Consider the following 144179-nt stretch of genomic DNA (forward strand, 5'->3'; position numbering starts at 1 on the left):
CGCCATGCCAGACTGCTCCGCGGTCGAAGCCAAAAGGGAAGAAGAAGTAAAAGAAGCAGAAACAGAGAAAGGAGCCTGCCGATGTCTCGCCTCCTCTCCCGAGGCAACGGACGACTCGCCGCGCTAACCTGCTATCCCGGTCACCCCTAGCATGCCTGCAGCGGCAGTGCAGAGGGGGTCACCACCTGCCTGTGAGCCAACGCCAGACGGCTTCACTCTGGTGCAGTCGAAGGGGGACAGGCGGCGTGCACGGGCCCTGGAGAATGGTGCTCTTCCGTCCCTCGGCATCTGGTGGAGCCTTCGGAGGAACACCGCGGCTCGCACTTGCCTCGGCCCTCTCTTCGCGGCCCGGTGTATCAGCGGTTCGCGTCAACCGCAGGCACAACATCGTGGCCGCCGACACCACCACCCAGGAATGCCTGGAGGGGTTGCTCAAGCTCCCCGAGCTGCACGTGATCCCTGTGGCTGCCCGACTACCGGCCGAGCGCGGCAAGAGCACCGGCTTCCTACACGGTGTGAACGGGTTGCCTGCAGACACGGACCTACTGGGAGCCATCGAGTCCCGCATCCCTGGCAACGATGGACGGGAGCACCGTCACCCTCCGTTTCGCGGCACCGGTCCCTCCGCAGCAGGTACGCCTCTTCAAGCTCGGCTTAAAGGTGAGGCCAGCCAGGCCCCGTCCAGTACAGTGTCGACAGTGCGGCCGCTTCGGGCACGTCCTGGAGTCCTGTCAGTGGCCGACCGACTGCATCTCCTGTGGCAAAAGCCACGCGGCGAACGTCTCTTGCCAGGCCGTGCGCTGCAGCAACTGTGGGGGCTCCCACAGGGCGGACAGCCTTGCTTGCCCCAAATGGCAGAAAGAACGCAAGGTGGCCACAATCATGGCGTCCTCCACCTCGCCATTGTCGAGGCACGCTTTCAGGGCAGCAGTCCGCGAGGAGCAGCGGCCGAAGCAGTTCTCATCTCCGGCGAGGTCCTATGCTAGCGCGCTGAAGGGCCCCAGCCCGGCACCCAGGCCTACAGTACTAGCCTGTCGTGCCTCCCGCCACCAGGAGACACAGGCACTGCCGCGCCTCCTGCCCACACTACCGTGGATCAGCTGGTTGCGAACCTGCTGCAAGCTGACCACACGCTCCGACCCATCTACCTGCAGGCAGTGGCTTGCCATCAGCCAGCCAACCACCATCGCTGATCAGCCAACAGCAAGGACGGGTCGGCTGCGCCTGGGTGTTCTCCAGTGGAACAGTAACTCTGTGCGGTGGCGACATGCAGACCTTTCCCTGCATCTCCTGCAGAGCGACTACGACCTGCTTGCTCTGCAGGAGGTGTATGCGATGGCCCAGGACCTGCAACTCCCGGGATACACCGGTTAGTCAGGCGCCACCACCTGCACGACACGCGGCTGCACGGACGCGCCGTGCCTGGACGACGCCCACCAGCCCGGCAAGCCACGGACAGCCATCTACGTTCGGTGCAACCTGGCGCGCGCTGTGGTTTCAATGGCCGACGTAGTAGGAGGGCCCCTGGACTGTTGTGGTGTAACTGTGTGTCTCGGCAGCCAACACACGATCATGGCGAGCATATAATTACGACCAGAAAAGTCATGGGACTCCTCCATCCTTTACCAGCTGGCTCTACGCCTCGGGAGGCAGGCAGTCCTGTGTGGCGATATCGATGCCCACCAAACAGACTGCGGAAGTCGCCGCTGCTCCAGCCGAGGCCAAAGCCTCCTCGACGCCGTCAGCAGAGCCAGACTGGTGATGTTGAACAGCGGAGGACCCACCTATGTCCGCCGAGGTGTGAACTCAGCCACTGATCTCTCCCTCACTACAGAACAGTGCTGCTACTCCTGGGACACAACTCCGGACACTTGGGGTTCGGACGACTTCCCCATAGTGATCACCTCTGTACACGGACGGAAGCCAAAGACCAGAACTTTCCACGTCATAGGCTGGTCTCTGTTTAGGAAGCACTGAAGTGAGGCGGCCGATCACTGTGACTTTCTAGATGCCATTGCGGAGTGCGCCCAGGCGTCTACCGTTCAGTGCTCTGCGCCACCGGACACCCCTGCCCCGGATCTCCGCCTACTCAATCTCCGTGCCTCCAGGCGCCGCATGGAGCGCAGAACAATTCGGACAGGAAAGGCAGAGCACTGGACTGAATACAGACGAGTGGACGCCCGCTGTAGAAGACAGGCCCGGCGCAGGAGGAACCAGAGCTGGGTGAGCCTGTGCTCCTGCATCAAGGACCATTCAAGGGGCCCTCTAGCCTGGCGACTGTTCAAGTCACTCACCGGCAAGACGACGAGCCGTCCACCCGTCCTCGCTGTGGCCATCTCGCTAGAAATCAGCGAAGAGGCCCTCGCGGAACTTCTGGCGGAGCGGTTTGCTCCTCCAGTGCCACAGAGTGCAGCCATCCTGCCGGTCGGACAACCCCTACCCAGCTGCCCACCTGTCTACACAGCATCCACCCTGCTTGGACGTCCAGCCAGGTGGTTGCCCTCTGCCAAGAGCCACTTGCCCTGCACGAGCTCCAAGCGGCTCTGAGGCGAGGGAAACGCCGCAGCGCACCAAGAGCAGACAGTGTAACGCCACAGATGCTCCGAAACCTGGCAGCCAGCGAGCAACAACGCCTGCTCCAGTGCTTCAATGAGATCTGGCAGTCAGGGCAGCTGCCAGAGGCATGGCGCACAGCCATTGTGGCACCCATCCTCAAGGCCAGAAAACCGGCTAGGGAACTGTCATCCTATCTACCGGTCTCCCTCAACTTTGTTGCCTGCAAGGTGATGGAGGCCATGGCTCCAGCACGACTGGACTGGGTGGCCCGTGCTCGCGACTTCCTGGCAGACCAACAGACAGCTTCCGGCAGCGGCTGTGCACTGTAGACTCAATAGCTGACATGGCGTACACCCTGGAGGACGCCAAGGCCGGCGGGGACGCCTCCTGCATTTGTTGCTCCACCGTGCTTGCGGTCATAAATGGAGTGGGCACGGCGGCAACGCCAGGATCGTGGCCTCAAATCCGTTTCTGTTCGTCGTCCAGGTTTTTGCTTAGCTGTTTCTGATACCAGGACCGACGACGGAGCATGCCACACCGCTGATTCACTTCCCGGCTCCCGACGGTGACTGGGGGCCTCGTCCGACCATTCTGATGCCTATTATCGAGAGACAAACCAGCACTCCCAGCGGCACCAATTTTTCAATTTTGGAACTGCAAGCCCGATTGTCAACGACAGCGACCAGTAGAACAGATGGCTTCCAAGTAGCTTTCTGCAGTGGGCATGGCGGCAACGCCAGGATCATGGCCTCAAATCCGTTCTCTTCTTCGTCCAGGTTTTTACTTGGCTATTGCTGATACCAGGACCGACGACGGAGCATGCCAACCGCTGATTCACTTACCGGCTCCCTACGGCGACTGGGTGACTCGTCCGATCATTGACTCTAAGGACAGTTTACACCCTTTGCAGTGCCCCTTCTGCCACACAACAATAATCGTCATCTGACTTAATGCGTTTACTTTCTTTAACGCTGCGAGCGCGGCACTTTCCACTAACGAACGGCACGCGTGTTATCAGCATGATAGCATTGCCGACAGGAAATGCTATCATGCTGATAACGCGCATGCGTTCGTGACATAAGGGAAGAGCTTTGGAATAAAACTAAAGAAAATCGAGACCGGAAAGAGAAGGTAACGTTAACTTACGATAAAATTTGCATAGCTGGCTGCCTTTTTACATGGGGTACAGATAGCGACGATATGGTTGAGATAAAGCCAAAAAAACGACGCAAAATCTAGCTCAGACCGCAGAACAACTTCATCTTACCGAAAGAAACCAATCTGAACTTAAACGCGCGAAGTCTTGTTAACAAAGTGGAAAGTATGGAAGCTTCATTGACAGCACTGAGTCCGGCTGCGGTCACTATATCCGAAACGTGGCTTCACGCTAACGTCTCAGAGAATGAAGTTGTTCCGCCAGGTTATACTATTCTGCGCAAGAGCATGGAGAGGCGGGGGTGTGGCTGTTATCTTGAGGGATGATTTAGCTTTCATGCCTATGCCTGATGCGCCGAACGTCGAAAGTATTTGCTGCAAACTTAACATAGAAGGATACATCCTGCACGTAGGCGCTGTCTATAGGCCAGCAATTGCTGATCCAGAGTATCTGGATCCCTTACTCGATTACATGCACCGGCACATATCAGGTGACAAAATTGTTTTGTCTGGGGACTTTTTCGGAAGCGGACTGGAGCTCTCGAATCCCGAGATCACTTTATAATAATGTTCTCTCGGACATCATATTTGCATTAAACTTCAATCAACTTGTCCACACACCTATTCGCATTCAAGGGTCGTCCAGCTCGATACTCGATTTGGTTTTCGTTAGTGATTATTTTGCATCAACCGCAATAGACGCTGAAATTCTAGAAGGTTTGTCAGACCATAAGCTTGTGCTGTGCACTCTGCCTCTCCCTGTTCCTATGGCTGTCAAAAAAGGTAGTTTGCCGATATTAGCAGTTTGTAAAGGCAAATGACGCAGCCATTATAACATATCTTGTTCACGAATATGCCAATTTTCTTGAACTGCGCATGGATGATTCGTCAACCGTTGATCAGGTATGGGCATGTTCTTAAGGTTAGTGTCAGGCATTCCATTGACAATTTCATTCCCACTGTAACAAAATCCTCCAAGAAAAAGTATCCATGGATAATACGCCGTGCTATTCACCTCAAGTGTAAAATCAAGACTGAGAAAATCAAACAAAAATATGCCCGGTTCCAAACTACCATAGTAGCCTTCACTCTCTAACTAGCCTATTAAGTAAAATTAGGACTGCTAAACTGACATTGTAATAGCACACGTAATGGTTTCATTAAATCAGCACCCAGCAAATTCTGGAGATACCTAAGTTTCCAACGCACAAAGCAAGACAAAATCCACCGAAGGAATTGACGCTGACACCTTTAACACTCACTTTCAGTCAGTGTTCACGCATGACAAGGACTGCTCTGACCTTGCCCTCGAATTCGAATTTAGGACCACGCTGACAGGTACTCCACTAATATCCGACGCGGGAGTGCTTATGATGTTGTTAAACATGGATGATAAGAAATGTGATGGACCAGATGGAATCCTGAACAAATTGCTCAAGCGGTATGCCGAACCTATAAGTAAATACCTCCGCCGTTTATATCAAAAATCAATCTATGAGTGTAGCCTTCCTGCTGAGTGGAAACTAGCGAAAATAGTTCGCGTGCATAACTCTGGCAATGGTTTATCCGCCGCTAATTATCGACCAATATCACTGACATGTACATGCTGCAAATTACTGGGGCACATCATTTTGAAATTTCTGACCAATTTTGTCGAAGTCAATAACATACTCCACAGAAGCCAACATGGATTTTTAGTGGCTCGTCAAACGATACGCAACTAGTAATAATTATGCATGATTTTGCAGAAAGCCTCGACAATCACTCGCAAATCGATGCCCTTTTTCGGGATCCAGTGAAGGCTTTTGACCAAGTCTCTCATACTGCACTCCAGTTTAAAATTAAAACGATATTTGGCGATGGACCACTGGTACGATGGATTTATAATTACCTCTCTGATCGTTATAAATTTGTGCAATACTACCATCATACCTCCAAGTTAGTAGCTGTTCTTTCAGGAGTGCCTCAAGGTACAGTTTTAGCCCCGCTGTTGTTTCTACTTCTTATGAACGACATATCAAATGAAACTGATGTAAAATGCGACTATTCGCGGATGACTGAGTGCTATACCAAGAAATAAAAGACTCTAATGACCAGGAAAAACTTAACAACGCTCTAGTAAAAACTGCATAGTGGTGTAATAAATGGCAGATGGTAATTAATTTCTAAAGAACGGTCTCTCTGTCCATTACAAGGAAAAAGTGTAAATTAGATTGCGTATACTCTTGCAATAACATGAATATCAGTAGCGTGACTCAATATCGATACTTTGGTGTATTCACCACTTCTGACTTAAACTGGACTACGCATGTTGAAAGCACAGCTAGCGAAGCAATGAACAAATTATTTTTTCTTAAAAGGGCTTTTTGTAATTCTAAATCTGATACAAAACTTCTAGCTTACGTCTCCTTTATCCGGCCGGTCTTAGAATACGCTAATACAGCTTCGTACCCCCACAATAAAAACAACGTTAAAACACTCAAAATGGTTCAAAGGAAAGCCGTGCGCTTTACCTTCAACTGCTATGGGCGCATGCATTCACCCACAGATCTTTTACGCACGGCTGGGCTTCACTCGTTGTCCAGCCGTGATAAGTTACACCGTCTAAAGTTTTCGTATTTACTGCTTAATAATGCATTAAAAATGTCTCCCACAGATTTTGTTCGTATAAACACTACAAGACGTAACACCTCACAAGCATGTACTCACCCTGGAAGAATATTTCTGTCACAGTAATACCTTCCGATATTCCTTTTTTCACAAGTTGTCCGAGATTGGAATCGCTTGCACATCAGTCACGGCCCAGCGTACCATAAAGAAATTTATTACCCTCGCTGAGAGCTCTGTGCTTACATTCCTCTCAGTGTAATTATTGTATTCAAGTGCCATCATCAGTTTTATAAATTATTGTCATGTATATTGCATGTTGTGCCTTATTTTTGACTATATATATATATATATATATATATATATATATATATATATATATATATATATATATATATATATATATATATATATAAGCATATTGAACCTGTTTTTGTATGTTTTGCACTATGCTGTAGAAATACCAAGAAGGGATTGACAGTATTCCGAAATAACTAAATAAATCGTCATTTCTCTGTCGCAATGGGGGCATATGAAAACTCGATAATCGCGAAGTGGTGAGTAAAGCGTTTGAGATTGACGACGAGGTATCAGTATTTCTGGACTTCGGTGCCGAAGCATCGCGTATGACTCTCGCGGGAAATTTGCACCATGTGAATTCATTGTAAATCTATACCACTGCGAATTTCGCATATAAATGCATTAACAGTTCTGCGTTTACGAAGTAACTTGCAGTGCACTTTAATGACCATAGAGCATGTAAAAGCTGCACAGCAACACACAGATTTGGCCTACGTTTCCGCGCGAGACGCAAGATAGAATAAACACACGCGCTGAGGGAAGCAACTGAATTGTAGAAGTTATGAAGCGCTTCTTAATTATTAAATTATGGAGTTTTACGTGCCAAACGAAGCGCTTCTAGTTAATAAGCTGTCGCATTTAATTACGTCGTTAGTAAACAGAGGCAGGCGCGTTAGAAATGACGTATTTCTTCCGAGGTGTGCTTCCAAAATGCCATTTCTTAACTTGTAACATCAAAAGCCACACGCGTAACGTTTTTTTTCTTTTGTCTCCGTGCAGCGCAGGAGCCCTCATCTACATTTCGTGTCGCAAGTTTATGCCTTTTTCTTGTATTTATTCATAGGTTATGCAAACGGTTCGAGCTGGCGTGAACCCTTGCATTCTAGCCCAGGGTTGAACTGGAAATCATATGCTTGTGATTCTGGTTTAACCTCCTAGTGCATGAACATCTTTTTTAAATAAACAAGCTTTTGTTTAGGTCAGATATGCCTAAGGCAACCTCGCAAATTTGCTAAAGAACTGGCTAGTTGCAAGTTTATACGCAGGAATTGTCGCATATAATCATGCCGTTACGGGTATATTTATTGACTGTAAAAATACAATTGATTCATGGCAAATAAGCAACAGCGCATTGAAAACGAAAACGAAGGAAGATGTGGACACAACATAAGTGCTGACTTTCAACAGGAAAATTTATTGAATGAGTGTGTTAACATACACTTAAACTGCGCATGTGCTAGCAAGGCAGTGAGCAATTTATGACAAGCAAATAGGTGACATCAGGTGATACTAAAAAATTATTAACAACTATGTAAAACAGTGTTGATGCTCGGCTATCACCGAATTGTGTTCTGGTGATGCACAATCTGGCTCACAAGACAATCTGGTAATCAGCGTTCAACAGCCCATCAAGAAAAATAAGTTTGCTTTTTTAGATCGCGCAAATCGTTGATAGCCGAGCAGCACACATGTTATAAATTTGCAGAGAGATTGCAAAAAAATATTACTTGACAGTTGCTTTGCTTTAAGAGGTAGGGTGTATTTCTGACAGCTCTAGTCAGTATGTAAGTTTGACTAAAATTTGATGTCATCCTTGATTGGCTAATTCATGCCTTCAATGTGTTTTATCAATTTATACATTTTACGTACCATTATACACCTTGGTTTTATGTTCACATTTACCTTGCATTGTCTCAGTCTGGCGCAAGCCTAAAGAAAACCTTTTTTTTTTCTGCTAGGAGTTTGTTGCTTCTGTTGTTAGCTTTGGAACATGGCAGACCGATAGCTATCATCATTGTTAACGTTGCTGCCATTTTTGTTTCTTATAGAAAGTATAATTGACACCAATGAGTAAATTTTGCCATGCAACTTATTCTTTCATGAGAAAACATCTCTACTGTCATGCACAAAACAGCCTCTAACTGCATGGCAACGGGCAGCACAAACAACGAAGACTAAGAAGGAACAACGAAGAACGAGTGCTGAACTTCGACTAGATTTTATTCACAGAAAACTATTGTTTAAATACAAACAAGGTTATCTAAGCCCAGCTATAATACGACATGACAACAGAAAGAGGAAAAACAAAACAAACCGCAAGGACGACAGCCTTTTAAAGGCATAACAAAACTTATTTGTTGACCCCAGGTACGAATCGTGACACAATAGTGGAACCTTGTTCATACGTTTTTCACCGGACCGGGGTAAAAAATGTAACAGCCGGAAAAACGCAACAGTGAGGAAACTCCGAAAATGAATGAAAAAAAGTACAGCTTCAACTATAGACAGTTTATTTCCAGAGAGTGTGCATTGGACCTAAAAAAGTCCAGAATGTTGGCTTGCCGTTTCTTTCGCTCGATAGAAATCACCACACGTTTCACAATAGCCTGGAGGGCCGCATTGCTGACAGCATCGCTGTGAGGTCGACGTACCTGCGGAGGAGGTCCAGAGCCGCGACGGCTTCTCCAAAGCTAGGATTTGGCAACTCCCCGGCATCATGCGGCTCGTGCATCGCAGTCTGCGGCTTCACTCGCGACCGAGTTCCCAACGATCTCGGCGATGCCCTGACACTCTGAAGTCACGACAACAGCATCCATGGCGACGTAGTCGTCGTATATGACCGCCATTTTGGCTTTTGGCGAGTTTCGGCCAGACTTGGCCGGGCTTGGCTATGGAACTGGCTACACGAAGCCGCACGTTAGTTCGATGGCGGCCTCTCTAAATGACGTGCGGCTTCTTGCAGCCAGTTCCATAGCCAAGCCCGGCCAAAACTCGTCAAAAGCCAAAATGGCGGTTGGAGCGCGTTTCCTACTTTAGCCCAGGCGGGTTCTGGGGGCTAAGTTGCGACGTATCATGCGGGAACGTTTTCCCAGCTACTACGTAACAGCGTGGTTCCTTATACATTGGATCCTATGGAAGCTATGCCGGGACCGGATGAAAACGACGTAGCAGCCGGGAAAACGCAGCAGTGAGGAACGTAACAGCGGGGTTCTACTGTATTTCAAAATCACTTGTAAGAAATTGCACATGTGCCGAGCCCTATACGAACAAGGTTATTTCCCTTCGTAAAAGTGATACCGATGCCTAGCTGGTGCACGCAGTTCCTGCTTTATTTATATGGTATGCCTCAAGCCCTGTGATTTTTGTGCTGGAAAAGCACTTAAGCATCACTATATATCGGGACTCATTTTAGACTCCCAATTAACATTTATTCCCCACTTGAAATATCTCAAAGCGAAATGCATGAAGACAACAATGAATCTACTGAAGCTTTTGTCCCGCAAATCCTGGGGAAGTGAAACAAGGTGCCTCTTGAGCTTGTATGAAAGTCTCATAAGGTCACGTCGTGACTACGGAGCCATAGTCTATAACTCTGCCACGTCAAGTGCTTTGAAGCTCCTAGATTCGATTCACCACTTGGGTATCCGTCTTCTACAGGCGCTTTCAAGAATTGTCCTGTCGAAAGTCTGTACATTGAATCCAACTAATGGTATCTACGTCTACAAAGGACATAATTAACTTTCTCCTACGCCCTGAAAGTTAGCTCATATTAAACATCCTTGTCGTTCTACAATATGCGACTCCTCCACTGCCAGGCTATTTTGTAACCGCCCAGCAGCTAGGCCTCCACTGTCCCTCCGGTTGGAGGCACGGTGAGACAACACAGGCGTCTCTCTTTTAGAGAATGTCCTAATGGCTCAAACTCGGCTTCCACCGCCCTGGGAGAGGCAGACTATCCAGTGTGACAGCTCCTTTTTAGAAATATAAAAACGAACACCTGAAGCACACATACATTCGCGTGTTCTTGAACTTAAAGAGAAGCATTCTTGTGCTGAATTTTACACGGATGCTTCGAAGTCTTCTGTTGGTTTTCTTACGCAGCCCTCGGACCCTCATTTTCAGCATCTGAGGCACGAAATCCACAAACCAGTATCTTTACAGCGGAAGCATACGCTTTACTTACGGCTATTCAGCACATAAGGCTGAGAAATGTCGTTAGGGCTATTGTCGTCAGACTCATTAAGTGTTGTGAGAGCCCTAATTACGTCTACGAAAACACAAGAACACTGTTTTGTATGAACAATACACTTTGTTGTGCCCCGCAAATATGTGCAACCAAGGGATCGTGTCATGCTGGGTACCTGGCCACAGGGGTATAGAAGGCAATGTACCTGATAACGAAATGGCTACGTGAGTGAGTTATAGCGACGCAGATGGAAATATCCCCATCCCTGCCAGAGACCTAAAGCCTTTCTACGCCGTAAACTGAGGAATTATTGGCAAGGAGAACGGGATACACAAGCATCGAATAAGTTACACATGATAAAACCAAAACTAGGGAACTAGATAAATGAGAAAACAGAACGTTACAAGAAAGCACTTTTTCGCCAGTTAAGAATAGGACACACTTAAGGTACTCATTTTTACCTCTTGACAAGGGGCGATCCTCCGACTTGTAAGTGCGGCAATAGTCTGACGGTCTTCCATGTTTTTATTCAGTTTTATGCAATAGAAACAGAGAGGAAAAAGGATTTTCCTTCTGCCTATACCGAAAATATACGTCCTCACCCGGCATTTTTTCTCAGTGGTCAACCGCTTTTTAATCTGCAAATAGCCTGACATTTCCTAGCCGAAACCGACACCTTGAAAATAATTTGGCCAGGTAACTTTAACACGTGATTAACAGCCCTTGTATTCGAGGGCCCTCTTGAAGGTCTAGTGTCTCTGTTTCGTTGTCGTATGTTTTTACCAAAACACAATTGCCATTGCCCACATCCCTAACTAGTCAATGTCATTATTTTCGTACCTATATATTTTACGCCCTTTACAGCGACACTTTTTAGTCCATTTTACAGCTATGTCGCATACAGTGGAACCCCGTTCATACGTTTTTCACCGGACCGGGGAAAAAAAACGTAACAGCCGGGAAAACGCAACAGTGAGGAAAGCTCCGAAAATGAATGAAAAAAAGTGCAGCTTCAACTATAGACAATTTATTTCCTCAGAGTGCGCTTAGGACCTAAAAACAAGTCCAGAATTGTGGCTTGCCGTTTCTTTCGCTCGCTAGAAATCACCACACGTTTCTCAATAGCCTGGAAGGCCGCATTGCTGTCAGCGTCGCTGTGAGGTGCGACGTACCTGCGGAGGAGGTCCAGAGCCGCAACGGCTTTTGTAAGCTACGATTTGGCAACTCCCCGGCATCATGCGGCTCGTGCATCGCAGTCTGCGACTTCACTCGCGACCGAGATCCCAACGATCTCGGCGATGCTCTGACACTCTGACGTCCCGACAACAACATCCACGGCGACGTAGTCGTCGTATGTGACCGCCATTTTGGCTTTTGGCGAGTTTTGGCCGGGCTTGGCTATGGAGCTGGCTGCAAGAAGCCGCACGCCAATTCGATGGCGGCCTCTCGAACTGGCGTGCGGCTTCTTGCAGCCAGTTCCATAGCCAAGCCCGGCCAAAACTCGTCAAAAGCCAAAATGGCGGTTGGAGCGCGTTGCCTACTTTAGCCCAGGCGGGTTCGGGGGGCTAAGTTGCGACGTATCATGCGGGAACGTTTTCACAGCTACGACGTAACAGCGGGGTTCCTTATACATTGGATCCTATGGAAGCTATGCCGGGACCGGATGAAAACGACGTAGCAGCCGGGAAAACGCAGCAGTGAGGAACGTAACAGCGGGGTTCTACTGTATACCATGATGAATTCACTGTCCACGCCATTCGCAATCCACCGTTAAAATTACCATTTGTCATGGCGCTGCCGAAAAGGTAACTGTGGGTGCGGCGCCAGAGCATGGTTCGTCTGAAGTAGCTCAGCTTAGGAAAGAAAATGCCGAGATGCGCAGCATAATCGAGTTAATGCGATTCGAAATGGCAGAGCTCAGCAAGGCTAATCAACCTCGCCATGTTTCAGTCCCTAGTTCAACCCCCTCAGGCACCCCCTCGCCGACCCCCTCTCCCCAACCCCTTCGGGGACATTACGCCCTTCCAGTCCCTAGTTCATCTCCCTTGGGGACCTCCTCTCCCCAAACCGCAGACGTTCCCATGGTCGTGGATGCGAGCCACTCGGGCAACCCAGCCAAAAGAAAGGCCGTTCCCAGCATGCCCGAAAATGTACCGGCTAAAGCCAAGTCCGAAGTCAAAGAAATGTTGAATTCCATCTGCTTCGAGATCAGGAAGATTACCGAACGACTATCTGCAGTGGATCATCGACTCTTGGTCGTGGATCAGAAGTTAGACGCGCAAAATGTCAAAATTCAATGCTTAGAAAACAGCATGCCAGAGATAGAGTCCAAGGTGCAGGAAATGGACATCAGGACGTCGACCCACGTACGCCCCGTTTACTTCCCGGATGGCGCGTCGGTACCTACGCCGCCACCACTGCACATTCCCGGACCGATTAATAGAACCAACTCCCTCGAGACCCTAGTAGCAACGCCGGAAGGCGCTCTATACAGCAAGGATGGAGCCACACACCCAATTTTGAATTTGGCAGTGGAACTGCAGGGGACTCCACCATAAAACATGCACCCTGCAGCTGTTTGTTCGCACTCACAAACAAAAGCCACATGTTATATTATTGCAAGAAACGATGACTAATCAGGTTTCACTCCAGGGATACAAAGTTCTTGGCCTCCGTGGGGACGGCAGAGGAATCTGCACATTAGTCAGCAGCAAGTTCACTTTCGTCGCATAAGATCTAGGGGTCCGGCCTAGCAAGACAGAGACCTCCCTAGTAGAAGTCATCGCAAGTCAATCCAACATCTCCAGTATTTTCATACTTAACGTATATAGCAGCCGGAGCGATCACAGACAACGTTTCAAAACCATAATCATAAGGGCAACGAAACTCGCCGGAAACTCTCCACTGGTTGTGGCCGGCGATTTCAACGCCCCCTTTCACGCGTGGAACTACAGGCACGACACTGTCAAGGGCAGAAGCCTGTGGCAGGAGGCGGGAGATGCGGGACTCTCTCTATTGACGGACCCAGCCTTTACCACCAGACGGGACACGTCCTCGACCAGGGACTCTGTCCCGGATCTCGCCTTTGTTAAAAACGCTGGCTCAGCCATGTGGTCGAATCTGCTCATAGACCTCGGTAGCGATCACTACATCACGGTCACCAGCTTACAAGTGGAGCAGAAAAGAAAGAAGGCCTTCTCGGCCCCTAACTGGGGCAAATTTCGCGAGGTTCGCAAGGCCCGCGCCGCCCGTGAAGAAAAGCCGGAGAGTCTCGTCCAGTGGTGCGCACTGATTCTGCAAGATGTCTGCTCCACCACCAAAACCATTGAGACGGATCTAGAGACAGACAAAATGGATAGCAGGCTAGCACACCTTCTCGAGGATAAGCAATCACTTCTAGAGAGTTGGAAAAGCCAACGCTTGAATCGCAAGCTCAGAAAAAAGATAGCCGAGATCAAGAAGCAGATGGACGAGCAGTGTCAAGCCCTGTCTAGGCAGCAATGGGACGAAATTTGCAATTCAATCCACGGGCAGATGCGCATGGGAGGCAAGTGGAATCTTTTGAAACACTTGCTCGACGACTCTGGCACCAAGTCAAACCAGAGAAGTGTCCTCGCTAAAGGGCTCCACGAAGCCATGAAGTCGTCTTCGGAAAAGGACGTGCTGGAGATGTTGGCTAAGAAGTACCTGCCGCTCAAAACTGTGGCCGATGAGGCGCCATACCCAGTATACAAGGGGAAGCCGAACTCCACGCTGGACGAGCCTTTCAAAACCAATGAAATCCGCCGCGCCCTACACAGCCTCAATGGTAGGTCAGCACCCGGCCCGGATCACATTAATAACACGACGCATCGATTGAGTTTCTCACAGATGAGATAAATCGGATTTGGGAGGAGGGAATTGTACCGGAAGAATGGAAGTTGGTGGAGGTCATACTAATACCAAAGCCCGGTAAACCATCGAGCTTGGACAACCTCCGCCCCATCTCACTGACGTCATGTGCAGGGAAGGTGGCCGAGCACGCCATCCACAACAGAATTGCCGAGTATATCGAGACCAACGACCTGTTCCCTAACAACATGATAGGCTTCAGGCCAGGCCTCTCCACCCAGGACGCCATGAAGCTTATCAAGATCCAAATCCTGGAACACTGCACTCGGGACACGAGAGCCATCCTTGGTTTGGACCTGGAGCAGGCCTTTGATAACATCCGTCACGAGTTCGTTCTCGCCGCCATCCCCAAACTCGACCTGGGGTCGTCCTTTCATGCCTTCGTCAGGTCTTTCTTGAGCAAACGATGCGCCATCCTCAAGGCTGGAGATTTGGAATCGGAGAAAATGGAGCTGAGCAGAAGAGGCACCCCCCAGGGGTCAGTCATCTCACCTCTCCTCTTCAACATCGCAATGGTCGACCTCTCAAGATACCTAGGCAAGGTCCAGGGCATCGGTCACACGATCTACGCGGACGACATCACTCTCTGGTGCGCGGGTGGCAGTGACGGACAAGTCGAAGCCGCTCTCCAGGAGGCTGTCGAGACTACAGAGCGCTTTCTAACCGACACGGGACTCCGGTGCTCCCCAAGGAAATCGGAGCTCCTTCTCCACAGCCCAACTAGAAAGGGCCGCAAGCCACAGAACTGGAAACCCCCTCTGAAATTGACATTAATCTCTAAACCAGGTGCGGAGATCCCATTCCCAAAGTCGCGTCCATTCGAATCTAAGGAATGACACTCGAAGGGGCGGGTACGAATAGCATCACCATTAACAAACTAGCAAAGAAGACGGATAGCGTCATCGGTCTAATCAGGCGGGTAGCTAACAGAAGGAGAGGCCTGAGCGAAAAGAATCTTATAAGGCTAGTCCACGCTTTCTTGTTATGCCATTTTACGTACGTAGCGGCCATGCACGTCAGGAAGAGGTCCGAGCGAGACAAGCTAAATGCCATGATAAGGAGGGGGATCAAGAGCGCGCTCGGACTACCAAACTACGCACGCACCGACCGACTCCTGCAGTTGGGTATTCATAATACCCTGGAAGAAATTGCAGAAGCTCAAGAAAGAGCACAGATTCTCAGGCTCTCCGGCACCAGGGCGGGCAGACGACTCCTAACTGAGATGGACGTCCCCCTGGCCACTGTCGAAGACGCCTGCCAGGGCGTTCCGAAAGAGCAGAAAGATAACATCATGATATCGGCCGCCCACGCAATACGCATCCCCAGCGCAAAATAGAAAGAAGGAAGGCCAGAGCAGTGGCGCTCCTATGCCGCGCAACAGAATTCCCTGGCGCCAGCTGCTTCGTTGACACCGGCCCAGCATGGCTACAGCAACAATTTCACGGTAGTGTCAATCAACCACGGGGTTCGACCGTTAACGCAGCTTCGGTACGAAGCACGTCGTCGCGTGCGGCCGAGCAAGTGGCCATTGCCTTGGCCCTCCTGGATGACAAACATGCCAATATCTTCAGCGACTCTAGGGCAGCCATCCGCGCCTTCAGCGTTGGCGCCATGTGTAAGGAAGCCTGTCGCATTCTCAACGGCAAAAACATCGCCACCCACACTCTCACGTGGTTCCCCGCTCACATGGGATCCATCATGGGAGGCCCCACAAACCTCAACGAGCTGGCCCACCCCAAGGCGCGAGGTCTCTATTTCCGCGACCATCGAGAACTCCAACGCCGCCCCGCAGTGGTGGAGAACAGAGATCAGCCGACCACATACAATGAAATTGCGCAGCACTTTTATCTCGGCAGGAGAGACTTTCCCCTTCCACACAAGAAGTTAAATAGAGCGCAGGCATTGACCCTCAGATTATTGCAAACAGGCTCATATCCCAGCCCGGCTTTATTCCACAAAATTTATCCCGATACCTATGCCACTAGTTCTTGCAGGCACTGCAATGACATCGCTAGCCTAGACCATATGCTCTGGCATTGCCCCTCGTTACGAGGCACAGAACAAATCAATGAGGACCAGTGGCTCTCCGCAGTCAAGAGCCCCGATGCTGGGGCGCAACTATGGGCTGTCCAGAGGGCTCACGATGCGGCGGTCGGGCATGGCCTGACTGTCCCAGCGTGTAAGCGGCCCGCAGCGTGCTGAGTCGCGTAATTATCAAGTAATGAGCGTTGGGGAAAAGCGTTCCCGATGTACCAAGGGTTAACTATCGCCGCAACAGGAACTCTAAAGACATGTTAGTGCACGCAAACGTCAGCGATCATCATTTGCCGGTAATAAAGCATGTTGTAGCCTCAGGTACAAAACCTCCAAGCACCTTCAAAGTGACATTAAAATTAAAAGCACCGCAAGTAGTCATACACACGAAGTCAAATCTAGCTTCACTTGTATAAGTTCGCATGTGATTTATATGCTTGAATGTTCCTTCTGTATGAAACCATATATCGGTGAAACGGGACAATCAATGATCGTCAAATTAAACGGGCATCTCGCGGACACAGCTAAAAAGCTTCTCAAAGCCTTCGCCGAGCATTTCAACCAACCAGGTCATAACATTTATTAACTCAAACTCTACATCGAACAGTCAAATTTCCGTCCTGAACGAAAAAAAAAATGTAGAGAATCAGACCTTATCCATAAGTTCATGAGATTGCAAGCAATAGGCATAAATATTTCAAAGGAAGCTTTAGAATGTATTCGCTATGCTAAATTTCAAGCTATAGGCAACGACACTTAGTTTGGGTTGTTAGCGTTTTTCTTCTCTCCGTCTTTCTTCTTTTAGTTGAAATATTTCATTGCAGTGTTTTGTTTTCTTTTTTTGACGAGCACCAGTTTCTACCGCTCCTTCTATTATATCTTTGGGAGACACGATAGCCCAAGAGCACCAGCGAAACCGTAAGTAGAGGGTTGCTGTGCACGCCGTTGACACGCCGGCTGACACAGGGGCGTTGACACGTGATTGACAGCCGGCCGTGTCTCTGGCCTTGTGCACAGAACTCGTTCATTCTGAATTCGACACCCTCGCCGCTAAGACACCTTCCAAGAACCGCACCTATGTATACTACGGCGGGAAAAGCATATGTCGCCTTGAAGAAGTCAACTTCTCGAAACGTTGGCTCCTGCTTTCACCTTGTTCTTGTTTTCCCCATGGCCTTGAATTTCCATCTCCCGCCTTCGCCGTGTTTTCCCAGGAATACTACGACACAGTCTTATTTTCCAATGCGATGGCAGTGCTTGCCATGGTCGCCGATGAGCACGTGTCCATTACGATGACAGTATGCCTGCGTCGTAGTATGTGGCACATAGCCTAAACAACGAGAGTGTCACAATTACAACTCCGCCTAATAAAGAAGCGTTACTTCAGGCATACGATCTCTCGCTAGGCTGCTCCGGTGGTATTGGCCTTACCATCGACAGTCATCGTGAGATGAGTTCTTCCACGCTATTTTTTTTAATTTCATTAAAGATCAGCGCATACCACTGAAGCTGGTACGAAAGATGTTCATTGAAGAATGGCACACAGCCATCGCATTCGAAGCTCAGCTCGCTACAGCGTACGGTGTTGCCTGGATGCAGCCTTACCGAAAATATCAAAGGCTTCCTTTGTATTCAAGAAGGACTGAGGATAGCAGTTGGAGACACTGATACCGAAAAGTACATTAAGTATCTTAAGAAGGCTTATCGCTTAGAAACAATGTTGCACACATGCTTCGGAGCCACTGCAGTCATTTTATTTCCCTGTTTCCACGCTTAAAGAGATGCCACAGGTATCATTATTTACAGCAAAAATATTTTGGTGGAACACTGTTCGAGATAATAAAAAGAAATGATATTTACTTTCTCTAGAAAAGGCAATAGTAGAACAGACTCTTCTGGACATTTCAAATGGAATGTTTCATAGACCTGCAGAAAAGCCACCTGGTTCCGGCTTGCCAACTATAAAGCATTACATGCCTACATATAGCTCACCTCGACGGACGGGCCACAACAAAAACTGACAGGAAAGGGAAATAAACAATGTGAGAATCCTTACCTCTGTACAAACTGAGAATGCCAGTCAGAAGCCATAAGTGGTGAAAAAACGAAGGACGGATGGAGAGGCAGCCTTCCCCGCACTTGCTCATCCTGACGTCATGAATTCAGATGGACTCTGCTTGGGCCTAGTTTAATCGGTAAAAATGAATAACATCGTATTCTGAGAGGCAAGAAAAAAAACTACGTTCATTAAGCTTAAAGAACTAACTGAATCGTTACGGCCCATATAGGAAAACATACTTTCAGATTTGTGACGTGACGCTGATGTACTTGCGTTTGAATTTCGGCGCGAATATCTTAAAATGAAGCTTTGACTTCCATTTCTCGGTTTAATGATCGGCTTCTCACCACGCGCTTAAGAAAGAAAGAGCTTTGAAGTATTACTATATGAGTCTATGCCGACTCAATGTTTTTTTTTTTTTAATTCCTCAGATTGCCCCGTGCCTTCGGCCCAAACATTGATAGTTATTCATATATTTATTATGTGCTTTCTGGCGTCCAATCTTTTGCTCAAGATCGCACATTTTCCCATATCTCACTGTGCAGAAATGTACCACAAAATATAATTGAGCCGATAGCGCACGCACGTAAAGCTCAAGTCCTAGAACGCCCTCAAGCGATTACGGCAACCGATTTTTGGAAGCTTAGTAGTGATACTTCATTTTATCGTTCCTATGTTTTTAGGAATCTTGTAACGCTAAACTTTTCTGACACAAGAGACATTGCATTGGTCATCCAGACAAATGTAAAGAACTGGAGTTTTAAAAAAGAAAGCAATATTGGAACAAAGCGAGCATATTGCGTTTCGCAAACCATTAGCCAATGCTCATCAGCGACTAGTTTGCCGCGTGCAAGATGGTAATCGGCCAAACCGACGGCAAACTTCAATGGTTGTGGTGGGGTCAATGGCCAAGTCGTGACGGATTCAAGAGAGCGGCCACATTTTCACCGTGTCCCACGTTGAAAGACACGCACGCATGCTCGCCGAAGTGCGACGCGTTCTATTTTTTTATTTTTTTTTCATTCTGTTTATGTTACTTACTTTTGCACAGGCGGCAACTGCAGCGAGCAGGCAACGCAACGCCGGCGTTTCTCGCGCAGCTGTTCATCGGGAACAGCTGCGTGATTAAGCCACTTGCGCGCCGCACTATTTGCGTGCAGCGTCGGCAGAAGTTTGAGTGTGCGCAAGCGGCCACGTCTTCTTGCGCGCAAAAATGAAGTTCCGTGCTCGAAGAGGACTACGCAGTGAACTTTTTTTGTGCACGTATACAGAGGTGCTACATAAGGATGGCAGATCCTTCTCGTAGAGGGAGCCGTGATGTGAAATAGCAGCATAGCTCGAAATAGAGTGATAACTCAGAGTGCGAAGTGACACAGCTCTTAAAACATACCTCGCTCTTGGTGGCCTGTGAAGTGCGGCTGCAGCACGTCGTCTGGTGCACCTAAATTGGAAAGTTCAACTCGATCTCGAGCAGACGACGCTACCTCCTCGCCACCACCCTCGCAGCAGACAAAAGACAGGTGACCCAGCTCCAGGCGAATTTATTGCTCACGAGAAGAGAACGTGGAGATATGATCAAGGCGCAAACATGTCCGTGAGCGACCCGCTGCTGAAGCAGCTCAAAGGTGAGTACACTGTCGAGGAGGCCCTGTTTTGGCTCAGAAACCTGAAGGCTTAGTTGACCAGCTAACGGCATCTGTAAACACTCGCACGAGACGACAGATTGTGGTAAATAAGTAGATCTGTTGTGTGGCTGGGACGAAAAGTTCGCACAACTATGAAGCCACAAAATAAACAAGTAATCTATGCCTATTCATCCACGTTGCGTCACATTTATTGCCTTTTCTAGTAAAACACGAGGTAAGTTAGCGAATCATCTGCGATTAAAAACAGCATCCTTCCATGTGTGAGCGCAGTTCCATTAAATTCACAAGAACATATTGTGGAACCGTTCAAATGGTCATAGAGTGCTGGCGCAGACACGGTTTCCTTTTGTTTCGTTTATATTTTTTTTTCTCTCTTTAATATGCTGAGCATATGGAGCGCTTGAAAATCAGTTTACCCTAGACTGCTATTAAGTGATTCGTTTGTTGTAAAAAAGAAAGAATGCTGAAATAAGATGAGATGAAGTGAGAATGAAACCTTTGTGTGAAATTGCGCCAGGACTGTTAAAAGAAACTACACTTTGACTAATTATCGACGGTGTGGAATATTAATAATTCACATCTCAGCCTACGGAAAGACGCCAGTGTTCGATTGTTTTTTTATATATAAAGAATTAAAAAGTACTTGAAATTTTGTAACACGTCATCATATTGTGATTACCTATAAGTTGCCCGGTGATATGCTATTATATGAAGTATTTTGGTACTTCTATTTCGAAGTAATCATGCGTATTCATGTTGCTGTGCTTTGTGAGTACTTGTAGCGTGGGCAGCCGTCTGGTCAAGCGGACAAATGGCAGTTTTTCTTCCCCACTCCTCTCTCTGTTTGTTTAGACAGACGAAAAGGAAAGGGAATAATTGACGCACGGATAGGATTAAGGCCGCACTTACTGCATGTCGGGCCTGCTTTCACTGCTTGATAAAAGAATTCAAGGGATCAAGCTGTCTAGTGATGAAACCGCGCTGGCTCTTCCTCCTTATGTTAGGTCATGGCATCGATTCTTAGCTTGGAGGCAATTAATACCGTCTTTCGTAGCGTTACTGAATCCAGTTCCGCGCGTCCTCATTCTCTGAAGTGTACCACACGCTGTGAAAGGATGAGCTGTCCTTACTAATCCTCAATGTAATTGAAAAGGCTGCGAGTCAGTAAGTAGGCCGTCCAGTGGTGTTCGAGGGAAGACAAGCTTTCCGCCATGACGGACCCAATCGGACTCGTCAGTAAAGGATGCATTCTAGAAGAAGGTCTTCACCAGGCCATTGGTCATTATTTCATGCTTTAATCGCGGTGGAGCCCTTGACGAGGGGTTTCGCTTTCTTAACCCTTTTGTTTTTAACTATCTGTAAATAAGGACTCTTTGACACCCCTACGTGGCGCCAGCTGCTCCTGTTGTGGGACATGATAGTTGTGTTCATATTAGTCATCCCACCAACATGACTGAAAAAGGAAAGAGAGTAAAGAAACAGTATTCCCAATGTTCATGTGGAAAACAATTTTTAATGTCCCCACTAAATAAATGTTCGCAAAAGATTTACTAGTTTTTGGGCAGTTGCAAAATCAAGAACTCGCATACACACATACACGCACACAGGAGCAACAGCAACACGAAAACATGAACATGTAAACAAGAATGTGTGCTATTCGAATAGGCAAGCACAAAAACACGGAGAAGAAGACGAGCAATTATAGAAGGGTGAGATGGGCTGTAAACAAATTTATTAATATTTTTCATCTTTCTGATTGCTGCATGGACAAATTCTACAAACGCAAGTGCATTAATTGCTGCAATTCTTCTGGTGACCATGTAACGACACTTTTACACTACTGATAGTTGTCTTCTATCGAAATCACCTAGCTTTGCCGAAATAGTCTTATGGGAAGCGCTACATCTCTTTTTCCCATGTAAAGGAAAATGCTCAACACCTTAGTTCGCCTTATGCCATCCTAATTGGCATTTACATGAAAGCCGAATAGACAGTAAGATTATGTGCGTAGAAAGCTTCGGCCCTATCAGTATGTTCGACGTGTTCATATTCATATAGCGTTTTCTCTTTCGGTTAAGTTCATATAGGCTACAAAAAGGGTTAGTACAGATAGCACATGGTGTCTTCAGTTCTCCAGCTAAATCAGCCGGCACGTATTTCTTTCTTAGCTTAGTAGATGCTGGTGTTGCAGTGTAAATATATAATATGAAGAGACGAAAAATGAGACCGGAATTAAGAGCGCTTACGTATGAGCCTCTCACGAGCAAAACATCAGATACTGAGTGGCATGGGTTTCTAGTTAGTCTTGACGTCGAGGTCTGTTGTAACTCAGTGGCAGCACAACTGATTGTCATGCATCTACTGCTATCCTTTGTGCACAAACGCCGATAATATAGTGGTCTTGTTGCCAACATTTTCATAAAGAAATGCACAATTTAAGCTATATTTCCACCATATTTACCACGGCTGCTTACAGACATTACAGCCACTTGCTGTTCGGTGACTGCCACCTTTCGACATTTTTCTGGTTTGATTTGGCCACTAAGATGTCCGAAAATTACATCCCAAGCGGATTCTTTACCATGTGTGTCATTTTCAAATTAGCACAATTGATCATGGAAGCAACACGCCTTACTGGTCATATTTTAAATTTTTTTTACTAAACACAACCGCAGCTACATTTTATGCCACATCTTTAAGCTGCCACTTGCTAGCGGATACGTTTCAGATAATTAGCTGATTGCGAAATTATTCTTGCAATTTTAAAAGGCAATTATTCACCTACAATCACTTACATGGCCACATGCACCACTAGAAATAGTTGTAGATTTATGGAACATCTTATATACTGAAATGTGGCCACCTTTCTAAGACTTGTAAACCAGGATCGCGTAAACTCTACTCGAATTTGTTATTCTTTATTTGAATTTTTCTCTGTCTTGATAAAATTTCTGTGTTTGGTTACTGCATAAGTTTGCACACCGAAATCTGTACACCCTTCGATTCTAAAATGAATTTGATGATTTATTAAAGATAAACAACAGTCCTTGTGCGCTAATTGGCACACGTATCTGGTGCAACCCATGGCACAGTCCTTTGGCCCAACCTACTGCTCACCTGCAATTATGACTCGTAAAAATACATCTCTTGCTAACAATTTTGTTCCTGAGCGTCGCATTACTAACCTTACATTAGTGAGGTCCTTCCACTGCCTTCCTAGCAGTGTAGTATCAACCTATTATCTTTATAGACAAGTCCTAACTCTCACTAACACCTGAAATACTTATGTGTTCATATCCGCCATGACTTGTCAAGTTCGATCTAATTACTAAATTACAAAATCAGTAAACCATGTTATCGGCTACTTGCGCTGTAATCTTGCTCACACTAGTCTTAATCACTGTAATGCTTATACGACGAGAAAGCAGTCTAATATCCTCTGTCATGCGGTTCTAGGCGTCAAGTTTGGCCAGATAATGACACTGGCTGTGCAGGGATGGAAAACAACCACGAAACCGAAGGGTTTACATCGTGCTATGACACACTTATGAAGGCCGAGAAGCAGTGAAAGCAGAATGTACTAAAATCGAACTTTTTGTTTATTTATCCGTTTGCGTATTTACTTATTTATTTATTTACTTATTTAGTTAGTTGTTTATGTGTGTATTTATTTAGGTACCCTAAGGATCATTATGGCATTACGGAGGGGAGTGGTTACAAGCAAAACGGGTAAATTTAACCGAACTGGAGGTAATGAAGCAGAATAATGTATATGCAAAATTAAATAACAAATGGCACCTAGATATACAAAATTAGCTATGGCGTTCATGAGTACAGGTTGACCAATGTGAAGAGGGTTCATGGTTATACAGTGTTGGCTATGACGCTCTTGAATAATTGGTGATCTGCGATGATAATCGTCGAGCTGGGAAGGTGACTCTACTCAACGGAAGTGCGCGGTACAAATGACTGCAGGAAAGCGCAGGATATGTATCTTGCAATGTCGACCTTATGAATATGATCTAGCCTGGGCAATACATACGGAGGCAGGAAAGTAAGTCTGTTGTGTAACAGCGGGTGATGAAATATCATATAGTGAAGACCTAACGTATAGGAAAGAAGTAAATAATTTATTGTGGAGAAGCGATAAAGTGTCGCCTGAATAAAGAGGGTTTGTAAACAAATTCGGCATGCACACCAAAGACATCCTACGTGTAGGATCGCGAGAGCAGTATAGTTCATTTGGTGAAATGTTTTTTTTTCTGCGCTTTCGTTGCCCGTGCAAGCTCGCCCCTGGGTTTTAACTGCACTTTTTGAAGGCCACATGAAAACGAGTCAAGCGTCTTAACGCGCTTGCTTGCTCGCAAGGAGTTCATAACTCCAAGGCCCGCTCAGCGGCGTTCAATAGGACATTAAAGTTTATTGAATACGCTCATTTTATACAATTATGCCATGGCACCACCTCCTACTCCTTGGCTGCGCCGTCACGTGCCCAACGACGTACGCACTAGGCCACACGTCTAGTGCGCCAGATGGCTGCGACGTGACGTGTGCAACGACGCATGCACTAGGCACAGATTTAGCCAATCGGAACCGGGGAGCCGCCGCGGCATTAGGGAAGCGTGCTCGTATTGTGCCCCGGAGGCCCTGGTTCGACTGCCATTTAGACAGAAATTTACCCAATTTCCTTTCCGAAGGCATTAATTTACTTTGTTTACAGGAACCTCCCTAGGAAATTGGTCGTCAATCCGAGTAGTTTTTTATGCGTTTGTGCTCTTTACCGTCGGTCGTTTTTCGGTACCATCATTTTATTTGGTCATGCCGCCGAATTCAATGTCGCACTTTCGCATAACTGGGCGTATGAAGCTTTCGCATTAAAACAAGAGAACAACAACCACAACAACTTCTAGGACATCTTGCGGAATTGGCTATCAAGAGCAGCAAGTTTTTCTCCATCTCCTTTTTTTTCTTATAGGAGATATAAAGTTTATCGTAAAATCAATTATCATTATTTATCCAGAGCTGACCTCAATAACAAAGAAGTATGTCTTACTTGGCATCATTGCATATTAGCTTCACGTCTTGTATCACCGGCGAAGTCAAGAATCGTTTTGGAAATGAGAAAGAGGGGGGTGTTTTTGTGCTAAGTATTCGGATCGAGAGCATACGGAGTCGCCATCTGTTGGAAGCACCTCGCTTGCGTAGTATGAGGGATAACGCGGCGCGCTCCTCATAGGTTTGGCTGGCGGCGCTCAATAAAAACACCATGCGGGAGCCCTCCTGGACATTTCTGTAAATACTCTCGAAACGACGGAAGTTTTTTTTTGCTGTTAAAATAATAGGTTTGGGCAAACAGAAAGCGCAGAATGGTTTGCAGACACTATCTCTTTACCGAATAGGTAGAGTGAACGCCCACTGCTGGTGGTCTCCGCGATGCAGTCACCCTAACTGGCTTCTTGCGTGAAAGGTCGGCAATTTCTTGGAGCGAACTATGTGAAATGTGTTCTTGTACAAAGCTGGCTCTACAATCAAATGGCGCATAATAGAATGAAGCTTCGATGCAGTGATCGCACGGGTTCGTGGTGATCGACTGCGGGTCTGCATGCATGTGTCGCTGTGGGCGCGTTTTCGCACCGTGCCGTGAGCTTTAGGCCGAAGCATGTGAGTAATTGACAGTACCCATGCAACCATTGTTGCGCAGGCACTGTCAGAGCAGTTTGAAAATAATGTCGTATAACTACGAACTTCCACGCTTACGACGGTGAGTTGTGATGTACAATGGAGACGATTCAATCTTTTCTTTCTTCAATAGACTTGGACGTTTTAATATAATTATTCGTCAAGTTGCGTGCACTGTATGTTTATCGGTCTTGTCAACGAGCAATTACCGGCTGCTTTTTTTTTTCTTAATCCAGTACATTTCATTGTTTCGTGCTACACAATCATGAGCATATGCCATGCTGTCGCCCTTCCATTCCAGTGAACTTGCCAGTATTTAGCATCAACAATTTCACAGACAAAAGCTTCATGACGTTAGGCGGGCAGCGCGCGCCGGCGAGCGCGTGAGTGCGCGCTTTCTGCATGCTACGCACCCAATATCGCAACCCCGACGGCGTTTCAGAAATCTTCCTCGCTGAAGTGTTTGCTGCACGCCTGTGTTGTAGCCGGTGGCTGCTTGCCGGTACCAAGTTTCGCGATCTAAGCTTCTCGCAGCTTCTTGTCCTGCGGGCACGTGTGAACGCTGGCACCGGTGTCCCTTGCGTTCGGCCGGTGCTGCTGCACCGAGCACTAGGCCACCATGCTGGACGCCTTCAAAGGCAGCCATTGCCTATTATAGCGCTTTCAAGTGTTGTCAAGAACACACCCGAAGCGGCAAAACCTACCCACTAAACCAGAACCGCTGCGTAGGTGAGACTTTAAACTTTCGCTTTCAGCTCGCTTCGACGCTTCCGAAGCAACCGACGCGGCCGCTGTGTCCACGCGATCCCTCCTAGCGCGTCACGCTGACGGGGGCGCCACCTTTTACAGTGGTGGAGCTCGCCCCCAATACCGGCGCCCATAAAGGTTTGGGGTGGAGGGAATGCACATGGTGCGCGATGTGTCCCTCGCTCCTCTCCCCTCAATACGCGTAAAACTTGCGGTCAAATAGCGGTGGAAGGAAGACTGATAGGCTTAACGTTAAGAAACAGGAAGAGAGCGTTGTGGATCTGAGTGCAAACGGGCATACCCGATATTCTAATTGACATTAAGAGAAAGAAATGGAGTTTGGTAGGGCACGTAATGCGTGGGTTAGATAACCGGTGGAGTATTAGGGTTACAGAATGGGTGCCAAGAGAAGGAAAACCCTGTCAAGGACGGCAAAAGACCAGGTGGGGTGATCAAATTAAGATATTTGGAGGCGCAAGTTGGAATTGGTTAGCGCAGCGCAACGGTAATTGGAGATCGGAGAGGCATTCGTCCTGCAGTGTACTTAAGATAGGTTGATGATGATGATTATTATTCTAATGATGATGAGTGTCCCCTTTTCCCGCATGCGTCAGGTAACTGCGCAGTGAGCGTATCGCATGTACCATCATTTAAGCCTTGGAAGCACACGTGCGGTTATTAACCACTTGTTCCGAAGGCTAGGTACAAAATTTTTCAGCCGATTCTCATATTTCATTCCGGGATGGGAGACTGCTAGTAACGTAAGATGGCGAGAGGCCACTAGGTGATAACTGTTATTGTTATCTTTTCGTTTTTTTTTTGCAGAATTTGATACGTATGCGTGCAAGTAACGAACCGAGCATCTTGTAACTTTTTATATGTTCGTTTTCTACTCTTTACGTCAATTCGCACACGTGCACCAGTTTACAGTGATCGCACTGTAGAGGAACAATTTTTAGCATTGTACTCAACCAAGATTTTAACGCAAGAGTGCGAATTCTTTAGAGAATGTAGCTTAAAATATATGCACAAGACGCGTTTGTAAGTGCAAACGTCATCAAAGGTAACTTTTGTAATTAAATTATCTTATGGTAAATTCAAATTATTCCGCGCTTTCGTTGAAATCTTTATGTTATGATAATTTTATCAACAGCACGCAGTAACTATTATTGCGCTTGCATTTATTGAAACAATTTGTCGTGGCTTCATCCTCATTCAGCGAGTTGCTTGACGCCGCCGTAACAAATGAGCCATAGGTGAAGCCGCAGAGTAGCACTCGGTATTTCGCGGTGTTGCAACGAAGTATATGAGGCATTATGCGAGTATCTCTTCTCAAAAAAGGACATTGTCTTTCGTTAGCTCGTCCAGCATCTGGGACGAACGTTCCATCATTCAGGCCAGCTGCAGTTGGCAAGGATACCGAGGCAAGTGCGCAGGTGCTTTAGGAGATGTTTGTATCACTACGACTAAAGCATCATGGGTGGACTAGCAACTTTTGTTCCACAAAAATTGAGAATACACGCAATATACCTGCTTTAGGCGGCATTGATAGGGCGGCAAAGTTATATGTTACGACGAATAGGGTTACAAAATGTGCGTAGCGTACTAAATGGTACGTAACATGTAATACAGCCGGTCCGTGTTGCATGCTCGCACTACAGCGCCTACTTCACTAACGCGTACTACGGGCTTGTCAGAGCCAGTGCGCTGTGGCGCGGTGCTCATCGATGCAGCCGCGCACTGGTTGCCCGCTGCCGGGTGACGTAAACCGAACGTCGCCTTGAGGGGCGCGTCGCCTGTGAATAACCTAATAGTTTCGGTTTCGTACGCTCCGGTAGTCGAAAAACATCATGCCACAATTTAGCGGGCAATCACATTTTTCGAGATCGAAATATTAATATCGCTTGTACGTACAGCCCCCTTACAAATTTGGCATTTAAGACGAACCCATTGTAAAGAAAAGCGGAAAACTGATTTATTTATATGTATTTAATTAGTGACCAATTACCGCATATCACCCGTCCAACCGTGGCCACCACCACTGACGCCGAGTATCGGAAGGAACCATCCTTCTACTTCAAAACTGCTATTTTTAACTACTACCTGATGTTTTCGTAGAAACACCAGCTATATTCAGGCATGTTCCACGCGCCAGTTCATGACAGCACCGCTAGAGAGAGCAGTGAGTCTAGAGGAATGAGCCAGATAGGAGCGCAGGTTCATACACGCCTTATAAATGACGTGCTTTGGCGGTAGGAATAAGGTGTGTCGACACTTTGTTTAAATGGGAATAGCAATAACGGCGATATTAAGCATGATATTGGTTCTGCCGGAAATTTTATTCATTTGCCACTCGCGGCACCAGTTGTGCACGCTAACTATCAGTCTGGAGAAAGGCGACATCGTTATGGTCGGCTATCTATCTATATGTAGCAAAGTCGTCAGGAAAGACACGAATTATAGATATGTCGAATTGGATTTAGCACTGCCTCAGCACGTAACACAGACGGTTGCGCAAGTTCCACTGAATAGCCACGTCAATAACTTTATGAACTATCCGCCCGTCTGTCCGGCAAAGAGAAACTGGAGCTACTTTGTTTAGAGCAAGAAACACATTCCATTTGCGGAACGTGTTGTGTATATACATAATTGAAATGAAGAAAACCACAAGATATTACAAGTTACTTTTTTCTCTAAAGTAGGTGTCACCAAGTGCCGGCGTCCCAATAGAGCCCGTTCCCCTTGCGCTCGTGACTGACACACGGGAAGCAGTAGCGCTAACACTTATGTAGCACTACATCAACGCCTGTTGTCTCGTCACTCAATGCGCAGCGATGTGCTCTCTGTACTCAGCCGCTTACGTCTATTTTCATTCATTGCAGCCTTAAGGACTCGAATGCATTACAAAAAGCGTGGTCTGCACCAAAGTAGTTCGACATATACGAAAGAAAACAACTAAAATGCAATAATGTGCATTAGGGCACATCTACAGCATTTATTTATGTAAGTACTGGAGCAAACAGTCAGTTAAATATTAATGAAAAAAAAACAATACTAAGTATCATCAGTATTAACGTTCGTTTCAATTTGAAAAACCATAATCTATCTTGACGATGAACTGATGAGATACAGCAAATATTCTGTTTTATTTTTACAGCGAAGGTGTTTAGGGCTATTGTTCCGTACATTTTTGTTCCGCGTGCGCAGAAAGCGTGCACCAATCCCGGAGATAGCGTAATGCCAGGCCGAACCGCGGTGGAGGTGAAGCAGGCTTCAAGCATGCTCCACCAACTTGCAAAAATAAGTTTAATATCTTGCGTGCAAATAGAACTGGTATCAGATATTAAGCTGATAAGAACAGATGCTACACTTTCAATCGCGTTGGCCGTGTCTACGTTCGCACCGCCCTTTCTTTGTTGGCATTCCTAGCTCTTGTGTATGTACTTTCCTCTCCTTCCGCTTTCCTGCGGGAGCGTTGCCGTCGCAAGGTCACGTGGGTCTAGTTTCCTCCGGCTCCTCGGGGCGGCGGTCCCTTCCTCTGCGCGAATGTATACATAGAAAGCCTGTTTGCCCTGTGTTACGCAGCTTCGCTCCTCATCCAACACAATGTGGAACGACTCATAAATTTTATTTGATGTTGAGGTATGCTCTTTAGCACCACAATTAGACGAAAAATAAAGCTAGAAACAAGACAAAAGATCAAACTCTTCTCTGAGTAGCTTTTGTTTTACTTGTGACACTAAAAACCATGCCACCACGTCATTTATTTATGCAGTTAACTCACAGGGAATTAGCAGAAGGATAGGAATACAAAGAAACTATGCATTGTTAGCGAGTAAAGATGAAAGAACAAACATCGAACAATACAAATAACGCGATAAATTAAACAAAACGACTGTCTGAAGTATCAAAAAAGGAGTACCTAGGAATTTTAGAAATGTTAACTGCTTAAGATGAATCAACAAGTCTCTAACAATGTTAACGCAATACAAAACAAACAAAAGAAACTATACAACTTCACTAAAATTATTTATTTAAGTGCGCAGTATGATTTATTTTTGATGAATATGGAAATAATATGCATAAGCGTGCATTGAAGGATAGAAGGTCAAGAATGTCAACTATGTCATTTGGTAGGTCATTTCAATGCTGAATGGCACGTGGTATCGCGGAAGAATTTAAAGCATTGGTTCGGCCAAAGATACGCTGGAAACTGAGATGATTATGCAGTCGCCCAGATGCACGAGATGGACGAGTGAGCGGCAGGGTGGACGGGCGCGTGAGATGGAATATCTTGTGAAATATACAAAACAATGCTATGATTCTTCGTCATTCAAAACATGAGAGGGATAAAGACCACCTAATGCTAGTCACGCTAGAGTCGCGGTGATAATCTCTGACAGTGAAGCGGGCGGTGCCGTTTCGGACTGACTCGAGAGTCGCGATTAGGTAAGCTTGATGCAGTGACCACATGGGGGCTGTGAATTCCAGTTGTGGCTTCACGAATGTCTGACAGGCGATTTGTATGGTGAGAGCAGGAGCATCACGCCTGTTACGTTTAGGATAACCAAGCATACGTGAGGCTTTAGCAGTTACTTTTTCGATGTGCGCAGACCATGACAGATTATGTGTAAGGAGAATGCCGAGGTACTTGTATGAGTTGGTGCGTGTGACGGGGTTCTTATCCAGTGAGTAATTGAAAGCGGGAAGTGCCTTTTTGCGGGTGAATGTGATTAGTTTTCATTTAGCAGTATTTAGCGTCATTTGCCAAGAAGAGCACCAGTTAGTAATACGGTCAAAATTTCGTTAGAGAGCGACGTGATAGGAAGGTGAGTAGACTTGACGATAGATCACACAATCGTCTGCGAACAAGTGAATGCATAACGTTATTTCGGATGGCAGGTCGTTAACATAGTCAGAAAAAGTAACGGTCCGAGCACGCTTGCTTGTGGACAGCAGATATTACATCGCTGATACTGGAAATAAAGTTATCGACGACGGTGAATTGCTTATGGAATGACAAGAAATTCCTTATCCAAGATGCTGTTGGCGAATCAATATTTAAGCATGAACGTTTAGCCACAAGACGGCAATGACTAACGCGATCGAAAGCCTTAGCGAAGCCTCTGAAAATGGAATCTGTCTGTGGGCCCGTACCCTGTTTAGGAAAATATCCGTAGTCAATCCGAAAAGTTGGGTTTCACATGATAGTCCCTTTCTAGAACGATGCTGATGTTTAAAGAAGAACTTGTTAGTTTCCAAGTGATTTGCTATGTTTGAACAGATTACCTGTTCTAGTAACTTACAGGGAACGCTCGTTAGTGATATTGGACGGTAATTCTTAACAGCGCTTTTATTGCCAGACTTCAAAAAAAGGTATAACTGCACCGACATTACAGTCATATGGAACGTCCCCTGTTGAGAGGGACTGTTGAAACAAGCAAGAAAGAACTGTGCTAGAGGGTACTACTGTATATTTTAAGATTTTTGAGTTTATACCTTCCATGCCGGAAGAAGATGACATCTTAGAAATCTACTATAGGGAGAGGACTTCGTCCTGCAGCTGATATAAATAGGCTGATGAGGATGATAGAAATCTTTATTTTGCACTTTCGTTTGTTTATTTCTTCTTGGCAGAGTTCTTCCTGCGCTTCTTTACTGCGCGAGTCCATTCGATGTGGTTCCTTGTTTGCCAAGTAAAGAAGGAGTGTTTCTCACAGGCGTACTACCTGTGAGATACACCTTATTTCATTTCTGTTTTGCGGTTTTACCCGGCTTCATGACGGATGTCCGGCGTTATTCACATTTGTATTAGTAAAGGTAACCCCCTTATTTGCATAGAAAAGTTACCTTGGGTGCCCCTCGCCCTCCCCCGAAAAAAATTCCTGGGTACGTGCCTGCCTCAAAGTGTCCAAAACAAGAGCTTAGTGAAACGCTGGCTGCGCTCCGCGTAGACTTCTGCTAAACATTCAGATAGTCATGTATGTATGGGATCACATTTGTGTTCGTCCGAACCGCTGTAATTCCTTACCATCATAGCTTCACAGAGTTATGCACAGAGTAATATCTTTATAGAGATCACATTGTATACACCGAACGGATGTACAGCTTATTACGCAGCTTAACAGTCAGTGACCTCAAATATTTAGTACCTGCAGTCTTGCTTTAGCCGCAATGCACTTCTCTTACAGACCATATATTCGAGCTTCGTCGCCATTGCCTTGTGGTGGCCATCGATGACTCCAATGGCCTCCTGCTCCCTTTCTGCACAACACTGGAACTCATCTTCCGGAAGGGACTCCAAGGTATTTATTAATAACCTGGCTTGGTCTTATGACTCTTATCGACGCGAAATTTTCTTCTGTGGCCTGTCTGGGAAAACCTACTGCGCTGCGTGGAAATTTCGAAGTTCACGAAGAGCGTAGCCTTGCGGAGCTCATTGACACAATCCTAGGGTTTGTGTGCGTGCGTGTGTGTGTGTGTGTGTGTGTGTGTGTGTGTGTGTGTGTGTGTGTGTGTGTGTGTGTGTATGTATGTATGTATGTATGTATGTATGTATGTATGTATGTATGTATGTATGTATGTATGTATGTATGTATGTATGTATGTGTTTTAATTGATTTCTGGGGGTTTCGCGTGCCAAACTACGATTTATAATGAGGAATTCGGTAGCGCAAGATTCCGGGATAATTTTCACCACTACGGAATCTTTACCGTGCTGTCAATTTGTATTATTATCATTTCATTTATTTATTTACGATGCCTCAATTATCCCTCATGGAGGGGTTTTACATGAAGGGCGGATGAGCGCACAAATTAGTAGGAATTTAATACCACTGTAGTTAGCACTGAAACGAGTTAAAAGAGAAACAGCAACGCAGAAAACATAAAGGCTAAAAACTTTTGCACATTCACAGTTAAGTAAACTGGAAACCGCATAAACTAAAAACGCCAAGACTTACAAAATATGACAGACTACAAGTATTGAACGTAGTGTGCACAAAAAGTGGCAGTAACATTTTCTAGTTATGAAACACGGCAAGCAAAAACAGGAAGACACCTCGATAAAAATATTAAGGCGCTGGCAGAAATATGTTAAAGAAAATGTTACAGATAATGCAAGAGGATGACGCAACATGCAAGTGGTTCAATGGCTGACTTAAAACGTGCAGGGTAATCATGAACAATGAGGTTGACCGGAAGATTGTTCCAATCGACGGTTGTTTGAGAAAAGAAGGGATCGATATAGTAATAGATATACTAATATAGTAATAGCGGCCTTGGGATACGGAGAAGACACCTTAATACATCTTGAAACAATGATGTAAATGAGCAGTCACTGTCTGGCGAACGGTAGCAAGCTTTAAATATTGTTACGTGTAGCTGACGTACGAGTCTACAATATATTTACACGTAGACAAGCGGTGGCAATGATGGCGACGCTATATCAAGCGGTGGCCACGTCGTCTTCCTTCTCCTCAGTGCAGCCACACTGTGGCGGCTGTTCCGTAGCATCACCCCCGGCAGTAGAAGCGCCGTCCCGGTGCTTAATCTACACATCCGCGGCGGAAGGTGTGTGATATGGCTTTAGTCTCGCCACGTGAACGATGTCACTTGCAGCCGACGATGACGCTGAGAGGCTGGCGGGGATGACTTCATACGTGACATCGGTCACTTGTCGCACCACACGGTATGGGCCAGTGTAGCGGGACAGCAGCTTTTCGGAAAGGCCCACACGTCGAATGGGGGACCAGAGGAGCACCAGAGAACCCGGAGTAAATTGTACGTCGCGATGGTGGCAATCATAGAGGCGTCTCTGATGCTCCTGCGAGGCCTCGAGACGGGTGCGGGCGAGCTGGCGCGCGTGGTCGGCGTGTGCGATCGCGTCGCGGGCGTATTCAGTGGATGAACGTGTGGCCGAGGGCAACAATGTGTCCAAGGGCAACGCGGGTTCTCGGCCATATAGGAGATAGAATGGTGAATAGCCGGCGGTGTCGTGACGCGATGAATTATACGCGAACGTCACATATGGTAAGTGAAGATCCCAGTCGTGGTGGTCGGTCGCGACGGACTTGGATAGCATGTCGGTGATGGTCCGGTTGAGGCGCTCCGTGAGGCCGTTGGTCTGTGGGTGGTAGGACGTGCTGAACTTGTGCTTAGTCGAGCAGGAGCGGAGGATGTCCTCGACGACTGCCGACAGAAAGCTGCGGCCACGGTCAGTGAGTAATTGGCGCGGGGCACCGTGCACTAAAATGATGTCATTGAGCAGAAAGTCAGCAACGTCAGTAGCACAACTTGTCGGGAGGGCTCTGGTGATTGCGTACCGCGTAGCATAATCAGTAGCGACGGCGACCCATTTATTTCCGGAGCCCGAGAGAGGGAACGGTCCAAGAAGGTCGAGACCAACACGGAAAAAGGGTTCCGGTGGGATGTCGATCGGCTGAAGACATCCAGCTGGAGGTGTGGAGGGCTTCTTCCGGCGCTGACAGGGCTCACAAGCGGCAACGTAGCGCCGCACGGAGCGAGCGAGACCCGGCCAAAAGAAGCGACGGCGTACACGGTCGTATGTGCGCGAGACGCCCAAGTGTCCAGCCACGGGAGCGTCGTGAAGTTGTTGGTGGACAGTCGACCGCAAGTGGGATGGAATTACGAGCAGAAGGTCACGGCCGTGTGGATCGAGATTGCGGCGGTATAGTGTCCCTTCCTTAAGGAGAAACATCCGGAGAGAGGCGTCGCCAGGCGTTGACTCTAGATGGTCGATGAGGGCTCGTAAGGAAGGATCGCGGCGTTGCTCATTGCCGATTTCGAGCAACTTGGACAGAGAGAAAACGCAAGTGATGGTGTCCGCATCAGCCGGGTCGTCGACCGGGTAGCGGGACAAATAATCGGCATCCTGGTGCAAGCGTCCCGTCTTGTATACCACGGAGAAGGTATATTCTTGCAGGCGTAACGCCCAGCGAGCGAGTCGTCCCGTGGGGTCCTTGAGCGAGGATAGCCAGCAGAGCGCGTGGTGATCAGTGATGACACAGAAGGGGCGTCCGTACAAGTATGGGCGAAACTTGGCAACAGCCCACACAAGAGCGAGGCACTCGCGCTCTGTGATTGAATAATTACGCTCGGCGGGTGATAGAAGTCGGCTGGCATAGGCGATAACGCGATCATGTCCACGCTGGTGTTGTGCTAATACTGCTCCTATGCCGTGACCACTGGCATCAGTTCGAACTTCCGTTGAAGCAGACGGGTCAAAATGGGCCAGAATTGGAGGCGTGGTAAGGAGAGTAATGAGCTGCGAAAAAGATGCGGCAGGGTCAGGTCCCCAAGAAAATAGGGCGTCTTTCTTCAAGAGGACGGCAAGGGGACGGGCGATGGTCGCAAAATCCTTCACAAAGCGTCGGAAATATGAGCACAGCCCTACGAAACTACGAACGTCCTTGGTAGACTTCGGAACAGGAAAGTTCCGGCTCACGGCCTTGCTACTGACGAAAAGGATTTCTAAATGGAAAGGAATAGTTACACGGGCGCACTGCAGGGGGTGGTGAGCGCCTATAAGAACATCACCACTTGGTTTTCTCTCGCGGTCATGTAGAAATAAATCAAACTCAGCGAAAATAGAATGAAGCTCTTGGTCACCAGTAGATCAGTTTAGCCAGGTTTCAGTATCTGTTACTAGGTTTGGATGTGGATGAGTCGGTGGGACTGCCTAGAACGTCACCTTTATGTAAAACATTTCATATGTTACTAAAAAAAACGACAAATCAGTTCGCTTGTTATGTTCGCAAGCAGAGCGCACTTGCTACGATTCGACTTTGAGAGCCTTTTGACTGGTACGTTCGAATGTGTACGTATCGTCCCCAATGATTAGTTTGTTATAGCGTAGTTTGAACGAAAGATTTCGGCTTTTTCCGAAGTCGACTAAGTGCTGACAAGCAAAGCGATTGCTTAGCGAGTAGTCCTCTGTAGTGCTTATACGGGAACTTTAATTCTACATCCTGCCACTAAGACACGCTCTCTTTCGGATAAGTGCGCGAACTTAACTGCCACAGGACGCTTTTTTTCAGAACGGAAAGTGCCAAGACGGTGTGAGCGTTCAATACCTCGCGTCTCGACGGTAAACTGGACATGAGAAGCGCAGTAATCTACTAGTTTATTTTTTTTTCTGACTGTACCCAAGTTTCTCCGTCTGTATCGACAAGCCCGTAAAATGATAAATTTTGCCGGCGTGCTCTGTCCTCTGCCTCGTCTACACAGAAGGTTAACGCAGCAATTTGGTTAGCGTAGTTCTCAGCAAGTGTATCAAGGCTCTTGACCTGAGTTTTTACAGCGGCAAAATAACCACAATGCTTTTCTATTTTACAAAGTCGTTGTTTGATGGTGTCAAGTATTTGGTCGTTAATGCTTTGTTTAGCTTTTGGGGAGCTCATTTGATTTAATCAAATGAGCTCATGAAAGCTAACAACATTGAGCTACTTGAATCGAGAAGAAAAAAATGCCGTTTGAATTTTTTTAACTTACTTCGTAACGGTAAAATGCCTATTGATCAGACACAGTTTCTTTCCCCTTCCCCTTTGGCCACAAGACGTACCGAAATTAGCAAACACACTTTCTAACCACTTACTTTGCAAGAACAGACATTCATAAGTTTTCCTTTTTTCCGCGTTCTGTGTCCCACTCGAATAGCCTAACAGAACCTTATGGCGCACTATATGACGAAATGATTATGTCTTTTTGTGTTCTTTCCTCTGGTACTATCATGTGTCTTTTCTTGTTGTTGTTCCCCTTTTGTGTAAAACAGATATTCTGTAAATTGTATTGCCCGTCCTGCTTTGACCAGATTTCTCTGCCGTATGTAACATATAAATAAATAATAAATAAATAGCTTTGACTGTCCTCACTTGAGTTCGCCGAGAGCCTTTACCAGATCCAGTGCTCGTGAGATGCGGAGAAAGTACCGGTAGGACGGGGATTTACCTCAACGTCTCCTGCCAAAAGCAGCAACAAAGAAAGAACAGAACCGCAATCTATAATTATCGCGTAACCTTGTTGTGGGCACGGCTGCAGTACAAGACCAGCATAACGCGTACGTCGCGAGAATAAAGTGAAGTGATTTTTACTTGCAAGAAAAGAACAGGAGTCCAATGAGCATAACCCATTGCTGACATGCCACCGAGCCCACTGAAGGGAGTGTTGATTCCGAGATTTATTTGATCATTTGATTAGGGCGCTGCCAGTAGCGCGAACAATGACCCTTGTTGAAGCAAGCATGCAGTTGGGGTTGCGATGATGGCGCTGGTGCCACGGGGCACGGACGCTGTTTGAAGTACTGGTCGTTGACGTCACGCAGCCACATTTCTGTTGATTGTCGAGCTGTTGCCAAGCAAGGCTGCACCTGGAACTGAGAAGTGTGTGCTGTTACGATGGAACGCGCTTCACATTGCAGCGGCACGGAAGATGCCAGAACGGTAAGCTGTAAGGAAAGAGCGGGATACCAATGAGCACAACCTATTTATGGCGTACCATTGAGCCCAGCGCGGGACACTGCGTTTCTGCATTTCACGCTCAGCGAAACGCGACCACCGAGTCCGGGATTTCATCTTGCGAATTCATGCTTAGCTGCATAACACCGTAGCCGTTAAGCCACATGTATGTATGTATGTATGTATGTATGTATGTATGTATGTATGTATGTATGTATGTATGTATGTATGTATGTATGTATGTATGTATGTATGTATGTATGTATGTATGTATGTATGTATGTATGTATGTATGTATGTATGTATGTATGTATGTATGTATGTATGTATGTATGTATGTATGATGAAGAAGCCAAAGGTAACAAACATAAAATATAAGTAGTACTGACGCATGTCTTTAAGCACGCGTACTGCACTATCATCCCCATTACTTCACGCAGCAGCGCCCTTGTGTAAAGTTTCGACTGCTCATTGCATTACTTTCCTTGTAGCGTCTCTCACAGCCTGCGTCGGTTTTGCGATGGAAGTCGTCAAAGAACAAGGTGTATGCGTAACATTTAGGGCTCTTTTGTTTTCCTTTTTCTTTCTTTAATGTTGAGGATCGTTTTACTTCTATTTTCTACCGCAAACTAATATTGTCAGCCAGATGATTTACGTTGAAGCGCCTAGGCTATTTATTGCATGATATGGTTCGCCAAAAACGGCCACAATCTGTCGAACTCAACAGAGCGGCTTCTTATTAAAACTCTATCGCCCACACAGAATTGAACATGCACCATTTCTCGAGAAATGCGACAACTACACAACTACACGTAACCCTCCGGACTCCCCATATCGTGCCCGTCGCAACTTCTTATCTCTAAACCTTATACGAAAGCTCAAAAGAAAGCGTGTTCAAGAGGCCTAGGAGATAAAAACAAAAACTACGTAAACTTTTAAGATCTTGAGTGTGCAAGAATTCCAGAACAGTGTTGAACTGCGTATAAAGCGCAGGGACAACTGAATTGCATCTCTTAGTACATTGAAGGTGCTTAAATGTTTAGTGTGTTCGAAGAAATATTGGAAATAAAGAAACAGTTTACTGTTCTTTTAATTGAAATGTAGAAACAATAAGAAAAAAACTGCAAGTTGTTGTAAACACATTGCGGAATACGTGTATTAAACTTCCACAGGCGGTAACGTGGTATTTCGTAGGACCTTTTTATTTCCACACTGACCTTTTGCCTTTGTTGCGCTATTGTCAATTATACCCTTCACAAGACATATTAGCATATCATTAGCCATAGTGCTGAACACTGCTGCAGTCGGCTGTTGACAACACCTAAATACTGGTACTCCTGAACATCGATTATAGCCCTTTGAGGGGACTTTGAGTGAATTGAGAGAAGTGTAAAATAGTATTCCGCTGCAATTCAGTAAGAGTGATTGGTGCGACTTGCGAGGTGTTCGTCGAATCGAAGAACAAATAGTGTGTAGTGTGTTTTGAAAGCCATCTGTGCAAAGCGCATTTGCCAGTGTGTCTCACAATCATAAATCATGTCGCAGAAGCATAGCTGAACTGTCAAGGAACAGGATACATTTTTTTTTCACTCCTGAGTAGCATGATATAGCGGATTAAAGCATGACGCACTTTGGAAACCGCCATGAAGTCAGTGTTTGAACTTGCAACATAAACTCCGATTGGCATAATGCAGAAATAGTTGTTCTACTTTTGATGAAGTTAACTTAACCAACCAATAGGTGATATTTATTTAAGCTGCCGTTTCCCGACCACGTTGCCTTTTTCATCAAGGGATCGGAAGACGGATGGCGGCTTGGTGAAGCTTTTTACAACTTTTTGATAAGAAGGGAGAGGAAGGAATTTCACTTGGGATAGCAAAGCTGGTTTTACTACCCTTCCCCGTCGATGAAACCGCGAAAGAACAGGAAATTGACCGGCGGACAAAGGTTCACGGTACCGGCGCTGAATATATAAGGCTAGTTTCGCTGTGCCGCTTCAGAATTCATTGGTTAAAATGTGTACAGAGCTGCTTATCGTACACGCGTCAATTCCTCTCATGACATGTCCGAGCTGGTAACCTGCACATAGATTCGGGCGGAGCAGGTGCCGCAGCGCATTTTGACGTCGACGAGTACCAGCGTGACAGAGGATTCGCTATTCTAGCGAAAGAGGCGTTGGGAAGCGGTGCACTAGGCATTAAATGCGTTTAAGGACAAGTGGTTAGCCTACAATGTACGTAAGGCGCAGAAGAATCGGCCTTTGAGACATAGAAATCAGTAAAAATAATGCGGCAAGGACCCAAACAGTTTTTAGGAAGTTGTTATGCGACAACCGGAAAAGCGAATTGGCCAGCTTCAGTGGCGGGGCTGAAGAAATTTGTCGGCCAATGAAGCTGTGGTCCAGTGTTTGACTCCCTGTGGTAACATACTTCTTTCCCTGGTAGTTTTGTATATTTAGTTAGTTATTTATTTATTTGTGATTCCCTCAATGTACATAATTGTACATTGCAGAGGGGAGGGGCGAGAATACATTTCAAGAGTAAAAAATACAGGATTAGTTCAAGAAATTTCCAAGGAACAAAAGCAATACGAAAAACTAGTAATCCATTCATAGCAAATAACAGAGACTTACATAACATGAAAATACAGGAAGTGTACACTTTAGCAAGCAGACAATGTTCACGAATAAGTACATAAGTATGTCATTTGCCACCATACATTATTTTATGTTGATTAGTGCATTCTTAAAACGAGTGGGGTCACTGATGCTTACGAATGATGTAGGCAGATTATTACAGTCCAGTGAAGTCCTAGGAAGGAATGATTGTGAGCACGCGACGGTGTAATGGCGAGGTACGTTAACTTTATGTGAGTGGCCACGACGAGCCGAATAATAAGGCGCAGGTTGGATCCAAAGAGGGCGAAGATCTGCATTGTGGTAGTAGATTTTACGAAAAAAGGGAAATGCGTGATTCTTTTCTGCGAAGAGATAATAATGGGATTTGAAGGGTACTGTTCATTAATGTAACATTAGCAGTGCGATGGTTGTTAGCTAAGGTGAAACGAACAGAGCGATTTTCCACTGATTCAGTTTCGTTAATTAATGTGATCTGATGAGGATCCCAAACGGATGAGGCATATTCTAATTGGGGGCGGACGTATGTCGTGTACAACAGCCGTTTTAATACAACTGGCGCAAGTGAAAAATTTCTCTTGAAATATCCTAAGGAGCGGTCAGCGTTAGATAATATATATGGTACATGCTACTTCCAAGAAAAATCACTAGTTATATGAATGCGAAGATAACGATAGCATGTAACGGATTGAAGGGGGCAGTCATTAAGGGCTTAGGCAGGGCGAGTTGTGTTAGAACGAGAAATCCGCATAGATTTGCATTTATTAATGTTGAGTTCCATGCACCAAGTGAGGCACCAATTAGATATGCTGTTTAAATCGGATTGAAGGGTAGCTATATCAGATGCATTAGTTATTTTTCGATATATAAAACAGTCGTCACCGAATAAACAAATTTGTGAGGAAATGATATCTGGTAAATCGTTAATACATATTAAAAATAAAAGAGGACCAAGAACAGATCCTTGTGGAACACCGGATTCAAATGGAGCCGCGTTAGATGTGGAGTCATTAGTTACAACAAATTGGGAACGAGACGAAAGGAACGATTGGATCCAGCTGAGTAGTCCCGGGTCAATGTTGAGTGCGCTTAGTTTGTGTATTAGCAGTACAAGTTTGACCTTGTCAAAAGCTTCAGAAAAATCCAAAAATATGCAATCAGTCAAAAAACCGCTATCAAGATATACATGTAAGTCATTAGTGAAAGTTACGAGCTGAGTCTCACGAGAAAAGAATTTGCGAAAGCCATGTTGACTGTTAGAGAAAGAATAATTTTCTTCAAGAAAGTTGACAAGGTAATAAAACATGATGTGCTCCATAATTTTTGACGGTACTGAGGTAATCGATATGGGCCTGTAGTTAAAAGGATCTGGAGTTTTGCCAACTTTGTGGATAGGAATAATCTTTGCTGATTTCCAGTCATGAGGCAACGGTGAAGACAGGTACGATTGTGAAAAAATGCTCTCTAAGTGTGAATGCACCAGCTCGTAAATGTGATATATACCTGTCTGGCATGAATACTCGTCGCAACGACGCAACACCCGCTGTAGTTGCTTAATGGCTATAGTGTTGGGCTGCTAAGCACGATATCGCGGGATCAAATCCCGGCCACTGCGGCCGCATTTCGATGGGGTCGAAAGGCGAAAACGCCCGTGTGCTTAGATTTAGGTGCACGCTGAAGAACCCCAAGTGGTCCGGAGTCGCCAACTACGGCATGTCCCATAATTACATCGCAGTTTTGCCCCTTAAAATCACATAATTTATAACGACGCATTCGAGCGGCAGTACATTCAAACTATGCGGCAATTGTGCTTCTTGGCATTACTTTACTGAAACTAGAGCACAAAAGTTCCCCTTGCTTAACGTTGTGGGTGTGCTGAAGGCATGTACCTGGAGTAATTTCCAGTGTTGATGGCAATGCGGTGCTCTAAAGTTCGGGCAATCGTAAGAGCGCCAACTGTTGCCTGCTATTTTACCGTGTTGCTTGCCCTCTGCGGATATATTATGTAACGTCGATTCGAAGATTCACTGTCCTCTAGTTATGCTGCGAGCCATCGCAGTACTATAGACAGGCCGTTCATCTACGGCATGTCTCAGAGGCTAAAGCTCCAATGCAGGCCCTTTTCGGGCGAAGTTGAAACAAGCTTTAGCTCAGTTGTAGTGTCTTGGTGCGACTCTTCGAAAAGTGTGTGTCGCAGTTTGAGGTACCATAACGATAAAATATTGCAAACAGCTTAGACAGTAAGTGGCTTCGCTAAATTCCCCTGTCTGATCTTGTTTCTTTTCAGTGCAAAAGAATACTCCGCTTGGCAGCTTGCGCCGAGACTACTGGAATGCATTTTTCTCCATGCTCCACTTGAAGAAAGAGGACAAGTGAGTAATATTATTTGATTCCCAATAGCTATGCTATCTGTCGTTACGGCAACTACTCGGAAACGTTCGGTGACCTGCAATTCTTCAGTCCTGTTCTGGTGCTCTGACATCGTTAAACTTTTAGTGAGGAAAGGGGATGAAACACATTACAGTTACACGGCTACGTTTTTGTTGCACGGGTGCCATTGTCGTTAGTCCCGGCCGTTTGTTTCAGCCGGCTTTTCAGAGCCAATAATGGTAACATGCGCGCAATGAGTTGCATTTCTCGAGCCCCATTATCGAAAGAGATTACTATGGCTGATGTCGCACACACACACGCCTGCATACGTGCGCAAACACACGCACACGTGGAGTGCACGGACCATGCACTTCCGCGCACTTCCTTTGCGCATTGACATCATTGTGTGTCTTAAGACGAAAAAGCTTTAAACCGTCTAGCCAACGCTCCTACTCATCATTTCCTGTAATGAACAGTGGTTCTCCCATTTTCGTTTACGGCTAGAGATATCTGCGTAACCGGCAATCCGTAGTCACTGTAGAGAGGGTAGCAATATCTATAGCGACTGCCGAGAATGAACAGTAGATTTTTGTTGATCGTTTTTATGGCTTGAAGCTTTATAGCAGTTTTGTGTGGAAGATAATTGAACTGCTATGAACAGTGAAATGTCGGTAACACACATAAAATGATAGGCGCTGATTGACGGCATGCTGATTATTAGGGAGCCAGAATATTTTACTTAGTCAACCCTTTCATGGTGGCACATACAAACACCAGAAGGAAAAGAAAATGTTATCTTAATGTGCAAAACACCTCATTGATAAGCGTAATCAACTAAAAGAGAAAGAAATATTTTGCGGAAGCTTTTTCAGGGACAGGGGAAAACACCAGGCAGAAAACTGGAACTGGTCTTCACCCCAACCCAGCTATGGCCTCGCTTGGAATTTTTACAGACAGCTCTCGTGATGTGAGGTTCATAGGTGGACATTTCATTCGCTTTACGTTACGCGTGTCACGCCACTGCAGTCGGAGACCGCTCATCCCTCTGTCTCTCCTCCGAGCATCATGAATTGCGTGCAAATCTCCTCCTTCCTCATCCTGTGTTCCAGTTCTAACCCAACAAATGACGCTTGCTGCCTTTCACTGAGTGTTAGCCGAAGACAGTTTTAAGAATGTTCGTGCGCAATAACGAAACTAAGCAAGAGAGAGAAATTTTTCTGGTATATTGCCTGCAGGCAACGCTCGTCAGAAAAGGATTATAGAAGCACACATACGGATAGTATTGGCCGTGGGACTCTACGCATGCATAATTTCGCTTTTTTGGTTCAGATAACTCTGCTCAATTGTGGAACAATTCTGCTGGTTAGAAATGCTCTGATCATACGCGATCAGGAGTTGTCGAAGAAAGCGATGTCGCTGCCGGCACAGTTCCGGCAGGGCGTCTTGTCTGAGTCGGTTCTTCGTCTCTCTGACAAATGCAATTCTCCTTGTCAAAACGTTAGCTGTAAAGATATTTCTTGCTGTTCTCGTTGTTGTAGTTGACTCAACATATGGCACGTATCCACGAGAAAGGATTGGACGAGGTTCACCATAAGAACTCTTATAGAACGCCTTCCTTCAATATAGCCAAGTTGTCTGTATTTTCTATGTGATTATTGATATGCGAGTTTGCGATGACGACGCCGGAGTATAAAAAATACAAAATGTTTGGAAACCGTCAAATACTTCGTCTCCACCTTCCTATTGACCTATTTCCTGCTCTTGCTTGATAAGCAGTCTTGCTTATTTCCATATTTGTCCAGGTTACCGTTGCGGCTGGCTACGTCCATTCAGACTGTGAAAGACTTCAAGAAAGTGAGCGTGCATATCTTGATGTTTTTGCGCCTAGGTTCGAGGAATTATTTCGAAGGTGAAAAATTCAACGCAATACCCAAGACAATCCACAAAGAGACGAGACGAGCACTGGTCCGGAGTTGTTAGAGAGAGACCATACTTGTTTCGTGTATTCTTTGTGGGTTGTCCTGGGTTTTGCGCTGAATTGTTCACCTTCAAAATAGCACGTACCAACCAGCCCTAACCGAAGTTCTATCGCGGAATAATTTTCCAGCTAACTACGATAGCTGCACCTTTAAGTATTTGAATTGGCTAATCAATTTATTCTCTTACGAATACCTATAGGCGACAGTGTCATATGTTTTTTTTTATCTGAAGCATGGGTATTCAGGTCGGAATTGCTGATTGTTAAGAGGTACCAAAACTTTGAATTAAGAGGACAAATTTGCTTCGGGAAAGGAGACAAGCACGCAATTGCTATATTTGGAAATCTGCAAAAGTTGTGTTTCCCAGTGTCATTTTAATGATCGCATTTCTAATAATAGGTTCGTAAAAATCAAGCTAGCCAAGGGCCACTAGAGTGGGATAATCTAATCTTTTTTTTGCCAGATTGCACAAATTAGACAATTATGCTTCAATTATTGCGAACTATGCTTGATAAATATATAGCCAACTACGTGCTGCACTTCTTTCGGTCCTGCTTTTGAAACTGCACTAGCAAATTAATTGTTTATTAGGAAGCATTTATTACAAGAGTCTTCACTACGGAGACATATCTTCAAACACCTGAAGTTAGTTTGAGGTCCTCATATGTTCGCAGGTGCAAACAGCGCAAGGAAAAGGTCGACTGCTACTGCGAGTCTTGCTCAAGCGACGTCTGCTCAAGACAGCTGTCACATGTCTGCTGCAATCGTCAAGCCTCGTCGCCGTATGTTCCATACTTAAGCTCTGTCATTCCCCTCCGGGCGTCTGTCACAGACACGCGTCTAACTATGGAACATCACTCCAATAGATTGACAGCTCGTCGAAGCAGAGCTCCGTGTAATACTACTTGTTCATTCACGTAGTATCCTAATCTGTTGAATACAATTGATGCTATGAATTTTCCTGAAAAGATTTCACGTCAAATAGGCGATCCATATACTCCGTCATTATGTTTTTTTTAAGACCTCATTCAAAAGCCGTTAAACGTTCCGCGCCGTCACCGTGACGTCAATACAATGTACAGCAGGCGCAACGGAGCAGTGCGCGAATTGGCGATGGCGGTGGTGACGTCGACAGCAGCACGATTTCGTGCAGTGTTTACTGACCGCTGCCACGTTCGCCTAAATCTAGAGAAATACGACATTCATTATGCACTGAATCAGTTAAATAATGTTGTGCTGGTGCAATGCTTGCATAAACTAAGAACAAGTTGTTTTATATTACATTGCCAACACTCCAACACCAACCAAAAGCGGTGACGGTGATATTTGTGCAGCCTATCGCCTAGCCGCTGCAGCTGCCAGCTTCAGCTTTGAAAAATTGATTTATTTAGCGACATCTTAATTTCTGATTGGTCCATTTTGTTGGGGCCGCGCTCCATCACCGTGCTGGCGACAGAAACGTAGAGCACCGCTCTACGTCACCAGCGACCTGTTGTTGAACATAAGGTGACAGAAACCTTCTCCCCAGATGGAATCCGGTGTCCTTATAGTGACATTATCGAACGTTTGACGGCTGTGTGAATGAGGCCTCTAGCTTCTATTGTTGGGGACATTTTACACGACAAAAGAGCACGCTGCAGCCGTGTTGGTTTGGCGTCCTTGCTGCTGGGCTGGTATCTCGCTCTACACACACACACACACACACACACACACACACACACACACACACACACACACACACACACACACACACACACACATATATATATATATATATATATTACAGAAGCACTGAGCATTGCAACTGCTTTAGGTTGCGCAACGCGACCGTACGAAATAAAAAGTACTATTTGCATGTCACTACAGAGCTGCAGTTACTGCTTCTTTTCATGATACGGATGGGCAAAAAAGGTGGCAACATTTTACCGTGGATAAGGTGTAGGCGCAGAGTATACTAAATCAATCGTGACTTGCTTCCATGGCATTGTAGAAGATTAGTTGGTGTTTAAATGGCATTGTAGGCTGAATTATATGAGTGAAAGTGATGTAAACAATAATTTGCATGGGAACAAATGTGAGCTTCGTTCAGTCATAGGGTTTCTTATTTAAGCAGCACGCGAAGCTAACTTCTCGACATACAGTCTCATATTACACTAGCACGTCATCCCCATCCAAGTGCTATTAGTAATCTGACTAAAAGTGAAAGCATTCATGGTAGGCTATCGCCCGCAAACTCGACATGGTAAAATGACAGCTCACAGAGGAGTTGGTCCTGTTTGACAAAGCATATTAAGTGCAATGAAGCTTATTTGTCTGGGATAACTTAACCAAAGATATGTATACTTATATTCCGTTGGTATAGGAGATCCACAGGTTAAAAGTGCCTCTAGGGCAACGTCCTAATCTAAACATTCCATAATGACACACAATACTGCATAGAGTAGGCAACGGAGAGCTCCTCATAACTAATATAAATGCTATGAGCGTCCCCTTTTCCCTTTCCCCAGTGTAGGGTAGCCAACCGGGCTCAGTCCTAGTTAACCTCCCTACCTTTCCTTCCCATTTGCTCTCTCTCTCTCTATGAGCGCAAGGGTCGAATAAAAATTCAGCGTGTTATACACAGACTAAAGCGTATAAAAGCACAATACAGTTATGCTACCGACAGCGTGGTTACAACGCGCGAAAGAAACTAAACAAAATACAACTCCTGAAAGCGATCTATATACTGCATATAGCTCGAAGCGCGAACTACTTATGTTGGTAATTATTGTTCAAATAAAGTCTGGGTTTTCGCATTTCATAAACGCGATCTGATTATGAGGCACGCCGTTGTGGGGGACTCCTGGTTAAAATTGAGCACCTCGGGTTCTGTAATGTGATAATAAGTATAAGTACGCAGACATCATTGCGTTTTGCCTCATTGAATAGTGGCTGTTATGGCCTGGATCGAACCCGCGACGTGGAGCTCAGTGGTGCAACGCGGTAGGCATTGCGATGCTGGGGCGGGCAAGTAGTTCGAGGCGTACATTGCTGATACTTTGATCACATTGTTGTTTTACCTAGATTCTGTTTACGTGCTGTGGGAGCGCTGGTTTAAATCTAACGGTTCCTTTTCGCGACGTGTTGTCGAATGCCTACTGCACGCAACAAAAATTTACATTGCCTGATGTAAAAATCTCAGAGAGCATGACACGAGGACAGGCGCAGACTTGTAGATAACGTTTATTCCACAAAGACCAAATATAAGTATATTCCAGAAATACAGCACTGCGCGTGCGCGGCGAAACAGCATATAACTTTCTTTTCAGACAACACGGCCCCTAGCTACGCTCTTGAATAAACCTCATCTCACTGGTGTGCAGCTAAAATGAGCTCTCGCTGACACAATCATTTTTGTTTCTCTTATAGTACGCCTGGTGCATCTCCCTCGCTCGGCTATAGCGGCGCCAGTGGCGAAGCCAGAAATTTCGTTTGGGGGGGGGGGGGGGCGAGGCTCACGCAGCGGCTTGGCCTCCTTTTTATAAAATTGGTCGAGGGGATCGAATACATTAATAATAACTGCATTTCCGTTGCAAAAGATGCTACAAACGAATTCTTGAACGGTAGGCATCGTAAAGAGAAGTAAAATATGTATTCTTCATAAAAGAATATGCTCGTATGTGTCAAAAATGGTCCTCGAACTTACTTATATCAGTGCTTCCATGTTTTCTGACTAGTTATTACGTAAAGAAAATACCACGCGAACTTCAGAATTGTATCAGTTTAAAACCAGCAAAGCAGTGCATGCCACTGATATGAAAAATGTAAAGGCCATGAAATGAACAAGTTTAGGACAAATATCTTAATGAAACTTTCTTAACCTGCCTGCCTTTCCCTCATTCGCATGTCTCTGTCTGTGTCATTCAAGAACTCCGTTTACATTTTTGTACATATGCAGCGACAAGGGGAAAATCTCAATTACGCGGTCCTTTGTTAGATTGTATTTCGCAGGAACTGCTGTCATCGGTCGTGTATTGTAATTGCACAGAAAGTCGCAACAGAGAGCACATATAAAAAGCAGTTCTGCAAAATATGTGAGGGCGAGTAAAATGAAAGTGAGCCAATGCGAATATATGACTAACGGCGTACTTTACTTAAAAGTAGTATCCATGAGTATTTAGACATTTCCCCCCTGACTAACGAGCCGCGTGATTGCCGTCTCACAAAACTCCTTGGGCTGCTGCTTCAAAAAGTATGTAACTGACTCTTTCACGTCATCGTCTGACACGAATCTGGTTCATTCTAGCTTTTTTTTTTCAAATGCTCCAATGTGAAAGTCATAAGGTGACAGGTCTGGGCTCTATCGGCGATGTTGCATCGTTTCCCACTTGAACTTTACCAGTTTTGTGTTGATCACATCAGCGACGTGGCGATGGGTGTTGTCGTGGAGCCAGATGACGGCATTCCTCAATTTTCCACATCGTTTGTTCTTGCTTTGGACACGCAGTCGATCCGGCGTTTACAATATCGGAAACGATTGATAGTCTCTCCAGGTTTAGCAAATTCGACCAATAATGGCCGCTGACAACCGAAAAATAAAAGTCAACAACACCTTTCCGGCAGAAATGAGGGCATTTGCTTTCCTTCGAAGTGGTGAATTCAGATGTTACCACTGTAAGCTTTGCCGTCGTGTTGCAGGCTCGTAGTAATGGCACAATTATTCGTCCGCGGTCACAATTGCAGAGAAAAAGTCGTCATGCTTATCGTGATACCGGATTAGATGAGTCAAGGAAGCGCCGAACCTGTCCGTCTTCTGGTGGTGGTTCAAAATCTTGGGCATCTATTGCTCACACAAGATCGAATAACCAGGTATTCGTGAATTATGGTGTGACCCGAATCGTGACTGATGTTCACACGCCCTGCCAAATCATCGATGCTTATGCTGCGTTCTTGTCTAAGCAGCTTGTGCAATTGTGTTGGGTTGACTGCACGGTGGCTTTGGCACGGTCATGGATTGTCTTTGCAACGTTTACGTCCGTTGAACTGTTTTCTACAACGCTTCAGAGTGGCAATGAAATGCAATGTCCAGCGTAGACGGCAGCCATACGGCGACGCATTTCTTTTTGTGAAACATCTCCAGCTGTCACAAACCTCACGATACTACCTTGTTAAACTTTTGGAGGGTCCATAATGCCACGAAACCAAGTTCAACGCAGTGTATGAGAGCATTAACGAGCTCCTCACCAGGCCCATAGCAAACTTTTTTTATACGCTGGAAGTTGTTGCGTGTCCTCTAAGGAGCGCTCTGCCGCAAAAAAAGTTTCAAATCGACTCATTGTTAGCCGAGATAGAAATATTTCACTGCCGCGAACGCATGATTTCAGAAGGCGAGCTCCACTGAATAGTCAGGCTCTCTCTCCAGTCGCCCCGTCTAGCCTCCGCAAACGAAATTCCTTCCTAGCGTTCCCCTATGCTGGACATCGAAGATCACGTGACACATACGTCATGGGCCCCGCCTTGACCTCTTTCTTCGCCTCGGTTTTTTTTTTCGGCGCCGCGCACTTTCGCAGGCAGTGTTGCGCACGAACTGTTATCGTTTCGGGCAGCGCACAATTTTGCTCGATGTGCACAAGGACGCATGACTAGCTGCACAATACTGAGGCAGAACAAGGGGATCGCATAACATGATCACGTGCTGGAATACGGTAGAAAATGCCAATGTTTCGATACCTGTGCACGTGACCGCACCTCCGTGGAAACAAGCAGACGAAGCGGAAGTACATCTCTCTCGCTTCGGTGCGAAGTAAAACAAAGAAACGCGCAGACATTCCGTTTGTAAGTTTTATTATTTCTCTAAACTTCAATTCGTCATTTCTAGCAACAGATCACACAGATAACAGATGTTGTTTTGAATAATTATCGAAGTCACGTGTCACCACAAGTGACGTCACACTGAAGACACCAGTACGTAGGCGCAGGTACACGAGTACGTCATCCTCCGGTTCAGGGCGCGGCGGCCGGGAGGAGAAGGGAAAACGGCGGTTGGTTTCAAATTTCAGACCTTTCCGCGACGTTTAGTGATGTAATACTTTGCAGACACGATCGTTATCACGCAATCGATGTTCTGGGCTTGTCAGCTCCAAATGGCAAGACTTTTAAAGAACCTTTATCCTCACACCTGCTTGTCACTTCTGTAAATGAGAGATGACTCTGTGCCACGCGCCTGCCTCGCACATAATGAGCCGAACATTATTGCGTGGGGTGGTTTGGCTCACTTTCTTTTGACTTGCTCTCGTACATTATAAGTGCGAATATACAATGGAATATACAAATGCGATGATACAGCTTGATAAAGGGCACAAAAAGTGTCTCTGGAAACAAAATTACCTGCACGGATACACAAAAACTCGCAGCAAGATATTTAAATATACCTATAAGTCTCCAACAAATCTCCGTATCTAAGAAAAGGTCACTGCATATAATGAGTCAAACAAGGTAGATAAACATCTTGCGCAACAACAGATTCACACATCGCAGCCGCCCTCGCTCCTCTCCCCAGGATGTATCGTCACGACAGGAGGCGGCCATCGTCAGCTCACCCATGTCACCGCCTCCCGCCTACGCTTTGACTCGCACATGCTGCAGGCGGTGGGTGGTCACGATGTTATCTCCCTTGGACTTTATACGGAGCATGAGGATGACGCAGACGGCAGGAATTCGCCTAGAGTGTACATATAATTGCTATCGCAATAATATAAGAGTACCGGCAACTTAAGCATCGTGGCCCGTTACTTTCCGCAAAAGAAGGAAAAAAATGAACTTTCATGATGCGACAATTCGCTGCGCCAGAACAATATCTTTTTTTCACTTGTGGGGCGGGTGCACGGAAATAAAAAAAGAAATGTGCGTGGGAAGCTGTTTGCCATAATCGAATGCCTACTGTGGGCACCGAATATGGCTACCGAAGGAATATCGAAGAAAACGTGAGACACTTGGTCCACAGGGAACCATGGGCTTTGTATTCTACACCGGCGAGATAAAATTTTGCTGAGAGGTTGCGCTCAAGCGAACGCGTTGCAATCCGTCGAGTCCCCGCAGTGATGGCGGTGAGCGGCCATGCATTGTTTCTTTTTCTCGTCTGCTAGCCAGAAAGCGTCCAGAACTCTGCCAAGCGAAAATACAATCGGTCAGAGAAAAACGATAGGGCATCGAAGTGCGCCGCGCGGTGGTCGGGGCAGCACGAAAAAAACTCATGCGCTCTGGCTGGTTCCGGCAGCCCGCGGGTAGCGAGAACAACAACAAAAAAAATTGAAGAGGCTCAATGTGTCCTCGTGAATAAAAGTCAAATAAGAAAAATAAATAAGATCATAGTCACCTTTGCTGGCTTTAGTGTCTTGACATGGATACTTTGGCTCAGGTGAAAAAAAAATGTTGATATCCTTTTCCGTGACATAACGGTACAAATGAACCACCACAACGCTTCGCCTCATTGGACCTCGCTGCGTGCTTTGTCAATTTGCCTGATGTTGTGTTGATTTGGCTTGTTTCGTTGTATAATCCGATGTACCACTATAGTTATACCACCCCTGCCTCAGTCTCTTGTTGATATCAACTTTCTCATCGCTCCTGACCCTTTCCCATTCAACGCAAACGGTATTTTCTAGGCAAATCTCTTTCAAAAGCTGTAGACAATCGTGGCATAAATCTTCCCCTTCCAGAATATCCCACAAAATGTTGCGGTCTACGTGGTCATACGCTCCTGTAATGTCTAAAAAGGCCAAATATAACGGCCTGCTTTCCACTCTTGATATTTCTAAACACTGAGTAAGAACAAATAAGTGATCACCCAAACACCTACCTATTATGAAGCCATTCTGAAGTTCTCCCAAAATACCATTATTCTTTGCCCATGCTTGCTGCTTAAATTTGATTGCCTGCATTGCTGATCTGTATTATACCGATGTAATTGTCAACGGTCTATACGAGCGAATTCTTTCGCCCCCTTACCGTTATAAATTGAATTTATTCTATTTTGTCGCTAACTGTCTGCTATTCCTCTATCTTTAAAAGTTTCTTCCACTGCTTTCACCAGAGCTTCCTTACTTTTTAAAATCTACTAGTTCATCAATAAGCCTAACGAGAACCTAGTCTAGCTCTGTGGCTGTGCGCTTAGGAATTTTCTGTTCGGCTTTCTACCAGTTGAAGTTTGTCAGCCCCAGCTCTTTTTTCATCTGGTTCTCTTTCACGGTCTTTTTTTTTCTGAAATACAACCTCGTCATTGCCTTGGATAGATTCGGCTGTTGATTTTCGAATGTAATTGAATGCCGCTTCCCCTTCCAGTTTGTTTCCATCTTCATCTAGGATGTGTTGTTGTATTGTTGTTGACTTCCTGCCTAATAAATTTATGTGGTTCCAATATATTCTAGGTGCAGCCTTCTCTTCTCACGTGTTTCTGACAACCAACGTACACTTTCACCTTTTATCTTTGCTTCCACCAATATTTGAAACGTAGACTTTTTCTCCCGGTATATTTTCCGGCAGAGACCGATCAGAGCGACCTCTGCCGTGGCGTACGGGCGGTGAACAGTTTCCATGCGGACCCACCCGACCGCTCGATGCGCACTCGTATCTGGTCTCAGCCGGACCACACGTTTCCTACTATTGTCTCCGCACGTCAGCTCTGGCTCACGTTCGTTTGGTTTGGTCTCGTTCGCGCTTTTTTCGATTGTAATGGTTTGTGATTGTTTTGTAATCTGATCGTATGCACGGCGTGAATTGTGTAGGACTTTCGGGAAGCCAAAAGGGCACAAGCGATTACACCAGAACCATGGATAAGTCATATGTAAAAGGCGGCGCGCGCTTGACCCGCCGATAAGGTTTACGATGATTCCCGGATCTGCTACGTCTTTCTCTCGAATTCTTTGCCTAAATAAACTGCGAAATGGAAACACTTATGGACCTGCGCTCATCTTTCGCATTAGGGAGGATCCTACTCGTGGCTTAGTTTTTTTCCGAACCCTTGCAACCTATTCCTACTTCTTCATTTGCGCGAACATCATCTAGAAAACTTGCCGGGAGCCGAGAACGCTACCTCAACTCCATATAGTTTCATGATCTTTTTTATGTTATTTGACGTTTGTCAGCATAAGGCACAGTTTCACGTTTCTTTTTTTTTTCATCTTTGCATTGCCTTGCAGTTTCGCTAATACTGTTTTCGCTTTTATCTTCTTTCGCACTTCCTCCACTACTGATGAAAAGACTATTTGCGGGAAACGAGCTTCTTGTAGCCTTGCAATCTACAGAAAAAATATATGTGCCTCTTGCTCTCTGTGGTCGTTAGTTTGCGCAGTTTAAATATTTGTTAAGATGCGCCAACTCGCCCAAAAACAAGCGCTTCTATATTGCGCATAATTTTGTGCAGATTAGGATGTGCTCGCCGTATGGACCGCAACTCGTGCGTTAGGACAGTATATGCGGTGCATAGATCTGAGAGGCCGCGTATAGATGTGTGTATCGTCCCATATGGATGCAGACTACTCATTGCCCCTCATTTCCTTTCTCTATTCTTTGTTATAATTTTCTTCAGCATAGGGTAGCAAACCGGACGCTTCTTATGCTGTCCTACCTTGTCTCTCCTTGGTTTCTTTCTCACTCATTTCTCCCGTGTGGATTTCTCGAGCAGAGCCATGAGTAGCTTTCATTCTCTCGTTCTATTGCAAGCGTATGAAGCCATTAGATAATGAAGCGAAGGAAACCACAGAAGGAATATTGTGCCGTTTCATTGAAATGTACGAATGCTATAATGTGTCGATGACTTCGCGTGTTAAACAAAGCATTAATTGAAATGGTATTTCGGCTACCACCAACGGTAAGCTGTTTTCTCGTCAGTGTTCCTTTTCCTTTACCTTATCACTCAAATAAATTATTGAAATTTGGGGTTTCACGCCGGAACCACGACTTAATGAGACAGGAAGTGTCGGGGACTGCTGTTTAATTTGCACGGCCTGGCGCTCTTTAAGGTGCACCTAAATCCAATTACGCAGATATCGTTACATTTTAACCGCATGAAAAGGCGACGTTTGAGCCCTGGAGTCGAACCCACGACCTCGTGCTTAGCAGTGCAGCGTCACTACGCCACCGTGGTGTCTTTAGCTGGATTTCATAGGTATAGCCTAATTCCTAAGAGCCACGCCATTGAGCTCTTTGTTGAGTTTTTTTTCCATCACATACTAATATTATTGAAAAACGCCAGTGGCTGAATTCGCAAAGCCTATTATTCGTAAGCCTACATCGCCGTTTGCCTGCAGCCTTGGTTATTAATACCGCGCGATCGTTTCTAAGTTCTATGGAATTTTTAGATGTCGCCTGTGGCACGCAGCATAATTATTGTTCTTCAGTTGGATTATTCGAAGACGCGGACATTACCAGCACACGAAATTGAAAGCCATATTCAACCAATTAGAAAGAATGTACTAATTACCTGTGCTTGCAGGAGATATCCACTTGAAATGAATTTCTACTAAGTAACCAGTTTAGAGATATCATTTCCGAAATTATGGAACTAAATATATCGGCGCTCCAGCTACTTTTGTGCTTCAATGCATGAACGAGCGTTTTGTTTAAAACTAAGAGGAACAACAGCGAATTCTTACGGCAAGTTTAATAGCGCATATCTTCAAACAGGCGTAATTCTAAAAATCCATTCCAAGTGGATAGGGCTTGCAAACTCACCGGCTACATTTCGTAAATTGCAGTAAGTGCCGTATAGTAATAAATTCAAAAGGTAATTACAGGATGTTTCTTAATGAGTTGAATATGCGTTGTGATTTCTCGTGCATGTCCCCCTCTCTGAATAATCCAGCTCAAGAAATGCAAGTATGTTATCTGCAACAGGCTATCTTTAAAACGTTCATAAAACTTAAAAAATTCTCACCCTGTACATCCAGAATCAGATATAATTTAGATTTTTTCTCACAAAGAATACTAGTGTAAGAGGTTTTGGGAATTCAGGGCCAGAAACAAAATGTGCAATGTTGCTACTACTTTCACAACGCACGTGCATTGAAGTCCTACAACAAATGAGAGATGAGCAGGATAGAAGGCGATGGTATTACCGAGCTTGCTGTTTGGATCATTACGGGTGGTATCAGCTTGCGGTGACTTTCTCTGAATGAACTAATATTCCCTCTGAACAATTATTTCTAACATTATTTGAATGCTGCTCTACGTAATTATTTCTACGAGATGTAAGTGGAGGTTAGATTAAACAATCAAGACTGTGAGGGAGTAAATATTTGAAATGTTGTTTTGTGGTTGTTGTTCCGCAGGCCATGTACAACCCATCTGACTCAATACTCGGAAATGAGATACTCGCAGGTAAGCTTCGTTATTTTTCTCATATAACGTCACTTCCACAGTGAAAGGACACCCCTCCTCCGTCAAGAAGTCACGACGCCTAAGCGTATGATGTCCGTCATTTCGCCATTATCACCATAGGATGTTAGGATCGCTCCTAGGACTTCTTTATAGTTTCGATGGCTGTGTTTACCAAGGTGCATTCTGCGGGAAAAAGCACTTTATATTCAGGCTGCACCGGAACCTATAACACATACTAAGCTGGCAATAGTGTCGTTAATTAGCTGTCGTGTGGACAAAGTACTGTACTGTTTAACACTTTTTAAAAGGGGAGCTAATGCGCAATTATGAACTAAGAAACACACTTAGCGTCAGAAGAAATTTGCTGAGTCCGGTTCTCTAAACAACACTGGATCCCGTGGATCCTGGATCTGACTTCTTTCGGATGCAAGGCTATTGCCGATAGGCTTGCATTGAAGGGAGCGGCAGTTCTGCGCTTGAGTGCCCTTACATCACTTCATATATTTTTCGGGCTCCTAAAAGGTTCGGAAAATAAGAAGATCGCGGCAATTTTAGTTTGATGTACAAAATTTCTCACGTTTTACCGTGACAGGCGGCAGAACCTGCCAGAAATGGCATAAACCACACGTGTGGGCGTCTTTGCCTCCACGGCAGGCAAGTAATTCACTGTCAGCTAGATTCACTGTGCTGTGATTAGCGATGCTTAGAGAGGAGGGGTTTCTTTCCTGGGATGATTTACTCCTTCGAAAGAATCTGCCGCTCTCCATTATTCTTTCGGATGGGGAGTGAGCGGCCTGCCGTGAGAAACAGCTTTAAGGATCTAGTCGCTCCGCGGCAGGACAAAGTTGCCGCTCGCCTGTTTTCGCGGCACACTTTCTACCCACCTGCGGCATTCAGCACGTGTCTTGCCGCCGCTTGTGTGGGCGTACCTCAACGCGAGTTTAACTCCGTTCAATGCCGAAGAAAGTCTGGTCTTTGTTTTTTTGTTGATCATAGAAGAGTGGCGTAAAGAGGCTAGATAGAACCATAGCGACTTAAGCGGGCTAGGAATACCATTCGCAATAAAAAAGTTCTGCTCCCTTTTACGAAGAAAGTTGAATCCCCTTATCGAGACATGGTGCTAAGGCTTCTTTCTTCGACCTTTGTTAATCAGTCAGAATAAAAAAAAAACTTTTGGTACCTATTTAACATTGTTCTCATTTGTCAGATGTTCATTCACTGTAAATTAGGTTCTTATTAAAAACTATCAATGTTAGAAAGAAAAAAATAACCTAATTGAAGCCCAGAAGAAAAAGACCAGAATTTCAGGAAATTTTTGTGGGCTTGTGTGTGAGCGGAAGTCGTAATTTCAATAGCCAACGAACTGCATTTGTTAATAATTTTAGATTTCTTTACTGCTTAGAATGTATTTTAATAATCTAGTTTACTTGCTATGCATGTTATCCAAGACACCACAGTGAACACAGCTGTTTTTATACGCCAATCTTGAGTTTCCCAGTTCTAGAATTTCTCGCGGTAGTTAATATGCTTACGCAAACATTGAAATAACTTTGCTGGAGCATGCGCACAAGTGGTCTATTCCAAAGCTAACAGTTTATGGTGTCAGAATTTCTTGTGTAGTGTATTCAAATAATGTGGACGGAATTACTGATTACTTTTCTGCAGAAGACTGCGGCACCTATTTCAACCGCTAAGGACCTAACGTCTTGGGTTACCTTTCTTTGCAGAAATCCTCCTGTCTCTTTTGCACGAGGTCGACAAAATACCCTTCAGCATAACTCTACGGGTAAGTTAATGTGAAAAATAGTGCTATCTTTCTTGCCGTTTTGTTTCGTCGCAAAAGTAAAATCTTTCGTAGATATATGCCGGTTTCACAACTGATACATCAGACGTAGTGAATCAGTATAAGTCAGCGCTTACGCCTTTGGGAAGGACTAGGGGCTGTTTGCCGATTGCGTAAATGCAAGCGATATTGGCTGCTGCGTTCAAGCGCAAAAACTGCTGGCGCTTCGTCATGACATCTCGGACGTGGGCGGCATTGTGAAAGCTGACGGCGTCGAAACCGTCACAACAAACAGCGCCAGCCAGAACGTCATCCGAGCGTAGCAGCAACTAGGCAGCCTACACACAAGCGCTTGCAGTAAACAGCCGCGCCAGTAAAATTATATCACCGATGTTGCTTGGTATTTTTAATATTTATTACCATGCGAGGATTTAAAATAAAGACGTGTGCTGTTCCCTATGTTTATTGACATTTGTTTGCGCGCTGCTAATCACATAAACCTGAGGAATAACTTAGTCATGAAGGTAAGGCCTGATGTGACCAGCTTTGGTGGTTGAACAGTGAAGCATTATAACCCGTATATACAGCACGGATAGTCACATAGCATACCGCCACGTGTTAGTGACGGTGAATAAAGCAGTCAAACTGCGAATGGTGAAACCAGTGTTTATTGGGCGAACCTGTGTCCTCACAAACAGGCTACACTCAAAGCACAACGATAGCGGCGAAGACAGTCGGCGATGGTCGAAAATCTGATCAGCGGGTCAAGCGCGTTGGCTTTTATACGTCAGTCATCGAAGGTGCAAGAGTAATCACTGGTGCCCTCGTGCCTTCCAGAAAGTTATACGAGTACATTATTCGCGTCGTGCATAGATGAAATCAGATTACACAAGGTTCGGTGACAACAGACAGTGCATCGAACCATCGATAACATTCAAGAAACTTCAGATACATGGAGGCGCGTCCTGCTCTGTGCGATAACATTTGTTAGGCGGTGAAACGTGGTCACCCGATAAAGATAAACAAGTACACGTGTCAATACCCCCCTCTTAAAAAGCATTCACCCGATGCTGCAAATAAACGAAAGCAATAAACAAAAACACCCGTAGCAAAGAAACAAAAAAGTAAGGTCGCCCGCATGCGTAAAAGGGCTTTAGACGCACCACATGGACAACTTCAAATCGTGCGCGGCACCGTTGTGAATGCGAAGTGCCGCCTGACACGCCCTCATAGTCCAGTGCGTCAATACGAAAGATGATCTTGTTGGGTCCGGAATAGTCGCGTAATATTTTCTCATTGAATCCACGGCGGCGTATCGGGGTACAAGCCAAAACACGGTCGCCAGGCTGGTACTCGACGTAGCATCGTTGGAGGTTGTAGTGTCGGCTGTCGGTACGCTGCTGGTTCTTGATCCGTAGGCGGGCGAGCTGTCGGGCTTCTTCGATGTGCTGGAGATAGGTAGCGACGTCAAAATTCTCTTCGTCAGTGACGTGCGGCAGCATGGAGTCGAGAGTCGTCGTTGGGTTCCTGCCATAAACCAGCTTGAATGGTGTCATCTGCGTTGTTTCTTGCACCGCCGTGTTGTAAGCGAAGGTTACGTACGGTAGGACTGCGTCCCACGTCTTGTGCTCGACGTCGACGTATATTCCTAGCACGTCGGCGAGGGTCTTATTCAGGCGCTCCGTAAGACAATTCGTGTATGGGTGGTAGGCAGTTGTCCTCGTGTGGCTTGTCCGACTGTACTGCAGAATGGCTTGACTGAGCTCCGCTGTAAAGGCCATTCCTCTGTCGGTGATGAGGACTTCTGGGACACCAGCAGGATCTGTCAGCAGGGTGTTCTCAACGATTAATTCGCCACTTCGGCTGCACTACCTTTCGACAGAGCTTCAGTTTTAGCGAAGCGGTTGAGGTAGTCCGTCGCCACGACGATCTTCTTATTTCCCAATGTTGATGTGGCAAAGCATCCCAGCAAGTCCATCTCGATCTGCTGAAAAGGTCGGCAAAGAGGCTCGATTGGCTCTAGTAATCCCGCGGTCCTTGTCATTGGTGTCTTGCGTTGCTCACAGTCTCGGCATGTCTTGACGTAACCGGCGACGTCGGCGGTCAGGCGCGGCCAGTAATACTTTTCCTATATGCTCCATAGTGTCTGGGATAATCCGAGGTGCCCAGTATTCGCATCGTAATGTAGGGCGTGCAGTGCTTCTGGACGCAGCGCTAAGGGAGCAAGAAGACAGTTGGCGTGGACTGGCGAGAAGTTCTTTACAAGTAGGTTGTTTTGACGCTAGTACGAAGACAATCCTCGCCTAAATCACCTAGCGACTACGTCGGTGTGCCCTTCCAAATATTTGAAGAGAGTTTTCAGCTCCGGGTCTGGTCGTTGCTGTTCAGCGAAGAATTCCGCACTTATTATTCCAAGGAAGGCGTCATCTTCGTCATCTTGCAGAGGCGGGTTAACGGGCTCGCGTGATAGGCAATCGGCATCAGAGTGTTTTCGTCCGGACTTGTAGGTTACAGTGATATCATTTTCTTGCAATCTTAGGCTCCACTACGCCGGCTGTCCTGAAGGGTCCTTTAAATTCGCTAGCCAACACAACGCGTGATCGTCGCTGACGGCTTTGAATGGCGTACTATATAGGTAAGGGCGAAATTTTGCTGTATCCAAAACGATGGCGAGGTATTCCTTTTCGGTTGTAAAATAATTGGCTTCCACTTTCGACAGCGACCTACTAGCGTAAGCTATCACCAGTTCAAGTCCGTCTTTCCTCTGGACTAGGACGCCACAGATGCCTAGGCTACTGCCGTCAGTGTGGATTTCGGTATCGGCGTCTTTGTCGGAGTTCGCATGTACCGGCGGCGAGTGCACGCATCGTTTGAGTTGTTGAAATGCGTCTGCCTGCGGCTTTTTCCATTTGAAATCGACTTCAAATTTTGTTAGATGTGGCAGCGGGTCAGCGAGGCGTCAAAAGTCCTTGACAAAGCGCCTGTTGTAGGCGCACATGCAACGAATCTACGCGTTGCCTTCTTGTGGATGGGCTGCGGGAACTTTGCGATGGCAGCTGTCTTCTGCGGGTCGAGGCGGACTCCAGATTTGCTGAAGACGGGGTCCAGGATCAGAAGCTCATCGTAAGCGAAGGGGCACCTTTCCGGCTTCAGAGTGAGCCCTGATGACTTGATGGCCTCTAGTGCTGTTACAAGCCGGTGATCGTCGAAACTTCCGGCGAAGCCGACGACGTCATACAAAAAACAAGACAGGTCTGCCACTTCAATCCTGCTAAATCTGTGACCATGACGCACTGGAACGTTGCAGGTACCGAGCACAGTCCTCGAATGGCATGAGCTTGAACTCGTAGAGGTCGTCGCGCGTGATGAAGGCGGTCTTTTCGCGATCTCTCTCGTCAACTTCTATTAGCCAATAGCTGGACTTGAGATCCACCGACGACAAGTATTTAGCATTGTAGAGCTGATCCAATGCGTCGTCTTTCCGTGGTAGCGGGTATCCGTCCTTTTTAGCGATCTTGTTCAGTCGACAATAGTCGACGCAGAAACGTAGGGTTACGTCCTTTTCTTTCACCAAGACTACAGGAGATGCCCACGGGCTTTTCGACACCTGGATGATGTCGTCATGCAGCATTTCGTCGATTTGTAGCTGAATCGCTTCGCGTTCTCGCGTTGAAACTCTATAAGGGCTCCGGCGGAGTGGTCAAGCGCACTCTTCGGTTATTATGCGATGCTTTGCATCTGCAGTCTACACTGTTAGACAAATGTGCACCCTTTAGAGGTGTATATCTGCCACACAACAATATTCGTGGTCTGCCTTGCTTGCGTTTCCTTTCTTGCAAACGCCGCGCCCGCTACTTTCCGGTCCGGAATGCTATGTCATGCTGTCAACGCGCATGCCTTTCGTTACGGGGAAGTACCGGGCTCGCAGTGTTAAAGAAGGAAAATGCGGGCAAGACAGATCACGTTTATTGCTGTGTGGCAAGATAGGTCCCAAAGAGTGTAATTTTGTTTACAGTGTAAGAAAAGTTTACACCCAAACAGATAAGCAGTCAACAGGTGAGAATGATAAGGAGTGATCCGGTGTCATATCGGTTTCCTCACGGTTTATAATGGTTCGACACAGATCATCATCATAATAATCATCATCATCAGCCTGGTTACGCCCACTGCAGGGCAAAGGCCTCTCCCATACTTCTCGAACTACCCCGGTCATGTACTAATTTTGGCCATGTTGTCCCTGCAAACTTCTTAATCTCATCCACCCACCTAACTTTCTGCCGCCCTCTGGTACGCTTCCCTTCCCTTGGAATTCATTCTGTAACTCTTAATGACCATCGGTTATCTTCCCTCCTCATTACGTGTCCTGCCCATGTCCCCATTTCTTTTTCTTAATTTCAACTAAGATATCATTAATTCGCGTTTCTTCCCCCACCCAATCTGCTCTTTCCTTATCCCTTGACGTTACACCTATCATTCTTCTTTCCATAGCTCGTTGCGTCGTCCTCAATTTAAGTAGAGCCCTTTCGTAAGCCTCCAGGTTTCTGCCCCGTACGTGAGTACTGGTAAGACACAGCTGTTATAAACTTTTCTCTTGAGGGATAATGGCAACCTGCTGTCCATGATCTGAGAATGCCTGCCAAACGCACCCCAGCCCATTCTTATTCTTCTGATTATTTCAGTCTCATGATCCGGATTCGCAGCCACTACCTGTCCTAAGTAGATGTGTTCCCTTACCACTTCCAGTGCCTCACTACCTATCGTAAACTGCTGTTCTCTTCCGAGACTGTTAAACATTACTTTAGTTTTCTGCAGATTAATTTTTAGACCCACCCTTCTGGTTTGCCTCCCCAGGTCCTTGAGCATGCATTGCAATTGGTCCCCTGAGTTACTAAGCAAGGCAATATCAACAGCTAATCGCAAGTTACTAGGTATTCTCCATTAACTCTTATCCCCAATTCTTTTCACTCCAGCTCTCTGAATTCAGGGACCTGGATTCAGGAGACCTAATTCAGGTTCGACACAGATGAGGTGGTAAAGAGTGATAATGGCTTGTAATGGCTGTAGCAATCCTTATAAGGCTAATAAGCGCCAGTAAGGGAGGAGAAAGGTCGGATAAAGTCCGGTAAGATTGATAAGGACAAATAAGAGTTGATCAGGGTTGTGTAATGTCCGACAACGTTCATAACGATGGATGCGGTTTGATAAGGGTTTACACTGGTCGGATAAAGTTTTATAACATTGATAATTACACCGGGCTGCGCGTAGATGAGCAAGTGCGAAGACGCTTACGTATACTTGGACAACTCCCGAGGATTTCTTGCGTGATTTTTTTTACGTGACGTGTTGATGAGATTAAGATGTTTGCTTTTTTCGCACAGATGCTTTCGGCTGATTTTGCCATAATGTGTTAAGGGTCTTGCCACTGCTGTTACAAGGCTGGTGTCTGAATTCGAATGTTGCCCTAATTTTTCAAGCGTGCCGATAAAATGGTACACGAAACCCGCCAAATTTCCGCAAACGTTTGTCGCCATGTTTTTAAAGTAACCGCTGCAACTTTCCAGCAAATTTTTGTAGCGCGAGCATTTCTGAAAAATAAAGTATACAATAACTTGGCAGAAATCATTTGCCGAAACGTTTCACGTTTGTCTGTATGATTAATGTCGGTGAGAAATAAACAATGAATTTGCCAGCAGTTTGAAGTGGTTTACTTCACTATCATGCTTAACGAAAAGCAGACGTTGACAGCTGAAATTCGCCCTTTAACTTAAGGGTGCGAGGTTCAAGACGCGGAATAATTAAAAGGAAGACGAGTAATCTCAACTTCCTAAAGCACGCAAACGCACACCGTCACAGGTTATCCCTGCAAACTTTCTAGTGCTCGGTGCTCCTGCAAACAAAAGTAATTTCTGCGCGCGCGCGTGGATGACAAATACGTGATTTCACACAGCTTAAATAATACGATTTCTCCTGTTGATCTATGTGAAAGTTCGTCGCAGTACTGATTTGTCCAAAAGCCCTTAAAACATGAAGTAATTTGTGCAGACTTGCGTGAAAACGCCTTTCCGCTCCAATTTATAAGTCTTTCGGCAGTCCATCTGTCTTATTATTCAGTTTCTGCCTTCTAAATTTCATAAGAAACTTGAATGCCACAAGGTGAGAGAAATTTATTTAAGGCAACTTTTGCAAATTCAGTGTATTGGAACATATTTAATGACAGTGCAGGCCTGTTCAAATCGGCTCCGTGAACAAGTAGGAAAAAAAAAAGGCATGCACTTTTTCAGCGTACTGTGGATCCTGTTTGAGCCACCATGCTGTGAAGCCCAGTGTGAGCACTACCGATGTGAAGGCAACCATTGATTTATAGTAGTGAGATATTCCGCACATCGCACAGCCAAATGCGGCCGTTGAATTGTAGCTTTTGACCAATAAATTACGATTTAGAAGGTTATATTTGAAGCAACATTCCTAACTTTAAGGTCACTAAAATGTTGCCAGTTTTTCTGTCATGTCGTTGTGGTGACTAAATAGTAATTTTTGTTTTGCAAAACAGACAAGCAAGTCGCTAAATCTAGTGACAAAATCATCAAAATGGTAATACAAATTAATGCGCTGTTGTGTTTTACAGAATGCAACCTTCCTGGACGAGACTTGGCATTTAGGGGTAAGTATTTGTGGAGAAATTCGGTAAGTTTCGAGAAGTCGCGCACTTCATTCCGTCTGATGGTAATACCGCGAGCATTATTGAGGAAATATTGAGGACGTTTGCTAACAACATACCCAAAGGAAAGTAAATACCAAATCTGCGCACGCTTCCTCTTCCTTCAAACAATTTTCCTTCAACAGGACACTTAAGGCGAAGATAAATTCAAGCTAAAGTAATACACTAGAGCTGGAAAATTTCTAAGATGTCGATATTATCGCGCACAGAGCCTTAGTAATCGAGAAATGGAGGCAAGTGCTGGACCCGATTAGACCCGGGACGTCGAAATACTTGCCCGATGATGAAGGCGCTCCTCATTTGAATTCTGTCACTCGTACTCAACCACTGCTTGTGCAGGATGTCCAAGCTCTATTTAGCGAGAAATTAAAGATATACAAATGCCACGCAGCTGGAAAGAACAAAGGTAAACTTTGTTTTTGCAAAAAAGGTACAAATTTTGTTTGCCGTTGCTTGGAGATATTCAAAAATTTTTTTTTCATTTATCCTGATTAGATCATTAGTCTTACTTAATAATAAACTTCCCAAATGTTACAATTAGGTGAAAAGTGTAATTGAAGAAATTGTAGAGCGACATGAAAAACTTCTGACGCAGATTTCTGTTCCTCAATACGTGCTACATAAGAGTGTTTTGTTGAGCGCGAAAGAAGCCCGCAATATATGCGAAATTGCCGTGCGAGTGGCCACTCCAGGCACTTTGCGGGCATTCGAGGGCTTCCTGCACTGAAACGCCCAGTACTAACGCTGGTGCGCTGAAACTATGGCGGGCGCAGACCGCTCATGCCAGCAGGGGGAAAGGCAGAACGCTCTCCTGGCTCCGGCAACTAGCCGCTTGAGCAGAGCGCTGACGGTGCGTCCACAAGCGCTTCCTTGGTTTTGCAGCCCAACACAACCACGTCTTTGCCGACCATCTGAACGTCCCTCGGCACGCGAGCGTCGCTAGCGCCTTTGATGGCAGGACAGCCCGAGAACGACAACGGTGCCCGGACAGCCAAATCGCCTATGGGGTTGATATCGAAATAAGAGCGATGCACGTATGCGGGACTACTATGCAGAGATCATTAAGAATGGTATAGATGCATTCCAAGCAACGACAAGTTATATTTAGTTTACGGGACCTAATATACGAGGATAATGATAACGCTGGGCTAAATTTATTTCAAATTACAGCTGTACCAGAGCTTCGAGTTCGTCCCTTGCGATACCCTCGGCATTAGCATCGGGTAAGTCAATTACGCTCGTATCGTGTACTTCCGCTTGTCTTTCGTCCGGGTTGCACTGCCCACCCATAGGAACATGTTTAATCACTAACTCGCCCAGCTTGCCGTGTTAATTAAGCAAATTATCTCGTACTCAGTGGCTTGTACAAAGAAAAAATATGCGGCAGAAGTAATCTAACGATGGTTGTCGACGATAATGCGTTAGCATTGAATCAATATAGCGACACAACGTATTGCCACCGTAGAAACGAGTTATGTAGGAGGCGTGTACTGCAGCGGGGCTGGTCATTCGCGCTTCCCTAAGAACACTCGACGCCATCTAGTGGCACCGACGCGAAGCCTGCGCATGACATCCGAAGTGCATGGCGCGCGAGTGCGTTCAAATGCCGTGAAACGCGTCATGAGGCAACCTGGCTCCTCACTTTCGCTTTTTTTGTGCACACGCTGCGTCACCTAGTGGTGCTGCCGAGACGTGCGCACGTGACCTCCGAGACGAAAAGCGTGGCACACCGGTGCGTGCGAACGCTAAGAATAGTTCTCTCGCTTGCCGCACACTCAGTGGTACATACTCAGTAACCTAAGTTTGCGAGTTGTTTATTGAAGAGTGACACATATTCAATGTATATGTGGCCCAGCTCGCCAAAGTGTGGGCGTGAAAGGCGTTCATTGAAAGTGGTGTACACCCGATGCATTTATGACGCAACCTGGTAATCCTTGGGGCTGCTGTCCTTGAAGAGCCCCTCTGACATAGATTCGATTCCGCTTAGCATGGCAGAAACGTAAGACTCAGGTAGGCTGGAAAATGGTTACATACATACATGCATGCATGCATACATACATACATACATACATACATACATACATACATACATACATACATACATACATACATACATACATACATACATACATACATACATACATACATACATACACACACACACACGCATTGGTCCTGGTAAGCGCGTGAATTACCCAGAGAATATTTTGCCATTAAATAAACAATATGCTACCGCATTTTAGAGGGCAGCTCTTAGGTGCCAGTTCCTACGGCGACTGCCAGCGTCGACGCCACAGAGAGAATGAGCACAGCGAAATATAAAAGTGAATGTCGAGCGCAGCGGGGGATGAAAGACGCGAGGAGGAAAGCGGCGGAGGCGGGTATGGCGAAAGGTGAGAAGAAAAGCGTAGTGCGGCGGCAACGAACACGGGATGGCGCCGGAGTAGCGCCCGTCGTCTGGGAAGTCTTTCGGCGGCGGCTTCTGTGAATCGCGCCTTCGCGTCCCCCACGCGCTGGCTCTCGTGATGTCCGGATCAGCGAGGCAGAAGCGCCACACTTCGCTCTCTTTGCAACGTGCCGCAAGAGACAGACTGTCCACGTCAGCCAATATATCTCGACATGAGAACATGTTTAGATCTGCGCTGAAATTTCGCAATAGGCACTATTGTAATCGTCGGTTAATTTTTTCCTACAAATAAAAGCGGAAGGACGCCAAATTATATTTTTTTAGAAACAAGCAGGAAGCTCTTCAAAGCCGAACTACCTTACTTTCTTTTATTCGTTCAACAAATTTGCGCAACCCATCTCATGATGTCTCTCGTCGGTAGCGTGTTTAGCATTGAATACATATAGCTACACAACGTATTGTCAACCTCGAAGATGTGCGCTGTAACAGTGCTCTTATTTCGCATTTCCCTAAGAAAACTTGCCGTCATCTGGCACCGACGCGGGCAAGCCTGCGCGTGACCTCCGAAATCCATGGCGCGCTGGTGCGTGCGAACGCTGAGAAAGGCGTTTTCATGGCTTCTTCTCGCGCTCCTTTGTGGACTCGTTGCGATATTGAATTTATTTAGGCCTGCACATGGCATGCGATACAGGAAATCTGGCAGGCCGGCGCCTGCTAACGCTGAAAATTGTTCCCTCGCTTGCCGCACACCCAGTGGCACCTACACAATGACCAAAATTTGTCCAGTGAAGAGCGGAACATACGCATTGCACATGGCGCAGCTCAGTAGGGCATCGGCGTGAAATACTTCAAATGAAATACCGCCCATACCCAGTGCATTTATGGCGCAGTCTACTAAATCGTCGTGTCACGATGTGCTTGGGGAAGAGTTGTGACGTGGGTTCGTTTCCACGCATCATCGTATAAATTTAAAGCATTTTCTTGCGATTGTTCAGCGGCACATACCTAATTACCCAAGCTGGTATCAAAGACGTTCACTGAAGAGCGGAACAACCCTGCCGGTACATGCCCACTGAACGGAGTTTACTTTAAACAGATTAATTGGAGAGCAGCGCAGACAGAGTGGCACATGCAAAAGCTCCAAAACGTCGTCAAAGCGTTTCTTCAAAAATTGGGTAGCTACTGAGTCCCGCATATGCAGTGATCCGTGTCGGCGTGAAAGGGGTTTGTTTTAGAGCAACAAATATGTGCACACTGTCACATACTGAGTGACACAAGTCGGTCCGGCGGCTGGTTTTGAAGCCTGTTCCCTTACCACAGCAGCCTGGTGAGCTACCCATTCGATGGTGGACTAACCCGTGACCGAGGTCGGGGAGAAAGCGGTTAGATAGAAAACAGATAGATAGATAGATAGATAGATAGATAGATAGATAGATAGATAGATAGATAGATAGATAGATAGATAGATAGATAGATAGATAGATAGATAGATAGATAGATACAAAGCTACCTATAAACATTGATAGCTCGCCAGAAAAGTGCATGAAGTACCCCAAGACTGTCAACACATTAACTTTAAATGCAATTTACACATCAGATTTATAGTTTACTACATTGATGGAGCTATAGAGCTACACTTTTCATTTTTCAACATACACCCCTGCACGGTGATAAATTTTCAGTAACCTGCAAGCAGATTTTATTCATCGACCGGGGAGGTGTTTAGGTTGCCCAAGAAACCAGGTGCGCACCACTTGCTGGACCTCGGCATCTGACGTGAACCGATGACCACGCGAAGCCTTCAACAAACTTCCCAAACTGAGCTAATCTGACAGCGTCACATCGGGGCCGTACGAAGAATGCGTAAGTGGAAACAGCTGCCGGTGGATGTCCGCCGGCTTGAGCACCGCGGACCGGAATAAGAGTGATACATCTCGGATGCCGTGAAACCACATGCTTACAATAGTTACTGATTTAGCAGTGCTATTGAGGGTAATTTAGTCTACCAAATAATATTTTTTATTTTCTTACGGTGCCGCTTATGTAACTCGTTTGATAAATTGCTCAACAAGGGCAGTAATGTATAGTTCTGATATATAACGTTGTATTTCAATTGTCGTATTGCTCGTGGTTTTTTTTTGTTTGTGTGTTTGTAAGAGGGCAACACAATACTGCTTGGAAGTAATGGCATATCACTCATATCATAGCATCGGCTTCTAGCATCGAACCAAACTGGTGACTAAAAATTTCGTTATTTTTTATTCATATGTGGCTGCACAGTTCGTGTGATGCCGCAATGTTAGCTGCTTTCACCACTTAAGAAATACGGGTGATTCTTGTGGTTTCTGCGTCAACAGGCATCTAACGCAACTAGTCGACGACTGCTGTATATTTACTGATGAATAAATTTTGCATGTTTGTAAAGATGTCATTATTAACGCGATAGTGTTACGGGCCCCATGTCGCAGAAAATCTGCCGTCGGCGTCCCACGTCCCATGTAGCGCAAGGAAGTACTCAAATAATTGAATTTATCCAGGTAAATTGCATCAGGAAAATCGTAAAATACGACCTACAACCAACAGATCTGATAGCGTCGGACTGTAATTTCCATACACCAGAAAACATTCTTACGCCGTAACTAAAAACAAAAGCCCCTTTTTCAGCGTTGTTGCCGTTTTTATGGCAGTCATGGCGTCCGAGATTTCCGCGCGCTGGCGTGCGTAAATCTCAGAGGCCATAAAGCGGCGCACCCGGTTCATTGCAACACCTCCAGGTGGCGGTCACCTAGGCGGCATCGTGGCCCACGCAAACGGCCGTGTTTCTACCAGAAAGGTCGCCTTCTTAAATAGCGTTCGCCGACAGCGTTTGCCGGTAAGCATTACGGTTACATGAGCTGCAGTTGACGGGAAACGCGAGAAGCAGTCAGGGATCTTGGAATGTTGTCGCCGTCCACTCTTAAAGGCTATGCTTAAGCACCCTCGGAATTTAGTAGTATTATTATTATTATTATTATTATTATTATTATTATTATTATTATTACAATAGCCATTATACAGACACTACAGGCGTATTTTTCCGTCAGCGTCGCCGTGAGGTTCCGTATAAAGTTGAAGGGCGACAAAATTCTCGCCACGCGCCGTATGCCGTAAGTGCGAGCGAAATCGTGCGAGGGTGAGCCGGCGATCGCGTCTCAATCTCCCGCACGCGACGGACGAAAGCACGGAGGGAAGGGGGGGAGGGGGACCCCGCCGCCTTCTGTCGCGCGCAAAACTTCGTGGCGAGGGTAGGGAAGGGGGGGGGGGTGCATACCGCTTCCGAGTGGCCGTGCGTGCCCGGCCGGCCGCTGTATCTTGAACGCCATCTTCTACAGGTACAGATTCTGGACTGCGCTGTGTTTTCGCGACTTACTTCGCTTTGATGTGAGCGGCGGCAGAAAGGCCATTTCACTCACTGCTGCTGCCGCTTTTCTTCACTTCAGTCTTTTGACAGCCAGTTTCTGTAGTCGACGAGTGGGATATGTTCGTGTTTGCGTCTGCGCGTGACACCACGCTTGTTAATTTAGTTAGTATGCTTATGTTTACAAGCTTATGCGGTCGATAAAACTATTATCCTTAGTTCTTATCTTATCCTTAGTTCTTATCGATGCTTCGCCTTTCCGGCGAAACTGAAACTTTTTACTATTGTTATTATTAACATGATATGACAACATGTTATGCCTTTTCTCACGTGTGCTAGTATCAAGATCACCAGGTTGTCCTAGGCCTCGTTAATAAAACTGATTCTTTCTTTGAATGATTGTCAGCAGTGGTTGTATTTCACTTATTGCTCATGGGGGAATTTCTCTTCAGTTGTGTGATAAAGCTTGAAGTAATGTGGGCGTATTGCTGGAACCGCTCACAAATTATTGTCGGGATGATGGTTCGAACTATATGGCCCCGTGCTGTGGCTCTACAGAATATCTCGTGCGCAGGCCATTGTGGGGAAGCTGCTACATGCCAAAAAATGGTAAGAAGTAGAAAGTGGTATATGTGAAGGGAGGAACGTGTGGAAACAACACGTGACATGTGTTAACAGACGCGACGCGAGGCTGACAGAGGAGACGAGATGATTAACGGGGGCAAAGTAAAGCGCAAGCTGGCAGTTTGCGAAGAAGCAACGCTCGTCCTGTGGTCTTCTATCTACGTGTTTTTCTAGCGCTTTTTCACCATGAATGTACCGTATCGACTAGCTCTATTGGTATCTATTAGGTTAGCTTAGCTAATCTAACGGGCCGGTGCAAGCGTATTTTTTCTTTTCTTTTTGCCTACAGCGTGAACAGAACAGATAACACTCATGCTGGATCATGTCGTCCTTAAAAGGCGATCTGTTTTGTTCCAGCTTAAGGGTAAACATGAAGCAATGCGAACGAGTCAGCGCCCTAATCTGCGTGGGCGCGCTTGTTCACCACACAAACCGTCACCAGAAAAAGTCGCTGAGCCTGTAAGCCGCTAAAAATGTAACACCACAGAGTCAGCAGGAGCCGGTGAACATTCTAAATGGCGATTGCCCTCGATGAAATACTGTACAAGTTAAGAAAAAAACCTAGCCACAGAAAGCCCCTCGTCAACTTGGGTCACAGAATATGTGCTACTGGTGCGCGGATTGTGAGGTAACAATTCTCAGCGTTCGCAGGCACCGGCGCGCCAAGCTTTTCGTCTCGGACGTCATGCGCGGATTTCTCAGCAGTGCCACTAGATGGGGCAGCATGTCTAGAAAGCAGCGCGAGGGAGGAGTCCCGTCTCCTCATGACGCGTTTTAAGCGCTCTCATGCCCCGGCGCCCCATATATTTCGGAGACCACACGCAGGCTTCTTGGCAGCTGTGTTAAATGGCGCCGAGTGTTCCCAGGGAAGCGCGAAAGTGGAGTTCCACTGCAGTACATGCCTCATCCTGTAATGATGTGTAGCATAGATCCGAACTGTATCTATGTTTCCGAACAGTCATTCTTGGGAATGATATCAACTTTAAAGATGTATTGTCAAGAGCAAATGCTTCCAAAGACATCTGTTCTGAAGCGCTCCTAAGAAGTCACTTATTATTCTTAAACGAAACTAGCTCCAACAATCATGTCTGCAAAATTATTGCCCTTTAGGAAGAGCTTCAGGGAAGGTTTGGTACCACGCTGACAACACTTTCTTTACTACTCCAGGTTTGCCGCTGGAGTTCCCGTGGTCACACAAGTGGATGAAGGAAGCGTTGCAGGCGAAGACGTACGTATCCGGTTGATCGCGTAATGAAGCGCCGTTACAACTCTTAGGTTCCGCGGAATGTTATCGACCCAAGCCGCAGAACCGCTGAAATATTCGGCTTTAACTTAGGTGGGATGAAGCTTTGTATGAAAATTTCCCCCGACTTTGCTCACCGCAACTGTTGCGGGTGCTGTCTTACCTACTAGCTGACATACAAGAGAGCATTTGTGTAATCAGACTGCCTGTATGAAACACCATCTGGTTGCAACGCGAGAGAGGTGCCAGTATTATGCAGTGTTTTCTATTAACTCACTCCACCAAACAAGCGTTATCTAAATATACTTACTGGCTTCAAGCACATAAGTTCTTTACTAAGGAGGAGCTTGCTATACCTTCTTTCCCGTGGTTTGTCTGATCGGCATGGTTTCATTACTCGGGGTATGGTATGGATGAGTGCATCCCGAAAGTAGAAGCGAAAAGAATAGGTTTATTTACACATTGAAACAAGTAGTCAGATTCTAGTCAGAGCTCTCCAGACACACTCAATATGTCTTTTTTGAATAATGTTTCCCCTAGTTTTCTAGAAAAGGAATTACGGCTACTTTCTTCCGGCCAATGTCATGAGTCGCGCTGTTCACAGCGCTCCCCCCCCCCCCCATGGCCGTACCACCTTGTTGAACTTCACCTCTGATGCTGAACATTCCAACAAGCCTACGACACAATGACGAAGCGTTCGGGAAACTAAGGTCTATGATTTTCCCACGGAGGTCGTCGACGTTGGCTAATGGCCGCAATCAGTTGGCTCTCCTGGACGGTCCGCCTGTAGCAATTTGACGAGCCCCGCTTTGACGGTCGATACCGCCTCCACAGGATGCAGCAGTTGTAACCTCGAAGGGAGCCTCTTTCTTTGGCCTACAACAGTGAGCTTCGGGCAAATAGACGTGTAGCTGGGTGATGGGGAAATGTTCCCCACGTGGGAAGCGGTCAAATAATGCCGATGGCGTGTTGAGATGCAACAACGGTCGATTTTTTTTCGCCGAGCAATGTTGCCTGATGCTAGAGACTGTGTCCGCAGTTTAGGACAGTGTAATCAGCCCTCGCGAAGATGGCGGGATAGAAGTTTTTCAGGTGCGCAAAGCATTATCCTGCAAAAGTTTGTGCAGAAGTTGAACAGTTCGGCGTTTAATTAACCGCTCCACGAAAGCTTAGCTTCACATAGATTTCAACATGCGCATTGAATCTGCATAATAATTTCTCACAAATTGCGGTACTGAAAATCATAAATATTGCTTATGCCACATAGACACTGCAACAGATAACGTGAGAAAACAGGCTGCAAAGCTACGCCTCTGTAAGGTTCAGGCGCCACCCTCTACAGGGTCTTAGTGGCCACGGCGTTTAGCTCTGTCATCGCTTTGAATCACGGCCGCGGCAGCCCCAATACAACTCGGGCGCTGCTAATAAGTGGTAGCGACGCAAGGTTAAGAAGCGGTCACATAGGTAATCAGTATAGAGTTCCTAACAAATTTGTCACAACTAAAAACGATGAAGCCGTGTCCGTCCACCAAATATCTTCAAGTAAAAAAAGAGCGACTTCAAAAAATATAATCCCGTTGCGAACGTTTTCTTGCAACAATTCTTGGTTTGCTCTGCTGTGTTACCGGTTTATAAATTCTAAGATAACGTGACGTTTAGATCTACTTGTCGTTCCTTTCTTTATATCTTATTTCTCGTGTGTCGCACAAAACGTTGGTTAGGTGACCGCGTTTTTTTTTCTCTCTTGTGTGTTGTCCCACTTTAAATATTTAAATACTACAACGGCTCACTTCAAATTCCGGGATGTATTTTGCTTCTGATTCTTCCCTCATTAGTCCAACTCGTCTTGATTGCCGCAGCCACTCTTTCGTCTTACTATACTAAGAGATCCTTGGCATAATTTTGTTCTTGTCTGTGGTAAATAACACTTAGTCGAGAGAAGCTGATAAGCTGCACTTTCTTTACGTGTCACAGTGAACAAGAACAACTACACAGTCCAATGCTCGACGGAAAAAAGTCTGGTTATGAAGGAGCGTGCCTTAATTTAAATGTAGCCTTTGCGATACCAAAATAAGGAAGTTCTAGGAGAACACATCAACGGCAAATATACAAGCATGCGAATAGCGGAACTGCCTCATTTATAAGGCGTGTATGCAGATGGACAGTGTCTTCTGCCTCTGCGAGGCTACGGCGGCCGCATTTCGATGGGTACGAAATGCAGAAATGAGGCTTACCGTGCTTTGGGTATACGTTAAAGGAACCCAGGTGGTCGAAATTAATCCTGAGTGCCACACAACGGTGTGCCTTATAATCAGACGCACGTAACGACGCACGCTCTCGCACTTAAAACCTCTGAGTTGTTTTTTCCGTACAAGTTTAAGTTGGTGCTCGTAGTAGCACACGGCTGAGCACAATCTTGCAAATTACTTCCGGGACACAGCAGATGAATGTGATAATGTGTACGACACCGTTAGCGACTCAGTAATACGATCTACCAGAGAGCTACATACAATTCCAAAATGGCAAAATCAGCTGCATTTCTTGCCGCAAGCCGCTCTCTGGCTTTCAGTGATCTACACTAACGTCCGAAGTTTGCTTCCTAAACGCTATACACTTTGTGCTTTTCTATGTGATAGTGATTCAGACAGATAGTGCCAGGAAATAATCTTTCAAAAACTTATAAAAACAACCACATCGATAAGCGCGGTGGGTGTGTAGTTATCGCTATTAAAAAAAAAACCTTCATTCATATTTTATCGATTCCGGGTCACCTCTCGGGATTCTGTGGGCTGCTTTTCAAGTATCCTCCAGTGCAGTACTCATTGGCGCCTGTTGCCGGAGACCGGACTGTGACCATTCCTTTTTGAAGGACTTGCGGGATAGTATTACTAAAGTGCTCCAGCTGTGTCCATCCAACCAGTTTTATCTTCTTGGTGATTTCAATTTTTCGCTTATCGACTGGGAACATATGTCATCTCAATACCATGCGTCTCTGCAACAAATAAATCTACAGTTACATTTTAACCTCTTCCAAATAGTGAAGGCGCCTACACGCGCTTCCAATATCTTGGACTTGGTTTTCACCAACGCTCCTGACACATTAATTTCCATTTCAAATAGGAGCGGCTTTAGTGATCATAACCTCGTTCAAATAGATGTTAGCATCACGAAGCCTGTGTCTGGCACAACAACAAAAGAGATTCGCGATTATAACAGAGCAAATTACGACTCCCTACTAGAAGAACTTTTTTGACAAGTGCTACTGCATTCATTTAATTGTTGACCCGCAAACGACAATTCGGTCCTCTACTGGAAAAAATTAACTGCGTTAGTAGACCGGCACGTCCCAATAGTCTCCATAACTAACGACAAATCTAGCCCTTGGTTTAACAAGTCTCTTCGTAAACTAAGGAATAGAAAGAAGCGTTCTTATAACAGGGCTAAACGCGTGCGCACTGCTGAGGCTTGGCAGATATACAAAGACAGTTAAAACAATTACTGCTCAGCGATATCTTCCACAAAAGAAAATTGCTACTCGCAAGACCTACCATCGCTGCTAACTTCCAATCCCCAAAAAATTTGGCAAGCCATATGTCCGACAACAGATACTGACACATAACATTACACGGAACAGATAACATACCTATTTCTGCCGCCGATTGCCCCACCATATTCAGCATGTTTTCTTTTTTCATCTGTTTTCGCCCAGGAGGACTTTTCCACTGTTCCAACTTTTCCAGAACATGACGCCGCATACATGAAACGAATCGTTATCACTGTTGAAGGCGCTAAATTACTCATTAGTAACCTCAAAATATGCACTTCAGCGGATATTGACAACAGTAATTCGAAGGATACTGTTGAAAAATGAAATGAAAAATGAAAAATGTAGCTCTATAGCTCCATCAATGTTGTAAACTATAAATCTGATGTGTAAATTGCATTTAAAGTTAATGTGTTGACATCCTTGGGGTACTTCCTGCACTTTTCTGGCGAACTATCAATGTTTATAGGTTATCTATCTATCTATCTATCTATCTATCTATCTATCTATCTATCTATCTATCTATCTATCTATCTATCTATCTATCTATCTATCTATCTATCTATCTATCTATCTATCTATCTATCTATCTATCTATCTATCTATCTATCTATCTATCTATCTATCTATCTATCTATCTATCTATCTATCTATCTATCTATCTATCTATCTATCTATCTATCTATCTATCTATCTATCTATCTATCTATCTATCTATCTATCTATCTATCTATGCATTTGTCGATCTATCCCACGCCACACTCGCGGTGGTGCTGCTTGTGGGAGCAAGCAGCAGTGACTCGTGTGAGCCTTCGAAATATCAATTTCATTGCCGCATATACCCAGTGGCACATAGCCAGTGGCTCTCGGTAGTCAATGGTCTAACGGGTAGAGCACAGGGCTGCCAGGGAAACGGGTCCAACGTAACGTCGGGACCAACTTGGGGCACTGGACTTGGGACACTGGGCAGGTGTCGCTTTTCGGTGAAATTGTGTTCGCCCCAACTTGGGTCACTGGGCATGTGCCACCGTGTACGTGCCGCCGCTCTTAAATGAATCTGTTTGACGCCAAACGAGTCAGTACGGATACGCTACTCTTCGATGAACCTCCTTGACGCCAAATTAGGACACACGCCGCGCGCTGGCTTCGCGGAGGCGCCTCTAAATGGCGCACCGTGGGAAGTGTGAAGCGTGACAGAAGAGGCCGGCTCGAGCCCACGACTCATACATGACACGCATAGGGGACGGGATGAAGGTGCGTCGCTACATCGCGTCAGTGTTGATGGCCATAACGTCCGCAGCCGTTCGGAGATGGTTCCTGCCGGCATTATTATTTAGCGAGTGTATATTTCGTTTCAGTTAAGTTAGAAATAGATAAATAAATAGAAGGGCTGCAACAGGCACATTTCAGGTGCAGTGGAGATGCTTACCACTACAAGCTATAGACTACTATTGACAGAGTCCAGCAGTAGTAAGTACGTCGCCACAGCATGGATAAAATGGATCACATAGCGTTTCATAGAATTGGTATCAAAATGCCATGAAGAATTCTTTTCGCCACATTCATAGGATTGCAAGGCTAGAGAAATTTCTTCCCTGCCTTTTACAAGAGTAATCAACATGCACTGGGTTCAAACTGACTGCAGAGGGAAATCCTATAGCAAGCTGATCTGGTGAGACCGAGAGCGCTCTGAAGCGGGTGCGACCTGCACGCAATCCCAATGGTAATGGCTTACAACTGCATTCATGACTCACCAATAAAAAGACAAAGAAGCGTACATTAACAAGCATCCAAATGCAGCGCTTTGTGTGTGTGGTCTCGAAAACGAACTTTTATACATCATACTTGTTTCGCAAAATTCACTAAAATATTTTGCTATATCTTCTCGAATTTTCGCTTGTGCATCGTGCTGGTGTCGCTATTGGCGGCGAGGAGTTACGGAGTCGCCATCTGTCGGAAGCGCCTCGCTTGCGTGGTATGAGGGATCACGCTGCGCGCTCCTCATTGGTTTTGCTTACGGCGCTCCATAAAAACACCACGCGGCAGCCCTCCTGGACATTTATGAAGGTACTCTCAAGACGAGGGAAGCTTTTGACTGTCGATATAATAATCTTGGGCAAACTGAAAGCACAGAATCGTTTACAGACGCTATCTCTTTACCGAATACGTATAGTGAATGCCACTGCGCGCGGTGGCCACGATGGAGTCTCCCGAGCCGGCTTCTTGCGTGAAAGGTAGGCAAACGCTGAGAGTAAACTATGTAAAATATTTTCTTACAGTGGGCTGTATCTATAACCAAATGGGGCCTAACAGAATGAAGCCTCAATGCAGCGATCGCACGGGTTCGCAGCGACCGACTGTGCGTCTGCATGCATACATGTCCGCGCACAATGTTTTAATTTCGCTGTGAGCGCGTTTTCGCACTGTGCCGTAAGCTTTGGGCCGCAGCATAGGAGCATTTGACTGTACACTAGCAACCATTGTTGCATGGACGCTATCAGAACTGTTCAAAAATAATTTCGTTCTAGAGACTTCGACGCCTGCGGCGACTGTGATGTGCCATCGCGACGATTCAATCTTTTTTTGTTGTCTAGCTTCTTGGACATTTGAATATTATTTCTCAAGTTGCGTCGCAATGTATGCTTATAGGTCTTCTCAGCGTGCGATTTCCCTCTGCTTCTTTTTCGTATTCCAGTGCATTAATTCATAACACAAACATGACCATATGCCATGCCTTTTTTAAATGTGCGTCATACCGCTCCCTTCCCGCTCTAGTGAACTTGCCAGTATCTAGCATCAACAAGTTCATAGACCAAACCTTCATAACAGTAGCCAGGCAGTGGGCGCGGCCGAGCGTCTCAGTGCGCGTTTTCTGCTACTCACCGAATATCGCGTAGTCCCAACGTCGTAGCAGAAATCTTCCTCGCGTCTGTGCTTGCTGTACACCCGAGCTGTAGCCATTGGCTGTCTGCCGGTTCTAAGTTTCGCCAGCCAAGCTTCACGTAGCTCCTTGCCCTGCGGCTCCGTGTGAATAAGACTGGCACTGGGCTACGCTGAGTACGTCCGGCACTGCGGCACTGAGCAGTAGCCTACTATGCTGCACGCCTCCAAAGGCAGCCACTACCTATTATAGTACTTTCAAACGTTGTGAAGCAGAGCCCAAGGCGGTAAAGCTTCACCACTTAATCAGAACCGCGGCGCAGGTGGCTCTTTAAACTTTCGTTTTAAGCTCGCTTCGGCGCTCCCGAAGCAGCCAACGCGGCCGTTGCGTCCACGTGATCCCTCATATCACGTCACGCCGAGGGTGGCGCCAGCTTTTCCAGTGGTGGAGCTCGCCGCCGATACTGATGCTACGCCTAATGAATTGCTTGATTTCGAGTAGTGCTGCTGTTGTCATCTTCTTGCCGTCACTAAGGGCTCAGCACAAAAGTTGATTCTCTCTTTCTTTTGTATTTTTCTTGGTGTGTCAGACACTATGATGAATTCTGATGCGGTGCTAGAATTTGTGCGCAAGAACAATGAAACCAGCCCACAGTGCTGGCTTAGCGGCTATAGTGTTGCGCTACTAAGCACGAGGTCGCGGAGTCAAATCTCAACCGCGGCGGCCGCATATGATTGAGGGCGAGTCGCAAAGAAAAAAAGAATAGAACGCCCGTATCCCTCGCATAGGGGGCACGTTAAGGACCCCCTGATGGTAAAAGTTATCCGGAGTCCACCACTATGCCGAACCTCCAAATCAAATTGTGCTTTCGGCACGTAAAACTACAGAATTCATTCAACAACGAAAACACCGGACAGAAGCAAGGCGCTCTTCGTGTCCTGTGTTTGTTTACCTGCTGCTGTCTTGTATTTACGTTGTTCTTGAGCAAAACTTTCAGTATGTTCAAACAACTAGCCGAGTGCAATTTCTTTTCCTTAATGCTGATATCATTATCTGCATGCCTTGCGCTGCATACATGAACCACTAACCCTATAATACAAAAAAGAATAACAATCGCGCACAGGACAAAATGCAAGTAGGAGACGTGCTGGACGACTTGTACGGCGAGGCACTGAAAGGGCGAAAGCGGGGCACAATCTCGACGCTTCTGGACCACTTCAAGGGCATGCCAGTGTACCTCTCCGTCATCAAGGTGAGAAAGAACAGCGTTAGGCTATGGTATTGACACTCCTCAGTCATTACGTTTTCTCGCTCGCCCAAAAGCGTCATATCCTCACCTCATACTTGGTTGAGAAATACGTTTCTCCCTTTAATAGCACACTATGTGGCCTTCAATCACGTGCCGCCATATGGAGCGCTCATTCGCTCTTCTGTATACGCAGGGCTGTATGTAATGGTCTCAAAGCGTTTATGGCAGAGCTTTAGGCGAAGTCATGGCAACAATTCTTTCATTATTGCAACGTTGACGCAGGGGCGGGCGAAAAAACGTCTGTCTGCTGGACGAGGTTACCTGCCCCTGTATACTAGGGCGTGACAGGGGACAACGCAACGAAAACAATGTTACCGAGTACTTTATATTGCGCAAAACCAAAATACCACGCGAGAGCGAACACCGCAAGGAAGCCATTAAAAAGCGGCACGGTCCGCGCGCTTTGCGAGCGCGCCCCTAACATCGCTTGTGGCCTAAGTTCTCTACCTCGTAAGGCGCTTGCGTACATCGAAGTCAGCGCACGCGCGGGCTAACTAAAGATTCGGCCGACTGCAGACAGACCTTAGAGCAGCGCTGCTATAGTTCACGCAACCAAGGCGGTTTTCGGCCTTTCTCAGAAATATTAGCCCCAACCCGACACGTTATTGTTACTGTGCGAGCTTATATGTATGTTGTGTGCCTGTGTACCATGAATGAATGCGTCGCTTCAGATGTGACCTTCGCCACCTGTAGCAAGCCTGCTACGCGTATGGCGAGAGAAACACCCCCTGTGTACATTAAAGGTTTTCCTTCTCTCTCCCTCTCTGTCTCTCTCTGATTTCCACAGAGCTACCAATCAGACGGTACCCCGTATCCTCCCGTAGCACATCTTCTCAAGAGGCTCCGCATATCGCCACCCCAAGAGAAGAAGCCAGTCGGCGCAATTTCAGACAGAAACTCGCCGGACTTGTTCCCCGAGTCACCAGGAGCCTCTGGTTTGCCAGTGAATACACCACATGAGAGGTAACAGACGGTGATTATAGCGACACGTATTCACCACGAATCAGTCTATCACGGAGTTGGATAAAGAAAAACATTTCGCATTGCATCAAAACTGTATGCGATTTCTCGATTGCTTATATTTTTATGATAGCAGCTGTATTCCGAACATCTATAATTTTCACATTTTGACACTATCTCAGTACTTATGGTTACGCTGTCATTGATCAAGCCATATCTGTTGAGTAAATAGATGCAAGAGTAGCATTAGGAAATACTTGAAATAAATTTTGCATCCATAATATTTAGGTAACGAGTACAAGTAATAGTAACTGTTCAGCAGGGTATTACACAAGGTAAAAACGATTCGCTAAGGGACCGAATGAATAATTGCGGCAGATGACTCAGCAAAAGCAAGATTCAACTGCGAACAATGGAATTTATGGCACACTGTAATTGTTTTTATGAATTTTGTCATTACCCTACAAACACAAATGCCAATCTACGTTCTCATGCAAACTATAGCGAGGGTAAACCAGCAATGCAAAGAACCGAGTAAAGCAATTGCCATATCAAAGGACAGTGAACCCGGCAGTAAAAAGCACATAGTGATAGTGAAGCAAGGAAAGCCTCTGCTCTTTTGGAAATAGAATGAACTAGAAAGGCTGTGCCGCTGTCATTGAGGAGTACAATCCATTAATCTCTCTATATGACACTCATAGATTATGAAAAGGTATTTGATTCCGTAAAGACGCCAGTAGTTATGAATGCACTGCGTAATTAGGAGTACAGGAGACATACGTGAATATCTTCGGAAATACCTAGAAAGAATACACAGCTACCATGCTTCTCCACGAGAAAAGATGGAAATTGCCTATAGAAAGGCTTCGGTCAAGGAAACATGATCTCTACGATGCTATTCACTACATGCTTAGAAGTAGTAGTCCAGGTCTTAGACTGGGAAGGCTGAGGAGTGAAGACCAATGGCGAATATCTCAACAACCTTCGGTTTGCAGATGCCTTGCCCTGCCCAGCAACACTGGTGGTGAATCGTATGAAATTATTGAGGACCTTAACTGGGAAAGTGCAAGAGTAGTGTTGAAGGTTATCATGCAGAAGACAAAGGCAAGGTCCAATAGCCTGACAACGGAACAAGAATTCATGATAGCCAGTCAAATTCTGTAATCTGCGCATGAGTACATTTATCCAGGTGAATTACTGACAGGCGACCATAATCACGAGAAGTAAATGTAGCAAATAATAGGAATGAGTGGGAGGTCATACGTCAGGTAGTATAAAATTTTGACGGGGACCTTACCACTTTTGATGAATAGGAAATCGTAGAATCATTACATTCTATCGGTAGTAATATATGAGGCGGAAACTTAAAGGTTAAGAAAAACGTCCAAGAACAAGTCAAGGACCGCCAAGGAGGCATGGAACAACAAAATCTTAGTCGTAACGGTAAGAGACAGGAAGAGCAACGGTGGGAATCAGAGAGCAAATGGGGATATCCGATGTTCTAGTTGACATTAAGAGAATAAATATGGTGCTGGGCAGGCAACGCAGTGTGACAGGCAGATAGCCGGTGTGCCATTAGGGAAGCGAAGCGTAGTCGAAGACGGCTGAAAATTAGCTAGAATGACGAAATCGGAATACTTGAAGGCGCAACTTGAAATAAGCAAGCGCAGCACAGGGGTAATTCAAGATCGCTGTGAGAAGCTTTTGTCCTGCGGTGGAGATTAAAGTAGGCGGATAGTGATGTCGCTGCCGCACGCACCTAAAGAACTACAATCGTATTGGAATTGTTCGTTTCATTTCGAGGCTGAAGAAGGGACTGTCGCTGCAGTTAAAATCTCACGCTAAATGTGCAGAATCTATGTCGTGAAACACTATTGTTCCGCGATATCACACAAAAAAAGTTCCGCGTTGCAGACATTGTTTTTTCCTGCACCATGACTGAAGTTATAGTGACTGTGCGAGAAATCATATCAATGTCCGTACCTTCATTTCGCTTTTCAGTGCAGCCTATGCAGCCGTGTACATCGGGAAAACATACGTCGGAAGTGTAAGCATCCTGATTTCATCGTTTCACTTCCTTCAGAGATAAATTCTGAGGAACTCTTCAGTTTCATTTTGCCCTCCCCCCTCCATCGCCTATTTCTAGAAGCTGGTTGGTGTAAAATTGAGTACAAAAATGTCAAAATATTTATGACGTTTGGAAGACAGCACAGGCCCCAAATTGTACAGAGAAAGTGAGTCTTGAGTTCTTAAACCGCGCAGCATTTCTCGCACCTCTCAAATATATTTTGAGTAAAACCATACAGAAAATCACAGAAGCAATGCTGAGTCTTCCAGGTAGCGCGGAAGAGCGGCGCTACCGCAAGTTAGCTTTAGGGTCATGGTTTAGCGTTCATCTCTGGTTTTCTTCACTTCTTCACCGGCCAGAAGAGATTCAGCAACAGTTGTCTGCAGTTTATGAACCAGATGTCATAAATCACCAGATTCATATTCGATCTATGACATTCACAATTAACGAAATGCTGACTCAGCCTGCAATACAGTGCTTGAAGTGGAAAAACAAGTAAATCAAAAGCATCGGACCACTTCTAGGCAGCAGCTCTCGTGAACTTTCGCATCTCGGTGGTGTCGATGATCAAAGACGGAACGTATTCTAGGCATTGTTGTCGCCGCGACATGAAAGAAGCGGGTGCCGTTTTAGGCAGAGGTGGTTGCTTCAGTATTCAAGACAGACGTAAAACAATTTTGCTTTTCACGCATTTCAGTAAGTCTAAGCTAAGGGTGCAGACCATGTCTTTTCAATATGTGCTGAAGCCTACTTATTTCATCTGCCGCTTACACCTTGACTGCTTGCTTCCCTGGCCCAGGCTGGCCACGTCTTGGAGATCGAAAGGGCCATCCGAGATGTTGCCTTCAAGGACACGGACACACATGTGGTGAAGCTGCTTTGTATCTATACAACTAGGATATCAGTTAAAATGTCATTATATCTATAAATGTCAATCATGCCAGATAAAAAGACTGATAATTTGAGTTCTATTTATTTTTAAAAATTAAACGTTCACCTCAAACCCTGAATCACTGGTTCTCGCAGGCGGGCAGTAAATATCTGAAGCTGGCACTTAGCTTCTTGCACTCTCCATTCCCCCCACCCATGCTAGCGTAAAATACTCGTTAAAGTTTTAACTGCCACTCTACAAGTACTTAAGAAAATTTTTCCCGTATTCAGCAAACTATTTTTACTAAAAAAAATCACCCGAGTTTACAATACTCCCTAACGCGAAATTTGAGCGCAGCTCTATACGTGTTTTCATTTGGCGATATATTGGCTGGGGCGTTGTAAACGGAGCGTAGTTTGGCACGACTGCCTCGGTTATCGAGATATCACAAGAGACAGCGTGTGGGTGTCGCTTGGGCGCGGTTCACAGCAGCCACCGCAGACAGACGTCCGCTCATGCAGGGCTTTGTTTCCATACAGACGGTGCGCGCTACTTTCGCGCCATCACTCACCTACTGTCGCCGCGAAGCCCATCTTAATTAATTAATGGAGGATAAGACATTCACCCAGTCCCATACGGGTTCCCCGAAAGGAAAGCCTCGCAGTTCAAGAAAAGTTCGTCCTGGTCCGGTAGTCGGACCCGGGACCGCCGACTTTCCGGGGCCGCCGCTCTACCATCTGAGCTCACCAGGCAGCTAGCAGATATCAGGGCGAAGTCTAATTTGTCAACTATTCCAAGCAAAGGAAAACGTTCGCCATAATATTTCTGCGCAAACCCGCAAGGTGGAGAGAATTAGTTAATTAAGAGAAAATGAGACATCCACCCAATCGTAGCAGGTGCTACAAAGGGCACCCATACGAGTTTCTCGAAACAAAAGCCTCTCAGATTACGGCGAGGCTTTTCCTTTGTAGCAATGGCTACGATTGGGTGTTTATCTCATTTTCCCTGAAAAAGATACTAAAGACAAATATTACGTCAAGCTAAATTGATATATTAGTGCTTCAGAATCTCTAAGGCGTCAATATTATCGCGAACAGGGCGTTATCAATAAAAAAACAAAGGAAAATTCAGCACTTGATTAGAGTGAGTGAGTGAGTGAGTGAGTGAGTGAGTGAGTGAGTGAGTGAGTGAGTGAGTGAGTGAGTGAGTGAGTGAGTGAGTGAGTGAGTGAGTGAGTGAGTGAGTGAGTGAATAAACTTTAGTGCAGGTCCGACGAGGACGCGAACTCGTAGCGCACTCGGCTAGTCCCACGTCGGGACCGTTGTGAGTCTCTAATTATGTGCTCTCCAAAGAGAGTTTGCGCATTTGGCAAGGCAACTGCAGAGCACATGATTAGAGATTCATCCCGGGACATTCAAGCACTTACCCGATGACGCAGGCAGTGCTGAATTAAATTCTGTCACCAGCACTGAACCACTCCTTGCAAAAGAAAACAAAAACATCCTTGTATTGTATTATAAGACGAAGTGCTACTTATCCAGTTCTATTTCATTTTTAGAAAGAACTCATTGAAATTACCCTTGACAACGACGCGGGTGGTCAAAAGGTTTCGTTTTGCTCGACTAAGCGCCGCCCACGCTTTCGCGTTTCAGTATCGTTATCACGTAGTACTGCGCTTGCTTTGCTGGCTCGCGAAACTCGCACAAACTGCAAGTAGCAGAGAATTCAACTTCCATGTGGTGTCGCGGGCTGATCGAACGGCCTACGCCGCTTGACCAAAAAGCAGCTCCAGAAGGGGTCAGGGGTTGGGTTCATGTCATGGAGCTCTTTTTGGCGACAATGTTGAGCAGGCGTCAAAGAACGGGCCAGTTGTCTGTATTTCTCGGCTTGCTGAGCGACTGCAGCAAGAGGCGTGCATTCAGCAGGGTCTGGACGGTACGGGAGAATCGTATCAATAGTGCTCGAGGGATGGCGGCCGTAAAATAGAAAGAATGGTGAGGATACGGTAGTGGCTTGAGAGGCAGTGTTATATGCGTACGGGACGAATGGAAGTACGATATACCAATTAGAGTGCTCAGACGCAACATACATGGATAGCATGTCACCAAGAGTTCTCTTGAATTGTCCTGTTAAGCCATTGGTCTGTGGATGATAAGTAGTAGTGGTGCGGTGAATAATTTGGCATTAATACAGGAGTCATTGCAGGACGTCCGAGAGGAACACGCGACCGCGATCGCTCAGCAGTTCACGAGGTGCGGCGTGGCGAAGATCAAAGTTGTTTAGAATGAACGAGGCGACGTCTTTTGCTGTTGCGGCAGGTACGGTGGCGGTTTCAGCATATCGCGTCAAATGATCCACGGCGACGACAATGCATCGTTTGCCAGCGCCAGTAGATGGAAGAAGCCCGTATAAATAAAGTCCTACACTGTCAAATGGGTGAGCTGGGCAAGGAAGCGGCTGGAGAGGTACGGTGGAAAGATGCGGAAGACATTTGCATCGTTGCCACGCAGTGCAGGAGCGAAAGTTGTACCTCCCACGCCAATTATATCGTAGGTGAAGCCGTGTGTAGGTCGTTGACACTGCGACGTGACCACACTATGGGTCAAAGTGAAATGCGGAGCATAAACCTTTTCGAATATGGCGGGACACTACTAAGAGCCATGTGCGGCCGTCATTGTGGTAGTTGCGGCAGTATAAAAGTCCATTGCGGATAGTGAAATGCAGCACCTGTTGGAGCAACGCTCGAGGTGCCGAAGCTGGCGGAGGATTTGACAGAACATCGAATATTATGACGATGCATGGGTCTTTTCTCTGCTTCGAGGCCATGTCCAGCATGTCAAGTGGTGAGATATCATGACTGTAGGTAGAAGTACTGGCGTCCGAAGTAACTGGGAAGCGCGAAAGGGCATCGGCGTCAGAGTGTCTGCGTCCGTAGCGATAGACGACACGGATATCATATTCGTGTATTCGGAAGGCCCACCCAGTGAGACCGCCTGACGCGTCTCTGAGTTTAGACAAGCAGCAAAGAGCGTGATGATCCGTCACCACGTCAAAGTGTCGACCATAGAGATATGGACGAAATTTCTAAAGGGCCCATACGATGGCCAGGCACTCTTGTCCTGTTACTGAGTAACTGGCCTCAGGTTTTGGTGAGGGCACGACTGGCATAAGTGACTACGTCTTCGGCACTTGTCCTAAGTTGTGCGAGCACGGTACCTAGGCCGACACCGCTGGCGTCAGTCTGAAGCTCTGTACGTGCGCTTGGATCAAAATGGCGCAAGATTGACGGAGACGTAAGTAGGCGAAGAGTCGTAAAGGCGTTTTCAGAAGCATCCGACCAAGTAGAAAGTTCATTGTAACCTTGGAGAAGCTGGTTTAGGGGTACCATCACAGTAGCCAAATTGGGAACGAATCGTCGAAAATAGCGGCATAGGCCAATGAAGCTGTGTAGCGCTTTCAAGTTAGTGGGCTTCGGGAATTCGGCTCGGGAGCGCAGTTTAACAGGACCTGGAAGAAAGCCTTCTTTCGAGACAACGTGGCCTAATATTGGGGGCAAGGAGTTACGGAGTCGCCATCTTTCGGAAGCGCCTCCCCTGCATAGCATGAAGGATCATGTGGCGCGCTCCTCATAAGTTTCGCTTACGGCGCTCAGTAAAATTACCACGTGGCAGGCCTCCTGGACATTTATGCAGGTGCTCTTAAAATGAGGGAAGTTTTTCACGGTCGATTTAATAATCTTGGGCAAACTGAAAGCACAGAATCATTTGCAGACTCTATCACTTTACCGAATAGGTACAGTGAACGCCCACTGCTGGCGGTCTCCTCTATGGAGTCTCCCGAATAGGCTTCTGTGTGAAGGGTAGGCGAGAACCCTCAGAGTGAACTATGTGAAATATGTTCTTATAGTGGGCTGTCTGTATAGCCAAATGGGGCATAACAGAATGAAGCCTCAATGCAGCGATCGCACGGGTTCGCGGCGACCGAGTGGTTACTCGTGCCTGGTCGGCTAAATTGGGGAGCGGCTGCGCCGCAAAGGCGATGGTCCCGGGTTCGAGCCCCGGACCAGGACGAATTTTCTACAACTGCGACGCTTTTCTTTTGAGGAGCCCGTATGTGTTGCCTTTGTAGCAATTGCTACGATCGGATGCATGTCTCCAATTTCTCTTACTTCATTACTTCTCTCCACCTTGCGTGTGTCCGCAAACATGTTGCGCCAAAGTCCAGTTCTGGATATGATACGTAAAACCCCATGCTCTGACATAACCTTGGAAAGAAAGGTGGCAGAAAGGAAACGGTAAATTTGTTACAGTAGTGTCTCTCACAATTTCACTAGGACTGCTCTACCCATTGAAGTTTACCGTCGACTCAAGCAGGCATGAAACCTGACAGTATGGGTGTTATAGGCAGCTCCGCACCTGGCCGAGGGGATGGATGGCTATGGTACCATTTTACTCAGAAATGCAGACGTTTACTTCAATGCGCCTACTCCGCAACTTTCGACAGGATGTGGCGTTGCGACGCGTGTTATTCTACACTAACTGCACCAGGCTTAGCGATAAGCACACTGATTCGTGTACAGAAATAGCTAAATTTCTATTCTTAAAAAAAAAGATAAGCGGTTCTCGCCCTCAATTTGGACCCGTCGCATTGGCTTAGTGGCTATGGTGTTGCGCTGCTAAGCACGAGGTCGCGGGATCGAATTCCGGCCACGCCAACCGCTTATGAATGAGGGCGAAATGCAAGAATGCCAGCTTCCTGTGCATTGGGGATCGTTAAAGATTCCGTGGTGGCAAAATGAATCTTAAGTACACCACTACACCGTGCCTCATAATAAAATTGGTGTTTTCGAACGCAGAACCACAGAATTCAATTCGGCCACAGCAGCAATATATTCCTAGTGTAAATGACACGTCCATCTCTCAAGCAGCGAAAGTTCCTGCTTAAATGAACGTCGAGCAGAGCTGCAACCTTTGCGGCACTCTACTGCTGTCCTTGCACAATGATTGTTCGCCTTCATTAAAATAGCCTAATTCTACATTGTTCTCTTTCTATGTCCCTGTTCAGAAATACAGAACGCCAGTGTGGGTCGACGTTAGTGACTGCTACTTCAAAGTCTTCAGTCGAATGACCAAAGAGGTAAGAGTACGACCACACTGTGATATACTTCTGCGAAGAAACGGCAAGCAACATGATGCCCAGTACTGTCTTCGATCACATTTGTTGTTAGACGTTGTGATGCCCGTGAATGTGAAAGCTGGCTTAATACCACTCGCAGATGCTCGCCGCTCGTCGAATGAAGACGCTTGTCCGTGTCTGCTCCCATAATTACTTCTTTGTTATCGCTAATCCCATTTCAACCAGAATTACGAAGACATTTCAAAACATATAGCGGGTACCTGGGGGCACATTTTTCGAGCAGTACTCAGTGGATACCACGGGCATAGTTTGTCCTTTTGCGTTTCATGTGCGCATTGCAGATGTGCACAGGGTGAACGCAGATCCCTCACGATGTCCTGTTGAACTTGCTTTGCGATGCTGCATTAAGGGGACAAATGTATTTATTTGTTTATTCGTTCATTCATTCATTCGATAGTGCAGGCACAAACTCCGAAGCGGAAGAAATAAAACAATGTACTGAACAGAGAAAGAAAACTGCCAAATATGTAATGAGCTATATACCCGCAGTAGAGCATGCCATTCCAAAGGGTAAAAAAAAACTTGAAGCCATACAAACTTACAAAAGGGAGCGAAAACACACACTTTGAGATTTGCAACTTTTTTTTACTCTATAGAATCGAGGTAATATTTAGTTAAATGGTTCGGGTCGAAAACAGTTATGGAGATGTGTGAATATGAACAGGTTAGTCGTGGCATAATATGGCGCAACAAAGCCCGAACGATTATGAAGTGTTTGACCAATATTCATGTCAAGATTCTAATGTAATAATTCGCATAAAACTCGAAGTTGTAGAGATTTCCTCTATCTTGCTGTTTACTGATTGAATCGGCCTCGATTTTACGAATCATTTGCGAAATCCTTGCAGTTGTAATTGGAAAATGTAAATTTGTCAGTCTTCCTCTGTATATACCTGTTGTTTTACATACGAGGCTGCAGCCTTAAGCCAGTGCCGAATTCAACAATACTTCCTAAATGCGGAAGCTGAATCGTTTGAAAACACAATGTGCTTTTTCGCAGAACGTGGCATCTTCTGTATTTATGATATCTCAGTTTGCGTAAATCATCAACAGAATAATAAAATATTCGTGTACTCTTCCTCTTTGTTATTGGAAAGATGACGAACATACTATAATTGAGGATCATACCACATTCTTCGCTTAAAGAGAGACTTCTAATGGCAGCATTAAAAGTACACTAAAGGAAAATATTAGGTAAAGCTGAACTGCTAGATTAGTGCTCGCGAATCTCTAAGGCTACAATATTATGGCGAACAGAGCCTTAATACTCGACAAATTGAGGTAAAGGCAGGACATGGTTAGAGACCCCCCGGGACATTCAAGCACTTTCCCGGTGACCAAAGCACTCCTCAGCTAAATTCTTTCACTAGTACTCTACCATTCCCTTCATAAAAAACATCGTTGTGTTGTATTATAGGACGAAATAAAATGCTATTTGTCCAGTTTTATTTCATTTCCAGAAAAAAGAACTCAGTTAAATTACCCTTGACAACAACACAGGCGGTCGAAAGGTTTCATTTTGGGTGGAGTTCGCGCCGCCCACGATTCCGCGTTTCATGAGTTTCGTTATCACGTAGTGCTGCGCTGGTTTTGCTGGCTACTGCCAGTAGCAGAGAATTCAACTTCCACATTATGTCACGGGATGCCCGAACGGTCTACGCCACTTGACCAAAAAGCACCTACAGCGGTGAATCCACCACTCCGTCTTCGCTCGGTAGCGCCTTCTATGGGGCGGGCTTTTACTCACCGACGGCAGAAAAGGGTGGTGATGACGCATGCAACGTCACTATTCCCTCCAATCAGGTGGTGGGAGATTTGAATTTCGAAAAATGCATTCGGACCCTTCAGATGCAAATTTCTCGTAAACTAGGTCTTTTCTTGGCGCAAAACAACTGCTTCGATGTTTTGTAATCGTAGTTAAACAGTCCACGTCAACGGAATAATTGCATTTAGTGTCCCTTAAAGTGCTGTCCGGCCGTCACCGGTTTTCACCTCGGCAAAACGCCAACAACCAATCACGGAAATACGGATTTGACCTGGCTATACAATTACGTTTACAATTTCAATACCTATAATTAAGTAAAGGAGCGGCCATGGACGCTGCCCTGGTCAACACCACATAGAACTGAAAGAACGTGACATGCCCTTTCATGAACGGCAACATGCTGGCTCTGACAACACATGTAAGCGTATATACAAGATACATGATTGCTTGGCAGCCTAAATAGTTCAAGTATATGTGTCAGTTTTACATAAAAAACCAAGTCGAAATGCTTCAGGAAAATTTATAACATTTGTTTGACGTGCCTCATCAAGAAGGGATACGAAAGAATATATTAAGATTTACAACTGTGTGACCGTCAAGGATTATTTTCTGAAACCATGCTGTACAGGTTGTAAGATGTTATTATCATCTAAAAACTAATTTATAAACGACCGGACAATAATGTCAAGCATCATACATGAAGAACACAGGAACAAAATTGGGCGATAATTTTTTTGCAAACAGTGCATCGCCCTCTTAAAGACAGGCACTACACGTGCGATATTACACTCCTGTGGAACAGTGGCAGCAGTAAGGGATGTTTGAAAACTTACAACGTACCTTGCTAGTTGCTCAGCATAACAGCGGAAGAAAGCTTTGGTTTGCCATTCGGTCCAGGAGACAATTTAACCTTCAGTGTTTGCAGCATATTCATGAAGGTATGATAGCATGTCTTCAACATGAAAGAAACAGGGTGAGCATTTGGCTAACGTAGAACATGGACTAGAAAAGACACTACGGAAATAGTAATTTCCCTGGCTTAAGCTACCAACCTATTTTCATGCCGAATATTTCTTATCGGTTTCTATTTTGTATTGATTATGGTGTTGCTGAACGGTTGGGGCACCCCCAATAAATCTCGTTAAAGTAGTACCAATGTAAACTTTCCTTGACTGGCATTTTAGTGAATGTTGCAGGCATGCAAGCCCAAGCAAGTGATATAGTGAAGTAATACTCCTGGCAATAGCAATCAAACGTGCGGAAAAAGCAGATGATGACTTTCTCAAAACCTAATATATGAAATTCAAGAAGTATTGATAAGTGAGAGAAATATATAATGACGCTTGAAAGATAAATAATAACTGTTCTTTCAAGACAGTTCGATTTTGTGCTAGATGGTATACATCCATTTAAAGCAAGAACAAAATCGTAAAATCGTCGAGTTCTTTTTTTTTTTGTTCTGGCGGTGGGGTTACTTATAATAGTGAGCTACAAGAGTCGCGCGATGTTCAAATTGGAAGACAACTTGGCACCAAGCTTCAAAGTATGTCTTCGTTTCTTGTCCCTTTAGTGGGCGCTATTTCTGTTTAAATGGCTGTTTGCGTAGCAGAAAAACTACTTCATGGGCGAGTAAAAAAATGCATAGTGCCATTGAAGTTATGAAGAGCTAAAACACGAATTTAAAAGTATTTTTTTCTATTTATATTTCATGGTGAAATAAAGAAACTTGAATAAGTTTGAACCACGAATGTATATAGTTAAGGCCAAAGAAAGGATATGACTGGTTGATCATGTTTGTGAAAGCGTTGTGCGCGGTTGGGTATCGAGAGCAATTCTGTAGTTGAACAATATGAATACCAACGTCAGGTCTAGAAATTTTTGTCTGCAATGTGTATTTATTTCGCTGGATTGCATCGATCTTGGGACAATCATTGCGACCGTACTTAGAATACAAATTTCGAACAACCCTTCTTGTACACCTTTCCCACACATCATGTTTAGTCAAGGCGCACAAGTACCCAATAGCTGCATGTTGTAGTATCGGACTTGTGAATTATCTTTAGGCTGACTGTTTTAGGTACTTGTTCTTCAGTTGGCAGAGACTTAGACATTGACACCAATTATGTCAAAAGAATGTGTGTACAAAGAGGCAATTAAGCATTTGACATAGCATATCCAGGTAGAAAGTAAGCATGCTAAGTAGTTGGCAGTCAGCCACCGAGCAGAAAAATTAAGATTAAGATACGTTTAGAATTCCGGACGGGAGCATTATTTACACTATTGAACCTAAATTATTTAGCTTTTAACAAGGCTCTCGTGAGGGAGCCCAAACGTACTTATTTAACCATTTTTCGGTGGTCCTTCAATTTTCAACTAGTTACCTTAATGTGTCTAAGCAGGTAGTGCCACTTTCTATACTCGGTTCCACATTTCGCAAGCACCGTTGTGCAAATGTCACGAGAAGTTCTGTCACGAAAGAGTACCACTCCGTATGCTTTGTGGTATGGTGGTTATAAACAACCAGCTGTGAACCAAAAGAGCGCAAAATTCACACTTTGGCCTACGGTTATTTTATGTATCCAACTGCAGATTTATCTTATGTTTACATTTCGCGGCTAATTTTCCGCATCAGGCCAGCTTTTTGGCAGTGCACGCTAGACCGCAAACCAGGCTCAGTTTTTGGCTACTCATTGCTTTGTTGCACTTAACCGTCCAGCTGTCCAAACGTACGAGCATGCACGTGACGAAGCCGTGAAGGGCTGAAAATGAAGAACCTGGAAGGGAAGCCACGAGAAACAAGATGTTCTAAAATAACCCATAAGCGTCTCTATTAAACACTGTTTATTTTTGACGAATAAAATGTTTTCCCTTTACCCTTCCATTCTTTTTAACTATTGCTCAGCCTCAATGTAAAAAAAAGTTTCACATAAGGGCTCGCAGAAAGCACCGAATGAAGTTTTGATGCGAACCCAGGGCGTGGGGATATTTTGTAAGTGCCCTCCTTGTGAACCTTTCCATTCGGTCTGCTGCTGAAGTTCTAATTGGCCCGACTGGGATACGCACCACATGAAGACAGGTGCCCCTAGCCAAACAACGCTTCAGCAGCAGGCGAAATAAACATGTCCACTAGGCGGACACATATGGAATACACCCCCCCTCCCTACACCTGCACCCAGTCCTGCGAACGAACTTGTTAGCCTTTACAAGGGTTACACGAGACCTATGATATGGACAATATATCGCTATCGACAATATATTTGATGGGCGAAGAAGATTGCTTCCACTTAACAGTGCTGTTACGCCAGTACTGCAAGGCTAATGAGGAGATCGTCCGGATAATGATAATCGTTTGCCAACGCACGCGAGCGTCCAGCCGTCAGCCTGGGAACTTGGTATTTCTTCTAAGTAACATATAAATTGACTGTGGTATCACCTCTGTTTCCCTACTACCTTTGGCATATGTTGTGACCTCGGCGGTTCAGAACGAACGAAGCCATAAAATTTATGCGTAATAATGCTGATCTCATTAGTCTGCTCTAGGCTCTCTTCCACATTTACTGCCTACGTGAAGGTTGCTAATGACTTTGTGAAAACCGAGATTCTCATACTTTTGTTGCAGCCCGAATAAAGCGGAAATATGTGAAAACTGGTGAAGCTTAGAAGGAAAACTGATAACGTCTGGTACAAACGGAAAAAAGACCTTAAAATAAGAGCGCCGGATATCTCTTGCGTAACCGTATGCATAACTAGAAGAGTGTCAAACCCTTGGCCATGAAAAACCAAGCTGAAATAAAACGTCAGCGTCATATCTTTTATGACTTATAAGTAACTAACACCTTGTGACACGGCGCAACGACTAGGGCTCTCATGAAGTCTGGAAACGCTCCACTTACATGAGCAATGTTACCTTGGAAAGCTGTGCTCAAGTGAATGAAGGACAATTGATATTTGATACTAAAGAGGTGTGGTCATACTGTTGAAAGCATGCGAACGTACAGGCTATCATGATTCGGTCAAATAATTTGCGAAACGAAGGCGTAATTTTACTGCACAATATTTCAAAACGGATAAAATGGATCGCTCTCGTTTTGCGGCATTATAAAGAAATCCTGCTAAACCTCATGCTGTAGTTGGAATTAACGCTTGAATATTGTAGCAGGAAGAAAGCAGGACCACGAGTGTAGAATAATCCATGTTTACAAGGGATATACATGGCGCTCAGGCAACGGAAAGGATCTTCGTCTTCCTGTAATTTGTGTCAGCTCCTTTGTTCTCTTTACAGTAACAGCGCCCTCCGTCCCAGTGCAGGTTATAGAGCCGCACCTAATGTGGGGATATAGGGCTTGAGTCTGGCGACGTGAACAACATCGCTGGTGACGCTAGGAGGCACTGAAGACTGGCCTACTGGTGCGAACTCGTATGTCATGTCAGACAGCTGACGTAAGGTCTTGTACGCACGAGAATAACGGGAAGGTAGTTATTCCGACAGCCGACGCTACGTGAATACGTACAGAAAAAGACAAGCGAACCAGATGAAAAATTATGTTCTTGGTGCCGAAGGTCATAGCGTATCGTTCGAAAATCTTGCGAGACTGAGGCAATGACGGTCGGCACCTCGGGCTTGGGCAGTCGATGCAATAGTACTGCGGGCGTAATCAGTGCCTCGTGATTGTAGTTCGTAAGGGCGCAAGGTGTCGGCGTGCAAGGTAGAGTCGCGGCCATACAAAAGGCAAACTAGTGAGAATTCGGCAGTGTCGCGACGGTACGAGTTATACGCACAAGTGGTGTACGATAAAGCGACGTCCCAGACGTGGTGATCTTCGGAAACATACATGGACAACATTTCTGTTAGTGCGCGGTTGGGCCATTCGGTGAGGCCGTTCGTTTAAGGCTGGTGCTCGGTAGCAACCTTGTCTTTCATAGAACAGGAGCGGAGGAGAACATCGACGACGTTGCATAGAAAGTAGCGTCCCCGATCTGCAAGTAAATGGCGATGAGCACCGTGGTGCAGGATGACGTAGTATGGTGTAAGTCGGCGACATCTGAAGCGAAGCTGCATGCCGTCGGTCGCGTGATGGCATATGTCGTGGCATAATCTGTTGCTGCAGCAATCAACTTCTTTCCTTTGACGGAAATTGGAAAAGTGTCAAGGAGGTCGAGGCCCAAACGGAAGAAAAGCTCCGTAGGGACATGAATGGGTGGAAGAAAACCAACAGGAGGCCTAGCAGGAGTCCTCTTTAGTATTTCAGCCTTTTTTAGTATCTTGTTGAGGTGACGGTAGTCAACGCATAAGCGCCAAGAGTTGCCTTCTTTCTTTACTGAGACAACTGGAGATGCCCGCGGACCACTCGAATGTTCCGTGATGTGTTTGTCAATTATCTTGTCGATCGCTTTCTGTATGACGTCCATTTCTGTTGCGGAGACACGACATGGCCGCCTATGAATGCGTTGTCGATGTTGATGCGATGCGTGATCACAGATGCCTGGCCAAGAGGATGTTCGTCCAAATCAAAGATATTCCAATAAGACGACAGAAGGTTACGAAGAGCTGTTTGCTCGGAAAGAAGATCAGTGGGAATCACCTTACGAACGTTGTCCGCAGGCGTCGAGGGCAAAGGTCCGTTGGTGCTGAGGAAGCATTCAGAGACCTAAGAAGAAATGTCGGATTCTCCCAAAGGGGCGATATGCGCTATGGCAAGCACACGCGTCGAAAATCGAAAATGCATATTGGGCACGTAAGCGCTGTTTCGAAGATTTAAGATTATGAAGCTCGGTAGGGCAATATTGCACGAGAAAACCAAGTCAGTAATCGGCGACACGACGTACTCGCCATCGGGAACGGTTGGACAGGGTGTTAGGAGGATATTTGTCGCAGCTTATGGAGACAGCCTGGCGAAATCAGCAGAACATAAGCGGCTTGAAGCACAAGTTGTGGCGTCGGTACGAAACGGGTGATCCCACTGCACAATACCTGCGGAGCAGTCAGTTTAGCCAGAGTTATTTGAAAGTAAATCGAGGCCGAGAACGAGGTCACGTAGAGAGTGCTCAAGGACGATAAATAAAACAACGGTGTAATGGCTTCCAATGGTCACACATGCTATGCACATACAACAGGTGAAGTACTACCGTCGGAGACTAACACAGTGCACGGCACGGCGGAAGACGGGACTTGTAACTGGAAGCTACGCTCTTCTGTCAACAGAGATGTAACAGGAACACCATGAACTTCAAAGTCCAGTAGGTTTTCACGTGTAGGCAGGTGAATAGAGTATTCATGGGCCGTGTCGGAGTTGCAGATTCACCTCCGGGAGCTGTGCCGCTTTGTTTCCCGTAGTGAAGCGACGGGTGGCAGATGGCGGCGAAGAGCAGTGAACCAGAGGCGAATGGGACCGGCGACCTTGCGGAGAAAGGGAGCGGCTGGACCTTGGTGGAGCACTGTCGACGTTGATGTTCCCAGCCGGCGTGTAGGGAGGGAAAGTGCGACTGTTTAGCACTTCGCGGTTGAGACTCAGAGACGGTCCCCCGAGGAGGCGACAATGAGCGGCAACTACAATGGCGGGCGATGTGTCCAATGCCGGAACAATTAATACATGTGGGTTTATCATCCGCCGTGCGCCTTTCCGCGGCGTAGCGACGGAGTGGAGGAAAGCTTTGCGTCTGGGAGCGAGCGGTCGGAGAAATCTGCTAGGCGTTCCTATGGCGGGCCGAGCAGAGAGATGGAATGCTCAAACTCGCTATTTCCTCCCGAGCGACATCTTGTGTAACCGACATAGAGGGCACGCTGTCCCGACAGTCGGAGAGAACTGGAGCCGAAGCTGTGGCCTGAAGCTCGGGGCGAACGATGTGCGTTATATCAGTCCCGTCGACTGAACGAACCGCGGCGGGTATCTTCGCACGAGGATGTCCCGTCGGTATTTGGCGATCTATCTAAAGTTTGCGCGACGTGGCGACCCTTCGCCTGTTGAAAGCGCCGACACTCCTTTATAATTGCATCCGCCGTGGCACGATCCTTACACTTTAGGAGATTGAAATCGTCTGCAATACTTTTTTGTACGTGACCAATCTTCTCTGCCTTGGTCATATTTTTATCATACCTGTGACAGAGGGCCAGAAAATTCTTTATGTACACGACATAGGAGTCTGTTGACGTGCGAGTGCGGCAGGCAAGTTCTTCCTTCAGCTGCCAAGTGATGACGGACAGGTCTGGCGAAAAGGTCTCGCATTTTTCTATGCATACATCCCAGTTCAGTAGGTCAGCTTCATGTGTGTCATGCCATTGCTTGGCAATTCCTCTCAGATACAATATCAGGTTTGCTAACAGCAAGCTTGGATCCCACCTGTTCTTGTCGCAACCTCGCTCGTGCATTGCAAGCCAGTCCTCCTCATCGACATTGTCCGTGCCACAAACGTATCTCGCGGACGAGTGGTGGATGACCGTTGGCATGGACTGCTGAGGCGTTGTCGGTTGTGTTGGTTGATCTGCCTTTGTGGTGGCAGGTAGATGACGTCTGCTGCGAAGTTCCGTGATTGCACTGCGCACCTCCACCAAAATGTTGCAGGAAGATAGCCGAAGGCGAGTATAGAATAATGTGTATTTACAAGCGATATATATGGCGCTCAGGCAACGGCCAGAGTCTTCGTCCTCATCTGGTTTGTTTCACATTCTGCACTCTATTCACCGTAACAATATTAACCGCAAGAGATTTGGGGAATTGTTCAGCGTGTCTCAGAAAGTCGACATTAGTATGCCGTAAGGTTTGGGTAAATATTTCTCTTTTCTTCCCCTGTGAATATTACTTGCGGCTTGTTAAAATGAAATGTTGGCATCTGAATCAGATGATGTGAGCCTATTTACGGAAGAGCTAGACGGACGAGAAAGAGAAAAAGAAAATGCCGTCAACATAAAAATCAAGAAGATACACAGTACTGTAGAAAAAAATTAACACCGCATAAGTATTCGTTATCCGGATCCCCTGGTCCACCATCTGGTAGATCGGTTGATTGCAGCCCCTAAAGAAATACGCCAGAGATATCTGACCGGAGCGAGCCTTTATTAACAATAATCAATGCATAATTGGTGGCAGAGTAATTGTTTCAAGCTGATGGATCTTAGGGGTGCGGTTAGTACTTATAATTTGTACTTTAATACAAATCTCTGGAAATTGTTGAATATATGCTAGTCTATTTCTAATATTGATCAATCCGGGCGTGCTAGTTGGTTTTCTCTAACTAATCACAATGAATGTGAAGAGATATCGGTGAAATTCCATGTAAAGACTATTTTTCGCTAAGGCTTTAAGAGCATGCGAATTTCTTAAAGGCATGATCCTGCTTTCATTCCGTTTTCTGTAGATCAATGTGCGAAACAAATATTAAGAATTTGCATTCCTCTCTCACCATTCTGAGCATATTCTCATAAACGGCAAGTACAGAACTGTTATTACTCTGTGGGTCATATTTAGACAATAGATATTGCTAATAGACAATAGATAGTATATTGATTTAAATATCATTACACCTCAATAGAAGGCAAAAGTGTTATTTCAGAAGTAGCGTGATTGGCAAATAAAGATTATATTAGCGCCACTGCAAAGAACATTTGTTTACTTCGTGTGTTACACATACTAAAAAGCATTCTTCAGAGTTCATCACCGCACTGCGCCGATTGGTGTTAATTTGCTGTCACATTGTTCATAAACTTGTTAGAAACAAGAAAAAAATATCACAAAGATTGCTGTATTGTTTTATAAACAATAGCCAAGAAATAACGTCCTGCTCACTGCTTTTGTTTGGTTGTTAGTTCTGTTTTAGAGACGGTGAAATGGCATAAATCCAGTGATAATGTCCCAAAGAAAGCAGTGAAAAGCCTCCATTAAGTTAAGTTACTGACGGTGTGCAGTAATGTGCAGTAGTTTTTTTGTACACTCGCGAAAGGAACGTCGCCAAGTTACAGGAAATGCTTACATTCCTCGTCTTCCAGATACTCTTGGAGAAACATTTTACCGAGATCGCTTCATGCGGTAAATCAAGCAGCTTTCCGTCCATATTTGCAGTTGTCGCTGGGTAAGTCGGCAGTAGAGTGAGGCTATTCTCTCTGTGTCTTTCTCAGTGTTGCACGCTCAAGAGAGCGCTAAATTCTGTGAACTTTTAAATAGAACTATTGTGTACTAGTGTGTGCTTTTCGCAGTGGAGTAAGAATGATATGAAATGTATCACATGTGAAATATGTCCGCGTTATTGAAGAAACATGTGCAACTTGTGCAGCAAATATGGAAGTACTACCACTTTTTTTATACAGACTATATGGCATAATTTTAAGGCGTAACCATTTCCATTGCCGTGTATCACTAATGGGAGTAGCGTAGTCCTGTGCCGGAGTTTCATGACGTTTTCCACAAACAAGACACTAAAGCATAAGCTTTTCTAATAATTCTGATAATGAATTTGTGTTTTTTCTGTTCTGTAGATATACATCGCAATAGCAATATTGCATAGGCGTTTTTGTTCGATTACGTTTTGCACTTAATCTGCATTTTCTGTGTGTTCACATGACCTGCATTGACCAGCCCTCTTGCGTGTAACCTGTATTGTGTGCGCGTGTCCCGCTTCTTTGTTCGAGATTTGTAATCTTGCTCTATTTTCCCCTTTCCTCTCATTCTTCTTATCTTCAGTTCATATGTTTCTACCTTCGCCTTTCTGAAATGTAGGCAGGCGTTGAGCCCCTTTCGGATGAGCCTGCTCCTCACTTTTCCTTACCTCTCAAGTCTATATACAGGCTCTTCCGTCTATCATGAATCGCTTTTTTTGAAAGACGGGTCATTCAGCGGTATGATATACAATTCCATGTCGTTCACAGCCGAGTAGAGCAGCCGCCAGCGATATATCGTTGATGCCATTCAATTGAATAAATATTTGTAATTAGCAATTTTTATTTACTGCTCTGAATGGCTTATTGTCAATGAAGAATTTGTAGAAAATTGAAAGAAACTTATAGCATTACAAGTGGCATGTATTCAGCCACTAAGTCTACGAGAAATGAAAATGATCACGTGACTAATCATCCGCCCCCATCGAAAAGCAGCGCGCTCAGACGAGCTCCACAGAAGTTAGTGGGTGATCTGTAGCTTCCTGTGCACGAAGGTGTGACACTTTGATGTTGCTATGGGACGAGCGCCGGTACTTCTGCTTACAGCAATGGAGCGTGTTTGAGGGCGCTGCTGTTACGCGCGAGCCTACATACCCCGTTCGTGAAATGGGCGAGATTATGTGCGTCGCTGCAAGGGAAGGGAGCGCCAGAGGAGGAAGGCGCCTGACAGTGGAGAAGAGAATCGCGCTCCGGGGCAAATACGGAGAAGCGCGCAGAGTGGGCGGCAAAGCAGTGCCGCCTAGACGAAAGTGTAGGTGGCGTCGAGTGAAGCAGGGAAGGAGAAATCATGCCAAGTGTCGCAGAGGAAGAGGGTAGGCGGAGGAGCGTTGGGTTACACTGCTCTGCCATTTGCTACGGCTTCTGTCTAGGCTTGAGTGTGCCAGGCTCGTGTCGTGATTCAGAGGCCGGGGGCCTAGCTAGAAGGACGAAGCAGCGGCGGCACGTCGAGAGCAAGTTTAGCGACCCCGAAGTCATCGCCATGCGCCGTGCACCAGCTGAACAAGACTGGCGAAAGTCGCGGGCTTATCATGCCAAGGAGTCTCCACAAGAGGAAGAAGGAGAAGCGGACAATCAATATTGTGGATAGTAGGTTACTAAATTGCTTGAAATAGTCAAGACTTTCTTTCGTTGCAGTGCCTTACCATCTTTCGTAATGATAATTTACACTTAATAAAAATAGAAAAACGGTATAGAACATACAAAATAAAAATAAAGCTTGGAAGAACTGCCACACTTACACACAACCAAAGGATATTTAAATATTCTAGACGCAATGCAGAAAAAGGTAATAGCACCAAGACGCTTTTGCGTAATCCGCCTTCACGAAGTGAAACGTCAGTGTAATTTTTTGATGCGGACGGACGGTTAGCGACGTGATATTTTCCGTTACAATGCTCTTTATCACCTGGAAAAAAAGCGGCAGAAATACCTGGCTGAAAGCATACCATTTCAATTTTCTGCAAATCTGTTTGACAGCACGGCATTCAGAGCTGTAATACTTAGGTGATTGCAATTAATTAATTAATTCAATGCGGTCATTAACTAAACTATGTGCTGCTACTCTGCTCTACATTGATATATGCACTTGCTTATCACAGCGTATATTGGCCCGTCTCTTAAAAACGCGATGCATGATAGCTGAGACAACCGGTACGTTTACAAAACAAGCAATACTATGCTATTATATATCATTACACGGCATTGAAAGAAGTGCAAACTGTTAGAAGTATCCAACCACCGCATTTACTTTTCACTCTATTCGTTCTCAACTTTTACGTTCCGTGAAGACAGTACTGCATCGGAAATGGTTACTGTGGAGACGATCCTGATTTCATTGTCGCAAGTGCAAAGCACTGTATACTCGGAATTAAAATTTCCGTGTTGAGAACCTGGTAGCCGCATCAGTAGCTGAAAAATAATTTGACCGTAATAATCGTAAACAATGGTTCTCGAAAGATAAGCAAGGATCCAAAATTCCGCATAATAACAACGTTTTGAGTGGGTGACTTCAATTATAAATATTGCATTTCTGACGCAAGATTACCACTTTAACCCTTTTGTTTCCAGGGAGACTACATGCACGGTTTCCAAACACTTCTACAGTTACGTGTTTCAAGTGAAACAGCCGAACATTGTGAGTCAGGCCTCTGAAGGCATTTTAGTCTTCGCTTCAGCTTGCTTGCACTACTGGCAATGACAACCTGTTCGCTTTCTTGCTCCCTTACAGTGCCAAACGATCCTATGCATAATAGGTGAGATATCTTTCACTAAACTTTCAAGTTTTCTTGTTTTGCGGTATAATATCATTATTGCATGCGACCTGTAGAAATCAGGGAAGCCGCTGAGGTAGAAGTCACACTAGGAAGCCGAAGTTGCAATTCACATGAGCGAAAATTAAGACGACAATGTCACATTTATGTATGACCATCGATCGAATATTAGTTCCAAAAAAACTTGGTTGTTGTTTGAAATATGAATTTAATTGTATAAAATTAAATTCATAATTGTCTTGCTGAGGTATCCGGGGCTGAGAAATTTCGCTCCTGCTTGTCAGAAACGCTACTGCAGCTTTGACGTAAAGCTTCTAGCCCTTTCTGAAGTAGGTAACAATGTAAGCATATGAAATATGGTACCTTGTTCCTGGTGGGATTAAAGAAAATATTCCGAAAGCAGAAAATTCAACTCTCTTAAGCACCACTATCAACTCTGGCTTTCCTGTTTGCTAGAAAACGAAACGACGAGTAGCTTTTGAATTTAGACCGCAAAACAACGACGTAATCGTCAAGCTACACTAATTCCGCTACATTTTGTAAGGTGTAGGCAGGTTCCCTGACAAAAACACACAAAAGGGCAAAGGTTGCAACATTCCGCTTTGTTAATTTCCTATGCGACGTCACAACTTTCACATCTAAAATACTTTATTATTTTATCTATCCGCTGTCTTTTAAAGTTTCTTGCGGATGTTACATCGGCTTTGACACAGAAATCACGAAATGGGCAAGGTTTAAAGCTAACTCGGTCAATGGCTGTTTCCCAGCAGTGCATAAATTATGGTGTCGTTCTTGTAGTTCAGCTGTAGTACAGTTTCTTTTTCTACGTTCAAAGTAAAAAGAAAACGTGCTCTGAAGAGCTTTGTAGGTGCTAACATTTTTTTCGTTTGTAAAAAATAAAGTAAGTAAAAGATTAGACATAACATGGACAAATAACTTTTTGGTGGAACCGACCGGCCCGTTTCTAAGGGGACGTGCTTAGCATCCATCCATCCATCCATCCATCCATCCATCCATCCATCTAATAGACATAGCCTATGGAAGGTTTCTGGGTAAGTTCATTGTTTGGCAGAGTTGTGCAACCAAGTTGTCTGTATTGCTGGCGCATTTAGTGAGACGGTACGTTCTAGAGAAGTGATGGACAGAAATAACGAGATGCGTTCGCAATTAAACGCAGCTTTACCAGAAGACCTCCTTTCTCAATTCCTGGGACTAGGAAGTTGTTTTCTCAGTATTCCGGCATCAATTTAAGCAGGGTAGTTGCACTCGAAAGAAAATGTCAGTTTACCGAAGAATTTTTTTAAAAATTTTGGCCATGAACATTTTTTAGAAAACATTTGATAGTGTGAAAAAATTAACGTGACATAAAATATAAAGTTTATGACTCTGTTACTGAACAAGAAAATTGATATCACAATGCTATATATATACACTATAGTAAACTTATAGGGAATTAACAGGGAAAAAATTATGTCTGTTACACCAGTGTGTGTGATATTATTGCAAAACATTCCTATGTGCGACTATTTCTAGTAATCTCTAAATTTATACATAATGTTTGGTCTTATTAGGTGCTCCTACATTATAAAGGCAGCTTACACCATTTGGGGCGTTTTTTGTGCCACAGCAGTATTCGCTATCAGACTTGCTTGCTTTTCCTGACTTGAAAACGCTGCACTCGCTGCTTTCCTTTCATGAATATATATATATATATATATATATATATATATATATATATATATATATATATATATATATATATATATATATATATATATATATATATATATATATATATATATGTTATTTTCTGGGGCTGTATAAGTGTATGAATCGCTGCTCTCTTTGCGTGATCTTCCGGCGAAACGTGTGGGTAGTGGTGACAGCTGGGGCCACGCTTTGCTTACGGGTTTATGAGATCCTTTCAGGACTTGCTTTGTTTTATTTTCCCTTTCAGCTGTTTTCGTGCCGTATATCAGTACTTCGGAGGCGCAATCATAGTCACATGACCTATATGGACGCGCCGCTCCATCCTGTTGGCCATTTCTATGCGCGGTCACGGGATAGTTATTAGACGTAGAGAGCGTGAGGCGGGGATATGCTTTGCAAATGATGGTTGTCATCAGGATCATATGATTTTGCAGGTTTTTAAGGTTTGACGTAATAATTCTGCAGGAACGCGCGAGGTGGAGAGAAGTAATTACTTAAGGGAAAAACAGACATCCGTCCATTCGTAGCAATTGCTGCAAAGGAAACCCTTCTTGTGGAAGTTACACCGGCTTTGACATAGAAATCACGAAATGTGCATTCACTTTCCTAACAATTGCTACGAATGGGTGGATGTTTGATTTTCCCTTAAGTAGCTTTCAAGGTTGTTTGTATATGGCTTTCTCTGGCAGCTGATCGGCGAGTACAAACATATAGTGAGAAGTTTGAAGCTTCATGGATGCTGTTTTAACGACACTGGAAAGCAGTTAAAGGGAAGCGGGAAAAGGGAAAGTGCTGTTTTTCATTTATTTTGCTTGCTGATGTCAATGCTCTCCCGCCACCGTGGAACAGTTTCCACAAAGTTCTGCTGTGACAACGAGGACTTGGATTCAACTCGCTGCTGCAGCTAGATATGTACTTCGCAGAAGACTGAAAAAAAAAAGAATCGTATTACAAGCTTTAGACGTTCATTGAATCCCACGAGCTTAAATTTAACAAGAAGGTTCTCCCATAAATCATATGCTGCGCTTGTATATATTTCCAACGTGTTTGGCAAGGTACTGTGCCTCATTTTTGTTAGCCCTCGTTATTTCTTAAATTCTAGTTCAAGGGCTTAAACACCTCCAACTTATGAAGCCATAGCAAGTTCAAATCAACACTCGCCGCCGCAGTACATGATTTCAAGAGCAACGGGAATAAGTTCAAAAATTAAAAAGAAATACCTGTTGCACTACAATAACGCTGGCCGTACAACGGTCAAACATGGCAAACCAAGAGTGCGAAATTTAGAGATATCCCACAAGCGAATGTTTCCGGCTATCCTCGTCTTGAATATTTGCATTTTTCTATTCGAAACTCGTTCGTCGCGCAGCTTTCGCCTGTTTCTCGTCGTCTTTGCACGGAGGGCTGGAATGACACGAAATGTAAAATCAATTCAAATCAATCTATGTTGCGAGAAAACTATGTACATAGTAGCCGAGAAGGCACCGGTGAGAGCTATCTTTCGGTAGTTTGTCAAAGCAGTGGCCGCCTATATATCTTTGGCAGTTCCGCAGCCGAATGAGTCACTCCCATCACGAACACTTCCGTAGAGCTTAACAATACAATGTTCAACGCAACATAAACAGATTATATTACTTAAAAAAGTAATTAAAGATGTAAGTCCTTGAAGTGTTTCGCGGACGAAAAAACTATTCAAGGCGAGATCAAAATGCATATGAGCAACAACAGAATATCATGCAGACAGAGTACCAACGTATGTCGGTGTAACACTTGCGTAAGAGCGCAATCCTAGACATGTAGGTAATATTTCTAAACATATTCGGAAATAAAATATTGATACTAATTTATAGGTAGTAGTTTCAAGAACGGTGTTATCGACACACCCATTGTTGAAAAGATGTCACATTATTTTCAAGCAACTGTCAACAACATTGTCCTCTACATGTTTGCATAGATTGGAAAGTTGTCTAGGAAATTATATGTTTTGGCTTGTTGCGTGTTTGAAGGCAATAGATAAACGGTAGTCATACATTTTTACTACGGGAAACACTTTGTTGGAAACAGCTTTTTAGGTTGGTGGGAGGCTATGGACTTTTGTAGCAATCATATTTTTTTTCGCTGACCTGTCCGGCTACCGCCCCCTATATGGCAATAGTTAAGGCGTGAAAGGAAGACCGCTTTATACAGTAACACCAGTGTGCTGAAGGGAAGGAGGTGTTGATCGCAGAAAAGGATGCAGAAAATTCTAGTTTCATGATTACGTGCCGCCATGAGGTACCAGGATAGCTTTGTTAAAATGCCACGTAAGCTATTATTTGTAGGAAGAATCTTAAACGCAAAGTAATAGAAGTATATCTCATTCATTAGTTCAGTTACTTTATTTTTGCCCTAAACATACTTGTTTATGATTTTACAACATTAATATTTACAGGAAAACATTCTTTTTTACTTTGCATACTTTTTGAAAGGCGTGATTTGCAGTGCCTGCAATGACATGTAAATTATTAGCGGAGAATAACATGGTCATGTCGCCTGCGTAGACTATGAATTTCGCAGGTGAACTGTGTGCTATATCATAATCATAAGTGTTACGAAAAAGGACCTAGCACGCCTGCCTGAGCACAGTGGCCGCATTTAACTCTATATTCTATAGGACACCGTAATGTTTCCTGCATGCCTCCGATAGCTGAAATTTGATTTCAATATACTGCTGCGTGACCTAAAACCACAGCAGACAAGTTAACTAAAGCCTCATGATCAAGCAGATCTAAAGCTTGGTGAAATCCACGAGTATACCTATTATTATTTGGTTCGTTCATCTCATGAAAATTTATTCTATCATTCTAAAAGTGCAGATATTGTCGAAAGGCGTTGCAGTCAGATTTCAAGAGCATTTGTCCCCAAACTATGATGCCTTTTCTCAAATGACTCAAGCGATGATATAGTTTTCATCTAACATGTCCAGAAAATTAGTAGTACATTTATGGGCTGTACTGCCCTGAATCATTCATCACCTTTAAGAAAATTACAGAAATACTAGAACTTTAAACTTTGGTGCCAAAGGACTGGTTTAGCACTGCATATTATACATGCGTTGAGCATGAAAGAATTATGTGAAACCTGTTTTGGACGTGAATATCTCGTGAACTAGCACTATTTAGTGCTTTAAATGCACTCATCACTTCGTTTTAGAAATAGGTCAAATCTGGTCTCATTGATTCAGATGACATCATCAAGGTCGTTATACAAGATTATAACACTGTAAAAGCTACCAAACTCTGGGTAAGGTTATTGAATAACGCCTTGACCTGGTTACTGCGCCGTATTCACGTCTATGAAGTAAAGTTCGGCGGAGAGATCCTTATGAGTGAGCAGATTGATTAATATATTGCATGTAATGTCCGCGCGTTTTTTCGGTAAAGCCAACTGATTATTATACTAATAAGTTCTTTCTTTGTTACATCGTTTGGCTCGTCACCGAAAGTTCTTCCTTAAAAAATTGGCTCTGTGACTGATAGCTTCGCATTGGTGTCGTTCTCTACGCAAAACTCGCATTGAATCGTTCTGCACCGGTGCATAATATCACAAGTGTGTCTGTAATCCTAGTAAGCCGCATTGTCACGCTAATCGGCCGAGCCAAAGAAGGAGAACTATGTAAAGGATCACATTATTGAAAAAAAGATTTAGCTGGGTTCTTCTGAATACGCCTACAACTTTTAAAATATGATATGCCGTAGAATGGTAGTTGAGAATTCGCATTACTTAACAAAAGTAGTTGGATAACCAGCTTCAAATATTATTCTCACTAACTCAAGACGACAGCAAACAGAAAGCAAAGACTTACCGACAAATAACCAAGCACTCTTAATGCATATTTATTAATTTATTTAAACACATTCAATGTCATTGTGGCGTTACAGAGAGCAGTGGTGTCACATGTTCAAAATGGCAGTCTTGAATGATGCATGCTCAGGGTTGCTGGCGATGGAGGCAGGGAGGTGATTCCACTCGTATGATGTCTTCAGCACGTAGGAATGGAAGTACATGTTGGTCTGGCAGAACGGTACTTGAACTTTGAAGTTATGGTCAACGCGGGATGAAAGGTAACAAAGTGGCGAGAACAATGGGCATTTCACTGCAGGATTCGTAAAGAAGACTTTATGAAAGAGACTTAGGAAGGCCTGCGTCCCTGTGATAGAAACGTTAGGGAGGTCTAGCGAAACATTCAAGATGTGGTCAACGCGGGATGAAAGGTAACATGGTGGCGAGACCAATGGGCGTTTCAGTGCAGGATTTGTAAAGAAGATTTTATGAAACAGACATAGGCAGGCCTGCGTCCCTGTGATAGAAAGGTTAGGAAGGTCTAGCGAAATTTTTATTCAAGTAATACTGGGCGTGCGAGAATAATTAGCAGCAATGAACCGAGCGGAATGATTTTGGATGGCTTCTATTGCGTTTACAGGTATAGAGAAGTGAAGATCCCTAATTGAAGAAGCGTACTTGAGTTCCGACCTGACTAAAATTTTATAAAGGACTTTTAATAAAACAGGAGCCAAATCAAAGTTACTTCGCAAAAAAACCAAGAGTTCATTTCTAATTGGTAATGACGCAGGTAATATGAGTATTCCATGATAAATTGTTATCTATGTGGACACCTAGGTAATTATAAGTACTGACAGACAGCAACTGAAAAATAGTAATGGAATAAAAGGGGATAGTACAGTCAGCATTTCTTCGGGAAATCCTAATTTTTCTGCATTTATTCACATTCAATTTCATGGACCAGAGTCAACACCAAGAAGTAATGCTGTTAAGGTCACATTGAAGTTGAGAAAAATCATAAGGGTTAGATATTAGGCGGTAGATAACACAACCATCGCCAAATAGCCCGAATGTTGATTTAATTCAGGTGGGAATGTCGTTAATGTAAGCTGGAAACAATAGGGGTCCGAGGACGGACCCTTGTGGTACACCGTATGTGACAGAGCAATTGCGCGAGTTATGGCCGTTAGCAGTTACAGGCTGTTAGCACTACAGGCTTCTGTTAGATAAGAAGAAGTTAATCAAGTGCAATAAAGTCGATTCAATATGTAGCATACTTAGTTTTCGCAAAAGGAAACGGTGACAAACGGTGAGAAACGGTGTCGAGAAGGCTTTTCCGAAATCAAAACAAGTACAGTCGATAATAGAACCATTGTCAGATGCCGAAAATAGATCGTTAGTATAGAGAAGTAGTTGAGTTTCGTATGCGTAGTTTCCTAAAACCATGGTGACTGTTGTGAGAGAAGTTATATTGTTCGAGAAAAGCGATTAGATTATAATACATAACGTGTTCGAGAAGGTTACACGGGATACTAGTCGCGGTGACGTGACTGTAATTAGAAGGACTAGATGAGTCACGTGGTTTATGCACAGGAATAACCTTCCCCGCCTTCCAATCGCTGGGCATTGGAGGATGTTGCAATGGCTGTGAAAAAGCTGCGAAAAGATGACCGAGCAATAAATGGCAGTCGTATTCAGGAATTGAGGAGCGATTCCACCCATACCAGGTGCTGATGTTTTCATTTTAAGTATGAGATTGAAAAGCCCTCATTGATCAATAATGACAGGTTCCATGCAAGAAAGTCTAGGATCAGCTAGAATTCATAAGTAATTAGACTTGGCAGTAGAAAATTCGTTTATAATTTCTGAACCAGGTTTATTACAAAGTTCAATGTTTTTTTTTCGGACCATTAACGATGCTCTAGAACTTACAAAGGTCATACTCTAAAAGAGGAGGAGGTGTATCGCCAAAAGAAAGCATGTTTAGCAAGTCCATAAGCTTGTTTGTACTCTAACGTTGCGCTGTGATTAGCCGTCCATCGCTTCGTGGCATCGGATAATAAAGCGCTGAGGTACAATCTCTTATTTTTATTACCTAAGCGAAGAAGTGATGATGTAAACCATGGAGAGTGGAACGCCGCTCGAACAGTTCGCGTGGGAACGTCGCAATGTATTAGGGAGTTTATCTTATTTTTGAACGATACACAGTTTTCTTCTACAGAGCGATCTGAACCGCATTCCATGTATTGTTCAGTAAAAACTTCTAATTCCCATTATATATGTACAAAATCAGCTCTGACTTAATCTTTCATAACTTTAGTTGCACGCGGACGTCTCTGCGGCTGAAATGCACAAGTGTGCAATGCGATGGTGAATGAGCAGCAAGACATTGAAATCGACACACTAAACACCACCAGTGTGTAGTTAGATCGTTTCTGTAACTGCGCATTCTTTAAATTGTACAGCTTTGTATCATTGGGTTCCACTAGATATAGAACTGCGATGCCATTTGTCTTTCTCTTGCTTTGTTGTCTACGAATACGAGGCTATAGGTATTGATATTATTTTTCACACAAGTGTATATTAATTATGCTCTCGCTTGTGTCTTTACCCTGTCACCTTAATTATTCGCTTTTTCTTTCTATAATTATTCGCTTTTGCTTCTATATTTACCCTGCCATTACTCCTACAGGGTGGACGGTGCTTAGTCAAGATGCAGTTTCTGCAGCTTTATTGCTTTCTCCCCCTTTTTCGCGGGCGTTTTTGTTTAGTGAAAAATTAACGCACTGACATTGACACACCGTTGGTTTTACTCGTCTAAGGAGTGCAACTCTGCTTTCGTGCTTTGCTTCTACCTGCGAGAAACACCACTTATGAACCTTAAAGAACATGTCTCCCAGTAAAGAGCAGGACAACTTCTACTGCATGTATATAATTTGTTATTAATCCTCTCGGGCAGGCACGTCATATTGCTTATTTGTTTTTCAAGTGTCCCATCTGTGTGATTTATTAGAACATGTTTCTTCTTTGCGCAATCTCATATATATAACTGCTACTGTTATGCTATCAATGCCGGCGGCATCTATCGACGCGTATTAATGCCGCACGACACGTAAACATATCGGGAAACTTGACAAGATATAATGCTCGAGGCGGTTTTCGAAATACGACAAAGATGAACTCGTGGATTTCTATGGCGTGAGAGTGGGAACTTCAAGAAATATAACATCCTTTGTGTTTCATATTACGCTAACAAATGCTGTTTGTGTGTTTTGATTTTCTTTTCAGCTCAAGGATTTACGAGAACAAGCTGGTCTGTCTGAGCTGCGAAACTGCCGTTTTACCTGAATTATGGTGGGGACGCAGCGTGAGGGCGGCGGAGCCAGTTTGTAAGGGCTTTGTGCCCGTCATTGACGCATTCTTCGGGTTCTTCTGGTATCTCTCCCTTCATTCCCCCGGGTACAATATATTGGCCACTGATTCGTATGCTGTTCCGTTTGGGCGCATCCCCGCAAATTGAAGATATAGGCGCATAAAATACGCCGCTCGTGCCGCCTGTAGTGGAGCCGCTTTTAGCCTCCCATAGTTGCGGATTTTGGAATCAGGGACGGGAGAAGAGGGCTGCCTGTCCAGCCATTGTGCCGAGCCTAAACGACGTAAGGAGCTGTCTTTTGCGTCGATTCGAATGAGAAAACATTCAATGCTACAGTCAAGGTGTCCTAAAAAGGTAAATACTGCTTGAACGACAGTATGTATCCGATGTGACTGCGCTTAGGAATCACTGAGCACACAAACGGCGCAAACTGCTTACTCAAGCCACTAACATCAACAAACGCCTTCTATGATCCCTATCATAAATCTGAAAGCAATGAAGCATCTATCTTGGTTTTCGTCACCCAGCATTTCCTGACTTCCATACTTTAGTTGCCTAAATTATTGTTCTGTAACCGTATGACCAAGAATAGTGATGGAAGCAGCGTACTACGGAGGTACGGTGTTCTTGATACCGACACGCAAGTGTATGAAATTGACATGCCACCCGAACACCGACACTTTCCAAGCAGACCATAGCGCTAACTTGTTTTTTAACAACAGATTGTAGCATAGTGGATGTGTTTTGTTACAACATATATTATTGCGATAGCAATTATATGGACACTCCAGCCACATTTCTGGCGGCGCCGGGATGTTCCGTATAAAGTCCAAGGGCGTTAAAATCTGCGCCGAGCGCCGAGTGCTGTGTTTGCGAGTGAAAGTGTGCGAGTAGGAGTTGGTGATCGTCGCTCAGTCTCGCGCACCCAAGCGAGGAAAGCGGAAAGGAAGCGCACTGTCCTCTTCGCGCGCAAGGAGAGAGAGAGCAAGGACAGGAAAGGCAGGGAGGTCAACCAGAGGAGCACCCAGTTTGCTACCCTACACTGGAAATGAGGGAAAGGGCAATAGAAACAGGAAACAAGGGTGCGAGTAAGCACTGAGTGCGTGTGGGAGGATGCACAGGGACACTCTAGATGGCCCGTTGAGCCGGTGCACTTTAAGTATTGCACTAGTGCACGAATCGCTTTTCGTGCCAGTGAATGGTATGGCCGCGGTCCGAGTATCTTTGACTCGCAGAATGGTCATTAGTCTAGGCAATTTAATGTTGTACACAGAGAGAGAGGCATTGTACATGGTAGCAAGAGCAGGTACACAATAGCTGATAGATGGTTTCCTAGCACCCACAGGAGTCGCAAACCGGGCCCTCGGTGATTCCCATACAATAGCAGTAGGCGTTCGTGAACGCCACTCCCAGCCAAAGGCGGCACAGCAAGGTTGTTTCGCCGCGTGGAAGGCTAGATGGCAGTTGTAGCCGTAGCCTGGGGTGCAGTTTATGTAATCGGCAACTGATGGCACTGGAACTCCAGAGATTTTGTTACTTTTTGCGTGCAAGTAGGCAAAGTTCCCTGGCAGCGTCCTATTTCGCCACAGGTGTTGGACGCGTCTGGGTGTCTTCTTGGACAGACCGGGCAGCCTTGTCAGCCAGGTTGTGGCCGATGATGGCACATTGAGCAGGAATCCAGTGAACGATAATGTTATGCCCTCTTTCCAGTGCATGGTGGTGCGCTACTTTGATGTCTGATATCATCTTCTCGTAAGGTCTGTGATTTAATGCAGACTCGATTCTGTGAAGAGCTGCCTTAGAGTCACAAAATATACAACCCATTTCTCTGTTGGCTCTTCGGTGACGTACGTCATAGCTGCACGGAGAGCTGCGAGTTCTGCCGACGTAGATATAGTCGTGTGTGACAATTTTAATCCAACTGTAACCTGCTTAGCTGGAACAACGAATGCGGCAGTTGAGCTAGTAGGTGAGGTCAAAGCATCGGTATATATATGTATGTGGTCAAGATACGTCTGGTGCAGTAAGGACCGTAAGTTGCTTCAGAGCCGGCGATAGAAGATTGGCGTTCTTTGTAATCGCAGGAATAGCAAATTCACTTGAGGCTGTCGCAGGCGCCACAGGGGACATGAACGCCTCGCAGCCATCAAATGATGTATCAAATGATGGTATGCACTCTTGATGGCGCTAAATCACGCTTGAAAAGGCCGTGGGAGCTCCCTCGGCTGGTAGGGAAGCTAAATGATGGTCAGTGATCCCTGACAGATGGTGAATGTGCGCTCTGAGTGTCGACCGCTACGTGTGTCTGGATGACATGGCCTCGCGTGACGGCAACGGTTGCTGCTGTTCAGGTGTACCCAGGCAGCCCTAAACACGTGCTTGGGGCCTTGACCTTGTATGTTCTCCAAAGCACAAATGTTCGTCTTGCAATTATTTGACAACACTGACAAACTGTAACGTAGGAGTCCGAGAAACACTACCCTGTACAGTTGCATCATAGAATGGACGGGTGTAGCTCAGTTTCTCCCGTAGGAAAATTTGAACACCTGAGCAATGGCAACTAACTCCTTCTTCAGATAGACGCAGTGAGGGCTCCGCGAGAGGTTGCGGTAAATTATGACATCGAGAAAGCGATACGTCTTAACATAGGACATAGCTTGACCACTGACTGAAACACGATACGGTGACATGGTTCTAGCGGAAAGGTAGGGCGGTGGGCGCGCGTTCTACTCTTGTCGGGCCGGGCGGCCGCACCTCCCACCCGGGCCGCTTAATCTTGAAAGCAGCCTTACGATGAGGACAGAGTCCACCGTGTTTTATTGACTTAGTTCGCATTGGATGCGAGACCCGGTCCGAAATTCAATTCACTCGCTGTTGCTGCCGCGCTTATTTGAGCGTTTCGAGAGCGAGTTCCCACGGTCATCGAGTCAGATGTGTTCATCTTTGCTTGTGCGCGCGTCACACCATGCTTGTTAATTTAGTTATTATGTCTATGTATAAATGCTTATACTTCCGATAGAGCAAGTATCCTTACTTCGCATGCTAAATATCCGCTAATTTGGTATCGCTGTCGATGCTTCGCCTTTCGAGCGAAACCGAAACATTTCTTATTTTAATGTGAAAGCACTATGTGGCCCATAGCACGAAAATCTGTCGGCGTAGTCGGCCGGTCTGAAAGATGGTACATAAAATGGCCGATGGCGACAAGGGTAAAGAGAAAGCACACATCACAAAATGCTCGTATTCACGAAAATTTTCCCGGGTATTTTCCTGTAAAGAGAGGAAAAAACGGCTTTGAAAAGAATATTTGGTAAATTTTGGTCTGGGTCGGAATCGGACCGGGGCCTCCGGGATGCGAGATGAGCACGCTTCACCGACTCATAGCTGCTCCACGGTTCTCGGTGACTAAAAGGTACGCCTAGTGCGCACATCATTTCATGCATGGAGAAGCGGTGGCTCCACGTAGTGAGCGAAGCCACTGAGCAAACCAATGGGCATTAATGTCCGATTGAACGTCACTGAGTGGTCCTTCAAATTATGAACAGCTCGCGGTCCAGCGAGCCTGTTCAGTTGTTTGGCGCGTTTTGATTTGGCCTTACCGAGGCGCAGTTAGCAAGCCGGCGGGAGCTTGCGCGGACATGAAACGCACGAAAAAGTATTTTCCCACAGGAACCTTTTTTTTCGCATTCCCACGAGTAAGTTTAGGTGTCTCTGCGGAATTTTGCCATTCTTTTTCGGCCATTCAACATTGGTTCGGAAGAAGCCATGGTGCCGTTATCGCTGGGATTGGCCACTCCTGCGGCAAAAGAAGAAGAGTGGTACGATAATTGAAAGAGCCCCTTTCAACAGAGCGTGATTACAACGATACAAATGCAACAGAACATCATTCTGCGTTCAGGAAAAGCAAGAAGAAGCACTGAATGTGATGTCGAAGTCGAAAATAGCCACTAAGGCATGCCCAAGGGAAAATATGCGTCACAACAATGTGCTTTTGGAGCGTATTTGTACACACCGTCTCATGCTTGCCAGCATAGTAAAGTTCGTTGGTCAGCACTGACCCGTGCAATTCATAAATGGAAAATTATGAGCAAGTTGGTGTATACGATAACCTTCCTATTTGTTTAAATTTCATAACCTCAGGATCAATACCATGTGGTTTGTTTAAATTTAATTATGTCAGCCTGTTAATTACAATATGACATCCTTACAAAGAACGAATATCGCGTCGTAAATTGGGTGCAATCCTGATCGGAAAGTTTTTGTATGTATCTCAATATTTCTGGCTTATAAGTGCGCTCACACCCTGGATGAGACGCACAGACAAACATTGAATTATGCAGTGCGCAATAAACTAGGCACATAAAACGTGGCCTAAACTTGCAGAGAGCATCCCTAAAGACTCCCGTCACCGATTCACAAAGCTATCCACAACTGGCGATACGGTCGGACTTCGCGAAATACGCGCAGTCGTTTGCAGTGAGAAACGAACAATAAAGACATTTCTTACTGTAAGTTCTCTAGCCTGCGTTCTTCTTTCTTAAGTGTATTCTGTCTTGTTCTTTTCGTTTTAAAGCGAACCTTTCTTTGCCAAGTATTCGAGTTTGGCACAGCTGCTGCTGGATCGCTCAGTACGCTGGCGGATTTATTTGTGCATGTACGCGAACGTTACATGCGGGCCAGATGTAAGTACTAGAGAACGGGCTTATACATCCTGTGTATGTTGACCGATAAACTAGGGCTAGTAAGGAGGCACCTGTGTTGTGCGTAACAGATTATAATATCAATTACTCAATCAATAATTTATTTCAAGTGCCAAGGAACAGCACTCAGTTCAGAAGGCCGGTACACAGTGAAACAACAAAAAGGTACCAATGTAAGACAGTTGCAACAAAATTTATATGTAGGATAAAACATGGCGAAAAACAAAAGCAAGAAACAAGGCATAAACACCAAAACATTAAGCAACAGTACAGCAACAATACACAATTTTCCTGGTGCGAAAGCCCTCACGGCGGCGAGCGCATCCGCGTTGGGAGAGCGGCCGCCCTGAGAGCGTTGACCGTGCCAGCTTTGCGAGTATGCATCGCTGCACGCCGCCTTTTCAAAAAGTCCTTGTTTATTTTTTTGGATCTGGCTAGAAGTCACTACAACTGTCGTTTTAATGAATGCTGCAATATCCACGGCAACGCTTCAGGGACGAACCTTTGAGGCTACCCAATGCAGCATTGGGAGCCTAAGCGCTGCGATGTTGGGCCCCAATTGATTCGGCTGGAAAAGTACACTTTCTCTGGCTTCGGTGCACCATATGCTCAAGGTTGAATGGTTTGCGACAGGTTATCGCTATTTTATTTATTTATTTCACAATACTGTCAATCCCGATTGGGATTATTACAGGAGTGGGCATATGGTCATCAAAAAAGTACAATTTGAGCAAACACTGAGCAAACAAGGAGTTAGCATAGAAAAACATGGACGCTTTCATTTATTGAGTAACACACTGGTCTTCACACAGTTGCTCTTGCAGAAGAGAAAAAAAAATAACTAAAAGACTAAGTAGTGATTGCGATTGCTTCTTCTAGATGATTGGTAAATGTTTCTAGTGTGGGCTGGGCAGTAATAGCAGGGTTTAAGCAGTTCCACTCTCGCACAGCTCGCGGAAAGAATGAAAAGAAATAAGTATTGTTGTTACAAAGAAATTCCTCTAGCGTGAAAGCGTGTTTATGCCGAGTCGGTCTAGTGAGCTTGTACTTTAGAAAAGTGGCGGGATCCAGTTTCAGTGCACTGTGTAATACCAAGTATAGTATACCAAGTACTACCAAGTAACTTGGTATACCAAGTATACCAAGTAATACCAAGTACCAAGTATGCTGTACATGCTGAGATAGCGGCAGGATGTTGATGTTCTACCGCGATGCCGCAGAGGTATCACGCAAGGCGTAAAAAAGTTGCCTTTTGCTTGGAGACAAGTGCTTAAATCAAAACAAAACTGACGTAATAATAACGACCTCTTTGAAAGTATGAAGCAAGGCCAGGATCATAGTGTGAATCACAGAAAAAACGAGAGTGGCATAGTCAATGCGGTGGGACAACGCCCGTGCTCTCCCGGAGTCCAGCCCAGGCGAGCATTGAGGTATGGTAAAAAACAAAACGAAAGCATACCTTTGCATTTATTTTGCAACGGTTACCAGGGGAATGTTCCATAATGATACATTTCACTAATTCACATTTTCTTTGTTTCCTCAATGGATCGTACGAGGCTCGCACAATGGCATAACCGAGATCGGGCTCTCGATGAAAGGCGCGCGGCGTCCTGATAGCCTGTGAAGAAAAAAATTACTCACTCAAAACGGTTTCTGGATTAAAATGGCACCGCGCAGTGTTTAACGTACCATTACTGCTGCCTGTTCAGACCGCCTGCTTATCTGTGTTCGAGGAAAGGAGTGGCTGGAGACCTCGTACCCGGAACTCGACACAGCTCTTCTTTTTTACGTCTTGGACGTGGCCTCTTCGGTTGAGCAAATTGCCGTTTGTTGCCTCTGAAAAAATTTCTGTGCCGCGTGTAGTGATGCAACAAGCCGTTATGAAGAGCGAGCACTGCTCGCTATCGCCTTCGGTTGCCGCCGTGCTAGCATGACCATGGCGTGTAGTGCCAGTGGAGCTTCACCGAAGCTGAGGGCACAGTGGCCACACCCGGCATTGTTCGCGAAGCAATGATCAAGGCTCCTCGCGCGTGTAGGATGCCTATAGAGGTGCGCAGTCTTCACCCGGCAACAACGCAAGATTATTAGTAGGCTATCCACAGCCGTCCTTCCCGGAAGTTTGCACGAACGCATGAGGTCATGAGAGGAGCCACAGTGGATAAAGGAGATCATGGGACCCTCGTAGAATCTTTCTGCGAGATTTATTTGTCCGCGCAACTTTAACTTGCCCTGTCTAGTTCACGTTTTCTTTCCCGATACTTCCCAAATCGTCGCCACCTAGAGAACAAGTCTCGTACCCTTTCAATAGAAATAAATCATTTGCAACAATCCGCGATAGTAGGCAATAAATCAATCGACGTCGAAATCACGTTGGTGAATAGGATATGCGAAGCACAATGCCACTTCTACTGCACTTTCTTCAACTTACATATGAGTGTGATCAAAATCCACCACCCAGCTAGGATGTGCGTTTTAATTTCAGCGCTCATATTTAGCACCCTCCACCCTCCACCAACTAAGAACTATGGAACGAAACGCTTACGAGTGCATTACTAGCATGTCTTCGCTCCAACGCAACGCTTTAAAACCGTACTAGTGGTGCTAATACGTCTTCAATAGCAGAAATATGATGTGTATTTAGAGATTAAGTAGCGATGTTGATCCACAAGTGCCGACAATGCATGAAAAGCCACGAAAGCTGCTCAGTGTGAACGAAAACGGTTGCTTTTTTCTTCAGTTTTACTCCGGAAATAAATTCCTAACGTTTCGGTTCAGTTCCGTTTCGAGCAATAATAACGTCTGTTTTCTATTTCTAACTTCGCGCTTAAGTTCCAGTTCGACATCCTGCCTCCAAACCCACGTTGAAGGTTAAGGTTTATTTTTCTTTTACTCTACTGACCCCATCTACCTTTGGCTTTCCAAGAATCGCTTCTTCTAGTAGGAAGAGGTGCAGGAAAGAAAAAGAGAACCCAGGAATGTTAACCAGAAATGCGTCTGGTTCGTTACCCTATTTTGGGGGTTCGGAAAGAGGAAATGTAATGATGAGACCGAGAGTTGGAGCGGGGGGCAGGAAAGACCAGAGCAAGTCAAAGGCGTTCACGTTTGTGGGCTGGCAGCGATGGGGATGGTCTTCAAGAAGCACTTGCAAGGACAACGGCCGATGGTCGAATCGTCGCAATGCGATAGATAATATTTGTCTTTCCGATTGAAATCGATGATAGTGGCACAATAAATGTTCAGTGTTCTCTTCGCCGCCGCAGACGTCGCACGCAGCACTGTCGGCCCTTCCAATCAAGGTAGTGTACGATTCCTGATAGCCACTCCCAACCACAGCCGATACAGGAGCGATGCCTCACGTCGGTGAAGCCTGTTAGAGGTCGTAGTTGGAGCGAAGGGTTCAGTTCGTGCAACCTGATGCATCTTTCTTTCTTTTTTTGTTTTGGGAGGGGGGGTTGGTTCCACTCTGTTGAAGAGAGCCTGTTTTCCAGGTCACGATGCTGCCTTGCAGCGTCTGTCCTGGAAAGAGAAATGGGAACGATGGGTTGTTCTTGATGTTACTCTCAAATGGCTGTGTCTTATTGATCATATCCACTGATTCCGTTGTGGCCAGGTAGCCACTGGCAAATAATTTCGTGGCCTTTCTGTATGTCGTCGTCGTGAGGTTTGACAATTTCGTACGTTAGCTGTTCGTGAGCTCCATGTCGGACAACTGACTACATGGTGTGTAAAGCCGGTCTTCAGTCGGAAAACATGGCCCACGTACCAGGACTCTCTGTGTCAATAAATATAAGCGCAGTGTGTAGAGCCTCGAGTTCAGTTGCCATGGATGTTGTGACATATGCCTTCTTGAATCGAAGTGTTATTCCTCTCGTCGGTATAAACAGAGCACCGCCAGAACTGGTCGATGTAGTCGATCTTTCAGGATAAAGGTGTACGTGGCTACCGTATCTCTCGTACAACACGAGTTAGCTCAATTGTATTAGTGTAGACGGTTGTAGAGCTGACTTTTTCTGAAGTCCTGGGATTGTGAGTAGTACTACAGGATGGCACAAGCACTATGGAGGTGTCACCGGCCTGGCCGCCGGTGTGTACCTCGATGTACGCTAAGCACGATATGCACTGACAGTTGTGCTAAATGACGTTCGGGGTCTTTTCAAGGTGAGTGCGTCGAAGTGGTGGCAAGGGGTCCGGGCAATGTGCCTGACATGTGCACGCATTGCCTCGACGGCGATGTGCGCACTGATTGAATAATATAGAGCAATGGCAACAGTTCCAGCCGTTCAACCACTGCGTGGTAATTCAAGGGTTATTTATTTATTTATTTGTCTGTTTATTTATTTACTTTCAAGTGGGCACAGTACAGAGAGAAGCTGGTAAAACAGACAAAAAGTTGAACAGAATAATACAATTGTACGATGACTCAGGTGATGGCAGTTTTGAAGGCATTTGTGTCTGTGACTGTAGCAGTGGCGGCGGGAATGTGGTCCCAGTCGGAGCTTGTGGGGGAACACATGAGCTAAAGTAGAACTTGTTGCTACAACGAGGTACAGGCGCCGACAAAAGTGGTATACTCCACGCAGCGGGAGCCGGAGAAGTGGCACACTGCATCGCGACGCCATCTACATTGACACTAGTCAAGCGGCATGCCTGCAGATAATATAGGGCACCCATTGGCTGTCTCAATCCCAGATGCTGCCTGTAGACGGCGTTGCGATGCAGTTTGCCGTTGCTCCGGCTCCCGCTGCGTGGAGTGTACCACTTTTGTCGGCGCCTATACATTCCCTTTGTAAGAGTGGTCCATGCGTTGGGAACTATATGCGCGTTGTGAAAAAGATGAGACTCGTAGGACGGGGTTAAAATCATAAATTGTATGGAAACGACAGAGACTATACGTTTTGTGGCGAAGTGACAAGTGAAGCAAACTTAGAGATGGTTTCATTAAAGTAACATTAGCTCTTCGAGAATATTTCGATATAACAACGCGTAAAGAGCAATTTTGGATTGCTTCGACGAAAAGGATGAGGGAATTAACATGGGGATCTCAAATAGAGGACGCATATTCAAATTTAGGATGCACTAATGTTTTATAAAGTAGGAATTTTTAGCTGCTAGAGCCAAGCGAGAAATTACGCCTTAAATAGCCAAGTGATCGATTTACGCTAATAATGATGTGGTCTATGTGGGCTTGTCATAAAAGGTTCTTTGTAATGTGACTGCCTAGTTGTTTGCACGAGGAAGCTTGAGATAGCGGAGCGTTGTTAAGAGAATAATTGCAAGGCGGAAAATTGAGAGCTTGGGCCTGAATGTTCTGAATTGTGCGCGAATTAGTTTTTCATGTGTTCGATATGATAGGTAGGCTGTACTGGAGCAACCAAACAACACCTTGTACACCTGCAATGTAGATTGTGTGGACACCCCCCAGTTCTTTTCTGCAAGGAACCTGAGTAGGTGACAAGCATCAATCAGTCACTTTTTCAGGTGGTTGACGTGAGGAGTGCAGGACAGGTCTCTGTAAATCACAACCCCCAAGAAGCTACGACTTCTGCCAGATGATTTAACTTGTCTGTTGATTCCTATGCCATAGGCACTCATTGGCTTCCGGGTAAATGTCACCACTACGCACTTTTCCCACGTCACCTGCAATCCTTGTTTATGAGGGTAGCATAATGTCGATGAGGCTGCCTTCTGATGCCGAGCGCGAAGCTCAAGCCGTGTCACACCCAACGCCCAGATACACAGTCCTCTACTTAGACAGAGTCGAACAGCGCTCGATAGGTTCTCGAGTAGTCCAATAACGGCTAGATTAAAGAGCCTTGGGCTTCGTACTCCCCCCGGAGGGACCCGGTGGCTAATGTAATACTGGGGTGTCGGACCATCCCCAGTAAGCACATAGAAAGATTGCATGTGCAAGTTGCTACGAACCTCGAGATATATCGTGCCACCAAGTCCTATTGCTTCTAACACTTTAAGGATTGATTCATGTGTGACATTATCGTAAGCCCCTGCAACGCCCAGAAAAAATGCAGCAGACAAGCGTTTACAGGCTTTCTCGAATTCAACGTATATTACCACGTCGACAACGTATTCTATATATGAACGGCCGCACCTGAATCCTGTCAACGTGTCCGCGTAAATTTCATACTGCTCTAGTAATCACTCCAGAGGCATTAGAACCATCCGTTCCATTACATCTTCTACGCAATTAGCAAGCAGGATCGGACGGAACGACACAATGTCCAAAGTGAATTTGCCAGCTTTGAGGAGTGGAATCACGCGATTTCGATTCCTGGGGAACCGTGCGAGTGAGTCTACCTCGAGTCGTTGTACAGGAGCAGGAGTACCTTTCGAGCTCGTTCACCTTGCTTCTACCAAGAGCGGTTTGTAATGCCATCTGGTCCTGGCGCTGAGGATAAATAGAGAAAACGCCGGCCTATAGTTCATCCAGCGAATAAACCTTCCAACCTTTTTTTTCGTGCTCTAAGCTGCATGGTATGTTGTGTGGACAGCAGTCTTCCAGGATTGATTCAAATTTAAGCCAGCCGATGCATTGGATGGCTCCGCAGAACTTGGAGCTAGTCAGCCCCTCAACTGTGAGATTAGTAACCAAGTCTCCGCGTTTCCAAGTCCGAGAACCATTGAACCCTTCTGTTAAAGGAGCGCGAAACAAAGCTAACGTAGAGGTACCTACTATATACTTTTCCTAGTAAATTGATGGGGCTTCCACCCTGTAGCAAAGTTCTAGTTTAGAGGCGATGGAAACCAATCTTCTGCCCCTCAAGTTATCCTTGGAGCTTCCCCAGGGATAGTGGTGGGCATTGAAATCTCCGGTGATCCCACACGGCTGTGGAATCGTTGTCAAAATTTCCCGTAGATGCTCGCTGTTTAGTCAACTTGATGGTGAGAAGTAGGCTCCCGTATCTGTGAAAGTAACATTTCTCTTCTTCACACTCAAACACACATACGGGTTTTCATTGTCAGGTCACGCGCAAACGCCTCTGCTTGCAGTAGGCAGCGTCGTGAAAGGTGCGAAGATAAAGGAGATTTTCCGCACGAAGCGACGAAAATGAGAGTACAGGACTACGAAACTTCGTAGAGCGTTGATAAATGTGGCCTTTGGAAACGTGGAAACTGCGGGAAGCTTGTCGTGATCGAGAAGGATGCCGGATTTTAAGACAATGTGACCGAAGGCAGTTAGTTTTCGGGCAGCGAAACGGCACCAGGCCCCGCACACTCTCAAGTTCAAGAAATGGCGACAGAGGGCGAAAAAATCGACCGCGCGCCGCTGCTAATGAAACAAGCATAGTAGAAGCACTCAAGGGATGCTCGAGTTAGTTTCAACATCTTCCGTTAGGGGCGCCGTAATAAGCGCAAATTTTTTCTTACAACCTTTCTCCTACAATTACCAATGCATGTTTATTACATAATATAGGCCATAGTATTATCATCACTAATTAGATACTGTACATTTAATTAGTAAGCTTACTGTTTCTGTCATTATAAACGCAATTAGCGTTATGCGTCATCGATCTTCCACGCTACCTCTGGCCGGCATTTAAAATTTTTACCGGAATATTCGAGTGCATGGCGGCACGGATTAATTCGTTCGTACAGACTGGTTGCTTCTTTGTTACTAAAACTAGTTTATTGCGCTTCGATGTCTCTTGTTATTTAACTTCTGGTGAAGGGACGTGTTTGCAAGCGGACATGTAAGCCCGAAAGCTACGTTTTGGTCGTGAGCCATGCATCTGCATCGAAACGGGAACCGTATTCTGCGACTGGAGACAACAGTACAGGTGAGTCGTTTAATATCGCTGCCTGAATCCTTATGCAACATTGCTCTCGTTAACGTGCAGGTGGAGACCAGTTAACTAACTAGATGCTGCATTACATATGGACAGACTGGATCCTCCGTTGCTGTTTGCGAAATAAACTTTATTTGCGAATTCACGAAAGAGAAAGCGATATCGGAACGCGCATCACATTTTTATCTCGTTGTAGCCGTAGCCATGGGTGACAGAGTAGCCTTATCAATCTATTTTTTTGGAGTCTGCCTGCAAGTTCTTTCGTCCACAGAACCGAATAACCCTTTGATAAACTGGAGCTAAAGTACTGAATTTCATGTATCAAACAGTTTCACGCATGATAATTCACCCATATTTCGTACCTGTTGGTTCAAAATGTTCTTGCTGTGCAGTTTGGTTTACCTGAGGACATTTATTTTTGTAGTAGTGAAGCGGTGCATCACGTTCACGCAGAAAAAGAATGCATCATTTCTAATAGCTGCATGTCTTTCATGCATTTGCTTGTGAAACGAGCAGTCTGATCTCCTCTAGTGCATAAATGAGCGCACAAATGTTGTCATTTGTGATCCTAATAATACTTACGCTGTTCACAAGCGTTGTAGTTAGACAGACATCAATTTTATGGAGAGTAGCAATATTTATTCACCATGCTGCTAAGTACCCTAGAACAAATAGTGTACATTTGCATGTGCTCGGTAGTCACAAATCATTACAATGTATATGTCACACCTTTTCGAAATTCACATTGCAAAATTGTGCTTATTCAATTTCTGATCAAGCCAAAATGTTTGTTCCAGACATGCAGTAATGAGGACGGCACCAGTATAAAGCAGCAAACTCCACGCACAAATAAGAAGTCGCTGCCTAATACAACAAGGTCATTGTGTGGACTTTGGCTGCAACCCAAGGTAAACAACACCTGGTTCAGAAATAAATATGCTTGATATATGCTGTATTAGCTTGCTGGTCTTTAGATACATGTAATTTGTTCGTAGCAGATGATATGAACGTTTCTTAGTATTTAGAGTTCAGTATAATTCGTTCGAACATAAGAGAAAACACTACATGACTTTGGATAACCTCTGCTGTATCTCATGTGTCACTCTTCTGCCCCAACAGAGTCTGTGCCAAGCACATCTTGGTCATCACGGGAGCCCCCATCTACACCAACAGAAGGGGTTGAAGCCGAATTCGCAAGGCTTTACACCACGAACAAAGAAGTCGTTCTAGAAGTATTTGGACGAGATATCAAGCCTACAGACGACTGTGTCAAGAGTGAAAAGAGCCTCTGCCATCATTCCACCAGCACAAATATTGGCCGAGTCATCCAGGTACCTCAACAACAAAAAATATGTCTTCATATGTACCTGCAACCTCTGAACCAGCACAGACAACGCTGGCCAAAAGAGTTCCGTCAGCTTGCCCTTCTTTAATGAGCTTCCTGGCCTTGTCATGTCAAATACCATTTGTGCCAAGTATAATTTTTTTCCAATAAATGCAAGCTTTTTCATTCCACATTCTTCTTAAAGATAATTCCTCTTCCTCATCTAAGCATTAAAGGTCAACCAATTCTTTGCTCATACTTAATACCAGAAGCTGTCACTGTCTAGTAGCATAACCTATGTGTAGCAGTATTTTGTAGTGTACGTTGCCATGTGCGATTACTCTCCTGAAATAGCTGATGCGGCATTGACGTGTGTCTTGCATTAACATTTGCACTGTGTCCTATGTAGCATTAAACTTTTCTTAATGATTTTGGATTTCAGTGATTGCAAGGCAGAGTGGCTTCTTTCTTAAATGCAAGCTTTCTCATTCCTATATTTAATTCCTAGTCTCGTTCAGAATTGCTATTCTTGCTCAACAGCCTGTGTTTTTGCGCAAGCTACATTGAAGTGATCTATTGCGGAATCTGGTTTCGCTGCTGTCCGACTTGGTACTCGTCACCGTGTTATGTTTCTCGTATGTGGGAGCCTGGTCAGTTGCATTGGGAAACAGTCTCTTCAGGTAAGCACCTGCTCCGAGACTCCGAGTTTACACACACCGTGATTGGTGCTCCCCATTCCGTCCTTTCCTGCTGCCATGTGCAAATTTTGCTTGTGGCCTTCCTCGGCCATGATTTGGCATCAACGGAGACTATCATACGTTATTACATGGTCCGAAGTGTATTAAGTTGATATCCACATGGGTGGAAAGGCCTGCAAAAGTGGCTGCAAAATGGGGATGCCTGCAAAACCGACCCTGCCCATATTTGGAGAATGTGGGGCACCAAGTGTGACTTACACATTAGCGCCCCGCGAAAGAACAAAAAGAAATGTGCAGATCAGAAAGGAGGTAACGCTGAAATACCGGGTACTCCATGTCGCTATGTTGGCTGCGGCAGCAGATGCTTGCGTCACCCGATTGCGTTGCAACGCAAGTTGGTCATCTTCAGTGGCGAATTTCAGTGCAAACAGGTAGGACACACTCATTAATCTGCTTGCACTGCTGGTTGGTGCTTGTTACCAGACACCATGTGGGACGAAGGCAAGCACTATGCCTGCAGTCGGACGGTTGAATGTGCCATAAGCGACCCGTGTGCTTGTATTCTCACTGTTCTCATGTGGATAATAGCAAATGTATAGTGTATAGTGCCAATGCGTACGGTTAGAGGTGTGCTGAAGTGATTCGATTGCAGAGCATTATTTCAATACTGTACCACTTGATCATGGTTGCCGTGTTAAACTTCTTGGATGTGGCGGCCTGGTCAGTTGCATTCGGCAACAGCCTCTCAGGGTTAGCATCTGCTCCTGCAGTCCGCACAGCCACATAGACTCCCTGTTTACATGTACTGTGATTGATGCTCCCCGTTCCGTCATTTCCTGCTGCAGCCGTGCGCAAATTTTGCTTGTGGCCTTCCTCGGTCATGATGTGGCGTCAACTGAGGCTGTCATACGTGATTACATGGTCCGAAGTGTATGAGGTTGATATCCAGATCGGTGGAAAGGCCTGCAAAATGGCGATTTCCAAAAAACAGACTATGTCCATATTGAGAGCAGGTGGTGCACCAACTGTGAGCAACCCATTAAATGCCCCCGAAAGAACAAAAAACGTGCAGGTTAGAAAGGAGGTAGCGCCAAAATGCCAGGTAGCTCATGTCGCTGTGTTGGCTATGGCAGCAGATGCGTGCATCACTCAATTGATTTGCAATGCAACTTACACTGATTGTCAATGCAAACAGGTGGGACACTGTCCAATCTGCTTGCGCCGCTGGTTGTCACTCGTTACTAGACTGCGATGTGCGACGAAGGCAAGCACTGTGCCTGAAGTCGGACAGCTGAATGTTGTGTAAGCGACCTATTGTGCGTGAATGCTCAATGTTGTCATGTGGATCTTAGCCAATGTACGGTGTATTGTGTGAACCTTATGCGGTGATTGAATGCCGAGTATCATTTGATCATGGTTGCCATGTTATATTTCTTGGATGTGCCGATCTGGTCAGCTGCATTCGGCGAGTCTCGCGAGGTAACCATCTGCTCCCGCAGTCCACACAGAGACAGTGACTCCCAATTTACACACACCGTAATCGGTGCTCCCCGTTCGACCTTTCATGCTGCAGCAGTGGGCAAATTATGCTTGTGGGCCTTCATCAGACGTGATGTGGCGGGAACGGAAACCAGCATACGTGATTACATGATTCGAAGTGTATGACGTTGATAGCCACATGGGTGGAAAGGCCTCTGCAAAAGTGGCTGCAAAATGGTGATGACCACAAAACCAACCATGCCCATATTGAGAATGTGAGGCACCAAGTCCGAATTACACATTAGTGGCACGCGAAAGAACAAAAAGAAACGTGCAGGTCGGAAAGGAGTTAACGCTAAAATGCCGGACAGTCCATCTCGCTTAGATGGCTGCGGCAGCAGGTTCCTACGTCACCTGGTTGCTTCGCAATGCAAGTTACGTTGACTGTCGATGCAACTAGGTGGTGCACTGTCCAATTTGCTTGCGCTGCTGATTGTCGCTCGTTACCAGACCGCCATGTGGCACGACTTATGTGAGGTTCTCAGGGTATCTCGAGATGCAAATTTTATTTCTCCTCTTGTAGGAGAACGTGCACTGCTTTTGTTCTGCCAATAAAGTCGCACGTCCTGTTCACTCACTTGTGTGTTGCTGGTATTGGCGTCAGTAGAGGCTCTTTGGTCTCCTCGCAATTATAACGCACCAGCTACGCGGCAGCCTAGGTAATGAGGCATGCCGCATAAGCAGCAGGGCGAGCACGGCGCGTGCCAGCGCACGCGACCATCGAAAAGCGGCCTCATATCGGATTTCGCTCTAAAAATAAAAGAAACATTTCCGCTTCCTGGTTGAGCATCGCCATCTGGCGTCCGCCCCGCTAAGTTCCATGCGCTGCCGCTGTTTATTTTCGTACCACAGCAGTAGGTACAGTTTCCCTTCTCTAAAGTTGGTTCTTTATACTATGACGGCACTTCTTCATGTTGAGCTGCAGGCCAGCTGAAGTTCGGCGGGTTATGATGTCGTGCAAACGTATGAGACGCATCGAAAAATCCTATGAGAAAACAACTATGTCACCCAGGTAACACAAACAAGTCTTCCACTTCTGTCCACGAAAGATGATATCAATCATGCACTCAAAGGTAGCAGGCTCATTGCAGAGCGCCAGCGGCATTACGTCAAGCCCGTACAGGCTTTCGGTAGTGAAGAAAGCTGTATTTGGGCGGTCAGCGTCAGTCATGGGACATTTCCGATAGCCAGAGCGGAGACCTAAAGACGAGAAGTATACGGCACCTTGCAGACAAACAAGAGCATCGTTGACCCGAGCCAGCAGACAAATGTCTTTCCTAACCCTATTTAAGCGGCGATCGATACGAAATCGAATGGAGCCACCTTCTTTGCGCACTAGAATGACAGGTGACAACCAAAACCTTTGAAAACCCTCACTGACGCCGCGCTGTGGCATGTTGTCCACGTGTGCCATGATAACCCGGCGCTATTCTGCGGAAACGCGATAGGCACACTGTCGCAAGGGGCCTAGGCAATCGATTTCGATGCTATGAGAGACACTTGTCGTGCGACCCTAAGATGGTTGGTTGCAGTGGAACGAAGAAACGAAATTGTTAAGGAGAGTAAGAAGTTGGGTGCCACGAGATGGCGAAAGGTCTGCGGCGATGGCGCTGTCGAAAACGGCTGCAGGTCGTGTTGATGAGAGAGAAGTTATGGCGTTGCGATGTAAGAGGGTGGCGCCATTGTTAACGTTAAGTTTTTCAATACACGTGACAGTTTGCACAAATTCTAAGGTCTCTCCATGCAGTATCAATCTAAAGTAGAGTTCCGTGCCCTCTTTGAGAGAGTAACTGCTTGTGCCATATTAATAATAATAATATTTGGGGTTTTACGCGCCAAAACCACTTTCTGATTATGAGGCACGCCGTAGTGGAGGACTCCGGAAATTTTGACCACCTAGGGTTCTTTAACGTGCACCTAAATCTAAGCACACGGGTGTTTTCGCATTTCGCCCCCATCGAAATGCGGCCGCCGTGGCCGGGATTCGATCCCGCGACCTCGTGCTCAGCAGCCCAACACCATAGCCACTGAGCAACCACGGCGGGTAAAGCTTCTCCCATATTTCGCTCTCTTTTCGAGTAGATTGACCCTCTTTGAGAGAGAGTAGGTCAACTCCTCCTGACAGAGTTTTGTTACTCCACCGCAAGGGAGTGGTGGTACTCTTCCGCAGAGTGCTAATACTCTCCCCACAGGCGTAATAGTACTTCCCCAGACCGAGTGCTTCTACTCCTCCAAACCGAGTACTTCTATTCCTCCAAGCCGAGTGTTTCTACTCCCCCAGTGTGCTTGTACTCCTTCAGAACAGAGTGCGAGTACTATTCCCAATAGTATGAGAGCACGATGTAGAACCATGGTCACGCGTGAAGGGATTTGCTATACTCACATGTGGGGAATAGTTGATTCCTTCATAAGCAGCTTGTGCACTTATGCTTGGTGAATGGTATGAAATTTGTAGTCGCCGAGTCACTCAAATGAAACATCTTCTCTCTTAAAAGGTCAAAATCTTCATTGATCAGTCACACGACAAACTGAACAATAATTTGAGAAACATACTGACAAACACATAAAATAAAATCAGATTACAATGATGCCCATGAACTTTAGAACACATCTTGTAATCAAACATAAGTATGTTCTCTGAAGTTTAATCAGCATTACAGTGTAGAAATATCATTTAATTTCAATAGGCTCCTTCTTTTCAAAAATATACAATGGAAACTTAAACATACAACAAGCGTGTGCAAACTTACAAAGTATTGAGAGTATGATCGAAGAGAAATATGCGCCACATCACTGGCCAGCAAACGTATTTCTGGCGCAAAACGCGTGCACTTATACGGCAGAGGTTACCAGATGAGCTGCTAAGCATGGGGCTGGTAATGTAGAAAAATTGTGCAAGGAAATTTTTTCGTGTGGCATATTCGAAGACAGCAGCTCATTTGATAATGTCCTGTACAGCGCATGGATGTTCCTGACTGAGAGTACAGTGCATTTAGAAATGTGTTGTATATTCTTATATGACGCCGAAGGTCTAGCTAGCTTTGCTTATATTTTGCTTAAAGTTATTCATGTAAGGGCTGCACCCCGTTGTTTCTAAGTGTGTCTTGTCGTGGGTCTGCAGCAATATCCTGGGGGTCCGGTCTGAAACCGGCACAGAGGCGTATTATATTTCCTTTTCGGTTGGCCTCCTCACGAAAGTAGTTTCCTGGTGCTGTTGGGATTCATCCGTTACACTTTCTCACAAATAAATAAAATTTACGTTATCTAGTGTGTAGCAAATGAGTATAAAACTGCAAGGAGCATTGGCATTAAAATCTTGTGCATGAAAATTCTTCTTATATGTGGTAGCTTTGCATTCCCATTACGGTAAGAATGCTATAGTTCTGAGGAGCACCTTCCATAATTACATGATCAATTACTGCGACTCGTTGAATATGCCATCTAACTAAAGTCTAGTATGGATTCAGATGTGAACGAAAAATCAGATGTGACGAATATGATGCATCAAATGTAAAATAAGCATAAGTACAGGCAGGGAAGTGCACGAAAAAAACAGGCAAAACATAAATTGAGAATGGCACCATCCTGTTTCGCACATCCCTTCCATGCACGTGGATTTTGCATGCGACTATGCATATACTTGCATAGTGAACCAACTGCCTGAAACCAATGCTTTTACTCCTATGAAGTGGTTAAGATGTGCTAAAGTAAGAAAAATTATCACACTTCGCAGTATCTTCGTCTCAAAACAAGTACATATGTGTCTAGGAAGAATATAACAACGCCCCACTGCGCACTCTATCTTAAGTCTAGAATAATTATGTCTAAGAAGCCATGAAATTAAGGGCTTTTGCTTAACACTAAGTTTTCACATCCGCCAATTGATGAACAAGTGTTCCAATCAGATGCTCTCATTCTTTGCATTGAACGCATCTCTACCTCCACTAGCATACGTGGTTGGAAAGTAGATTGGAGAAACCACAATTTAACATTTTAAAGATAATTTTCAACTCCAAGTGACTCCGGCTTCCAAGACGTAAGGTGTGCACCACGGTGCACAGAGAGGTCTTTTTTGCGCCTTGCTTTCGCTTCGGGAGGCACGAGTGGTTCTAATGAACTGCTTTCGTGAGCATGCACGTAAACGATAATGACTTCTTACACATCCGATTCTGTTCCCCCAGGAACCTAAAAGGAAGCCATAATTGTAAATTTAGGCGTAAAAAACAGATAAAAAGGAAGGCATGAAAATCTGCCTGCTTCATGGCAGCATTTAAAATACAGAACCACAGTGGTTTGTATTTGCACGCACGCGTTCACATGTTAAATGTAATCTAGTAAAACTGTTAAACATATGTAAGCACCTAACCAAGCATGAGCTGTTGCTTCCTATAGTGAACTCTGGCACCTTGCTCATTGCAAGTATGTATCATCTCACTAAGGAAACCTGCAATTTCGTTATACTACTATTTTTATCACATGGGTATATCTGTTGAGAGGCAAGACAAAAAGCATTCACTTCTCACAACTAATCATCTTTTTTTTAAACGCATTTCTGACTTTTCAGTGACACTTGCTCCAATGTGTCTGTCTCCAGAGAGCATAGCTGATTTTGACTGTCCCATCACAGACATTAGATGAGTATACAATGTAAAGATGACTGCCTAGAGCAATTGAGAATTTTCATCTTAGTATCACATACTCTATTTTGATTTTGTTGACATTTAGTCAAATGGTACACTCAATATACCCACATTCCAGTTTTCTTGTCCAAACTGCATGGCAATGTATTTTGATTCTTTAGCGTTCGTGCCTCTGCATTACGTGAAGTCGCGCTGGGCTGGCTCGTTGACATCCTTGTGTCCTTCCGGCTGCCTTCTTGCGTTATATAAAGCGGGTGCCTGAAAAAATATCTTGTGCAAAAGTCAACACGAGGACATGGTGTAAAACAGCATCAAGACCGTCAAGGTCATGGCACTAAAAGAAAGTCTTAGCTCTTAGTCTTTCTACTGAAATGCATGCAAAACTTCTAAATGACTGCAACAGTCAATTTGTTTTCACTTCAATTTTTAGATTTAAACAAAAAATAACAGACAGTTCATCTTCGTCCGGCACCAACGTTAAAATACTCCTGCTAGTAGATAAAATATTGGTCATTGCCAGATTTTATAAGTCTATCATTAGTCTGGTGTGTCGCATACACCAGTTGTGACACATCCTAAGCAGGTGCCCAGTGCGCCCATAATTTTAGGATAATATCTGCAAACATGATGCTCAGTATGGATGAAAATATGGTCCTCCAGTTAAAGGGATATGACTGGATGTGCCTATAAGAAAGGGCAACAAGGCTTGCTATGTCAAGCGTACCCACATTGAGGAGGGGTGATTTAGCTGTTCGTATGACATTACTCTGAAACACCAACTCATATTAGCAAATGCACAGGCATGTCCAAAAGAATAAACGTATTCAAAGCGCCCCTGCAATTGTAATTCCACACAGCAGCCGTTATATTCGATGCCTATGCATAACTAGTTGCTTGACAATTCACCCAGTTCGTAGACATAAGCACCCTTTCAGGTACGCACCGTGCTCGAAAACCGCAACAGGAGACGTAATATCAGACCTATAATCACAACATTTCAATACATGAGCAAAACCAGTTCAGTCTCAGGGCTAAACACCGTGAGAACGATTTAGTGCGCGACGGCGACGAGCGACGTGCTTCGAGCGACAAAACGGGCCGTCGCTTGAACAGATCGCTCGGTTCTGGAAATCTAGAAATCGTTGCTCGTGTCCCGGAAGTGCTATGAGCAACTAGCCAATAGCGCGAAGCCGGAACTGTATGTACATGGCTCAAATACTGCCGACTGTCGCGCGGAACGAGCAAATGATTGAATTTTTATACGTTTAGGGATAAGGACCTACTACAAGACTTTGGGAAATATTTTATGCTACTCTTTACAGTAAAATACATCAACTTAAATTACTGAAGCACGCGTCAGGCTAGTTTCGACGCGTGTCTGCAGCCCTCATACCGGCAACACCGGGGTCTCGTCGCTCGCACGGAGTACGACTTGTAGGCAACGAGAAAACGCTGTCGCGGGCAACATCGCTTATATAGGGTTTATACTTTATTCAGCATAAAACATCGATTCCTCATGCGTTTTTAGCAAGTTAAAGTTAACGCGCCCAATTGACCTGTTGCAGCATGCAGCTTATTGCATGCGGCAAAGTTTGTAACTAGCACTGGTGCTGCACGTAACTTTAGTGGTCGCAGATTATCCATGGGTGAGACACCCTCAAGCGCGTGGCTTATTTATAACGAAAGCATGCCGCCAGCAACATGACCCCTTCTGTTACGTGACTCCTTAACTCAACAGCGTTGCGTACACAGTAGACTGCCAAACTGAATAAATTCAAACACACAAAACGCACGCTAAGCACGCTCCGCATAGGTTCCGAATCATGGGCTGGCGAACAAACCATTTTGAGCGTTCTGTCGTCTCACTTCTTATTTAACATACCATGGTTCTGGCAGCGTTTGCGATTTTCAAAGCTCTTGCGGTTAGCGGCAAGTCATAAAATCACATGCAGTTATCGCGATGACTGGCCTTTTCGATTGACATCGAGAGACACAGCGCGTATGCCTAGTCCTTTGTCAATCGCGTCGGCTAAGCGCCGCAACTACTTCCTTGCGAGAGCATGTCATATACGTAGAATGTGGACCTTAGGTAGAATTCACTCACCGCGGAGGATTTGTTGTTATATCCAATGAATGCAAACGACTGTCGTGTTTTCGTGACGACCTCCCTTGGATAGCCTTCGTTGTAGCTCGCTGGCTGGATCACCTTTCCGGTGCTGTGCTGTTCCGCGATGTTGAGCGCGCGTGCGGTGGAGCAACTCCGAGTGAAAAAGTAGAGTGCTCGCTACGCGTTCCCTTGAACTGTAGCTGCCTGCGCTCTTAGAAGCGAAATTGTGTGTTCTTTGCTCAGGGTGCGTGAGGGATACATCGCCATGTTCGGGGCCAGCCTCCTATAGTTGAAGCAGGAGATTACGCTACGTTTTGTTCTTTATTGCCGTACGAGTTGAACGGGAATTCTACTCTCTCTCTCTGGAGCGCAGAGTAAAAAACACATTTCACTCTCTCCTAGGTGACGGAGGGAAGAATGCATTTCACTCCATGCGACATTTTGCGAGAGTAAAACAACGCTCGGAAGAGTAAATCAGATGGTTCACTCCTGCGATACCCTCCCTAGTTTTTAGACTGTTGTCAGTGCATACCGGTGCGGAATACGCTTGGCTATAGAATCAGATTCAGGCCTAACAGTGAGGATGGTGAACGGGAGAAATGAGTCCTTGCGATGAGCAAGCATGTCAGATGGCGTAAACGCCACAGTTGAGACTGGCGCGGCAGCACACGACAGGGTCACCAACACGGACATCTCCGGAGGTAGATACGCATCAGCATCAAAGAAGACTTTGCGAACACTGAAGTCCGCGTCGACCAATGGCGAGACAGATATATCCGAGAGGGCCACTTGAGCACGAGAACAATCGATGATTGCACTATGACGTGACAGGAAGTCCCACCCTAAGATGAGATCACGAGAGAAGGATGGCAACACAAAATGCTAGATGATGTACAAAGCGTCTTCGATGACTACACAGGCGCAGCATACAGCTGTAGACAAAATGCGTTTCCTGTTTTAGTGCAAGGTGCCTTGCCAGATAGAGCGGTCGTGACATTTTTCAGCTTGCGACAAAGATTTTCATGGAAGACGGAAACGCCGGCCTTAGTATGTACAAACGCTTCTGCGATGCTCCCTCATCATGGCCGCAAATTACAATCTGCGGTGAAAATTGAGGTGCTTGAAAGTTCGATGAGTTTGCAGTTCTTGCCTCCTGAACTGCGATAGTCAGTTTCCCTAGACAGTAGGTGGCCGACGACGTATAGGTGGCAGCGACCATTGATGTGGAGATGGGGAACGGCGATTGTCTGAACGGAGGTCGATATCGGAGGGTCCCGGCGGCAAGTTGGCGGCATCAAGGCAACAAATTTCGGCGGCATGTTGCGGTGCGTAGTGAAACTGGTAGAAGGCAGCAGTAGTTAGCGTAGCTGGTACTACGACAGAAGCGCACGACCTGACCAGCAATTCTCCAGGCGACGTAAACATGGCCTGTTGTCTGGCGTGCGCAACGTGTCGGTTCAACGAGGAAGCTGGTTCATAATGCAAAAAAGAGGTGAGGCGTGCTGACAGGACACAAGGCTAGAGAAGTGGACAACACGAACGCCGTCGACACGGTTACGACTGAACCACGACACGGCTCTAGCGCGGAACCTACATATCGCAAATAAGGAAGCTAACGAAGCAGGATTGGGAAGACGATTAGGGGAACATGGAAAAGTGCTCAAAGTACTAGAAATGAAGCTTACAACGACAGAAAGCTGAGCTAGTTGGTAAGGATTCATAATGCGAATCTTTACCAACTAGCTCAGATTTATGTCGTTCTCAGCTTCTTTTCTAGTACTCTGAGCACTTTTCCATGTTCCCCTAATTATCCGCACAATCCTGCTTCGTTAGCTTCCTTAATTAATTGCGATATGTATGTTCCGCGCTAGAACCATGTCGTGCTTTAGTCGTAATCATCTTGACGGCGTTCGTGTTGTCCACTTCTCTACTGCCTCACCTCTTTTTTGCATTATGAATCCTTACCAACTAGCTCAGCTTTCTGTCGAGGAAGCTGGTGTGACTGTCGCGGAGCGGGAGCAAAGGGAACGTGGTGCGTTGGCGGTAGGGCGGAATATGACAGTGGGGCTGGTCTTGCGATTGCGGCAGCGTAGTTGAACGGCCGAGGTCTCAGCCAGGACGGGCAGGCGGCATAAGAGAGCTGTGCCGTCGGAGATGTGAATAGAGGCCGGTAGTTGGCATAGGATAGCGGCGCCGTCACAGAAGCTAGTGGGTGAACGGGAGCAGTGCGTCAGATATATGGGCAGGGATCGCTTGTTGCACGGCCGGAGTCAATCTTGTGGCAGGCTCGTGGCTATGAGCGAGCAGCGACAGCGCAAACACCACCTCCTCTCGAATAAATCCTTTCAGGTGAAGTAGGAGAGGAGAAGGATCAGCATGGCCAGCGGCAACTGCAATGGCACAGACGGAGTCAACTTGTAGCACGTTTTGGTAGGCTAAGTTGCGTTGGCGGCGCAATTTATCGAAACACTGACACAGGTTGAAGAGAACGGTGACACTAGTTGGATTCTTGGCAAGCAGCATTGGAAACGTGTCGTCTTCAATACCCTTCACAATGTTTGATCTTTTCATCCTCCGTCCTCGTGGGATAAGGACGGCGGCAGAGATCCAATACATCCTGACTATAGCTGGGAAACGGCTCGCCCTGCCGTTGTGCTCGCTGCCGTAGACGCTGTTCAGCCCATAGCGTGCGGACAGGGGGGTGGGGGAGGGCAAAACACTTCGGTAAAATGTATCTTGAATGCAGACCAACTCGCAATTTCAGATTCGTGATTCATAAACCACAGGCTTGCGACGTCAGCAATGTAAAATATGACGTTATTCAGTTTTGTCTGTAAGTCCTACTTCTTGTGAGGGCTTACACGTTCATAGGGGGACAGCCAGACTTCGAGCTTATGCTCTGCGGTCCCGCTGAAGATGGCTGGTACACGCTGACGGAGAACGCTGGCGCAAGGGACAGGGGTAGTCAAAGGTTCGGTCGGTGCGTTGGTTGCGTAGGTCAAAGTGTTTGTGGGTAACGTACGAGTGCGGAGCTCCAGGATGGCTAGAAAAATTCCAGCGACTTCTTACAAATATAATCAGATTTAATTAAACATAATAATTAGTATAGAAGCAGCCTAGCAGCAGCGACCAGCCCGACCTCTCGCAATCACAGCAGGGGTCGTCATCGTCGTCGTCTTCGAGCTGCTACCGAAAATACGAGGCGCGTCTGCTTCCTAACTGTATGTATGTCCACGCCTAACGTCTGTTGCGCCAACTCGGGACACTAGTCGATCGGTCCGAGGTCACTCCACGGTTAACCGGGTAGAGAACCGGGCTGCTGTGCTGGAGAAACCAGGTTTAAGTGCAACCAGCAGACCAACTTTGATCACAGTGTCTATAACGCTGGGTTCGTGCCGCTCTTCAATTAACTTCTTTCATACCAACTGCGGTCATCGTGTTGTGGTGCTGAGTACGTGCCGCTCTTCAATGAAGATGTTTCACGCCAATTTGGGTCACTTGTTATGTGGCACTTGTTAAGTGCCACACTTCAGTGGACGTATTTGACGCCAACTTGAGTCGCAGGGTATATGCCCGTGGGTATGCGCCACCCTTCGATAAACATCTTTGACGCTAATCTGTGTTATTGGACATGTGCCGTTTTTAAGAATAATAATAACATATAACATCAGCATCACCAATTACGCATCCATCATGGGATAGAATGCTAAGCGCATCAAAGTCGCCAATTGAATGCAATTCAATTTATTTCCTTTCCTATACACGAGGTATCCGAAAATAAAAGTTGGGGAATCACCTTGACAGTGGGGTTTCAAGTTCCAAAAAGGTGAAAACAGCAGCGCAGGCATTACAGTACTCCTGAACAAAACAGTTCAAGTACTGTAACACAGAAAACACTAGAACGGAAACAAAAACAATACGAAAAACATATTCCCAATATATTACTATAAAATCGCGGACAACCTAGTGTTATAACTAAAGAAACACATTTGCGAAAAATGAATGTCACTAGCAACTTGCGTACATAATATCCTCTGCACATCAGCATTTATACACCAGCACAGCAAGGCGTCGTCCAACCTCCTGTGGAGCGCTAAAAACACAGCACGCGGTAAGAGCTGCAGTAACAAAGATAATGATAATAGGAAACGGCTTTCATAACAATTTCTCCCATATAAATAATTTGAGTGCTGAAAGTTGCTCCAAAATAAAACCGCGGTATTCTTGATCGATCCTGTTTAACAGTACCAGTAACCTGCAACGGGAGCACTGGGAAGCACTGTATTTCTCTGTAGGAGCAGACCACCCATGTTTCTTACCCATGTTTCAAATGAGGGTTTACTGCATCTGTTGTAGACTTGCATTTTGTGTAACTCTCTTGTGCGTGTTGGCCAGCACTAGAAGCACTGGTTCTCCATGCGTTATCGGGTAGAAAGTGAGATCACAGACGTTGTTTTGCGGCAGCGAGTTTCTCAAGCAATTTAGTTGTTTATTTTACTTTTCTTGTCCGCAATTTCTGGCACTTGTTAAAAATACTGGCTGCTTTATTTGAATAGAAATAAAATTGATCGGGTCCTTCTATATGCTGTTTAATAATTTAGAGGAAGCTTAAGCTCCGCCTTTAAGAGTGGAAAACGATAGCATTCAAAGATCCCTGAGTGCTTCTTACACTTCCCTGCCACTGCAGCTTATGTTACCATAATGTTTACCGGGAAACGCTGGCCGCGAACGCCATGCACGAAGGAGAGCCTCTGGTAGAAACCTGCTGCGTGGGCCGCGATGCGGCGGAGGCGAGCACCACCTTGAATTATGGAGGAACCGGGCGCGCCGCTTTATGGCCTTTGAATCTCGGAAGGCATGGCCGCTCTATGAATGGTAAAAACGCTGGAAAATGGGCTTGTGTGTTTTTTTAGTTTTCGCGTAACAGAATTACGTTTGCTCGTACATTCAAATTACAATCCGACGCTACATGTGTGTAGGTTGTGTAAGTCGTACTTTACAATTTTTCTACGTAGTTTAGCTTGAGAAATTTAATTAGTTCGGCAAGTTCCTTGCGCCATATAGAGGGCCTGCGAGGTTGGGTTTGCGGGGTTCTAAATTCTTTTTTGCTGAAGCGGCACCCGACGATGCAAGCCGGGCACGGGAGGCCGACGCCGGATATTCTGCGACACAGGAGTCCGTTATCGGCGGATATATGAAGCCAAGATGGCTTTTCTTGTTTTCGCTGGATTGTTCGTTTAGAATGCAGCGACAAGACCGGGGATACTATACTGGAAATTGTCAAGGTGCATCATGTTGTCGAATTTGATTATGGCGGCTCTTTCAGACAGTCAGAAAGGCCCACAGCAGCCTCTGATTGGCTCAAAATGAAGCCCTTACAGAATTCCAAAACACGACAAAATTTCACAATGTCCAGTATAGTACCCGGGTCTCATCGATCACGGATTTTTTTTTTCAACAGACTGCATTGACTAAATATCCCTCCTGTTAATTCTGTTATGCGGATGTTACGGAGGAGGAAGAGAGACATTTATTTAGGACTATAATAAGATGGAACTAAAATGTCAATTGGCGAGGGGACACTTTTCGTCCGGCATCCAAAAGTCCTTGGATCCTGACGGCTACCTCTACCTGCAGTGTGACCTAGATAAGCACGTCAGTATCCGCGCTGAGTAAAGTGGCCTCCTATTGCTCAGAAGTAGCAATTTGGAAGCTTCGGGGATTGCAATTTCGGGTTGTGTGAGAGCAACCACATAAGTTCTTTTATGGCTAAATTATTACAGTAGCTGCGGTATATGAGGGTTTATGTATGAGTATATTAAGGGGCATAAGAAGGCATTAGTTTGAAGTGGCCTGTTTACAATTTCATGTCTCTCAGTGTTTTATCTGCAGGCGATAGACGAGTCTAGCCAACCGATAATGTTGAGTGATTTGCTGATACCAGTGATGAGCAGTACCGAAGATACATGTATCATAGATAAGATTGTAGATACCCTTTGGGTATCTTGTAGCTGAGTCACGTTCGTCAGGCAAGACGTGTATCAGTATCTATTTCCGATACAGGCAAAAATGCATCTTGTATTTTAAGATACAAGATACTGCGATTGCAACATCACTGTGCGGAACTGTAAACGTTGGCTAAAGTCCGCTTTTCAAGCTGATACTGCTTCTACTAAGGCACCTGAATAAAAATTGAGCGTCACTTTAGCATATGCCAAAAAGAGTGAAGTCGAAAACCTGCGCGCTCAGTCGATAGGACATTCATTCATTTACTTGACATTCTCGGTGGAATGAGTTGTTATTCTTATTACTTATTTTCCCCCACCAAAGGTCATGGGTTCGGGTACCTTAATTGATGCTACCAAATTAACTGTGTCTTAATGAACTGCGCCCTAATTTTCGCGTTCGTTAATGGTTCGATAATGGGTTCGACTCTCAACAAAGGTCGAGGGTGCGAATCCGGCCAATGATAGCGCGTTGGAGTGCTTTAATCAGCCATATCATAACTAATTGTTCCCTAATTACCTTCACCTTCACACCAAAGATAATGAGTTCGACTTCCGCATAGGCTCGAGGGTACGTTCCCACCGAAGCTCGTGGGTTCGAGTGCCTGATTAACTTTGTTTTAATTGACTTTGCCTTTTTTCTTGCATGATGCGCGGCATCAGAGCCAGCCGTGGAAGACGACGACGAAGAACGCGCGAGCAGTTGCTCGAGCGCGTGTCTGCGCGAGGCGAGCTCACATGACTCTCTGTACCGCATGCCGCATTTTCCAGACCATCGGGCATCGGGCTTTCGCCTTAAAAACTAAAGCTGTGACATCCTTTCATCTATTGCTCCTGTATATGCTCCTGCAGGGAACAGAGCTGAGCATAACTTTGACGGCGCCGCTCGCACCGCTATTCGCCGAGCGCTATCACGTGGCGCAAATTGACGTCAAATGTTTAACTGCGCTGCTACAAAGCGAACTTTACGGGCGTGACTCCCACTCATCGTTTCCGTCAGTCCCATCGACATTGCAATGAGCGGACCGTCAAGCGTGCGTTACATTCATCGGCACCAGGTTGCATGTACGGTATTCAACGATAGTGAGGTAAGGACCTTGGTGAGCGGATAAGGAACACGCCATATTGATACATGCAGATTTTGTGTTTCTCGTGGACCATGCACACGGGCGCCCCGACGAATAGGACGAACGCTCTCTGGCTCGCGAGCTGTCGGCTGAACTGGCCAGAGCAGCAGTTATTCTTTGTAAGTATACTTTGTACATAGTCTCCAGTTCTTAGTCAGTCGTTGGCGTAACATTTTCGTGGAGTTGCCGCTCCCCGTCCTCGCCACGGAGCTCCGCAGCAGCTGCAGCATCCTGCTTTCCGCCATGGCTCCCGGTGACTACACCTCGTCGGCTTCTACTCCTGCTACCCCGACAACAACGTATTTTACAGTTAGCAATCCCCGCGATCCTGGCATTTTCTCCGACCAAGATAATGGCGACGTTGAGGACTGGCTCAGCCTGTATGAGGGTGTTAGCCGAAAAAACCGCTGCGACCCTACCATTACGCTAGCGAATGTCATCTTCTACTTGGACGGAACTCGTGATTCTGCTGCATGGTGTTCCACGCCAACTGCTCACTGACCGTGGTCGGACATTTCTTTCTAAAGTCATCGCCGACATCCTGCAGTTCTGCTCAACACAGCACAAGCTGACTGCGTCTTACCATCCACAGACTAACGGTCGCACGGAGCGTCTGAATCGCACCCTAACAGACATGCTTGCAAAATTATGTCTCGCCCGAGCATACTGATTGGGACCTTGCCCTAGCCTATGTCACTTTTGCATATAATTCTTCGCGTCACGACACTGCCGGTTATCCCCCGTTCTTTCTGTTGTTCGGCAGAGAACCCACATTGCCACCGGACGCATCCCTTCCATCCGCCGCCGCGGATACCAGCGAGTATACACTTGACGCCATCACCAGGGCAGCCCATGCACGCGAAATCGCCCGCGCGCACCTCCTGAGCTCCCAAGAAAAGCAACGGCATTGGTACGGTCGCCAACACAGAGACGTCCACTTGTTTCCTGGATCTCTGGTACTCCTATGGTCCCCGACTCGTCACCTTGGCCTGTTAGAAAAACTCCTTTCTCGGTACACAGGCCCATATCGAGTGCTGCGTGCCGTGACTCTAGTTACGTACGAAATCGCACCAGTCAGTACCAGGGCCTCATACTCCCCGAATTCTATTGACGTTGTGCATGTCGCACGCCTAAAACCATACTACTCTCCTGTTCTCACCGATATTTAGACGCATCGGGACGGTGCTTCTGCCGCCGGGGATTATGATACATGCAAATTTTGTGTTTCTCGTGGAAGATGCACGTGGGCGCCACGGCGAAGATGACGAACGCTCTCTGGCTCGCGAGTTGTCGGACGAACTGGCGAGCGCAGCAGTTATTCTTTGTAAATATACTTTGTACATAGTCTCCAATTATTAGTCCTTCGTTCGTGTAATAATGTTGACACATGCCTTCCAGTATGACGGGGTGCAGCGCACCAAACTGCACAAACTGCATGGAATGTGGCAAAGCTTTGCGTGGTGGCTTGCGGGCGGACAGATGTGCGCCGACGACTGGTGTGGCTAGTGCGTATGGGCCGAGACCTGCCTGCTCCGAAAGGGACCCGGAGATGCTAGGTGCGTTTGCCGTTTTTACAATAGAGCAACGTTTAAATCTAGTAACGCCCCTGTTGACGCTGAAATGCGTACCCCTGGCATGAGAGATTGTTCATTTGTACGATTTTTGGCGTACATGCGCAACACGACACAGACGCGGTACAAAGAATTAACGACATGTCCGTGTCGCGCTGCACATATACGCCAAGAATGTTAACTTACCTACTCGCCCAATTCGCTGTGTTGCGTGTACGATTGTTCTGACTATGCGGGTCTTGAACATTGTGTTCAAAAAATAGTGAATGCTAGCACAAGCAATTTTCCCTTTGCGCTCTGGTTTTTACTCCCCTCTGTTTAGAATGCCGACAAAAAAATAACAAGGAGAGGGGAGCAAAAACCAGGGTGCAACGGAAAAATTGCTTGTGCTAGCATTTTCATGTAACGTTGATTCACTGTTCAATTCACTGTTACTGCAATTCACTGTTACTGCAAACGTTCACTGTTTTGCAGTAAGCGAAAACCTCGCGTGCTCCCGCTTATGATACAGCTGCGATCGCTTCAGCCTTTACCGCCCGCAGTATCTTGCTGGCTCGATCGGCCTTACTCGGCATGAAAAATGTAAAAATCTGCCTGCACATTTAATAAGCGCTGTGTTACAGTA

The 144179-nt window shown here is 45.5% G+C and overlaps 1 protein-coding gene and 1 pseudogene across 2 annotated transcripts; one reads left to right on the top strand and one right to left on the bottom strand.

Annotated features, from left to right (window-relative positions):
• The first annotated feature begins 19832 nt into the window (after positions 1-19832).
• LOC142564092 (uncharacterized) lies at positions 19833-116553 on the top strand. Of its 2 annotated transcripts, XM_075674936.1 has the most exons (19): positions 19837-20194; positions 32833-32946; positions 43038-43122; positions 44923-44974; positions 45774-45881; positions 56406-56454; positions 58182-58240; positions 64863-64898; positions 66126-66178; positions 72551-72611; positions 80175-80303; positions 81148-81323; positions 83322-83367; positions 84188-84256; positions 89324-89395; positions 100201-100283; positions 102934-103000; positions 103094-103118; positions 111957-116553. In XM_075674936.1, exons 1-19 carry the CDS (start codon positions 20158-20160, stop codon positions 111989-111991), a joined length of 1356 nt encoding a protein of 451 aa, XP_075531051.1. In that variant the 5' UTR covers positions 19837-20157; the 3' UTR covers positions 111992-116553. The 2 variants fall into 2 exon arrangements, with proteins under 2 accessions (XP_075531052.1, XP_075531051.1); XM_075674937.1 differs by lacking the exons at positions 100201-100283; positions 102934-103000; positions 103094-103118; positions 111957-116553 and adding an exon at positions 93937-94051 and having other exon boundaries at positions 19833-20194.
• Positions 29849-30024, bottom strand: LOC142565067 (U2 spliceosomal RNA; annotated as a pseudogene).
• Positions 116554-144179: the final 27626 nt, after the last annotated feature.

This window comes from Dermacentor variabilis, chromosome 11 (genome assembly GCF_050947875.1).
Source record: "Dermacentor variabilis isolate Ectoservices chromosome 11, ASM5094787v1, whole genome shotgun sequence".
Taxonomy (NCBI): Eukaryota; Metazoa; Arthropoda; class Arachnida; order Ixodida; family Ixodidae; genus Dermacentor; species Dermacentor variabilis.

Excerpts from the sequence above, each read along its gene's own strand:
- LOC142564092 (XM_075674936.1), top strand. The coding sequence starts at position 20,158 with ATGTCCGTGAGCGACCCGCTGCTGAAGCAGCTCAAAG. Across the intron at positions 32,947-43,037 it reads CTTCCGGAAGGGACTCCAAG|TGCAAAAGAATACTCCGCTT; the intron begins GTATTTATTAAT and ends GTTTCTTTTCAG. Across the intron at positions 58,241-64,862 it reads CCTTCAGCATAACTCTACGG|AATGCAACCTTCCTGGACGA; the intron begins GTAAGTTAATGT and ends TGTGTTTTACAG.